This window comes from Budorcas taxicolor, chromosome X (assembly GCF_023091745.1).
Source record: "Budorcas taxicolor isolate Tak-1 chromosome X, Takin1.1, whole genome shotgun sequence".
Lineage (NCBI taxonomy): Eukaryota > Metazoa > Chordata > Mammalia > Artiodactyla > Bovidae > Budorcas > Budorcas taxicolor.
Window position 1 is genome coordinate 60,964,794 of NC_068935.1, and position 144,179 is coordinate 61,108,972.

General features: G+C 39.5%; 1 protein-coding gene across 1 annotated transcript; it reads left to right on the forward strand.

Annotated features, from left to right (window-relative positions):
* Positions 1–33,012: 33,012 nt before the first annotated feature.
* Positions 33,013–101,786, forward strand: TMLHE (trimethyllysine hydroxylase, epsilon). The gene is made up of 8 exons (XM_052663725.1): positions 33,013–33,052; positions 44,400–44,581; positions 67,773–67,949; positions 82,670–82,949; positions 86,538–86,657; positions 97,692–97,928; positions 100,724–100,862; positions 101,655–101,786. Exons 2-8 carry the CDS (start codon positions 44,401–44,403, stop codon positions 101,784–101,786), a joined length of 1,266 nt encoding a protein of 421 aa, XP_052519685.1. The 5' UTR covers positions 33,013–33,052; position 44,400.
* Positions 101,787–144,179: the final 42,393 nt, after the last annotated feature.

A 144,179-nucleotide genomic window follows, 5' to 3' on the forward strand; every position in this document is an offset into this window, starting at 1 on the left:
AAAGGAGGTGAAAACTCAGGTCCACACAAAAACTGCACACAAATGCTTAGAGCAGTTTTATTCATAATTACCCAAACTTGGAAGTGACCAAGATGCTGTTGGTAAGCAAATGGAGAAATAAACTGTAGTCCATCTGGACAATGGAATAATATTCACTGCTAAAAAGAAATGATCTATCAAGCTATAAAAAGATATGCAAGAAGCCTAAAGCCTAATGCATATGACTAAGTGAAAGAAACCAACCTGAAAGGGCTGCTATATACTGTAGGATTCTGGCTTTAAGGCATTCTGGAAAAGACAAAACTATGGAGTCAGTAAAGGCATCAGTGGTTGCCAGGGGGTTAGGAAGGGGAGGGAGGGATGAATATGTGGCACCCTAACCTGCCTCTTGAGAAATCTGTATGCAGGTCAGGAAGCAACAGTTAGAACTGGACATGGAACAACAGACTGGTTACAAATAGGAAAAGGAGTACGTCAAGGCTGTATATTGTCACCCTGCTTATTTAACTTACATGCAGAGTACATCATGAGAAACGCTGGACTGGACAAAACACAAGCTGGAATCAAGATTGCCAGGAAAAATATCAATATGCAGATATGCAGATGACACCACTCTTATGGCAGAAAGTGAAGAGGAACTCAAAAGCCTCTTGATGAAAGTGAAAGAGGAGAGTGAAAAAGTTGGCTTAAAGCTCAACATTCAGAAAACAAAGATCATGGCATCTGGTCCCATCACTTCATGGGAAATAGATGGGAAAACAGTGGAAACAGTGAGTGTCAGACTTTATGTTTTTGGGCTCCAAAACCACTGCAGATGGTGACTGCAGCCATGAAATTAAAAGACGCTTACTCCTTGGAAGAAAAGTTATGACCAACCTAGATAGTATATTCAAAAGCAGAGACATTACTTTGCTGACTAAGGTCTGTCTAGTCAAGGCTATGGTTTTTCCTGTGGTCATGTATGGATGTGAGAGTTGGACTGTGAAGAAGGCTGAGCGCCGAAGAATGGATGCTTTTGAAGTGTGGTGTTGGAGAAGACTCTTGAGAGTCCCTTGGACTGCAAGGAAATCCAACCAGTCCATTCTGAAGGAGATCAACCCTGGGATTTCTTTGGAAGGAATGATGCTAAAGCTGAAGCTCCAGTACTTCCGCCACCTCATGCGAAGAGTTGACTCATCGGAAAAGACTCTGATGCTGGGAGGGATTGGGGGCAGGAGAAGGGGATGACCGAGGATGAGATGGCTGGATGGTATCACAGACTCAATGGACGTGAGTCTGAGTGAACTCTGGGAGATGGTGATGGACAGGGGGGCCTGGCGTGCTGCGATTCATGGGGTCGCAAAGAGTCGGACATGACTGAGTGACTGAACTGAACTGAACTGAAGGGCATTCTTAGGGCAGTAAGACTACACTGTATGACACTATAATGACAGACACATGTCATAGGGCTTGTGTTCAAACCCATCAAATGTACAACACAAGACTGGACACTAATGTAAACTATGGACTTTAGTAAGAACATATCAATACTGTCTCATGAATTGCAACAAATGTTCCACTCTGGTGAAGGGTGTTGATAATGGAGAGGTTATGCAAGTGTAGGGTCAGGGGCTATATAGGAAAAATACATCTCTATACTTAATACTCAATTTTGCTATGAAACTAAAACTGCCTTTAAAAATAAGAAAAACACCAATACAGTATACTAACACATATATATGGAATTTAGAAAGATGGCAATGATGACCCTGTATGCAAGACAGCAAAAAAGACACAGATGTGTATAGCGGACTTTTGGACTCAGAGGGAGAGGGAGAGGGTGGGATGATTTGGGAGAATGGCATTGAAACTTGTATACTATCATGTAAGAATCGAATCACCAGTCTATGTCCGATGCAGGATACAGCATGCTTGGGGCTGGTGCATGGGGATGACCCAGAGGGATGTTGTGGGGAGGGAGGTGGGAGAGGGGTTCATGTTTGGGATCGCATGTACACCTGTGGTGGATTCATGTCAATGTATGGCAAAACCAATACAGTATTGTAAAGTAAAATAAAGTAAAAATAAAAATTTAAAACAACAAAAAAACAAAAAAACTTAATATTCAAAAAATGAAAAAAAAAAGCCTATTCAAAATAGAGGCTAGAAAATATACTCCTTAGTTTCAACAGAATAAGGGGAAATTTCAGAACTTATAAAATGTGATCTCAATGTAAAGTTTAGTCAGGGCTTTAGAACTGATTACCAAAAAGATGCCAGCAAAGGTCCATCTAGTCAAAGCTATGGTTTTTCCGACAGTCATGTATGGATGTGAGAGTTGGACCATAATGAAGGCTGAGCACCAAAGAACTGGTGCTTTTGAACAGTGGTGTAGGAGAAGATTCTTGAGAGTCGCTTGGACTTCAAGGAGATCAAACCAATCAATCCTAAGGGAAATCAGTCCTGAATATTCATTGGAAGTACTGATGCTGAAGCTGAAGCTCCAGTACTTTGGCCACCTGATGAGAAGAGCTGAGTCATTGGAAAAGACCCTGATGCTGGGAAAGATTGAAGGTGGGAGGAGAAGGGGACGACAGAGGATGAGGTGGTTGGATGGCATCACAGACTCAATGGACATGAGTTTTAGAAAGCTCTGGGAGATGGTGAAGGACAGGGAAGCCTGGTGTGCTACAGTCCATTGGGTCGCAAAGAATCAGACATGACTGAGCAACTGAACAGCAACAAGAATCAAAAAGATATATCGATGACAAGGGAAAACAAGTGATCATTAGAAACTCAACATATATTACCAGAAGATAGACTATTTAAATTTCCTAATGAAAACTCCATGCTGATTTTTGATCGAACAAAAGGCCTAAGTTACTATGAATACTCTATTTTGGTAGCATATGGTACAGCTAGCAATATCTGATGCACCATGACAAGCAGCTTTCTTTTCACAAAACATCATAATTTGCATGGTGTGCCCCCTTGGCCACAATATTACATTAAGAAGCTCAATTAACAAAAAACAATATATAACAATATTGTCAGTAACTGGCATATATAGCTGGCCAGTCACAACTTTCCCACATTGCCTAATTCATAGTTTTTGTACATCATTTGTTGATCCCCTGGAGAAGTGCGTGGCAATCCACTCCAGTATTCTTGCCTGGAGAATCCCTTGGACAGAGGAGTCTGGTGGGCTACAGTCAATGGAGTTGCAAAAAGCCAGACACGACTGAGCGACTACCACAGCACTTGTCTCACTCATAATGACCAAAGTTGTAGAAAATATTGCTGTTTGGGAACCACAATCTTTGCTCTGTCTCCTAATGCCTTTTAAAATCTTACCCTTCCCACCTTGGTGTGCCTCAGTTGATTACTTTACTTGTTACTTCTGGAGTTACTGGCATATCTTTAAGCTATGTGTTAATCATTCTCAATTACGCTGATACATCTCCCTTCTCATTCTAGGACACACACACCCCACCTCATTTTCCTCTTCTATTCCCATGCAGAAACATATTTCAGGTTTCCCTTTAAGCCCTTCTCCTCAAGCAAGCCAGAGACACATCTTCAGTAAATCTTCCTGTGTACTTACTGGTAAGTGACAGGCTTCCAACTTACAGTTCCATGCATACTTACACGCTTGTTGTACTTCTTTCCTAGGGTTATTAGGTTAGTATATAAGATGAATGCTGTATTCATAGTAATAGTATATCTGTATTGAACAATACATCCTTGACAAAGTTCATGTGATATACTTATGAAAACAACAGGAAGGTAATAACACAATTAGATGCTGCTGCTGCTGCTGCTAAGTTGCTTCAGTCGTGACTCTGTGCGACCCCATAGACGGCAGCCCACAGGCTCCCCCATCCCTGGGATTCTCCAGGCAAGACTGCTGGAGTGGGTTGCCATTTCCTTCTCCAAAGCATGAAGGTGAAAAGTGAAGGTCAAGTTGCTCAGTCGTGTCCGACTCTTAGCAACCGCCATGGACTGCAGCCCACCAGGCTCCTCTGTCCATGGGATATTCCAGGCAAGAGTACTGGAGTGGGGTGCCATTGCCTTTTCTGACAATTAGATGAGATCATGACTAATTGAACAATCACAACAAAATAGTTCTGCTTAAGGGTTTATCATGAGATCCATGAGGATGGAAACTGTAGATGTTTTGTTTGTTCAGTACATAAAAAGTGTTCAAGAAAAGTTAATTAAGGGATAAAATGTATCAAATATAGGGAGATATGTAGTTTTTGGCTTATTCAGAAAATTTTGCTGATGACCTTTATAGGGATGAGGAGAGCTGAAATAGGCCCAATAATTTTAAAAAATGAAATGTGATAATGATCAATGGAAAAATCCTTCAAATACACAGGATGGATCAGACTTAAGAGCTTCATATGTGAAAAAAAAAAAAGACTTAGGGGATTCAGTTGAAATTAAGTCTATGAGTCAGTAGTCTGTAGTTAATTTTTAAAAGCTGGTAAAATTTCAGTCTTCTTTAATAAAAGGATGGAATACATAGGGAGGTGTAAAAATTCTAGTTAAATTTGCTCTGATCAAATCTCCCCTGAAGGAATGTGTTCTGAGAGGCAAATTTTAGCTTTATAACAAGTGGAACTGCATACACAGACTTCCTTCCTTGAGGGGCATTGAGTTGCCCAACAGTGGACATATTAAGAGAATATAAAATCTACTTGGAAATCTTGGAAACTCCCAATTGGTGTGTTGTTTTTGCAACACTGGTTCTTCACAAATAGACTATAGGCATGTAATAAGACATGAAGTCCTTCAACTCTCAAGGTGATCACACATGGCTTTGGTTGCTTCTAGCTGCAAGAAGATTTACCTGTATGTCCCAGTCAGATATACAAATATTATCTTCTATTTGTATCATGATGTAAAACAAAATTAGGAACCACTGTACAACATGAACTCTGGTTTCCTTTCAACTATGATAAACAAATTGTGTAGGTCATTATTAGAGTTTTCACTAGAAATGAGTCCAGTGTTCTTTCTAAAATACAGCACCTAAAATAACAGAAAGTAAAACATTTATAGAAACTTGAAGCAAATTATTAATAAATATAACTACTATGGAATTGGACTTAGAGAAAGATGGTAAAGAAAACCAGTGGGATAGACTACTTTTATAATGATCTGGTGCAAGGAAAAGAAACCCCATCCTTCATGCATGGATAGTAGAATTAAACAGAGGCAAATAGAGCTTCCCTCTACTTAAATATATCTTGAATCAGTGTGTATCTCCAGAGGGTTAGTCTCTCCAAGTCTTCTGAAAAAGAGTATAGATACATTTTGACCAGCAAAAGACTAAATAGGAAAACTCCAACCAAGAATCTCCTAAGTAAGGCATATCTGGGTGAGATGCAATTGGAAGAAGGCTTGGAAAGATGGGGGACAATTTGAAGGCACTGAAGATTTGAGAGCCAGTAGTAAGGGAGGTTGGAAGGGCACCAAAGAAACCTTGGCTGATTTCACACTTTGGCAGCACTTCTGACAAACTTCAGCCAGAAACCTCTCCCACTGCAATGTTCCCTTTGGAAAATATGATGCAGAATTTACTAAAACCAACAAATGCTTTTCACAAAAGCAATACCAATATCTTTTCAAATCGACTTCATATGTAATGAGCAAAGAAGAAAACAGAGTTTTATACAAGCAGTAGTTTGAAAACACATCATGCTCATCATCATGTTTTGTGCTCATGACACGAGGTCCTTAAGGAAAGAAACTGTCTTGAGGTTTCGTATTTGCATTCTATGGTCTAACAGAATACAGCACAGATAGGTAGACTGAAGATAGATAGATAGATAGAGACATAGATATAGATAGGCAGATGGATAGGGACGCTGGATATCTGCTCAAAACAAACGTTTGAATTAAATTGTTGGATAATTGTTAAGACTTGGAAATGACACCCATTAGAAGATAGAGAATTATTTGTCCTAGCCTTCGGCATGCTCTGGGCTTTCCTGGTGCTTAGAGGTTAAAGCGTCTGCCTGGAATGTTGGAGACCCGGGTTCGATCCCTGGGTCGGGAAGATCCCCTGGAGAAGGAAATGGCAACCCACTCCAGTACTCTTGGCTGGAGAATCCCATGGAGGGAGGAGCCTAGTAGGCTACAGTCCATGGGGTCGCAAAGAGTCGGACACAACTGAGCGACTTCACTTTCACTTTCTTTCTTTGGCATGCTTTTCCTTCTCCCTCACCAACCCTCAAGATATCCCCATCCCCCCAGAATATTAAGAGAAGCAATAACCTTTCTGCGGAAGAAACTGGCTCCCTGCCTCAGGGATCAGAATGACTCAGGGGAGAGAGTGATTAACAAAAACGTTACCAGGCTATAATATTACTGCTTAAATTATGAGCAGCCTGGAGTGAAAACCATTTGAAATAAGCAACTGTCTTCCTCTTCCCAGCCCATCATTCCTCTATGTCTCTTAATTCGACATTCCAAAGCCCCCAGCTTCCTCATTACCTTTAAAGTATCACACTCAGCAGGTTATCTCTGCAGCTTCCAAGGACGCAGAAGGTGGGAACATGGTGGTTCAGCAAGAATATGGAGTTAAATGGCATGGAGTGTGTCAAGTGTGTTATATGAAAGGAAAAGGTTGCTATGGAAGCAAAGATCAGTTCAGTTCAGTTCAGTCGCTCAGTCATGTCCAACTCTTTGCGACTCCATGGACTGTAGCATGTCATGCTTCTCTGTCCATCACCAACTCCTGGAGCTTTCTCAAACTCTAGTCCATCAAGTCGGTTATGCCATCCAACCGTCTCATCCTCTGTCGTCCCCTGCTCCTCCTGCCCTAAATCTTGCCCAGCATCAGGGTCTTTTCCAGTGAGTGAGTTCTTCGCATCAGTTGGCTGAAGTGTTGGAGCTTTAGCTTCAGCATCAGTCCTTCCAATAACATTCAGGACTGATCTCTTTTAGGATTGACTGGTTGGATCTCTTTGCAGTCCAAGAGAGACTCTCAAGAGTCTTCTCCAACACCACAATTCAAAAGCATCAGTTCTTTGGTGCTAGCTTTCTTTCTGGTCTAATTCTCACATCTATACATGACTACTGGAAAAACCATAGCTTTGACTAGGTGAACCTTTGTTGGCAAAGTAATACCTCTGCTTTTTAATATGCTGTCTAGGTTGGTCATAGCTTTTCTTCCAAGGAGCAAGTGTCTTTTAATTTCATGGCCACAGTCACCACCTGCATAGATTTTGGAGCCCAAGAAAAGTCTGTCACTGTTTCCATCATTTCCCTACCTATTTGCCATGAACTGTGATTTCCAGTGGTCATGTATGGATGTGAGAGTTGGACTGTGAAGAAAGCTGAGCGCCAAAGAATTGATGCTTTTGAAGTGTGGTGTTGGAGAAGACTCTTGAGAGTCCCTTGGACTGCAAGGAGATCCAACCAGTCCATCCTAAAGGAGATCAGTCCTAGGTGTTCATCGGAGGGACTGATGTTGAAGCTGAAACTCCAATACTTTGGCCACCTCATGTGAAGAGTTGACTCATTGGAAAAGACCCTGATGCTAGGAGGGATTGGGGGCAGGAGGAGAAGGGGACGACAGAGGATGAGATGGCTGGATGGCATCACCGACTTGATGGACATGAGTTTGAGTGAACTCCAGGAGTTGGTGATGGATAGGGAGGCTTGGCGTGCTGTGATTCATGGGGTCGCAAAGAGTTGGACATGACTGAGTGACTGAACTGAACTGATGGGACCAGATGCCATGATCTTCATTTTTTGAATGTTGAGTTTTAAGCCAGCTTTTAAACTCATCTCTTTCACTTTCATCAAGAGCTCTTTAGTTCCTCTTTGTTTTCTGCCATAAGGGTAGTGTCATCTGTATATCAGAGGTTATTAACTTTTCTCCCAGCAATCTTGATTCTAGCTTGTGCTTCACCCAGCCCAGCATTTTGCATGATGTACCCTGCATATAAGTTAAACAAGCAAGGTGACAATATACAGCCTTGATGTACTTCTTTCCTAATATAGAACCAGTCTGTTGTTCTATGTCTGGTTTTAACTGTTGCTTCTTGAGCTGCATAGGTTTCGCAGAAGGCAGGTAAGGTGATTTGGTATTCCTATCTCTTTAAGAATTTTCCACAATTTGTTATGATCTCTACCTCCTGTACAATGTCATGAACCTCCATCCATAGCTCTTCAGGCATTCTGTATGTCAGATCTAATCCCCTGAATCTATTTGTTACTTCCACTGTATAATCATAAGGGATTTGATTTAGGTCATACCTGAATTGTCTAGTGGTTTTCCCTACTTCCTTCTATTTAAGTCTGAATTTGGCAATAAGCAGTTTATGATCAGAGCCACAGTCAGCTCCTGGTCTTGCTTTTGCTGACTGTATGGAGCTTCTCCATCTTTGGCTACAAAGAATATAATCATTCTTACTTTGGTATTGATCATCTGGTGATGTCCATGTATAGAGTTGTCTCTTGTGTTGTTGGAAGAGGGTGTTTGCTATGAACAGTGAATTATCTTGGCAAACTGTTAGCCTTTGCCCTGATTCATTTTGTACTTCAAGGCCAAACCTGCCTGTTACTCCAGGTATCTTCTGACTTCCTACTTTTTCATTGCAGTCCCCTAAGATGAAAAGAACACCTTTTTATGGTATTAGTTCTAGAAGGTCTTGTAGGTCTTCACAGAACCGTTCAACTTTAGCTTCTTTGGCATTAGTGGTTGGGGCATAGACATGGATTACTATGATATTGAATGGTTTGCCTTGGAAACAAATAGAAATCATTCTGTCATTTTTGAGACTGCACCCAAGTACTGCATTTCAGACTCTTTTGTTGACTATGAGGGCTACTCCATTTTTTCTAAGAGAGTCTTGCCCACAGCAGTAGATATAATGTTCAACTGAATTAAATTCATCCATTCCAGTCCATTTTAGTTCACTGATTCCTAAAATGTCGATGTTCACTCTTGCCATCTCCTGTTTGACCACTTCCAATTTGTCTTGATTCATGGACCTAACACTCCAGGTTCCTATGCAATATTGTTCTTTACAGGATCAAACTTTACTTCCATCACCAATCACATCCACAATTGGGCATTGTTTTCGCTTTGGCTCCATCTCTTCATTCTTTCTGGAGTTATTTCTCGACTCTTTTCCAGTAGCATATTGGGCACTGACCAACCTGAGGAGTTCATCTTTCAGTGTCATATCTTTTTGCCTTTTCATACTGTTTATGGGGTTCTCAAGGCAAAATACTGACCAGGTTTGCCATTCCTTTTCCAATGGACCACATTTTGTCAGAACTCTCCACTATTACCTGTCCATCTTGGGTGGCTCTATGTGGCATGGCTCGTAGTTTCATTTAGTGAGACAGAGCTGTGGTCCATGTGATCAGTTCAACTAGTTTTTTGTGATTGTGGTTTTCATTCAGTCTGCCCTCTGATGGATAAGGATAAGTGGCTTATGGAAGCTTCCTCAAGATGTTTTAAGCGAAGATCATGGACTAGTAATTGGTACAGCTTGCCTCAGGGAACTCTCATTTGAGGATGATCAGTGCATGTGGTGCCCATGAGCATGCTCACTCAGTAGTATCCAACTCTTTGCAACACCATGGACTGTATCCCACCAGGCTTCTCTGTCCATGGGATTTCTCAGGCAAGAATACTGGAGTGGGTTGCCATCTCCTCCTCCAGGGGATCTTCCTGACACAGGGATTGAACCTGTGTCTCCTAGATTGGCATGCAGATTCTTTACCACTGAACTGCCACTGAACTGCCTGGCATATTGAGTGCAGCACTTTCACAGCATCATCTTTCAGGATTTGAAATAGCTCAACTGGAATTCCATCACCTCCACTAGCTTTGTTCATAGTGATGCTTTCTAAGGCCCACTTGACTTCACATTCCAGGATGTCTGGCTCTAGGTGAGTGATCACACCATTGTGATTATCTGGGTCGTGAAGCTCTTTTTTGTACAGTTCTTCTGTGTATTCTTGCCACCTCTTCTTAATATCTTCTGCTTCTGTTAGGTCCATACCATTTCTGTCCTTTATTGAGCCCATCTTTGCATGAGATGTTCCCTTGGTATCTCTAATTTTCTTGAAGAGATGTCTAGTCTTTCCCATTCTGTTGTTTTGCTCTATTTCCTTGCATTGATCGCCAAGGAAGGCTTTCTTATCTCTCCTTGCTATTCTTTAGAACTCTGCATTCAGATGCTTATATCTTTCCTTTTCTCCTTTGCTTTTTGCTTCTCTTTTTACAGCTATTTGTAAGGCCTCCTCAGACAGCCATTTTGCTTTTTGTATTTCTTTTCCTATGTATCAGCATAGGGATTATAAATACACTTATGATTCATCTTTCTGGCAGGTGTGAGTTTAAAGTCAGTTTCTTAAGATACAGGTAAAAATATAGAAGAATAATTTGATTTACAAAAATTGCACATCTTAAATAGTTCAATGTTTAGAATATCGGGAGTGGGAGGGTTTTGGGAAAATTTTTAAAGGTTTTGTGGATGATCACTGAGGAATATAATAGTATAAGTATTTAAAATGGATTGCATTATGTGAAGGAATAGAAATATAAAAATAGAGAAAGGATGAGAAAAGAAGACAAAAGCAAATTAGCTAAAGGTAACTCCATAATGCAATGGACATGAACTTGGCCAAACTTCAGGAGATGGTGAAGGACAGAGAGGCCTGGCATGCTGCTGTCCATGTGGTCACAAAGAGTTGGACATGACTGGGCTACTGAACAACAACAACGACTCTATAAAAGCCATTGATGATTATTTAGAGACACATTAGAAATTATTCAGTGGGTACTTAAAGCCCCAAAAGAATTGCTTTATTATTTGTATGATCTAGGTTGTTTATCTCCAAAAGCAAATCATTGGAATGGAGCCAATATTGCAATAGGGTTCCTAATAGCTCACTGTTTATAATCCCCTACTTTTTGTATTTGAAAGACAGTTAAAGAACAAATTCTTCATAAGTATGCCTGGGCTCCTGGACCTTTATAACATGGACAATCCTAAATCATGGAACATGGAAGAGGGTAAAAATAGAATACCCTAGAGCTAACATTGACCTAAGCAAAAGATTTCTGCTTTATTGACTATGCCAAAGACTTTGACTGTGTGGATCACAATAAACTGTGGAAAATTCTGAAAGAGATGGGAACAGCAGACCACCTGATCTGCCTCTTGAGAAATCTGTACGCAGGTCAGGAAGCAACAGTTAGAACTGGACATGGAACAACAGACTGGTTCCAAATAGGAAAAGGAGTACAGCAAGGCTGTATATTGTCACCCTGCTTATTTAACTCATATGCTGAGTAAGCATATCATGAGAAACGCTGGGCTGGATGAAGCACAAGCTGGAATCAAGATTGCCAGAAGAAATGTCAATAACCTCAGATATGCAGATGACACCACCCTTATGGCAGAAAGTGAAGAGGAGCTAAAAAGCCTCTTGATGAAAGTGAAAGTGGAGAGTGAAAAAGTTGGCTTAAAGCTCAACATTCAGAAAACGAAGATCATGGCATCTTGTCCCATCATTTCATGGGAAATAGATGGGGAAACAGTGGAAACAGTGTCTGACTTTATTTTGGGGGGCTCCAAAATCACTGCAGATGGTGTTTACAGCCTGAAATCAAAAGATGCTTACTCCTTGGAAGGAAATTTATGACCAACCTAGATAGCATCTTAAAAGGCAGAGACATTACTTTGCCAACAAAGGTCCCTCTAATCAAGCTTATGGTTTTTCCAATGGTCATGTATGGATGTGAGAGTTGAACTGTGAAGAAAGCTGAGTACTGAAGAATTGATGCTTTTGAAGAGTGGTGTTGGAGAAGACTCTTGAGAGTTCCTTGGACTGCAAGGAGATCCAACCAGTCCATCCTAAAGGAGATCAGTCCTGGGTGTTCATTGGAAGGACTGATGCTGAAGCTGAAACTCCAATACTTTGGCCACCTCATATGAAGAGTTGACTCATTGGAAAAGACCCTGATGCTGGGAGGGATTGGGGGCAGGAGGAGAAGGGGACGACAGAGGATGAGATGGCTGGATGGCATCACTGACTTGATGGACATGAGTTTGGATAAACTCCAGGAGTTGGTGATGGACAGGGAGGCTTGGCATGCTGCGATTCATGGGGTTGCAAAGAGTTGGACACGACTGAGTAACTGAACTGAACTGAACTGAAGCAAAAGACAAAGAACAGTTTCAGCCATAAAACAAAGAAGACACCAGGACAATATGGGGCCCAAAGAGAAGTAGTTACTCAGGAAGCCTCAGGATAATGTTGAGTCTCGTGGTTTAAAGAATAGACTTAAGGGGACTTCCTCGATGGCACAGAGGATAAGAACCCACCTGCCAAGGCAGAGGACATGGGTTCGATTCCCAGTCCAGGAAGATTCCACATGCCGAGTAGCAATGAAGCCTGTACACCAGAACTACTGTGCCCATACGCTGCAACTACTGAAACTCCTATGCCTTTAAGTACCTTCAAGCCTGTACTCCATAAATAGAGAGTAGTCCCCACTCACCAAACTAGAGAAAGCCCACCCACAGCAACAAAGACCCAGCAGAGCCAAACATAAATAAATAAATAAAAATCAACGGAGGGTAGAATTTTTCTTAATAAGAGATTGAAAACAAAAGAAAGGGGAGATGTTTAATATAAGAATTACCACAGGAGGTTAAAATTTTTTATCAAGATACAACATTCATGAACTATATAAAAAGCAATAATCTTGAGTGTTACTAAATAAAATTACACATATGTATATATGTCTGTGTAACTCCTATAAAGATATAGAACACATCTAACTCTCAAGAAAGTTCCCTCTGGTCCTTTCAGATTCTATATTCCATTTCTCCTTCCAGGAGGAATTCCCCTATTCAGACTTTTTATTATTATAGATTTTGTTGTTGTTGTTTAGTCACTAAGTCATGTCCAACTCTTTTTGCAATCCCATGAACTGTAGCCTGCCAGGCTCTTCTGCCCTTGGGATTCTCCAGGTAAGAATACTGGAGTGGGTTGCCATTTTCTTCTCCAGAGAATCTTTCTGACTGACCCAGGGATCAAACCCATGTCTCCTGCTTGGCAGGCAGATTCTTCACCAATGAACCAACCACCTGGGAAGCCCATTATAGATTAGATTTGCCTTTTCTATAAGTTGATATACATGGAATAAAACAGTATGTACTCTTTTGTATCTGGCTCTTTTTCTCGGTAAACTATTTTTCATACTCATTCATATGTGTCAGTAGCTTGTGCGCTGTGCTCAGTCACTTCAATTGTCTCTGACTCTTTGTGACCCCATTGCAGAAAGTGAAGAGGAACTGAAAAGTCTCTTGATGAAAGTGAAAAGACCCTGATGTTGGGAAAGATTGAAGGCAGGAAGAGAGGGGGATGACAGAGGATGAGAATGGTTAAATGGCATCACCGACTCAATGGACATGAGTTTGGGTAAACTCTGGGAGTTGGTGATGGACAGGGAGGCCTGGTGTGCTGTGGTTCATCGGGTCACAAAGAGTGAGACACGACTGAGCAACTGAACTGAACTGAACTTTGCGACCCCATGGCAGAAAGTGAAGAGGAAATCAAGAGTCTCTTGATGAAAGTGAAAGAGGAGAGTGAAAAAGCTGGCTTAAAACTCAACATTCAAAAATGAAGATCATGGCATCCGGTCCCATCACTTCATGGGAGATAGATGGGGAAACAATGGAAACCATGACAGAGTGCAGATGGTGACTACTGCCATGAAATTAAAAGATGCTTGCTCCTTGGAAGAAAAGCTATGACCAAACTAGACAGCATATTAAAAAGCAGAAACATTATTTGCCAAGGGGACAACAGAGGATGAGAAGGTTGAATGGCATCACCAACTCGATGGACATGAGTTTGAGCAAGCTCCAAGAGTTGATGGTTGATAGGGAAGCCTGGCGTGCTGCAGTTCATGGGGTCACAAAGAGTCGGACACGACTGAGCGACTGAACTGACTGACTGACTTTTTGACCCCATGGACTGTAGCCTGCCAGGCTCCTCTGTTTGTGGAATTTTCCAGGCAAGAATACTGGAATGGGTGGCCATTTCTTCCTCCAGAGGATCTTCCCAACCCAGGGATCAAACCTGTGACTCCTGCATTGCAGGCAGATTCCTTACTGCTGAGCTGCCGGGTAATGGTTTTCCAGTAAGTTTTATTCATGGTATCATTGATGGACTTTTGGGTGGTTTCCAGCCCTTTGGGGGCTATTAAAAATGATGCTTTTCCCATCAGTCATATACATGTTTTTGGGTAAACATACATAATTTCTTTTTTAAAGATTTATTTATTTTTGATTGTGCAGAGTCTTGGTTGCTGCATGTGTGCTTTTCTCTAGTTGTGGAGATTGGGGGCTAGTCTCTATTTGCAGTGCACAGGTTTCTTATTGCGGTGGCCTCTCTTGTTGCAGAACATGGACTCTAGGGCAGGCAGTTGTAGCACATGGGCTCAGTAGTTGCCACTCACGGGCTCTAGAGCACTGGCTCAGTAGTTGTGGTGCAGAGGCTTAGCTGCTTAGCACAGGTGGGAACCTCCCAGGTCTGGGATCAAACTGGTGTCCCATGAATTGCAAGACAGACTCTTAAACACTAGACCACCAGAGAAGCCCACAGTTCCTTTCTGTTGGGTACGTATTTAGGAGTGAAATCGCTAAGTATTTAGTCATACTTTCAGCTTTAGTGCACAGTTGCTTCAGTCATGTCTGACTCTGCAACCCCATGGACTGTAGCCCATCAGGCTCCTCTCTCTATGTTCCCAGCAATAATACTGAATGGGTTGCCATGCCCTCCTCCAGGGGTCTTTCTGACCCAGGGATTGAATTGGCATCTCTTGTGTCTCTGGCATTGCAGGCAGATTCTTTACCACTGAACCACCAGGGAAGACCTCAGCTTTAGTAGATATTGTCAAATACTTTTTAAAGAAGTTATTTCACTCTATATCCTCACCAGCAATGTATAAGAGTCCAGCTGTTCAACAAACTTGTTAACACTTAATATTATCTACTGTTTAAGCCATTTTGGTGGATGAACAGCAGACACGTTATTTAGTTGTTTAATATGCATTTCTTGATGTTAAGCATCTTTTTAATATGTTTATTGGTTATTTGGGTATCTTCTTTTGATAGGTACCTGATCAGGGCTTTCCCACATTTTAATTGGGCTAGTATCTTTTTTAGTTGATTTCTAAGTGTCCATATATTCTGAACAGGAGCCCTTTGTCATATATATGTATTATAATTATCTTCTTATTGATGTTGTTGCTGTTCAGTCGCCCAGTCCTGTCAGACTCGTTGTGACCCCAGGGACTGCAACATGCCAGACCTCCCTGTTCCTCACCATCTCCCAAAGTTTGTCCAAGTTCATGTCCATTGCATCAGTGATGTCATCCAGCCATGTCATCCTCTGATGTCCTCTTCTCCTTCTGTCCACAATCTTTCACAAAATCAGAGACCTTTCCAACAAGTCAGCTGATCACATCAGGTGACCAAAATACTGGAGCTTCAGCTTTAGCATCAGTCCTTGCAGTGAATATTCAAGGTTGATTTCCCTTAAGATTGACTGACCTCCTTGCTGTCCAAGGGACTCTCAGGAGTCTTCTCCAGCACCACAGTTCAAAGGCATCAATTCTTTGGCGTTCTGCCTTCTTTAAAGTCCAGCTCTTACAACTGTACATGACCACTGGGAAGACCATACCCTTGACTACATGGACCTTTGTTGGCAGAGTACTGTGTCTGCTTTTCAATGCACTCTCTAGGTTTGTCATAGCTTTCTTGCCAAGAAGCAAACGTCTTCTGATTTCATGGCTGCAGTCACCATCCACAGTGATTTTTAGAGCCCCAGAAGAGGAAATCTGCCACTATGTCCACATTTTCCCTATTTGCCATGAAGTAATGGACCTGATGCCATGATCTTACTTTTTTTAATATCTAGTTTTAAGCCAGCTTTTTCACTCTCCTGCTTCACCCTCATCAAGAGCCTCTTTAGTTCCTCTTCACCTTCTACCATTAGAGTGGTATCATCCACATATCTGAGATGTTTCTCCTGCCTATCTTGATTCCAGCGTGTAACTCATTCAGCCTGGCATTTCTCATGATGTGCTCAGCATATAGGTTAAATAAACAGGGTGACAGCAGACAGCCCTGTCATACTCCTTTCTCAATCTTGAACCAATAAGTTGTTCTATACAGCATTCTAAATGTTGCTTCTTGACGTGCATACAGGTTTCTCAGGAGACTGGTAAGACGATCTGGTGTTCCCATCTCTTTAAAAGCTTTCCACAGTTTGTTATTATCCACACAGTCAAAGGCTTTAGTGTAGTTGATGAAACAGAGGTGGAAATTTTTCTGAAATTCCCTTGCTTTCTCTATGATCCAGCAAATGCTGGAAATTTGATCTCTGGTTCCTCTGCCTTTTTTAAACTTAGCATGGACATCTGGAAGTTCTTGGTTCACATAATGCTGAACCCTAGCATGCAAGATTTTAAACATGACCTTACTGGCATGGGAGATGAGTTCAATTGTCCGATGGTTAGCACAGTCTTTAGTACTACCCTTCTTGGGAATTAGGAATAATCCTGTGGTAACTGCTAGGTCTTCCAGATTTGCTGACATATTGAGTGCAACACTTTGATAGCAACATCCTTTAGGTTTTGAATAGCTCTACTGGAATATTTAGTTTTAATATTTTAACATTACATCCACTAGCACTATTAACAGCAGTGCTTCCTAAGGCCCACTTGACTTCACACTCCATAATGTCTGGCTCTGGCTGACTGACCACACCATTGTAGTTATCTGGTTCACTAAGATCTATTTTGTACAGTTCTTCTGTGTATTCTTGCCATCTCTTCTTGATCTCTTCAGCATCTACTAGATCTCTACCCTTTCTGTCTTTTATTTTGGCCATCTTTGGGAAAAACTGTTCCCTTGATAGTTCCAATTTTCCTAAAGAGATTTCTAGCCTTTACCCTTCTGTTGTTTTCCTCTACTTTTATGCACTGTTCTTTGAAGAAGGCCTTCTTGTCTCTCCCTGCTATTTTTTGGAACTCCGCATTTACTTGGATGTACCTTTCCCTTTCTCCCTTGCTTTTCAACTTTTCTTTATTCAGCTATTTGTAAAGCCTCCTCAGATTAAACACTTTGCCTTCTTTCTTTTCTTTTCCTCTGGGATGGTTTTTTCACTGCCACCTGTACAATATTATGGACCTCCATCAGTTCTTCAGGCACACTTTTAACTAGATATAATCCTTTGAATCTATTCATCACCTCCATTGCATATTCATAGGGGATTTGATTCAAGTTATACCTGGCTGGACTAGTGGTTTACCCTGCTTTCTTTAGTTTAAGCCTGAATTTTGCTATGAGAAGCTGATGATTTGAGCCAAAGTCAGCTCCGAGTTTTGTTTTTGCTGACTAGAGCTTTTCCATCTTTGGCTCAGTTCAGATCAGTTCAGTCATTCAGTCATGTCTGACTCTTTGCAACCCCGTGGAGTTCAGTACATCACACTTCCCTGTCCATCACCAACTCCCGGAGCTTGCTCAAACTCATGTCCATCAAGTCAGTGATGCCATCCAACCATCTCATCCTCTGTCATCCCTTTCTCCACCTGCCTTCAATCTTTCCCAGCATCAGGGTCTTTTCCAATGAGTCAGCTCTTTGCAGCAGGTGGCCAAAGTATTGGAGTTTCAGCTTCAGCATCAGTCCTTCCAATGAAAACTCAGGACTGATTTCTTTCAGGATTGACTGGTTTGATCCCCTTTCAGTCTAAGGGACTCTCAAGAGTCTTCTCCAACATCACAGCTCAAAACCATCAATTCTTTGGCACTCAGCTTTCTTTATGGTCCAACTCTCACATCCATACATGACTATTGGAAAAAACATAGATTTCACTAGATGGATCTTTGTTGGCAATATTTCTGCTCTTTAATCTGCTGTCTAGGTTGGTCACAGCTTTTCTCACAAGGAGCAAAAGTCTTTTGATTTCATGGCTGCAGTCATCATCTGCAGTGATTTTGGAGCCCAATAAAATAAAGTCTATCATGGTTTCCATTGTTTCCCCGTCTACTTGCCATGAAGTGATGGGACCAGATGCCATGATTTTCATTTTTCAGATGTTAAATTTTAAGCCAGCTTTTTCACTTTCATCATTGGCTACAAAGAATGTGATCAACTTGGTTGCAGTATTGCCCATTTGGTGATGTCTATGTGTAAAGTCATCTCTTGTGTTGCTGAAAAAGGGTATTTGCTCTGACCCATGCACAGTGGAAGTGAGAAATAGATTTAAGGGACTAGATCTGATAGATAGAGTGCTTGATGAACTATGGACTGAGGTTTGTGACATTGTACAGAAGACAGGGATCAAGACCATCCTCATGAAAAAGAAGGGAGAAAAATCAAATCAATAAAATTAGAAATGAAATTGGAGAGATCACAACAGACAACACAGAAATACAAAGGATCATAAGAGACTACTATCAGCAATTATATGCCAATAAAATGGACAATGTGGAAGAAATGGACAAATTCTTAGAAAAGTACAACTTTCCAAAACTGAATTAGGAAGAAATAGAAAATCTTAAGAGACCCACCACAAGCACAGAAATTGAAACTGTAATCAGAAATCTTCCAGCAAACAAAAGCCCAGGTCCAGATGGCTTCACAGCTGAATTCTACCAAAAATTTTGAGAAGAGCTAACACCTATCCTACCCAAACTCTTACAGAAAATTGCAGAGAAATGTAAACTTCCAAACTCATTCTATGAGGCCACCATCACCCTAATACCAAAACCTGACAAAGATGCCACAAGAAAAGAAAAGTACAGGCCGATATCACTGATGAACATAGATGCAAAAATCCTTAACAAAATTCTAGCAATCAGAATCCAACAACACATTAAAAAGACCATACACCATGACCAAGTGGGCTTTATCCTAGGGATGAAAGGATTCTTCAATATCCACAAATCAATCAAAGTAATTCACCACATTAACAAATTGAAAAATAAAAGCCATATGATTATCTCAACAGATGCAGAGAAGGCCTTTGACAAAATTCAGCATCCATTTATGATAAAAACTCTCCAGAAAGCAGGAATAGAAGGAACATTCCTCAACGTAATAAAAGCTATATATGACAAACCCACAGCAAACATTATCCTCAATGGTGAAAAATTGAAAACATTTCCCCTAAAGTCAGAAACAAGACAAGGGTGCTCACTTTCACTGCTACTATTTAACACAGTTTTGGAAGTTTCGGCCACAGCAATCAGAGCAGAAAAAGAAATAAAAGGAATCCAAATTGGAAAAGAAGAAGTAAAACTCTCACTGTTTGCAGATGACATGATCCTCTACATAAAAAACCCTAAAGACTCCACCAGAAAATTATTAGAGCTAATCAATGAATATAGAAAAGTTGCGGGATATAAAATCAACACACAGAAATCCCTTGCATTCCTATACACTAATAATGAGAAAGTAGAAAAAGAAATTAAGGAAACAATTCCATTCACCACTGCAACAAAAAGAATAAAATACTTAGGAATATATCTACCTAAAGAAACTAAAGACCTATATATAGAAAACTATAAAACACTGATGAAAGAAATCAAAGAGGACACTAATAGATGGAGAAATATACCATGTTCATGGATCAGAAGAATCAATATAGTGAAAATGAGTATACTACCCAAAGCAATCTACAGATTCAATGCAATACCTATCATGCTACCCGCGGTATTCTTCACAGAGCTAGAACAAATAATTTCACAATTTTTATAGAAATACAAAAAACCTCGAATAGCCAAAGCAATCTTGAGAAGGAAGAATGGAACTGGAGGAATCAACCTGCCTGACTTCAGGCTCTACTACAAAGCCACAGTCATCAAGACAGTATGATACTGGCACAAAGACAGAAATATAGATCAATGGAACAAAATAGAAAGCCCAGAGATAAATCCACACACCTATGGACACCTTATCTTCGACAAAGGAGGTAAGAATATACAATGGAGAAAAGACAATCTCTTTAACAAGTGGTGCTGGGAAAACTGGTCAACCACTTGTAAAAGAATGAAACTGGAACACTTTCTAACACCATTCACAAAAATAAACTCAAAATGGATTAAAGATCTAAACGTAAGACCAGAAACTATAAAACTCCTAGAGGAGAACATAGGCAAAACACTCTCCGACATAAATCACAGCAGGATCCCCTATGATCCACCTCCCCAAATACTGGAAATAAAAGCAAAACTAAACAAATGGCATCTAATGAAAAGCTTCTGCTCAACAAAGGAAACTATAAGCAAGGTGAAAAGACAGCCTTCAGAATGGGAGAAAATAATAGCAAATGAAGCAACTGATAAACAACTAATCTCAAAAATATACAAGCAACTGCTGCAGCTCAATTCCAGAAAAATAAATGACTCAATCAAAAAATGGGCCAAAGAACTAAATAGACATTTCTCCAAAGAAGACATACGGATGGCTAACAAACACATGAAAAGATGCTCAACATCACTCATTATTAGAGAAATGCAAATCAAAACCACAATGAGGTACCATTTCACACCAGTCAGAATGGCTGCAATCCAAAAGTCTACAAGCAATAAATGCTGGAGAGGGTTGGAGAAAGGGGAACCCTCTTACACTGTTGGTGGAAATGCAAACAGTACAACCACTATGGAGAACAGTGTGGAGATACCTTTAAAAACTGCAAATAGAACTGCCTTATGACCCAGCAATCCCACTGTTGGGCATACACACTGAGGAAACCAGAATTGAAAGAGACATGTGTACCCCAATGTTCATCGCAGCACTGTTTATAATACCCAGGACATGGAAGCAACCTAGATGTCCATCAGCAGACAAATGGATAAGAAAGCTGTGGTACATATACACATGGAGTATTACTCAGCCATTAAAAAGAATACAATTGAATCTGTTCTAATGAGGTGGATGAAACTGGAGCCGATTATACAGAGTGAAGTAAGCCAGAAAGAAAAACACCAATACAGTATACTAACATATATATATGGAATTTAGAAAGATGGTAATGATAATCCTGTATGTGAGACAGCAAAAGAGACACAGATGTAAAGAACAGACTTTTGGATTCTGTGAGACAGGGAGAGGGTGGGATGACTTGGGAGAATGGCATTGAAACATGTATGCTATCATGTAAGAAATGAATCACTAGTCTAGGTTTGGTGCATGATACAGGATGCTTGGGGCTGGTGCACTGAGATAACCCAGAGAGATAATATGGGGAGGGAGGTGGGAGGGGGGTTCAGGGTTGGGAACTCATGTACACCTGTGGTGGATTCATGTCAATGTATGGCAAAACCAATACAGTATTGTAAAGTAAAAAAATAAAAATAAAAAATTTTAAATAAAATAAAATAAAGCTATCAAAAAAAAAAATATATATATATATAAAAGAGCATCTTCTTCCTGAAAAAAAAAAAAGAAATGGAAAAAGCAAAATGCCTATCTGGGGAGGCCTTACAAATAACTGCGAAAAGAAGACAAGTGAAAAACAAAGGAGAAAAGGAAAGATATAAGCATATGAATGCAGAGTTCCAAAGAATAGTAAGAAGAGATAAGAAAGCCTTCCTCAGCGATCAATGAAAGAAATAGAGGAAAACAACAGAATGGGAAATACTAGAGACCTCTTCAAGAAAATTAGAGATACCAAGGGAACATCTCATGCAAAGATGGGCTCGATAAAGGACAGAAATGGTATAGACCCAACAGAAGCAGAAGATATTAACAAGAGGTGGCAAGAATACACAGAAGAACTGTACAAAAAAGAGCTTCACGACCCAGATATCATGATGGTGTGATCACTCACCTAGAGCCAGACATCCTGGAATGTGAAGTCAAGTGGGCCTTAGAAAGCATCACTATGAACAAAGCCAGTGGAGGTGATGGAATTACAGTTGAGCTACTTCAAATCCTGAAAGATGATGCTGTGAAAGTGCTACACTCAATATGCCAGCAAATTTGGAAAACTCAGCAGTGGCCACAGGACTGGAAAAGGTCAATTTCAATTCCAATCCCAAAGAAAGGCAATGCCAAAGAATGCTCAAACTACTGCACAATTGCACTCATCTCACACGCTAGTAAAGTAATGCTCAAAATTCTCCAAGCCAGGCTTCAGCAATACGTGAACCGGGAACTTCCAGATATTCAAGCTGGCTTTAGAAAAGGCAGAGGAACCAGAGATCAAATTGCCAACATCCACTGGATCATGGAAAAAGCAAGAGAGTTCCAGAAAAACATCTATTTCTGCTTTATTGACTATGCCAAAAACCTTTGTGTGGATCACAATAAACTGTGGAAAATTCTGAAAGAGATGGGAATACCAGACCACCTGACCTGCCTCTTGAGAAATCTGCATGCAGGTCAGGAAGCAACAGTTAGAACTGGACATGGAAAGAGACTGGTTCCAAATTGGAAAAGGAGTACGCCGAGGCTGTATATTGTCACCGTGCTTATTTAACTTATATGCAGAGTACATCATGAGAAACGCTGGGCTGGAAGAAACACAAGCTGGAATCAAGATTGCTGGGAGAAATATCAATAACCTCAGATATGCAGATGACACCACCCTTATGGTAGAAATTGAAGAATAACTAAAAAGCCTCTTGATGAAAGTGAAAGAAGAGAGTGAAAAAGTTGGCTTAAAGCTCAACATTCAGAAAACGAAGATCATGGCATCTGGTCCCATCACTTCATGGGAAATAGATGGGGAAACAGTGGAAACAGTGTCAGACTTAATTTTTTTGGGCTCCAAAATCACTGCAGATGGTGACTGTAGCCATGAAATTAAAAGACACTTACTCCTTGGAAAGAAAGTTATGACCAACCTGGATAACGTATTGAAAAGCAGAGACATTACTTTGCCAACAAAGCTCCATCTAGTCAAGGCTATGGTTTTTCCACTGGTCATGTATGGATGTGAGAGTTGGACTGTGAAGAAACCTGAGCACCGAAGAATTGATGCTTTTGAAGTGTGGTGTTGGAGAAGACTCTTGAGAGTCCCTTGGACTGCAAGGAGATCCAACCAGTCCATTCTAAAGGAGATCAGCCCTGGGTGTACTTTGGAAGGAATGATGCTAAAGTTGAAACTCCAGTACTTTAGCCACGTCATGCAGAGTTGACTCATTGGAAAAGACTCTGATGCTGGGAGGGATTGGGGGCAGGAGGAAAAGGGGACGACCGAGGATGAGATGGCTGGATGGCATCACTGACTCGATGGACATGAATTTGAGTGAACCCCGAGAGTTGGTGATGGACAGGGCGGCCTGGCGTGCTGCAATTCATGGAGTCAAAATAGTCGGAAATGACTGAGTGACTGAGCTAAACTGAACTGTGCATTCTGTTGGCAGAATTCAGTGAACCTTTATCCTACTTCATTTTTTTCTCCAAGGCCAAATTTGCCTGTTACTCCACGTATCTCTTGACTTCTTATTGTTGCATCCTGGTCCCCAGTGATAAATAGAACATGCTTTTTGGTGTTGGTTCTAGGAGATCTATGTCTTAATAGAACTAATCAACTTCAGCTTCTTCAGCATCAGTAGTAGGCACATAGACTTGAATTACTGTGATGTTGAATGGCTTGCCTTGGAAACAAACCGAGATCATTCTGTCATTTTTGAGGTTGCATCCAAGCACTGCATTTCAAACTCTTTTGTTGACTATGAGGGCTACTCCATTTCTTCCATGAGATTCTTGCCCACAGTAGTAGATATAATGGTTATCTGAATTAAATTTGCCCACTCCCATACATTTTAGTTCACTGATTCCTAAGATGTCAGTGTTAACTCTTGCTATCTTCTGCTTGACCAAGTCCAATTTACCTTGATTCATGGACCTAACATTCTAGGTTCCTATGCAATTCTGTTCTTTGAAGCATTGAATTTTACTTTCACCACCAGACACATCCACAACTGAGCATAATTTTCTATTTGGCCCAGCTACTTCATTCTGTCTGGGGCTATTAGTAACTGTCCTCCACTCTTCCCCAGTAGCAAACTGGCCACCTTCTGAACTGGGGCAGTCATCTTTCCATGTCATACCTTTTGGTCTTTTTATACAGTTCATGAGGTTCTCATGGCAAGTATACTGGGGTGGTTTGCCATATTGCCATATGGTTTATACGTATTACAATTATCTTGTACTCTGTGGATTTCCTTTCCCTTCTATTAATAGTCTCTCTTGATAAACAGAAATAACACATACATATCACATACCACCATCCTCCCAGCAGACAAATTTACCTCTTTTACTGGGGCAACAAAAGCCACCAGATAGATAGGAGTTCCCTCATTTTCTTGCCACTAACCTTACACGTCCTTACACCCTTGACGTTAAGGCTGTATATCGTCTCCCTGCTTATTTAACTTACATTCAGAGTACATCATGCGAAACGTTGGATTGGATGAAGCACCAGTTGAAATCAAGATTTCCAAGAGACATATAAATAACCTCAGATATGCAGATGACACCACCCTTATGGCAGAAATAGAAGAAGAACTAAAGAGCCTCTTGATGAAAGTGAAAGGGGAGAGTGAAAATGTTGGCTTAAAACTCAATGTTCAAAAAACTAAGGTCATAGCTTCTAGTCCCATCATTTCATGGCAAATAGATAGGGAAACAATGGAAACAGTGACAGACTTTATTATTTTGGGCTCCAAAAATCACTGCAGATGGTCACTGCAGCAATGAAATTAAAAGACGCTTGCTCCTTGGAAGAAAAGTTATGACCAACCTAGACAGCATATTAAAAACAGAGACATTACTTTGCTAACAAAGGTCCGTCTAGTCAAAGCTATGGTTTTTCCAGTAGTCATGTATGGATGTGAGAGTTGGACCATAAAGAAAGCTGAGGGCCAAATAATTGATGCTTTTGGACTGTGGTGTTGGAGAAGCCTCTTGAGGATGGTTGGACGGCATCACCAATTCGATGGACATGAGTTTGAGCAAGCTCTGGGAGTTGGTGATCAACAGAGAAGCCTAGTGTGGTCCAGTCCTGGGGTCACAAAGAGTCAGACATGACTGAGCAACTGAACTGAACGAATTTACACTTCCTTTCAACTTATTAGAATTGGAGGCCACAGAGAGACCAGAGAAAGACCAGAAAGACCAGAGGAAGAAGTAAGTGAAGAACATAAGTGAAGAACCAGTGAGGTTTACAAGACAGCAAATGGCAAGGGGATTTTCTTTATCTGAGGAGGCATTGTTAGTTTTGAAGCCCAGGATCTGAACCTAGAATGGTACATGAATGTTTCAGCAGGTGTTCAGAATGCAATCCACTGCTACTGTGTCATCTATGGCGAGAAATAAAGAGTAACTACCCAGACATCACTGGAATGTTTCTTCAAGAGGGTGGATAGAATTGAGTCCAGCAAGGAGCCAGACACTGTACCATCAATGCAGGCATGAGTGACATTGCAGCTCGCCCTCTGTCTCTAACTGCTCTTGACTTGCCAGCTCTATTATCTCCCACTTCATCTCCCTCCTCTAGTCAGTAACCCTTCTTGCCTGTTCACTGGAAGCAAGCTCCTGGATGCCAGCTGTTATACTGCACTACTGCACTTTTCAAGGTGCTGTGCTATAGATTAAAAATGTTCCCTTTATTTTTTTTTGCTTGTTTACATTTTACGTATTATTAGTGTGAAAAGTATTAAAAACCTATTACAGTACAGTACTATATAGCTGATTGCGTTAATTGGGTACCTAAGTTAACTTTATTGGACTTACAAATTGGACTTATGAACATGCTCTCGGAACAGAACTCATTCATATGTAGGAGACTTACTGTAATATATAATGTATATATACAACTTCATGTATATATAAATGGTTTCATATTGGACACACGTTTTAAAAGTTACTTTTTTCACTTAATTTTATGTTTTTATGATGTATCTATATTGTTAAAAATAGATCTAGTCCATTCACTTTAACTATATATATATATATGTTTGTGTGTGTGTGTGTATATATATATATGCTTTTTCTTAAGATTTAACTCAGAAATTAAATTCTTAAATGTCTGTGAGTGGTGTGAGGTATTGATCTACATTTATCTGTTTCCCTAAGAGCCAATTATCCTAATTCTGTTTATTGAAGAGTCAATCATTTCACCCACTGACTTATTGTTCTCTATGTGTCATATAATAAGATTATATTTATACATAGTTCTGCTTATAAGTTCATTATTTTCTCCATCAGTTATTTGTCTATTCATGTGTGCCTTAATACTATACTGTTTCTTTATTATGGATTTGTAGTAAATTTTGCTATCTACTAATATAAGTTCTTTATACTTATTCTTCAAAAGTTTCATGACTCCTTTGTCTATTTTCTCTTCTACTTGAATTATAATATGAATTTTAGTATCAGCATGTCAAGTTCTATAAGAATAAAATTCTATTGCTATCTTGATTGTATTTTCATTTAATGTGTAGAATAATTTGAAAAAAGTACCTAAGTTTATGACAATGAATCTTCCCTTATTAACATATTATAACTTATATTCACCTAGGTCTTTTAAATTTTTCTAAAGTTTTATAATTCTTTTCCTAAAAACATTATATCTTTTATAGGATTTATTTTAATATATCTTGTAATTTTTGTTTCTAGTATAAATAGTAACTTTGGGAGGAGGGTCTCAATTTTGGCATATGAATACATGTGTGTATGTGAGTGTGTATTATGCACATAAAATATTTCACTTTACTTTTTGATATATATTTTGCTAATTAGAAAGGTTTCATTTTTATTCTAATGATATCTTTATTCCAGTGGTTTTCAAACTTTACCATATATCAGAATTCCTGGAGAGCGGTTACAACACAGGTTGCTGAGTTCCAACACCAGAGTTCGTATTCAATAGGTCTGGGGTAGGATGGGAGACTTTGCATTTCTAACAAGTTTCTAATAGATAAGGACCTAGAAGTCCAGTACCACATTATTTTATACTAATATTTTCATATACTTTTTTCTTGATTATATTTAACTTTTTACTTTGAAATAATTTACATTTAAAGGTAAGTTTCATTTAGGAAACTAAACAGTATGAGGGTCTTGGGTACATCTTTCACTCAGATTTACTAATTGTTAACATTTTGCAAATATCTATACATGTTTCTGTATGTATTTATATTTACAAAGATATATTTGTGTGTATATATTTAATCTTTGATATTATTATTACTTTCTAAACCATCTGAGAGTAAGTTACTGACCTCATGCCTCTTTTCCCCTTAAATACTTCAATGTGTATTACTTTAGAACAGGGATATTCTACCATCAACAGATGAATGGATAAAGAAGATGTGTATGTATTTCATATAGACAATGGAATACTACCTAGCCATAAAAAAGAATGAAATAATATATTATTTGTGTGAAAAGTATTATAAACCTATTATAGTACAGTACTATATAGCCAATTGTGCTAGTTGAATACCTAGGCAAACTTTGTAGGATTTACAACAAATTTTCAGACTCATTCAGAAAAAAAGGGAGATGGTTCAAATCAATCAAATTAGAAATTAAAAAGGAGAAGTTACAACTAATACTGCAGAAATACAAAGGATTACAAGAGACTATTTCAAGCAACTATATGCCAGTGAAATGGACAACCTGGAAGAAATGGACAAATTCTTAGAAAGGTATAATCTCCCAAGACTGAACCGGGAAGAAATATAAAGTAGGAACAGACCAACCACAAGTAATGAAATTGAAAAACAGTGAATAAAAATCTTCCAACAAACAAAAGTTCAGGACCACATGGCTCGACAGGCAAATTCGATCAGACATTTAGAGAAGACTTCTGAAACTCTTTCGAAAATTTGTAGAGGGAGGAACACTCCCAAGGTCATTCTATGAGGCTACCATCACTCTGATGATCCAAACAGTGATTGCAGCTGTAGGCTGAAAATTTAGGGAGGTGTCAGTAATCATATTTCCTGTTGCATGGATTTGAGAAACAAAAGGAACTTTGGCAGAAGGGGCAGAGGGGTAGAGAAAGGGAGAGAAAAAGAGAAGGGGAGAGAGAGAAAAGAGCATACAAATAAATGTATGAGGAAGAATAGATTAAAGAATGATAGAGAATCTTAATAACATTTGCACACTTGGTTTTGATCATTCTTGAGGCCTAACTGTACCTTGTCCTTTCCAAGTTCTGAATGTTCCACTCCTACCTTTTTGTGAGACAGCCCATTATCTTTTCATAAATTTTTCTCTTTCACTTAAGTTAGTTGCAGGTAGGTTTTTGTGCTTTTTTTTTTTTTAAAGAAAAGAATAATTTTATTGCTTTGCCAGGCAAAGAGAGACATAGTGGGCTGCTGCCCGCAAAACCATGTGTCTTCACTTCAGAGAGATAGTGAGAAGTTTTACAGTAATTATTCAAAGAGCAGGTTGTGATCAGCTAGTGGACATTCTTCTGATGGGTTGATGGTGAAATAAGTGGGAGTCAGCATCATCAACCTTCAGGTCCAACTGGCCTGGGGTCTACATGCTTGTGGGCAGCATACAATTGTTAATTGCTAACTGCTCCCACATTGAGAGAGTTTCAATATCTGTAAAGTAAATCAAAGATATTGTGTGTATCCATTTGGGGTGAACCAGGACCCTATCCCAAGGCTGCTCTTGACTGTTTGTTTCTCCCTGGTCTGGCATCCCCTCCCTTCCCTAATTAAGAACTACTTGAATCTGCCCATTGGAACTCACAGTGGGTCAAGGAGGGTGAGTGAAGGCTGTTAACCTATCATCAAAGAAATGGAGGACACAGGCTTTGTGCCCCAGAACCCCACAGGGCCCTGCACAATATCACTATGTGTCCTTATCAGGGAGGAACAGATTTTCTTCTACCCTTCTGGGTTCTTCTGGCTGGACAAAGAATTAAATCAACATAAGGCAGATTTAAGAGGAGGACATCAAAGTTTAAAAACATGTATATATAGGAGGCTCAGCAATAAAGAATCTGTCTGCAGTGCAGGAGATGCAGGAGACAGGGCATGACAACCTACTGCAGCATTCTCATTGGAGAATCCCATGTGTGCCTTTAAACTACTAAAATGCCTTTACAGTGCAAAACTTACTGTACAGGCTACTAAGTTTGTGCTGAACCACATTCCTGATGAGAGTCAGAAATGTCCATATCCTGTTCATATTCTCATATACAAAATTAATATAATTTTCAGCTTTTACCCAATTTTTATCCATCAGTAGATGAGGGAAATTTTGTATGGCCTAAATGATTTCTTCTGAAAACCCTTAGGATTCATGTGTTTGTGTATATAGGCTAGAATTAATGTTATAGACCAAAGTCTCAACCAAATTCAACATTGCACTGTGTACAGAATATTTATTTTCTGGCTAAAGTCACTTTAAGTTACATAATAAGTTACTTTTATTATGAATCTTCATTTTCTTTCTTTTCTAACCTTTCAAAGATTAGAAATTTCGAAGATTTGGTTGATTCTTTTAGAGATCATTTTGATGAACAAAAATTCAAAATTGCAATACACACTTTGAATCACTTTTCAACAATTCTCAAGGTTATGAACAGCATTAGAAAGCATGAAGGCTTCACTAAAATGCTGATAAAACCAAGATGTAGATGTTGACCAAAGATGATGGCTCCCATAGATCATTCTTATACAACAGCCCATTTTAGGCTAGAGTGTGCATGCATGCTCAATCACTAAGCCATGTCTGAATCTGTGGAAACCCATGGACTATAGCCTGCCAGGCTCCTCTATCCATGGGATATCCCAGACAAGAATACTAGACTGAGTTGCCATTTCCTCCTCTAGGAGATCTTCCTGACCCAGGGACTGAACTTACATCCCCTGTGTCTCCTGCACTGCAGGTGGATTCTTTACCACTGTGCCATGTGGGAAGTTAAACTGCCAAATTAGGGCCTACAGGCTTAATTCTGCCTCCTGTCTATTTTCATAAATAAACGATAAGGGGAATATATCCACATTCATCATCTAAATATTACCTATGGCTGCTTTTTGTCAATGAATGTGGATTTAAATGGTGGCAGACAGAGACTGCATGTGCCCCACAAAGCCTAAAATATTTACTATCTGACCCTTTGAAAAAAATTGCCAACACTTGGCCTTAAATATTAGCAGTACAAGTGGAGATAAATAGATGAGCAGATTATATTTTTTGAGTCAGAGAATGAACAACCCTGGTGAGTTCTAGAAGCATAAGGGAAGGCAGGCCAGGGTGGTTAAAACATTAAATAACCCAGATATTACCATTGGTTTTTCCTTTTCTTATTTTGTAACAATTTACAACCATTACTTACTAATCAGACATTAACTCACTCATTCAACAAATGTTCTTTAAGTTCCCACTCTGTCCTAGACACTATGTTAGCTGCTTCACATAAAGACACACATATCATAATAAGGGAAAACAACAATTAAGCAATTATAACAGAATCATAACTAACTAACACTGTGCTCAGTCTTGTCTGACTCTTTGTGACCCCATCGACTGCAGCACACCACGCTTCCCTGTCCTTCACTATCTCCCGGAGCTTGCTCAAACTCATGTCCATCGAATTGGTGATGCCATCCAACCATCTCATCCTCTGTCGTCCCCTTTTCCTCCCACCTTCAATCTTGCCCAACATCAGGGTCTTTTCAAATGAGTCAGTTCTTCACATCAGGTGGCCAAAGCACTGGAGCTTCAGCTTCAGCGTCAGTCCTTCCAATGACTATTCAGGCCCTATTTCCTTTAGGATGGAGTGGTTGGATCTCCTTGCTGTCCAAGGGACTCTCAAGAGTCTTCTCCAACATCACAGTTCAAAAGCATCAAATCTTCAGTGCTCAGCTTTCTTTATGGTCCAACTCTCACATCCATGCATGACTACTGGAAAAACCATAGCTTTGACTAGACGGACCTTTGTTGGCAAAGTAATTTCTCTGCTTTTTAATATGCTGTCTAGATTGGTCATAGCTTTTATTCCAAGGAGCAAGCATCTTTTAATTTCATGGCTGCAGTCACCATCTGCATTGATTTTGCAGCCCAAGAAAATAAAGTCTCACTGTTTCCATGGAGCCTGATTACCTAGGTTTCAGTGTCAGCTCTGACACTTAACTACTGTGTGATCCTTGTAAAACTGCTTAATTTCTCTGAGCCCCACTGTCCTTATCCTTAAAGCAAAGATATTCCTATCCTTAAAGCAAGGATAATAATATTATCTATCTTAAATGTTATAAATACTTAGTTCAGCCTTTGGCCTATGGTGGCAAATTTAATAAATGTTGGTTACTATTATTAAGGAAAATGGCTTTTTTCCCCAGCTTTTAAACAGGCTTTATCTGTTAACCTCTGGCCTCTTTCTGGGTACTTTCTCCCTGTTGATTTCGACTCCCCCTTATCGATCTTGTCACTCTAGTTGCTATCGTCATGCTCTTTCCTATTACAGGACCTTTGGTCATACTGTTCCTTCCATCTGGAATGTTCCTTTTCCTGTTTGCCTGGCTAATTCCTATTTGCTCTTTAAACTCCATAGGGCATGAACTCTCTCCAGTTTTTGTTTACTATCTTACACTCAGTGGTTAATACTGCACCTGGAGTTTGGTTGACACTCATTAATGTTTGCTGCATGAGTAAACACGAGTCTGAGTCTATCGTCTCACCTTATTCAGTGATTCTTCTGTACATTAATTCACATCCTAGCTATAGCCTTTTTCCTTCCTACTCACTGGTTCTAGATAATGCTCACATTACACACAAGATTTGTTAGGTTCTGGGCTAGGGACTCTGAAAATAAGTTTGAAAAATATGAATTTCCAGCTTTCAAGAAGCCACCTGCTCACAGAGGGACACAGGCATGCAAACGGAGAAACTATAATCCAGAATGATTAAGTGGTATACTTGAGGCCTGTGCTTGAGACCATTGGTCACATTGGACTCATGAAAAACCAGAATATACACTTACTTAGGAAAGAAAAGGAAGGATTCATAGAGGAGGTAATATCTCAATTGAGTCAAAAATAATGAGTAGCAATTTTGAAAATAGACAATTAGGGAAAAAGCATTTGGCAGAAAGAATTCCAGGGTAAAAGTATGAAGGTTTTTTTTTCCTTTGTTGGTCCTGACTTCTACAAACCTTTTCCATTACCATTTTGAATATCAATTTGCATGTCCAATAACTACGAGACTGCTCAGTCTCCCATTTTCAATGTCTATACATGACATTTGTTATGTGTTGCTCAGTTTCTCTCTTTGTCCTGAATTTCCATCACACATAGTATTTCAGTGAGCTTAATTTGTCCTTCTTTATCATATGTATACTGTTCTTCCATGTTTGCGTGCCTAAGCTGTGTGTTCCTAATGATTCGTTCCATTCTAGCGCTTACTGTACTTAACACTGTACCTGGACCTTGGATTCAAAGTGCTCAACTAAATTGGGGGGAAGCCTGGCGTGCCGCAGTCCGCGGGGTCGCAAGAGACAGAACACGACCGAGCGCCTGAACAACAACGAGTTGGTGGGAGGCCAGCAGTGAGTGCTGTGTTCACGTAAGCTCAAGAGAGCGGCGGAGTCTACTGGAAGAAGGTAAATTTAGTGAACCTCAATAAAACTACCGGAAATAGGAGCATCCGAGGCAGAGTCCTGAAAAGGCAAGCAAGGCGACCTGGGTCTTACACGCATCGTTTTATGGGTCCATCTATTTTGCTGCCTGCAACTGATGGTTCCCAATCTGCTAGGAATCGACCTCAGCGACCCGTCTCCATCCTGCTAATTCCAAGGATCCAGCGCGCGCGGCCATCAGTTGCGCGCCCGGCGCGACGCCCCGCCCCCCGGCCGGAAGGAGCGGGGCGGGGCCTCCAGGCGGGGAACGGGGCCTCGCGCCGGGGGAGGGGGGAGTGTGGGGCTGCCGGTTTGGGGGCCAAAAGCAAAAGGGCGGGCGCAGGGCTGCCTTCCGAGGCTCTCCTCGCTTGCGATTCGTCCACTTGGCTGAATTGGGAGTCGCGACCTCTGGCACAGGTGGGTCCCGCCCCATGGAGCGGGGAAGGGGTGTTCTGGGTGGGTTCATGAGTGGCGTGGCCGAGGCGCTGGCTTGCAGGCCCGGGGAGGTGAGACAGTGGCCGCCCCCACCCTGGCTGCTTGGGCCCCGGGGCGGTGGTACTTACCTTCACCCTGGCACAGGAGAAGGCCACTTGTTCCTTGCTGCAGGGCTTCCGTTACACGGTGGGTGGCACTTGCGCGACCCAGAGCCCGTAGATCAGCGCGTGGTCTGCTGGACCCAGTGCTTGGGAACAGCTTGCAGAGCTGCAGCAGACTCGCTTTGGGACTGCTGCCCAGAGGACATAGCCTCAAACTCGAGCAGACTTCCCCGCCCTGGGTCTGTCCTTCACTGTGTCCAGCTTTCAGCGAATCCCTCCCATCTCCATGCTTCGCCTGGCTGGGCAGTGCAGTGCAAGCTGGAATTCGGTTGTCTGCAGGACCTTGCAGCACTGACTCTTTCTTGCTAATGTTTTCTGCCCAGATGGTACCCTTTCTCAGCCCCTCGGGAGCAGGAAACCTAGCAAGAGGCAGGGCAGGGCATTGGGGAAGTTAGGCCAGGAGATCTCTCTCTGTTATGCAAACAATTCTGCAAAGCCCAAGGAGGCTTACTTACTTTACCACCTGCGGGGAAAACTGGAAACATTAATTCAATGCTTTGGTTTAATGTTAACTCCAAAGAATGCCCTTCTGAATGCTTTACCGTTAAAGAGTTTAACCAGATGATAAATCATTGTCCAAAACCTTATGGGTTGAATGAGCATTGTACGCGGTCTGGCAAAGTCTAATCAGAAAGATTTGGGTGACTTAGCTGTGTAATCAAACACTGCAAGACAGACCTGAGTTCTCATATGGAGGAATGCTTTCATATGCCATTCCCATAGAGTTGTCTTTTAGGGTTGCCTCTTAGCTTGGTATTTTCAGGAAACACTGTATTAAAAATTCCACTTGATTTTGCATTAACTGTAAGGGCAAAGGAGAAGGCAATGGCAACTCACTCCACTACTCTTGCCTGGAAAATCCCATGGACGGAAGAGCCTGGTAGGCTGCAGTCCATGGGGTTGCGAAGAGTTGGACACGACTGAGCGACTTCACTGTCATGCATTGGAGAAGGAAATGGCAACCCACTCCAGTGTTCTTGCCTGGAGAATCCCAGAGACGGCGGAGCCTGGTGGGCTGTCGTCTGTGGGGTCGCACAGAGTCGGACACGACTGAAGCAACAGCAGCAGCATAAGGGCAAAGAATTAGAAACCCTATGGAGGGACATGATGCTGTCCCTCTAATTCCTTCTCATTAAGGAACTAGTGACAGTGATAATGGCAACCATATATTATGCAAAACACTGTAATCTTCACAACCACAAGAGGTAAATGTGTTTATCTGTCGTGATACTTAAAGATGTTATACTTTATCTCATAACCAGTATGATGAAGGGAATGTTCAAAGGGTGGGTTGAGTCTGGGGGTGTCTTTTGCATGTCCCCCTATTTCTGAGAAGAATGGTGGACTGTGAGGGATCACTTTCTGGTTTTAGTATCTGTATGAGGAACCACAAACAGCTCTGTATCTCTGCTTGTCAACTTTGGAGACAGCAGTAAAATATCCAAACTGATCACTCACTCTCTGCAGTGTTTCTGGCAGCTGTGTTTTCTGCCTGCCAGGATGAGGTGGGGTGGGGCAGACGTAGGCCCTGGGTGAATACACCCCTTCTGATGGGAAGAGTCTCTTTCTGCTTGGAGCCAAAGTGAACATGGATCCACAAGCTGGGCACCATTGTGACCCTCTCTCTACAACACCATATGTCCCCTGTGCTCATATGGGCTATACATGCACCTGCCGTTGCCCACGTGTAAAGAATTTGCAGGACAATTTATAGGCTTTGGGCAAAATCTGGTCTCTGCCATGCCCACAGGGTTGAAACAAGGAGTGGCTGCTGGGTATGAATGCGAGTGTCCTTTAGGATGAGAGTTTAAACAAGGAGTGGCTGCTGGGTATGAATGCGAGTGTCCTTTAGGATTGGGGACCTGATGATTTCCCAAGTGATCAACTGGGTGAGAGGGAACTACTGCTAGACATCTGCTGAGCTGACCTCGTGGGTGAGCGTAGGACTGACTGACTGGCAGGACCCCGTGGAGGCTTTGGCCATATTTTTCCTCTGTTCATTCACACTGTCACTCTGAAGACAATCAATGAATACTTCCTCTGTGCCAGGACGCTGATCCACTCTGAGATGAGCAGCACAGGAGGACAGTAAGTTTGAGACAACAGGAATTCAACTTGAAGCATGCTAAGTCTGAGGCATCCTCACTCTTCCTCGTTCCTAATATCTGATCAGTGCAAAATCTTGCCACTTCTGCGTCCTGAACATTTTTTTTTGTAAACCCACTCACTTCTCTTTCCTCCTGTTACTCAGAATTTCAACCCAGCAACACTCTTTCCTTTTCTGTTAATTACAAAACTATATTAAAGGATCCAAGTCTTTGCTTGACCCTCAGTCCTCATGGGAAAATCTCCACTCCTACCATAACCACAATAGCAACATCAACAACATACAGCAGCTCAATGAGGCGTGTATGACCCCTAATGAATAATCAAACACACGAACTTTCTGTTTTTCTCTCCTTCCCAAAGTGTTTTTAAAATTTTGTATTGAGATATAATTTACACACCATAAAATTGACTCCTTTTACATGTACTTTCAAGGATTTTTAGTAAATTTATCAAGTGGTGCAACCATTACTGCATTCAACGTTAGCTATTTCTGTCACCTCAGTAGCATCGCTCTCTTGCCCATGTGCATTTAGTCCCCATTACCATCCCAACCCCCTTAACAACCACTAACCCACATCATTTTACATTGTTTACATTCACATGCACCACCAGCACCATATAAAAGTTCTGATTTCTCTACATCCTCACCAATATTTTGTCATTTTTCCTTTTAGAAGATGTATAGCTACCCTTGTGGATGTAAAGTAATATCTCATTTTAGATTTGATGTACATTTCCTTAATGTAAAAATATTGAACATCCTTTCATCTGTCTTGTCCATTTGTAAATGTTCTTTGAAGAAATGCCTATCTAATATTTTGCCCATTTTTTCAGTTAGGTTATTTCCTTTCCTATTATTGAGATGTCAGATTTTAAAAATATATTTAGGATACAAGTGCTTTATCAGGTATATCATTTGAATTTTTTTTTCCTATCTGTGACTTGTCTTTTCATTGTTTAAATATTTTTAGTTTTTTTCATTTTTTAATGATGGCTTTTGAAAAGCAAAGGTTTTGAATTCTGGTTAAGCTCAAGTTATCATTTTTCTTTTGCAAATTGTGCTTTTTCGTGTTGTAGCTAAGAACTCTTTGCTTAATCCAAGGTCATGAAGATTTTCTCCTATATGTTCTTCTGAAAGTTTTATAGTTTAATCTTACATTTATTTCTAATCCATTTTGACTTCTTTTGTGTGTGTGGTGTGAGGTAGGTGGTCTAAAGCCACCTATTTTTTAAGCTGAAGTATATCCTACAATACCATATTACTTCCAGGTGTGCAATATAGTGATTCGATATTTCTATACATTATGAAATTATCACCATGATAAGTCCAGTTACCACCTATCACCATACAAAGATATTATAATGTTATTGGCTATATTCCCTATGTATACATTATGCCCACACAGCTAATTTATTTTGTATCCAGAAGTTTGTACCTCTTACGATCCCTTATCTGTTTCTTTCATCCCCTATTACTTCCCTCTTCTCTGGCAATGGCCAGTTTGTTTTTTGTATCTATGAGCCTGTTTCTGTTTTATTTATTCATTTGTATTGTTTTTTACATCTGACACATACCTGAAATCATATGGTATTTCTCTCTTTGAATTATCTCATTCAGCACACTACTCTCTAGGCTCATCAGTGTTATTGAAGATGGCAAGATTTCATCCTTCTTTATGGCTGAGTAATATGCCATCATATGTACATATCACATCTTCTTTGTCCATTCCTCCATCAGTGAACACTTAGGTTGTTTCCATCTTTTGGATTTTGTAAGCAGTGCTGAATTTGGGGGCATTTGGAAAGAGGACCTTCAGTGTCCACTCTTGAGGTCGCTGGCCCCTGGGAAAGTCTTGCTGGACACCGTGCAGGTGCAGAGTAGGACTTCCGTGCCTTACCCCACTGGGCCCCTGGGGAGACGTGCCAGGCCCTTGGGTACCCATTCGCCTTGTGATGTGCGGGCCCTGGCGGGCGGTGGTCATCTCCGTGAGTGGACAGGGCAGCGTTCTGGGCTGGTGATGGATGGAGACATCAGTCCTGCTCGGGGGGGCATGGCGAGTCCCCGGGACCCAAGAGCACCATTTTATGCCATCTGCTGCGGCAGCCGCTGGCAATTGTGATTCAGACTTGAACCCAAGGGAGACAGTTGGTTCCCCCATCATACCAGCTGCATCTTAGGAACCACCACTGTGGAGGTGCCAGCCGCCTTACTGGGCAGCTCGGAGAGGCCACCTTGCCTCCATGGCAGGAGGTTCCATGGGACAGCGCTGCTCCAGATCCTTGCACACACATGTGCAAGCACAACCAGCCCCAGAAGAAAGCCCGTGCCACCCCAGTCCAGTTCTCCAGGCGGGGCTGTGTTCTCATGCAAATGTGCCAGAGGCCCAAGCTCTGAGCCCTGTCACCTCCTTGCAGCCCCAGGGCAGGCAGGAGAGAATGGTGCCCCTTACCCATCCAAGTGGGTGAGCTGGCTGTGAGTAATCCAGGAGGGCTTCTGGTGTGGGCGCTGGCAGCGGGGTGGGAGTGGGGAACCCTTTGAACCCAGTAGAGTGACCATCTCTGACCACCCCACTGGATGCCCAACACCTGGGAAGGCCTCAGTGTGCTGGGAAACCATGGAGCTTTCCCCCCAAGGCCTGCTTGCTTTGGGAGACTTTGGTTCTCTTGACCTTCCTCTTGCATTCTCTAGAACATTCTGGCCCAGCTGAGCAAACAGGGGGTTCTGCATTTGGCCCTGGGCTCCCAGGGAAAAGTCATTCCAGTTCCTTTTGCCCTGACCACACACCCACCCGTCTGATCCCTCCAACCTGTCTATTGTCTTTGGGGTTTGATGGTGGGTTTCTTTTTGGACTGTGCAGCTGGTGGGATCTCAGTTGCCTGTGCCTGTGCACTCAATTGCTAAGTTGTGTCCATCTCTTCGTGACCCCATGGACTGCAGCCCGCCAAGCTCCTCTGTTCATGAAATTGTCCAGGCAAGAATCCTGGAGTGGGTGGCCATTTCCCTCTCCAGGAGATCTTCCCCACCCAGAGATCAAACCCTATCTTGCATCTCCTACATTGGCAGGCAGATTCTTTACCACCTCACCACCTGGGAAATCTACCTTAGTTCTCCCTGACCACAGATCAGACCCCTGCCTCCTGCAGTGAGAGTGCAGAGTCTTAAGCAGTGACCACCAGGTGAGATCTCAGGATTTGTGTTTTCTAGAGGGGACGTGGTGATATATTTTAGGGGGCAGGTCTTTGCCCACTTAGGGGTCATGGCTGGCAGGCGTGTGATCCTCAAGGATGGTAGGGAAGGAATGGGCTTGGTTACAGACTCAGCAGATGCTGAAAAGGTGGGAAGGGAAGGCTGGGGGTGGCACCCAGAGTTACCCAGGGAGCTATAAGCAGCATCAGTGTCTGGGGGTCCTGTTCCCCCAAGGCCCAGGGGTCCTCCCTTTGCAGAAGCGTGGGGCCCAGCTGCTAAGGTGGGCGGCCAACCTGTTGAGTGCATGGTTGAACTGACACTCGCTGAGACTTCCTCTCCTGAGCCTGGACTCGGGAACAGCTGGCTATGATCATACTCTGTTGCTCGGGAAGGGACATGTGTTTCTCCTGATGGAGGAGGGCCCATTGTTACAGAGGAGCAGTTGAGGCTGGGGGCATGCTTGGGGAGCTTTCACTCCTTCCCCAGACCTTTTGCAGAGAATGAGAGGGTGCTAGGGTCCTCCCCCACCTGACTCCTAAGCTGTCACCCATCAAGTAGGCCCTCCAGGCTTTAGAGCTGTGTTGTAACATGCTTGAGAGTGGGGTGGGGGGGGGGCGGGGAAGGAACCAACAACTCCCCTTCCTGTCCCCCACAGTTTGGAATGTGAAGTTTTGCACTTAGCTGTGCCACCTGTTGGTTTAATAAAAGTGGCTCAGAACCACTCCCTTTGTCACCAAGCCCACCTGGCCCTGGGACAGATACCTGCATCAGGTTTTTGGTGTTCAGAATCTCCCAAGGCTGCTCCCTGGAGAACTTTGGAGTTGGCCAGTGCATCGTCTAGTCCCTACAGATTTAAGGTGTTACTATATCCATGCAAGGTCTCCCTGGTGGGCCGCTGGTGGTCCCCAGCTGCCTGACGCCCCCAAGAATTGTGGATGTATTGGCTCATTCCCACAGTCAGCACAGGTGGTGTTAGTGGTAAAGAATCTGCCTCCAGTGCAGGCGATGTGAGAGACGTGGGTTCGATCTCTCAGCCGGGAAGATGCCCCTGGAGGAGGGCATGGCATCCCGCTACAGTATTCTTGCCTGGAGAATCCCATGGACAGAGGAGCCTGGTGGGCTACAGTCCATGGGGTTACACAGAGTCAGACAGGACTGAAGCAACTTAGCATGGAGTGTGAGCATCCCTACGGCAGTGGCAGGATGTGTGAGAACCAGAGAAGATGGAAGGGAGGATTTTAGGAAGCATAGCTCTAGCTTATGAATTAAATTCACGTGGAAATGTTTTCTGAGGGTCACAACTAATGATCAGAATCATTAAAAAAAATTAACGCTGCATTGAAACACACAGGTGCATATATGTTTTCAAGTTAGTGTTTTTGGTTTTTAAGGTACATGCCCAGGAGTGTTATTGCTGGATCATATGGTATCTCTGGTTTTAATTTTTTAAGCAACCCCCGTACTGTTTTCCATAGTGACTGTACTGATTTATATTCCCATCAACAGTGTTGGAGGGTTCCCTTTTCTCTACATCCTTGCCAATACTTGTTACTTGTTGGGTTTTTGATAATAGCCATTATGACAGATAGGCAGTGGTATCTCATTGTGGTTTTGATTTGCATTTACCCTCTTCCACAGAAATTAGACCTACATCCTGACACAACAACTCTCCTGGACTTCTCAGACTCTGTCTCTATTTTCTGTCAAACGTTTCCCCAGATAAACCACTTGCACAATCTGTGCCTGTCATGGCACCTCCTTTTCAAAGGACCTGGCCTAATGCAGTTGTCAACGTTACACATTGGGATATTTCTCATAGAATATACATTTCTGGCTCCTCTCAAATATGGCAACATTAATACTCTCTGGCAATAATTAGCTAGACCTGAGTAGTGGCTAGTATTTTTGGACAGATCAAGCATTCTTCGATTCACCCCTCTCACCACAGTCCCCTATTGTCTCTTATGCTTCACCTATTTATGTTTCTTGCCTAGACCCTGTGGGCATTTAATTTTGAGACCTCGATGTAAAGGAGCATCCTCTTAACTCATGCAGTCCAATATATTCTTGCACTAGTTAAACCCAGACAAAGATATGTATGACAGATACAATCTCAGCTTAGAGCTTTTACTTTGACCTCCTTTAAACCAGAAAAATATCATCATTAACAATTCCCTTTTTGTTCAAATGTCATTTTTCTCAATAAAGTCTACCCTGATCACCATGTTTAAAAGTCCTACTTCCTTCAGCACACCCCTTTATCCTGCTGCATCACCCTGACTGCCTTCTTATATTTATTGATTATATTTATCTTTGTCCTTCCACTAGAAGATAAGCTCCATGAAAGCAGGCATTTTTGTTTGTTTTGTTCCCTGATAAATCCCAAGTGCCTAAAATAGTTTCTGGCACAAAGTTGACCCCCAATAAATATGTGTTAAATGAATTGAGCAGGAATAATGAGAGGGAGAAATACAGTAGGCAGAGGAAACCACATATGTGAAAGCACTGAGGCACGGGGCAAGATAGATGGGGCCAAGAGATGTGTCAATAGTTTTGTCTGCCCTCAAGGAGCTCTCAGCGAATGGAAGAGAGAAGTAATTAAATGGGTAATTATTGGATATGTTGTAAGCTCATAAGGGTATGCACAAAGCGCTGTGAGAATACTGAGTAGGCAGCTCCTAACTCTTCCTAGGGGGGTTAGGAAGATTTTACAAAGGTGACATTTGAGCTAGGTCTCAGGCAGGAGAGTGATATGCTGAAATTGTTTTAAGAAAATTAATCTGGCAGTAGTATGGAAGGTGGATTGGAATATGGATAGAATGGAGGCAAGGAAACCATCTAGTCTATGGCAGTAGTCCAGGTATGAGCTGATGAAAGCATCTATAGGAATGGAAAGAGAAGAACAAATCTGAGAGACATTTGAAAGGAAAAATTGACAGAGGCTAAATGGACTCGGCTTTAAGCCTTTTAAGAGGGAATGCTTCTTCCTTAGCAATAACCATGCAAAGGTTCAGATTGACCTATTATGTAATTGCTTACTCTGACTAGAATTTCTAGCAATTGCTGTTCTCCAAAAGTTTCTCTTAGGATGATTGATACTTGATGGACCTTAATTTACATTAAGATGGAGTTAGACTCTAAAGATTTGGAAGCTCTCAAAAATATCATTTTGACCATGGAACAGCAAATTATCCTATTAAAGGAGAAATGAGGGAAGCCATGGGTTGCAGGGGAAGTTTTACAATGACCTCATAGGTGCTGTTTTTCTTTTTAAAGAATGATGTATAAACAGCGAAAAGAAGGATGAATATAGCAGATGGCATGTGCCTAAAGGATTAGTATTTGGAAGGATTAAGGCCCAAAATTACCTCGGGCTTGTATAAACACATATTTGCAAAGGCAGAACAATGTTAACTATGTTCTCAGAAGGAAGAAGTACATGTGTCCTGGGTTGGATAAGTTATAACTTGATATTGTTTAACAATTCCCAATGATCAAAAGAATTCATAAGAATAAGGGAAGATGCTTTAACACTTAATTTATATAAGTATACTACCACTTCTAACAAAGAAGAAGGAAGTTTTCAATCTACTAATCAATGAGTTAAATATGTCCTTGGTTAGCTTCTAGAACAGATTTTCAAGTAAACGAATACCTAGAAAATTGCAAAGTTATCAACAAAGACATTCCACACAGATCTAATTTTATTAGAGGTGTTTATGAAAATATGACAGCTATAACATGTACATTGAATGAATGCAATTTCAGCAAGATTTTAACAAGTCTTTTATGATACCCTTGGGAACAAGAATTATGAAACCATATTGGTAGGTTATATAATTAATACAATTATATACTAATAACCATACTCAAAGAGTGCTGATTGCAGACCATAAGCAATGGAAGAGTTTGAGATGGCCTATTGCAAACCCTACCTTTGGCTTGATTTCATCAGCACTTTCATTACTTAAGTTAAGATTTATAGCAGGCACCTTACCAGATTTAAAGATGCTATGAACCTCAAAGAAAATTAATTCAATCCAATGTCCACAAATGTCTATGAAATTCTCCTAAGTACTAGGAACCATGCTAGATATTAGGGTACAAACATAAATGACCCATAGGTTTCCTGTTGAGATGTATCCAGGTCTTACTGGTAGGAAAGCATAAAAACATATAATTTCTTTTTTTTTTAATTTTTGCAATCATCATTTAATTTTAGAGCATCTACATCCCTGCAAAAAGAAACTGCACACATATTAGCTGTCATTCCCCAATTCCTCCCTACCCACTGCTCCAGCTGGAGACAAGCACTAATCTACCTTTTATCTCTTTGAATTTGCCTTTTCTGGACATTTCATGTAAATGGGATCATATAGCATATGGCCTTTTGTGTCTGACTTCTTTTTGTTTATATCGGAGTATAGCCAATTAACAATGTCATAATAGAAAGGCATACAATTTCAACAAAATGTATTGAGATGGAAGACAGAGGTGTAAACAGACTGTTATGAGAGAACTAAACAAAGCTGCTAGTTCATTCTGAGAATCTAGGGAAGAATTCTTAGATGAAATGATATCTCCACTTATTCTTAAAAGATGAATAGAAGAGAGTAGGAAGGGCTTCACTTTAGAGGAACAAATAGCATGAACAAGAGTTTCTCAAAATTTATAGTGAGTCTGGGAAACTATGAACAAATAAGTACAAGGAAGTAAATAATAGGAAGTCAGGCTGAGAGGTGGCTTAGGATCAGGTAATTGGAGGCATTACCTAATATGATAACTAAATTGGACTTTTCCCTGAAGACCTTGTGCTTAGTTGCTCAGTCATGTCCAACTCTTTGTGACTCCCATGGACTGCAGCCTGCCAGGCTCCTCTGTCCATGGGATTTTCTAGGCAAGAATACTGATGTGGGTTACCATGCCCTCCTCCAGGGGTGAAGACTCTAACCTATTTCAGGAACCTCCCTCAGTCATCAGCAAATTATCTTATATCTCTAGCTATGGACTTGGTATATGTGATTGGTTTCATCCCCCATCAGCATGAAATTCAGTTCCTTTATCAACTTTTACCACATAGTAACATGTACACATCCACTCAAAGCAAGCATTTTTGCAAGGAGTTATTGAGAAGGTTCACATCAAGCTCCATATAGCTTCTCTGGCATGACCTTCTTTTTTTCCCACAAGATGAATGAATTCCTTTTAAGATCATATGCAAATGGTGTTATTTTTTTAATATTTATGAAAGCATCACACTCAGGTTGTCATCAACTCCGAGAAAGGTACTTTTCTCAATAGATATAGTTTATCCCTAATAACAATAATGATGAGGATGATTAGAATGATAGTAGCTGACATATATAGGTTTTACTATGTACACAGTTCTAAGTACACTAAACCCATGAGATAAGTACTATTGTTATACTCATTTTACAGAACAGGAAACAGAGTCACTGAAAGTTTAAGAAACTCCCACAATTACACATAATCAGTGGAAAAGAAAGTTTCAAGGCATCAAGATGAGGATGATCAATAGTGTCACAGTGATGAGTCCAAGAAGGACAAGATCTAAAAGTCAACCCTTATATGTGGTTGGAAGATTAGAATTAGTGATTTTCTAAAGAACCACTTCAGTTAGATAGTGGGATGGAAGCAAGATTACAGTGCATAATATGAGTGGCTGGTAAGAAAATAGAAGTAATGGTTATCGACCACTTATGGTTAGCTTTTCAGAATTTCTCCTTTAATGCTCTGTGGTTGAGATAAGAAAATCAATTATTTTACATAGTTACATATGTAGTGTTATTCCTATAGCCGTATAAACCTTGTTTTATATTGTTACTAACACTCTCGTTGTTGAATTTTCTAGGATGTGGTGTCATAGGTTGTCCCACCTACAAAGCAGGCTCCAGGACCTGCTGAGGGGACGGGTCACACATTGGGCCCTTCAACAGTCCAACTTCAAAAGCTTATTTCCACTAGCCATCTATTGGCACCATACAGCCTCCAAGTCTCTGAATTGTGTTTGGCAGCAACATGAAGATCATTTTGGTAAGACGTGTAGAGACAGATACTTTATTTTTAATTGTGATAAAAAAGTAACATAAAATATATCATCTTAACCATTTTAAGTGTAAACTTCAGTAAGTGTAAAGTATATTTACATCGTTGTGCAGTGACATACTTTTCATGTGGACTGAAAATACTTTCTGTGGAGTTGTGACAACTTCTAACCATGTATTTCCAGGATTCTTTTACAGGTTGTGAGAAAGACAGAAATAATATGGGGTAATAGTAAAATCTCATCCCAGCTAGGGGAAGGGAGCTCTGCCATGGTCCACCCCACTTTGTCTCCCCAGGTCATCTAAGGAAAAAGGAAAGAAAAAATCAAAGCCTCAGTATACAGGGGAGGGAGCTTCCCTGGTGGCTCAGTGGTAAAGAATCCGCCTGACAATGCAGGAGACATGGGTTCAATCCCTGGGTCGAGAAGATGCCTTGAAGGAGGAAGTGGCAAACCACTGTAGGGTTCTTGCCTGAGAAATCCCATGGACAGAGGAGCCTGGCAGGTGTCGCAGAGAGGTGGACATGATTGAACAACTGATCTTGAGTGTACTATACAGGGGAGAAAATTTCAAAGACATAGACTGGAAATTCTACAGCCAGGGAAGGTATTAGGTGGCAGAGGGGCCAAAAGCTTTACTCCTGTGTTTTAGTTTCCTGGCACTGCTATGATAAATTTACCATGAACTAGTCAGGAGAGAACAGCAGAAAAATTTATTCTTTCACAATTCTAGAGGTAGAAAATCTGAAATGAAGTTGTTGGCAGGGCCATGTCCTCTCTGAAGGCTCTAGGAGAGAATTGTTTCTTCCCTCTCCTTGGTGTCCTTTGGCTTTCGGCAACATCACTCCACTGTTTGCCTCCATCATTACGTAACCTTCTTTACTGGGTCTCTTCTGTGTGTTCCAATTTCTCTCTCCTTATAAGGGCACCTCGGTGGATTGAGGGCCCACCCAAATCCAGTATGACCTCATCCTGTCTTGATTATCTTCAAAGATGCTATTTCCAAATGAGGTCTCATTCACAGGTATTAGAGGTGAGAACTTCAACATATCTTTTGGGGGAATACAGTTCAACTCACAGTACTCTGGAAAGGGCCAAAAACAACTGTGAGGACCATACTCCCAAGACACAGACCCACAATGCACTCCAAAGACTTAGACTTAATCCCAAGATCAGAGAATTCCCTTTCCTCCCCCGACTCCAGCAAGCTAATAAGTCTTCGTTAAAATAGCAGTGGATGACAGCTACAAACACTGTCTTGGACATGAAGCACCAAGAAAAGGGGCAAGGCCAAGAGGGGAGGTAAAAACAAAATCACTAAAGGGATTTAAAGCCTCTGGTACCCATAGACAGAGCAAACATCAGACAAATAGTCACCATAAAGTCCTATTTACTTCAGTATCTACTGCTCTATACAGTATGTCTGGCTGTCAACAAGCACAAAATTACAAAACATACATGCTAAAAGGCAAGAAATAACACAAGTTGAAGAGAAAAGGCACCATCAGAACTAGACTCACATGTGACATATGTATTGAAATTTTCAGTCAGGAAATTTAAAATAACTGTGGTTAATATTTTAAGGATTCTAAATGGAAGAGGTAGACAAAGTGGAAGACCAGATGGATACTGTCAGCAGAGGGATAGAAAAATACAAGAAAGAATCAAAAGGAAATCAAAAGCATAGTAACAGGAATGAAGAATGACTTTGTGGGGCTTATCAGACACCCATGAATAGAATCAGTGAATGTAAAAATAGGTCATTAGAAATTACCTAAACTGAAATGCACAGAGAAAATGAGAGTGGAAACAAACAAACAAAACATAACAGAGTATTCAGAAAATGTGGAATGATATCAGAAGTTATATAATATACATGAATGGAATACTGAAAGAAGAAAGAAAGAACTAAGCGGAAGAAATATTTGACGAAATAATTTCTGAAAGCTTTCCAAAATGCATGACAAACACCAAACCACATATCCAAGAAGCTTAGAGAAGCTTAGGATACGTTTTAAAAACCCATGCACACACAAACACAACCCCACACTTAGGCAAAAGAGCAAAAACAGAGAGCAAATCTTGAAGGCAGTCAGAGGAGAGAAAAACACTTTACCTACAGAGAAAGACAGATGAGAATTATGTAAAGTTCTCATGAGAAGCTATACAAGCAGGAACACAATGGAATGACAATTTTAAGACATTAAAGGGAGGAAAAAAACTACCACCTATGATTCTATATCCAGCAATCCTTCAAAAGTGATAGAGAAATAGACTTTCTCATCTAACTTCTCAAAATATTGTAAAAGAATTTCTTCTGGCAAAAGAAAAATGATATAGGTAACAAACTTGGATCTACATAAAAATAGAGTGTTAGAAAGGAATGAAGATAAAAAACAAACTTTTCTGCTTCTGAATTACATGAAATTTTAACTATTTAAATGGTAATAGCAATGTGTTTCGAGAAGGCAATGGCACCCCACTCCAGTACTCTTGCCTGGAAAACCCCATGGGCGGAGGAGCCTGGTAGGCTGCAGTCCATGGGGTCGCTAAGAGTTGGACACGACTGAATGACTTCACTTTCACTCTTCACTTTCATGCATTGGAGAAAGAAATGGCAGCCCACTCCAGTGTGCTTGCCTGGAGAATCCCAGGGACGGGGGAGCCTGATGGGCTGCCATCTATGGGGTCGCACAGAGTTGGACACGACTGAAGCCACTTAGCAGTAGCAGTAGCAGCAATGTGTTTGGTGTTCATAGCACATATAAAAGTGAAATAAGTGAAAATAATATGACAGGATAGGAGGGAGAAATTAGGAATATTCTATTTATAATACCAAGTTCTAACTAGGATGATGAGGAATCAGAACTCTCTTTCATAGCTAGTGGTATGCAAAATACTCTACAACTTTGAGTGACACTTTAGATTTATCTAAAAGTGGGCTTAGATTATTTAAATGTACATTCTAAACATTTGGAAGAATAATTTTAAAATGTTTTTTAAAATAGTGTGAATAATAAGTCAATGGAATCATACAATGAAAATCAGAAAGACAGAGAAGAAAAAAGAAAGGAAGTAAGGAATAAATACAACTATAGAAAGCAGCAAGAAGGCAGATTTAAAGTCAACTACATTGGTAATCTCTTCAAAAAATAAATTGTCAAAATGAATCAAAAAATATTCACCTATATGTTGTCTACAAGAAACACGCTTTAAATGTAAAGACTCAGGATAAAAGTTAAGGGATGAGGTAGGAACAGAGGATATATGGATCTCTCTGAACTTTTGTCTCAGTTTTGCTGTGAACCTAAAACTACTCTAAAAAATTATAGTCTACTTAAATATTTTTCTTTAACTTAAGTTGTTGTTGTTCAGTTGCTCAATCATGTCTGACTCTTTGTAACCCCATGAACTACAGCACACCAGGTTTCCCCTGTCCTTTACCATCACCATATCCTGGAGCTTGCTCCAACTCCCGTCCACTGAGTCGAGTCGATGATGCCATCCAACCATCTTGTCCTCTGTCACTGTCTTCTCCTCCTGCCTTCAATCTTTCCCAGCATCAGGGTCTTATCCAGTGAGTCAGCTCTTCCCATCAGGTGGCCAAAGTATTAGAGTTTCAGCTTCAGTATCAGTCCATCCAGTGAATATTCAGGGTTGACTTCCTTTAGGATTGACTGGTTTGATCTCCTTGCAGGCCAAGGGATGCTCAAGAGTCTTCTCCAACACCACAGTTCAAAAGCATCATTTCTTCAGTGCTCAGCTTTCTTTATAGTCCAACTCTCACATCCATACATGGCTACTGGAAAAACCATAGCTTTGACTAGGCAGACCTTGTCAGCAAAGTAATATCTCTGCTTTTTAATATGCTGTCTAGGTTGGTCAGAGCTTTTCTTCTAAGGAGAAAGTGTCTTTTAATTTCATGGCTGCAGTGACCATCCACAGTGATTTTGGAACCCAAGACAAGAAAGTCTTTCACTGTTTCCATTGTTTACCCGTCTATTTGCCATGAAGTGATGGGACCGGATGACATGATCTTTGTTTTTTGAATGTTGAGTTTTAAGCCAGCTTTCTCACTCCTCTTTCACTTTCAGCAAGAGGCTTTTTAGTTCCTCTTTGTTTTCTGCCATAAGGGTGGTGTCATCTACATATCTGAGATTATTGATATTTTCCCCTGAAATCTTGATTCCAGCTTGTGCTTCATCCAGCTTGGCCTTTTGCATGATGTAATCTGCATATAAGTTAAATAAGCAAGGTGACAATATGTAGCCTTGGTGTACTCCTTTCCCAATTTGGAACCAGTCCGTTGTTCCATTTCCTGTTCTAACTGTTGCTTCTTGACCTGCATACAGATTTCGCAGGAAGCAGTTAAGGTGGTCTGGTATTCCCATCTCTTTCAGAATTTTCCACAGTGTGTTGTGATCCACACAATCAAAGGCTAGAGCCAGACATCCTGGAGTCCAAAATCAAGTGGGCCTTAGGAAGCATCATTACGAACAAATTAGTTGAGGTAATGGAATTCCCACTGAGCTATTTCAGATCCTAAAAGACAATTCTGTCAAAGTACTGCACTCAATATGCCAGCAAATTTGGAAAACTCAGCAGTGGCCACAGGATTGGAAAAGGTCAGTTTTCATTCCAATCCCAAAGAAGGGCAATCCCAAAGAATGTTCAAACTACTTCACAATTGCATTCATCTCACACATTAGCAAAGTAAAGCTCAAAATTGTCAAAGCAAGGCTTCAACAGTACATGAACCGAGAATGTTCAGATGTTCAAGCTAGATTTAGAAAAGACAGGGGAACCAGAGATCAAATTGCCAACATTTACTGGATCATAGAAAAGCAAGAGAGTTCCAGAAGAACATCTACTTCTGCTTTATTGACTACACCAAAGCCTTTGTGTGGATCACAACAAACTGTGGAAAATTCTGAAAGAGAGATAAAAGTAGAAATAAATCCACAATTGCATTTGGAGGTTTTAATACATCTCTCAGTAACTGATGGGCTTCCCAGGTGGCTCAGACAGTAAAGAATCTGCCTGCAGTGCAGTTCGATCCCTGGGTTGGAAAGATCATCTGGAGAAGGGGATGGCAGCCCACTACAGTATTCTTGCCTGGAGAATTCCATGGACAGAGGAGCCTAGTGAGCTACAGTCCCTCAAGTCACAAAGATCGGACACAACTGAGCAACTAACATGCATACATACACACAGTAACTGATATATTAACTAAGTACCATGAACCAACTTCATCCAGTTGGCATTTGTACAACAATCCATCCAACAACAGTAAAGTTCACATTGTTCTGAAGTGTAGATGAAGCATTCATAAAGGTAGACCACATTTTGAGCCAAAAGCTCAAAATTTAAAGGACTCTAAAAAACATATAAAGTCTCAGTTCAGTTCAGTTCAGTCGCTCAGCCGTGTCCGACTCTTTGCAAACCCATGAATCGCAGCACACCAGGCCTCCCTGTCCATCACCAACTCCCGGAGTTCACTCAGATTCACGTCCATTGAGGCAGTGATGCCATCCAGCCATCTCATCCTCTGTTGTCCCCTTCTACTCCTGCCCCCAATCCCTCCCAGCATCAGAGTCTTTTCCAATCAGTCAACTCTTCACATGAGGTGGCCAAAGTACTGGAGTTTCAGCTTTAGCATCATTCCTTCCAAAGAAATCCCAGGGTTGATCTCCTTCAGAATGGACTGGTTGGATCTCCTTGCAGTCCAAGGCACTCTTAAGAGTCTTCTTCAACACCACACTTCAAAAGCATCAATTCTTTGGCACTCAGCTTTCTTCACAGTCCAACTCCCACATCCATACTTGACCACTGGAAAAACCATAGCCTTGACTAGACGGACCTTAGTCGACAAAGTAATGTCTCTGCTTTTGAATATACTATCTAGGTTGGTCACAACTTTTCTTCCAAGGAGTAAGCGTCTTTTAATTTCATGGCTGCAATCACCATCTGCAGTGATTTTGGAGCCCCCCAAAATAAAGTCTGACACTTTTTCCACTGTTTCCCCATCTATTTCCCATGAAGTGATGGGACCGGATGCCATGATCTTCGTTTTCTGAATGTTGAGTTTTAAGCCAACTTTTTCACTCTCCACTTTCACTTTCATCAAGAGGCTTTTTAGTTCCTCTTCACTTTCTGCCATAAGGGTAGTGTCATCTGCATATCTGAGGTTATTGATATTTCTCCCGGCAATCTTGATTCCAGCTTGTGCTTCTTCCAGTCCAGTGTTTCTCATGATGTACTCTGCATATAAGTTAAATAAGCAGGGTGACAATATACAGCCTTGACGTACTCCTTTTCCTATTTGGAACCAATCTGTTGTTACATGTCCAATTCTAACTGCTGTTTCCTCACTTGCATACAGATTTCTCAAGAAGCAGGTCAGGTGGTCTGGTATTCCCATCTCTTTCAGAATTTTCCACAGTTTATTGTGATCCACACAGTCAAAGGCTTTGGCATAGTCAATAGAGCAGAAATAGATGTTTTTCTGGAACTCTCTTGCTTTTTCCATGATCCAGCGGATGTTGGCAGTTTGATCTCTGGTTCCTCTGCCTTTGCTAAAAACAGCTTGAAAACATCAGGAAGTTCACGGTTCATGTATTGCTGAAGCCTAGCTTGGAGAATTTTGAGCATTACTTTGCTAGCGTGTGAGATGAGTGCAATTGTGCGGTAGTTTGAGCATTCTTTGGCATTGCCTTTCTTTGTGATTGGAATGAAAACTGACCTTTTCCAGTCCTGTGGCCACTGCTGAGTTTTCCAAATTTGCTGGCATATTGAGTACAGCACTTTCACAGCATCGTCTTTCAGGATTTGAAATAGCTCAACTGTAATTCCATCACCTCCACTAGCTTTGTTCATAATGATGCTTTCCAAGGCCCACTTGACTTCACATTCCAAGATGTCTGGCTCTAGGTGAGTGATCACACCATCGTGATTGTCTGGGTCGTGAAGCTCTTTTTTGTACAGTTCTTCTGTGTATTCTTTCCACCTCTTCTTAATATCTTCTGCTTCTGTTAGATCCAGACCATTTCTGTCCTTTATCAAGCCCATCTTTGCATGAGATGTTCCCTTGGTATCTCTAATTCTCTTGAAGAGATCTCTAGTCTTTCCCATTCTGTTCTTTTCATCTATTTCATTGCATTGATCACTGAAGAAGGCTTTCTTATCTCTTCTTGCTATTCTCTGGAATTCTGCATTCAGATGCTTATATCTTTCCTTTTCTCCTTTGCTTTTTGCCTCTCTTCTTTTCACAGCTATTTGTAAGGTCTCCCCAGATAGCCATTTTGCTTTTTTGCATTTGTTTTCCATGGAGATGGTCTTGATCCCTGTCTCCTGTACAATGTCACGAACCTCATTCCATAGTTCACCAGGCACTCTATCTATCAGATCTAGGCCCTTAAATCTATTTCTCACTTCCACTGTATAATCATAAGGGATTTGATTTAGGTCATACCTGAATGGTCTAGCCGTTTTCCCTACTTTCTTCAATTTGAGTCTGAATTTGGTAATAAGGAGTTCATGATCTGAGCCACAGTCAGCTCCTGGTCTTGATTTTGTTAACTGTATAGAGCTTCTCCATCTTTGGCTGCAAAGAATATAATCAATCTGATTTCGGTGTTGATCATCTGGTGATGTCCATGTGTAGTCTTCTCTTGTGTTGTTGGAAGAGGGTGTTTGCTATGAGCAGTGCATTTTCTTGGCAAAACTGTATTAGTTTTTGCCCTGCTTCATTCCGCATTCCAAGGCCAAATTTGCCTGTTACTGCAGGTGTTTCTTGACTTCCTACTTTTGCATTTGAGTCCCCTATAATAAAAAGGACATCTTTTTTGAGTGTTAGTTCTAAAAGGTCTCGTAGGTCTTCATAAAACCGTTCAGCTTCGGCTTCTTCAGCATTACTGGTTGGGGCATAGACTTGGATAACTGTGATATTGAATGGTTTGCCTTGGAGATGAACAGAGATCATTCTGTCGTTTTTGAGATTGCATCCAAGTTCTGCATTTCGGACTCTTTTGTTGACCATGATGGCTACTCCATTTCTGCTGAGGGATTCCTGCCCCCAGTAGTAGATATAATGGTCATCTGAGTTAAATTCACCCATTCCAATCCATTTTAGTTCGCTGATTTCTAGAATGTCAACGTTCACTCTTGCCATCTCTTGTTTGACCACTTCCAATTTGCCTTGATTCATGGACCTGACATTCCAGGTTCCTATGCAATATTGCTTTTTACAGTATTGGACCTTGCTTCTATCACCAGTCACATCCACAGCTGGGTATTGTTTTTGCTTTAGCCTCATCTCTTCATTCTTTCTGGAGTTATTTCTCTACTGATCTCCAGTAGCGTATTGGGCACCTACAGACCTGGGGAGTTCCTCTTTCAGTATCCTGTCATTTTGCCTTTTCATACTGTTCATGGGGTTCTCAAGGCAAGAATACTGAAGTGGTTTGCCATTCCCTTCTCCAGTGGACCACATTCTGTCAGACCTGTCCACCATGACCCGCCCATCTTGGGTTGCCCCGCGGGCATGGCTTGGTTTCACTGAGTTAGACAAGGCTGTGGTCCTAGTGTGATTAGATTGATTATTTTTCTGTGAGTATGGTTTCAGTGTGTCTGCCCTCTGATGCCCTCTTGCAACACCTACCACCTTACTTGGGTTTCTGTTACCTTGGGCATGGGGTATCTCTTCACGACTGCTCCAGCAAAGCACAGCCGCTGCTCCTTACCTTGGACGAGGGGTATCTCCTTACCGCCGCCCTTCCTGACCTTCAATGTGGGATAGCTCCTCTAGGCCCCTCAGTCTAAATGAAAATGAATATACAACTTATCAAAATCTGTGGTAAGCTACTAAAGCAGTAGTTGGAGGGAGATGTATGGCAATAAATACACACACAGAATCTGTGCAAAAAAGCTACAAAACACTGATTAAAAATGAAAGAACATAAATAACTGAAAACACATTCCATAACCATAGATTAGAAGACTCAATATTGTTAAGATGTGAATTCTCAGTATGTTCTACAGGTTCAGTGCAATCCCACTCAAAATCCCAGCAGACATTTTTTATACATATTGACAAACTGATTCTAAAATGTATGTGGAAAGACAAAGATATCAGAATAGCCAATGCACTTCTGGAAAAAAGTAAAAATACTTAAATTTCCATAATAAGGTTGACCCTTAAACAATGCAGGGGTTAGGGGTACCAACATTTTGAGCAGTCAGAAATCTGATTGTAATTTAGAGTTGGTCCTCTTTATATATTCAGTTTGTTCATATATGTGGTTATGCATCCACAAATCAAACCAACTGCAAATCATGTAGTACTGTAGTATTTACTATTGAAAAATTTTGCATGTAAGTGGACCCAAATCATTCAAAGCCACGTTTTTCAAGGATCTCTTTGCAGTCCAAGTGACTCTCAAGAGTCTTCTCTAGCAGCACAGTTCAAAAGCAGCAATTCTTCGGTGCTCAGCTTTCTTTATGGTCCAACTCTCACACCCGTACATGACTACTAGAGAAACCATAGCTTTGACTAGATGGACCTTTGTTGGCAAAGTAATGTCTCTGCTTTTTAATAAGCTGTCTAGGTTTGAGATAGGTTTTCTTCCAAGGAGTAAGTATCTTTTAATTTTATGGCTACAGTCACAAAATTCAAAACATTCTCTGTTAAAAAGACCATTAAGAGAATGAAAAGAAAAGCCACTCAGACTTGGAAGAAATATTTGCAAACAACATACCTGAGAAAAAATTTTGAAAAGACCTCTTAAAAGTTGAAAACAACCCAGTTTTTAAAAGGGTATAAAGAGCTGAACAGACACCTCACCACAAGAGAAAAGCATGGCAAATAGACATATGAAACATGCTCAACATCGTTTCAAATTAGTAAATGCAAAATAAACCCACAATGAGATGCCACTAAACACCTGTTAGAATTACTACAATCCAAGAAAACTGGCGATGCTAAATGCTGACAAGCATGCAGAGCAATAGGAACTCCTGTTCATAGTTGGTGATAATGCAAAAATGGTACAGCCATTCTAGAATAAAGTTTGGTAGTTTCTTATAAACGTGGACTTGCCAACAGTTGCATTTCTAGGTATTTACCCAACTGATTTGTAAACGTATGGCCACAGCAAAAACCCGCATGTGAATAACCACTTTATTCATAATTGTCAAAAGTGGGAAGCTATCAAAATACCCTTCAACAGGTCAATTAGTAAACTATAGTACATCCATGCAATGGAATAAAAAGGAATGACATAAAATCTATTAAAGGCAAAACTATAGGGACAGAAAAGAAATCAGTTAAAGATAAGTAGAGAGGGATTGCTAGAATGAATCAATGTATTGCATTATATTTGGAGACATCAGTAAACTCATGTTTAGCCTCATATAGAGAGATGTGAAGATACAGAAATAATTCCATTTGGCCCTTGAACAATGCAAGAGCTATGTGTGCCAATCCTCTGTGCAGTTAAAAATGTGCATATAACTTGTACATTGCCCTCTGTATATGTGGTTCCCCTCTATCCACATTTCTGCATTCTTGTACTGAACCAACCACAGATTGTATAATAAGTAGTATGTACAACCAGTCCATTCTGAAGGAGATCAACCCTGGGATTTCTTTGAGAGGAATGATGCTAAAGCTGAAACTCCAGTACTTTGGCCACCTCATGTGAAGAGTTGACTGATTGGAAAAGACTCTGATGCTGGGAGGGATTGGGGGCAGGAGGAGAAGGGGACGACAGAGGATGAGATGGCTGGATGGCATCACTGACTCGATGGACGTGAGTCTGAGTGAACTCCGGGAGTTGGTGATGGACAGGGAGGCCTGGTGTGCTGCGATTCATGGGGTCGCAAAGAGTCGGACACGACTGAGCAACTGAACTGAACTATTGAGAAAAATTCTGTGTATCAGTGGACCTGTGTAGTTCAACTCTGTGTTATTAAAGGGTCAAGTGTATATGTTTTACACATAGATTATTGTATTTTCTAGCTCTACCCATTAAGAGGTCCTGGGAATAATGACACCCCAGTAGCAATGAGCACACCCAGATCTTGGTTTCTAATACCATTCTCTAGCGAAAGGAACCAACCCTTTGGAGATTGGATGATTCTAGGGCTGGGCCAGAGAAGATACAAGATGAGCCTGGAGCATCTTGTAGTTTCAGAAAGTAAGAAAGCTCAAAAAAAAAAAAAAATGATGAGGCAATGTTCAAGGGACACAGGAGCTAACTGAAAGAACTTCTAATGGCCAAACCTGGAACAGCTTGAGCAAGAAAATAAATGATGTAATATTGGATTATAACACAAAATATAAATATCCATGAATCCATGCTGATATAAATAAATGATTGAATAATCGGGAGAGTAGATAGAAATCTCCCATACAAAAGAATTTCAAATAACTTATATAGATATTCCTTCTCCCCCAGCAATGGAGGTGGATCTTAACTCCTCTGTCCTGGAAGGCAGGCTGTACTTAGTGATTTGCTGCCACAGAATATAGAGTGTAGAAGGAGCGGGGGAGAGTAACTCTTAAGAAGAAAAACCTAGCAAACACTACCTCTGATAGCATATACCAGTGATAGAGTTCGGTGAGAAGGGCCCCTCACTTCTGTGGCTATCTCCCCCAAAACTTAAAACCCCTATTTAAACACAATAAAAGTATCAGATAAACCAAAATTGTGGGGCACTCTAACAAAATGCCTGACTAGTACCTCTCAAAACTCTCAAGATCATCACAACCAAGGAAAGTTACAGTCACAGTCCAGAGTAGCCTAAAGAGACATGACTGAATGTAACCTGGGCCCTGAATGGGACCCTGTGACAGAAAAATGAAATTAGGGGAAAACTAATGAGATTCAAAAATTAGGAAAGCAGTACATCAAAGCTGTATATTGTCACCCTGCTTATTTAACTTATATGCAGAGTGCATCATGCAAAATGCTGGGCTGGATGAAGCACAAGTTGGAATCAAGATTGCAGGGAGAAATATCAATAACCTCAGATACACAGATGATAACACTCTAATGGTAGAAAGGGAAGAGGATCTAAAGAGCCTCTTTATGAAAGAGGAGAGTGAAATAGCTGGCTTAAAACTCAACATTCAAAAAATGAAGATCATAGCATCCAGTCCCATCATTCATGGCAAATAGAAGGGGACAAAATGGAAACAGTGACAGACTGTATTTTCTTGGACTCCAAAATCACTGTGGACATTGACTGCAGCCATGAAATTAAAAGATGCTTGCTCCTTGGAAAAAAAAGCTATGACAAAGCTTCACAGCAAATTAAAAAGCAGAGACACCACTTTGCCAACAAAGGTCCATCTAGTCAAAGCTATGATTTTTCCAGTAATCATGTATGGATGTGAGAGTTGGACTATAAAGAAAGCTGAGCATGGAAGAGTTGATGCTTTCGAACTATGCTGCTAGAGAAGACTCTTGAGAATCCCTTGGACAGCAAGGAGATCCAACCAGTCAATCCTAAAGAAAATCAACCCTGAATATTCATTGAAAGGACTGATGCTGAAGCTGAAGCTTCACTATTTTGATCACCTGATGCAAAGAGTGGACTCATTGGAAAAGACCCTGATGTTGGGAAAGATTGAGGCCAGGAGTAGAAGGGGACAACAGAGCATGAGATGGCTGGATGGCATTACCGACTCAATGGACATGAATTTGAGCAAACTCCAGGAGACAGTGAAGGACAGGGAATCCTGGCATGCTGCAGTGCATGTGGTTGCAAAGGGTCAGATTTGACTGAATGACTGAACAACAACAAATGATTCAAATAAATTTGGGAATTTAATGAATAATATATCAATATTCATTCACTGTCAAAAATTTATTACACTATTGTATGATAATACTAATAGGGGAAACTGGGCAAGTGTTATATGTGAATTCTTTGTATTTGCACCTTTTATATAGACCTAATACCATTATAAAGTTAAAAACAAGCTTATTAAGAGAGAGGGAATTGGAGAAGGTAGTGGAAACCTGAAAACCAGGGGAATATTATTTTAAGATGGAAGATATTACAACACTTCACTGATGAGAATGATCCAGTACGAGGAGGAAATTTGATTCATAAATGAGAGTGTTGGCCTTAAGTGCGCAGATATTTAAACCATACTAACAAGAAGGAAGGCAGAATATATGTGTACCAATATATGTAAGTGGCTGGATGTGGACCATGGATTTGTGGAGATTGTCTTCTAATTACTTCCATATTCAAAAGCAAGGTCATCAGCTGAAAGTGGGAAGGGAGAGGTGGTATTGACAGTTTGAGGAGAGAAGAGACAATGTATAATAGTGTTCTCAGAGAGTGAGTGAGTGATTATACTAAAAAGTTATGCAAAGACTGGCGGTGTTGAGTACTCGGTATTTTGGGTGATTTTGAAATGAAAGGAACCAACAGAGTTTAAATTTTTTTCTGTAACAGTGTTTACCTGGTTCAGTTCAGTTCAGTTCAGTCACTCAGTCGTGCCCAGCTCTTTGCGACCACATAAATTGCAGCACGCCAGGCATCCCTGTCTATCAACAATTCCCGGAGTTCACAGAAACTCATGTCCATTGAGTCGGTGATGCCACCCAGCCATCTCATCCTCTGTCGTCCCCTTCTCCTCCTGCCCCCAATCCCTCCCAGCATCAGAGTCTTTTCCAGTGAGTCAGCTCTTCACATGAGGTGGCCCAAGTATTGGAGTTTCAGCTTCAGTATCAGTCCTTCCAATGAACACCCAGGACTGATCTCCTTTAGAATGGACTGGTTGGATCTCCTTGCAGTCCGAGGGACTCTCAGGAGTCTTCTCCAACACCACAGTTCAAAAGCATCAATTCTTTGGCGTTCAGCTTTCTTCACTGTCCAACTCTCACATCCATACATGACCACTGGGAAAACCATAGCCTTGATTAGAGGGACCTTTGTTGGCAAAGTAATGTCTCTGCTTTTGGATATGCTATCTTGGTTGGTCATAACTTTCCTTGCAAGGAGTAAGCATCTTTTAATTTCATGGCTGCAATCACCATCTGCAGTGATTTTGGAGCCCCCCAAAATAAAGTCTGACACTTTTTCCACTGTTTCCCCATCTATTTCCCATGAAGTGATGGGACCGGATGCCATGATCTTAGTTTTCTGAATGTTGAGCTTTAAGCCAACTTTTTCACTCTCCATTTTCACTTTCATCAAGAGGCTTTTTAGTTCCTCTTCACTTTCTGCCATAACGGTGGTGTCATCTGCATATCTGAGGTTATTGTTATTTCTCCCGGCAATCTTGATTCCAGCCTGTGCTTCTTCCAGCCCAGCATTTCTCATGATGTACTCTGCAGAGAAGTTAAATAAGCAGGGTGACAATATACAGCCTTGACGTATTCCTTTCCCTATTTGGAACCAGTCTGTTGTTCCATGTCCAGTTCTAACTGTTGCTTCCCGACCTGCATACAGATTTCTCAAGAGGCAGGTCAGGTGGTCTGGTATTCCCATCTCTTTCAGAATTTTCCACAGTTTATTGTGATCCACACAGTCAAAGGCTTTGGCATAGTCAATAAAGCAGAAATAGATGTTTTTCTGGAACTCTCTTGCTTTTTCCATGATCCAGCAGATGTTGGCAATTTGATCTCTGGTTCCTCTGCCTTTTCTAAAGCCAGCTTGAATATCTGGAAGTTCACAGTTCACGTATTACTGAAGCCTGGCTTGGAGAATTTTGAGCATTACTTTACTAGCGTGTGAGATGAGTGCAATTGTGCGGTAGTATGAGCATTCTCTGGCATTGCCTTTCTTTGTGATTGGAATGAAAACTGACCTTTTCCAGTCCTGTGGCCACTGCTGAGTTTTCCAAATTTGCTTGCATACTGAATGCAGCACTTTCACAGCATCATCTTTCAGGATTTGAAATAGTTCCACTGTAATTCCATCACCTCCACTAGCTTTGTTCATAGTGATGCTTTCCAAGGCCCACTTGACTTCACATTCCAGGATGTCTGGCTCTAGATGAGTGATCACACCATCGTGATCATCTGGGTCATGAAGCTCTTTTTTGTACAGTTCTTCTGTGTATTCTTGCCACCTCTTCTTAATATCTTCTGCTTCTGTTAGGTCCATACCATTTCTGTCCTTTATTGAGCCCATGTTTGCATGAAATGTTCCCTTGTTCTGTCCTTTATCAAGCCCATCTTTGCATGAAATGTTCCCTTGGTACCTCTAATTTTCTTGAAGAGATCTTTAGTCTTTCCTATTCTGTTGTTTTCCTGTATTTCTTTGCATTGATCGCTGAAGAAGGCTTTCTTATCTCTCCTTGCTATTCTTTGGAACTCTGCGTTCAGATACTTATATCTTTCCTTTTCTCCTTTTCTCTTCACTTCTCTTCTTTTTACAGCTATTTGTAAGGTCTCCTCAGACAGCCATTTTGCCTTTTTGCATTTGTTTTCCATGGGGATGGTCTTGATCCCTGTCTCCTGTACAATGTCACAAACCTCCGTCCATAGTTCAGCAGGCACTCTATCAGATCTAGTCCCTTAAATCTATTTCTCACTTCCACTGTATAATCATGAGGGATTTGATTTAGGTCATACCTGAATGGTCTAGCAGTTTTCCCTACTTTCTTCAATTTGAGTCTGAATTTGGCAATAAGGAGTTCATGATCTGAGCCACAGTCAGCTCCCGGTCTTTTTTTTTTTGCTGACTGCATAGAGCTTCTCCATCTTTGGCTACAAAGAATGTAATCAATCTGATTTTGGCGTTGACCATCTGGTGATGTCCATGTGTAGAGTCTTCTCTTGTGTTGTTGGAAGAGGGTATTTGCTATGACCAGTGCATTATCTTGGCAAAACACTATTAGTCTTTACCCTGCTTCATTCCATATTTTGGCCAGGCCTAATTAATAAACTTTTGCTTGGTGCCAACTTTACACAGAACTGAGAACTTCTAGAGAGCCAGAGATGGTAGTCCATATCTTAATGTAAGATGTAGTATCCATTAAATATAAAATGAGTAAATATAACAAGTATAAATAGCTTATGCCATATGCAAATTAAGTTGATACTTACCGAATAATTAATTTCAAGAAAAATGCAGAGTTAGTCAAGAGTCAAGGAAACTTCTTTGCATTAGTTTAATTTTTAGCTAGATTTTGAAAGAAAAGATGGTCACTTAATTACAGGACACTATAATTTCAGGCAGAAAAATGGCAAGAGTAGAAACTTCTAACCCAGATATCTAATAGGACAGGAGAAGATCATCTATAGTTTTGATGAGAAAATCATTCTCATTTCTTATGTGTGACCTATGTTGTGCTCACCAATAGGATATCTTCACCACTGCTCATTGATTTACTCAACGAGCATTTAATGAGCATGTACCAGAAGCCAGGCATTGTGATAAGTGCCAAGCACACAGTGATGAAAAAGACATGTTCCCTATCATCAAGGTACTGTCTATAGCAAAAACACATGGACAATTATAAGACAATGTGATAAATGCTTTTAGACAACATATAGGGTGCTGTAAGAACAAAGAGGAAAGGTACCTAACCCAAACTAAAGAGTTACAAATGACTGCTTACAGAATCTTTGCAGAGTCATGAATATTAAATATGAATTAGGCGAGGGGAAAATGGGGAGAAGGTACGGATGAATGTTCCATTCAGATGGAACTGCATGTACAACAGCTTGAAGGATACAGAGATGTCATATTGGCTACAGGTGGTACTGAATCACTTTTATCACTCCAAGGAAATGGTTCTCAGTATTTTAATTTATGAATCCCATAGAAATTTTGTTACAAGCTACAGATTCCATCCAGAAATGCAGAACTATACACACACACACATACACACACAGAGTTTTACATATCATTCCATGGATCCTAAGTCAAGTATTCCAACTTCAGGTTACTACCAAACAATAGCCCCATTTCAAAGTATCAACAGTTGTTATAGCATTTGTTATTTGTTGTTCACTTGCTGTGTCATGTCAGACTCTTAGTGACCCCATGGACTGCAGCACACCAGGCTTGCCTGTCCTTCACTATCTCCCAGAGTTTGCTTAAACTCATTTTCATTGAGTCGGTGATGCCATCCAACAGTCTCATCCTCTGTTGCTCCCTTCTCCTCCCAACTTCAGTCTTTCCCAGCATCAGGGTTTTTTTCCCAAGAGTCAGCTCTTTGTACCATGTGGTCAAAGTATTGGAGCTTCAGCTACAGCATCAGTCCTTCCAACCAATATTGAGGATTGATTTCCTTTAGGATTGACTGGTTTGACCTCCTAGCAGTCTGAGGGACTCTCAAGGGTCTTCCCCAATACCACAATTTGAAAGCATCAGTTCTTCAGTGCTTAGCCTTCTTTATGGTCCAACTCTCACATCTGTATATGACTACTGGAAAAACCATAGTTTTGACTATATGGGCCTTTGTAGGCAAAGTGATGTGAATGTTTGTCATAGCTTTTCTTCCATGGAGGAAGTGTCTTTTAATTTCATGGCTGCAGTCACTGTCCACAGTGATTTTGGAGCCCATGAAAATAAAATCTATCACTGCTTCCTCTTTTTCCTCTTTCATTTGCTATGAAGTGATGGGACCAGATGCCATGATCTTAGGTTTTTTAATGTTGAGTTTCAAGCCAGCTTTTTCACTCTCCTCTTTCACCCACATCAACAGTCTCTTCCCTTTCTGCCATTAGAGTGGTATCATCTGCATATCTGAGGTTGTTGATGTTTCTCCCAGAAATCTTGATTCCAGCTTGTGATTCGTCCAGCTCAGCATTTCACACAATGTAATATGTATATAAGTTAAATAAGCAGGGTGACAGTATACAGCCTTGACACTCTCCTTTCCCAATTTTGAACCAATCCGTTGTTTCACGTAAGGTTCCAGCTGTTGCTTTTTGACCTGCATACAGGTTTCTCAGGAGGCAGGTAAGGCGATCTGGTATTCTCATCTGTTTAAGGATTTTCCACAGTTTTTGTGATTCATACAGTCAAAGGCTTTAGCATAGTCAATGAAGCAGAAGTAGATGTTTTTCTGGAACTCCCTTGTTTTCTCCATGGTCCAAAGCATGTTGGTAATTTGACCTCTGGTTCCCCTGCCTTTTCTAAACCTAGTTTGTACATCTGGGAGTTCTGCTGAAGCCTAGCTTGAAGAATTTTGAGCATTACCTTGCTAACATGTGAAATGAGTGAAATTATGTGGTAGTTTGAACATTCTTTGGCATTGCCCTTCTTTGGGATTGGAATGAAAACTGACCTTTTCCAGTCCTGTGGCCACTGCTGAGTGTTCCAAATTTGCTGGCATATTGAGTGCAGCACTTTAACAGCATTGTCTTAAGGATTTGAAATAGCTCAGCTGGCATTCCATCACGTCCACTAGCTTTGTTTGTAGTAATGCTTCCTAAGGCCCACTTGACTTCACACTCCAGGATGTCTGGCTCTAAGTGAGTGACCACACCACCCTGGTTATCTGGGTCATTAAGACCTTTTTTGTATAGTTCTTCTGTGTATTCTTGGCACCTCTTCTTAATATCTTCTGCTTCTGTTAGGTCCTTACCTTTTTCTGTCCTTTAATCATGTTATCCTTATGTTAAATATTCCCTTGGTATCTCTAATTTTCATGAAGAGATCTCTAGTCTTTCTCATTCTATTGTTTTCCTCTATTTCTTTGCATTATTCACTTAAGAAGGCTTTCTTATCTCTCCTTGTTGCTCTCTGGAACTCTAAATTCAGTTGGGTATATTTTTCCCTTTCTCCTTTGCCTTTTGCTTTTCTTCTTTCCTCAGCTATTTGTAAAGCCTCCTCAGACAACCACTTTGACTTGTTGCATTACTTTTTCTTTGTGATGGTTTCGGTCACTGACTCTCATACATATTTACAAACCTCTGTCCATAGTTCTTCAGGCACTCTGTCTATCAGATTTAATCTGTTGAATCTATTCCTCACCTCCATTGTATAATCATAAGGGTTTGATTAAGGTCATACCACGGTCTGGTGGTTTTCCTTACTTTCTTCAGTTTAAGCCTCAATTTTGTAATAAGGATCTCATGATCTGAGCTACAGTCAGCTCCACGTCTTGTTTTTACTGACTCTATAGAGTTTCTCTATCTTTGACTGCAAAGAACATAATCAATCTGAGTTTGGTATAGATCTCCACATGTCTATGTTCGTAGTGGTCTCCTGTGTTGTTGGCAGAGGGTGTTTGCTGTGAGCAGTGCATTCTCTTGGCAAAATTCTCTTAGCCTTTGCACTGCTTCATTTTGAACTCTAAGGTCCAACTTGCCTGTGATTCCAAGTATCTCTTGACTTCCTAATTTTACATTCCAATCCCCTTTGATGAAAAATACATTTTATGGGGGTGTTAGTTCTAGAAGGTGTTGTAGGCCTTCATAGAACCAGTCAGCTTCAGCTTCTTTGGCATTAGTGGTTGAGGCATAGACTTGGATCACTGTGATGTTGAATGGTTTGTCTTGGAAACAGACTGAAATCATTCTGTCGTTTCTGAGATTGTACCCAAGTACTGCATTTCAAACTCTTTTGTTGACTATGATGGCTACTCCATTTCTTCTAAGGGATCCTTGCCCACAGTAGAAGATACAATGGTCATCTGAGTTAAATTTGCCCATTCCTGTCCATTTTAGTTCACTGATTCATAAGATTTTGATGTGCTTGCCATCTCCTGCTTGACCACATTCAATTTACCTTGATTCATAGACCTAACCTTCCTGGTTCCTATGCAATATTGTTATTTACAGCATCGGACTTTACTTTCACCACCAGACACATCCACAACTGAGCATCATTTCTGGTTTGGCCTAATCTCTTAATTCTTTCTGGAGCTATTAGTAATTGCCCTCCACTCTTCCCCAGTAGCTTGTTGGACAGCTCCTGACCTGGGGGGCTCATCTTTCAGTGTCATATCTTTTTGCCTTATCATATTGTCCGTGGAGTTCTTGAGGCAAGAATACTGGAGTGGTTTGCCATGTCCTCCTCCAGCGGACCACATTTTGTCAGAATTCTCCGCTATGACCTGTCCATCTTGGGTGGCCCTGCACAGCATAGCTCATTGAGTTAGGCAAGCCCCTTCACCTCAACAAGGCTATAATCCATGAATGGGTGGTACAGTTTAGTGACTTCCCTGGTGGCTCAGAGGTTAAAGTGTCTGCCTGGAATCCAGGAGACCCAGGTTCGATCCCTGGGTCGGGAAGATCCCCTGGAGAAGGAAATGGCAACCCACTCCAGTACTCTTGCCTGGAGAATCCCATGGAGGGAGGAGCCTGGTATGCTATAGTCCATGGGGTCGCAAAGAGTTGGACACGACTGAGCAACTTCACTTCTAACAATTGGACAGAGGTTAAGCTAAAAACCTTTAGTCAATAAGGTTTCCACCCTTTGCCATTGCAACTGTATGTGGATTGGGGCACACAAAGTTTAGGCTTTTCATAAGTTTGCCTTGGCTTTCAGTTTCTGCCACACTTTACGTTTCCATTGTGCTGGCAGAGGGCCTTACATTCCTCCAGGGACATGTAGATAACTAAGGCCTGTTCCAGTCTCTCCTAAGTATGCACACAGCCCTACATGTGTATACAGCCTTGCTGAACACTGGGCATGTGAGGGGGCTTTCCCAGGACCACTATAGCTGTCTCCTTCCCTTAATCCCCTTCATAGATTCTTGATTGTTCTGCTGGTCTATTCCTTGCCCTAACCAGTATGCCAGCTGGCTTTCCTGGTTTTCCTGTCCTGCTACACCTACTGCTGATGGAGCTGCTGGGGGTTAAGTAGGGGTTAAAGCACCTCAAGCTAAAGCACTCAGATCCCTACTGTTCTTACCCAAGATTCAATCATCTTTCTTGACTAAATGCTTTTTAATTTGCTGGAGGCCTTTGGTCAATTTCCAGGGTCCAAAAATGGTTGTTATTGATAATTTTGTCCAGTTTTATCATTGTTATTGGGGCAGAAGATTTTCTAAGCTCCTTACCCTGCCTTTTCTGAAGTCTCAACCTCAGATTCCTAAGACTGCATTTTGAGTAACGCTGGCATAGGACTTTGGGGTTGGACAACTTGAATTCTTGTTCTACCTCCACACCTAATCATTATATGATCTTACAAATTAATTTAACATCTCTGAGCTTTAGTTTCCCTTCCTTAAAAAGAGAATTGCAACATTGTACAAAGTCAATTTGAGGAGTATAGATATACTGCATTTTTAAACTGTTGATTAGTTTCTCAGTAAGGATATACCACAGTTTATTCAGCTGTTCCTTCACTGCCCCACTGATAGACAATCTTATTTTCTATTTTGCTATTATAAACAAAACTATTATGAATATCCTTGTGCATACCTCCTTGCATGTGACAGTTTCCATAAGGTAAGTACTGGGATGTGAATTTCTGAGTCAAGAAAGTAATATACTTTTTTTTTTTATTATTTTCATAGAAACTTCCAGATTACCATTCAGTGAGTCATCATCAGTTTATATTCACATTACCAATGTTTGAGAGCATGCATTTCCCCACATCATTTGAAAACACATGTTTTAATCGAACTTTAAAAAATTTGTTACTCTGATGAATAAAAAATGATATCTTAATACCCATTTCTCTTATTACTCCTAAAGTTAGAGGAGTGCATGCATTTACTGTTCACCGCTGGTGACTTTCCTATTGATATCCTTCAGTTGTTTTTCTACTGAGTTTTTATCCTAATGATTATAAGGATTTATTCAATATACTGGGTATTAATCCTTTTATGTTAAAATATTTTTCCTGTTGTATTTTAACTTGTTTACACTTTGCAAAACAGAAGTTTTTTATTTTCACATACACAAATTATCTTTTATGCTTTATGTGTCATATTAAAATACTTTTCCTTCTTCAAATTTGTCAATATATAATAGTTTTATGTTTTATATTTTACTGTATCCGTAATTTACTGTTGAAGCTGATGTGAATCTAGAATCAATTTTTTCAAATATTCATTTTTCTAAAACTAATGATTGAAAAATCTATCATTTTACCACTATTGCAAAATGCCACCTTTAACGTATACCATATTTCTATATACACTTAGGTCTATTTTGGGACTATTCTGTTCCCTTGATTTCTTAGTCCATTTTGCATGAATATCATACTTTTTAAATGACTATAGCTTTATAATATATTTTTATACCTAGTAAGACTTCCCTTCCAAGCCTTTCTTTTTCTTGTCAAAATTATTGCTTTGTTAATTCTTGGAATTAGTCTGTCCAGTACATGAAAATTTTCATGGGGATTTGGGTTGGAAGTACATGGAGTTTTGTGTATTAATTTATGGAAGAATTTCTGTCTTTTCATTTTTGAATCTGCCCAACTGTGAGCATATTTTTCCATTCAAGTTTCCTTCAAGTCCTTCAGAATTTCTCCATAGTTATCTTCTACATTTTCATTTATTCCCAGATACTTTATAGTTTTTATTCCTGTTATAAATTTGAACTCAATTTACCCTGTCTAAATGAATAATCTGATAAAGTATTTGATATTTTTTGGTAACTTTTTCTTTCGATACATCTTCAAGCTAACAGGAAAGTTGTAAGTATAGTACAAGGACCTCCTTTATATCCTCTAGCCATGTTCATTTTCCAAATTTAGAACTCTAATCTGTTTTGAGTTTATCTTGGAAACCTGGTGACAATATAAGGTATGGACTTGATTTTATAATTTTCCAAATGATTATCAGTTGTCCCAACACCATTTACTTAAAAAGTCATATTTTCCACAGTGATTATATGTATCAGTTTTTACTAATCAAATTTCTATGTGCATTCATGTATATTTTTTGACTTTTTATACTCTTCTGTTGTTTTGTCTGCCTATTCCTATACCAACATCACACTATTTTAATTGTAGAAGTTCCATGCTATACATTTTTTTTTTTCGAGAAATTGGTCTGTCTCTTTATTTTTCAGGAAAGCTTTTACACTTTAAGTTGTACATAGAGATAAATGTAAGAAGTCCGTGCTATATTTTAATAGTAGGGGGCCAGTATCCCTCACATTGCTCTCGCTCATTTGTTGGTAGAAGACTTTTTGAATGGAGTTTTCTGAATCCAGATTTTTTAGTTTTCCTAAATATTTTATTCATTTTTATAGGATAAATAACGTAATAAATGCTAATAAAAGAATGTGATCTTTTCCCTAGAACTGCAATATGCTAACAATGTGATGCGCTTTGATTATGTCTGGCTTCGAGACCACTGCCGCTCAGCGTCTTGCTACAACTCTAAGACTCACCAGCGTAGCCTAGACACTGCCAGCGTGGATTTATGTATCCAGCCAAAGACCATTCATCTGGATGAGACCACACTCTTTTTCACTTGTGAGTGGACAGGAGACATGGTCTTCGTTGGGTACTTCTTTAAAGAACAATTGTTTTATAAAAAATGGTTTGCCCCTTTACATAGTAGGATATTCTTTTAGTTACTCTTCCTTTTTCCTTTCTTTGGCAGCATTTCTTTTGTGTACCTTTTATTTTTCTTCTTAAATTAAATTGTTATAATCTACAGCTAACATGATAGTTTTGAAAAATATTTTTCCACCTTTATTGAGATATATTTGACATATCTGTATATATTGTGAAATGATGACCACAATAAGCTTAGTTTACACATTCATCACCTCACATAATTAGCACATTTGCATGTGTGGCTAGAGTATTAACAATTTACTATCTTAGTAACTTTCAAGTATACAATACAGTATTGTTAAGTATATCACTGTGCTATACATTAGATCTCCAGAACTTATTCCTCTTATAACATGAAAATTGTAGCATTGATGAACATCTCCCATTTCTTCAAACCCATAGCCTCAGGCAACCATCAGTCTACTCTCTGTAGACAGTATTTATCTTTCTCTGTCTGACTTACTTCACGTAATACACTCAAGGTCTATCTATCAATGTTGTTGCAAATTGCAGGAATGCCTTCATTTTATGGCTGAATAATATTCCACTGTATTTATATACCACATTTTATTTGTCTATTTATGCATCAATGAACACTTACGTTGTTTCCACGTCTTGGCTATTATAAATTGTGCAGCTATGAACATTAGGGTGCATGTATCTTTTTGAAACAATGATTTTATTTCCTTTGGATATATGCTCAGAAGAGGGATTGTTGGATGATATGGTTCTTTCATTTTTAATTTTTTTCCAAAGTGGCTACACCAATTTAGACTCCCATCGACAGTATAGGAGAAGTCTCTTCTGTCCACACCCTCACCAACATTTGTTGTATGTTGTCTTTCTTTTTTTGAGGAGGGTAGTGACATTTGAGTTTATTTTTTTCTTTATTTTTAATTTGAAGATAATTAAATGTTGTGTTAATTTCTGCCTATGCTGTCTTTTTGATAATAGCCATTCTGACTGATTTGAGGTGGTATCTCTGATTTGCATTTCCCTGACGATCAGAGATATTTAGCATCTTTTCAACTAACATCATCTATAATGGTGAGGCTGAACACATTTAACATTTCACTTTCATTCTTATTTAACACAGTTCTGGAACTTCTAGTCATTGCAATAAGGCAAGAAAAGAAATAAAATTCATATATATTAGAATGAAAGAAATAAAACTATCTATTTGTGGTTTTGATGGAGGGATAGATATGTAGACCAGTAGAACAGAAAAAGAAACTGAGAAATAGAATCACACAAATATAGTAAACTGATCTTTGACAAAGGTGCAAGAGCCAGTCAATGAAGGAGGATAATCTTTTTTAAGTAATGATGCTGAGATAATTGGACACTCATAGGCAAAAGTAAAAAAAAAAATAACTTCAACCAAAATTTCACACTTTATACAAAAATTAACTCAAAATAGATCATGAACTTAAATGTAAACATAAAGCTACAAAACTTCTAGACAAGAATATAGGAGAACATCTTCAAAACCTTGACCTAGGTACTGACTGGCACTAGAACTAAATAACTTTCAAAACTCAATATAAGAAAAACAATCCAATTAGACAATGAATAAAAGGCATGCACAGACGTTTCACTGAACGGGATGTACAAATGGCAGATAAACATTTGCAAATATGTTCAGCATTATAAGCCATTAGAAAAACAAAAGTTATTAGCACAGTAAAATTTCACTATATACCTAGCAGAATGACTAAAATTTTTAAAAAATCATGATAACACAAAATGCTATAAAAGATTTGGAAAAATTCTATCAGTTATACACTGCTGCTGAGAGTAGAAAATGGTATGGTTACTTTAGGCTTCCCTGATGGCTCAGTTGGTGAGGAATCTGCCTTCAATGCAGTAGACCTGGGTTCGATCTCTGGGATGGGAAGATCCCCTGGAGAAGGACATGGCTACCCACTCTAGTATTCTGGCCTGGAGAATTTCATGGACTGTATAGTCCATGGGGTCACAAGGAGTTGGACACGACTGAACAACTTTCACACACACACACACACACACACACACACACACACTCTGGAAAAGTTTGCCCGTTTATTAAAAAAAAAAAAAAGACTAAACATGCAAGTAACCATGTGTATGTGCTCAGTCACTCAATTTGTGTCTGACTCTTTGTGACCCTATGGACTGTAGCCTGCCAGGCTCCTCTGTCCATAGAATTTCTCAGGCAAGAATACTGGAGTGGGTTGCCATTTCCTATTCCAGGGGATCTTCTTGACCCAGGGATTGAACCTGGGTCTCCTACATTGGCAGGCAGATTCTTTATCACTGAGCCACCTGGGAAGCCTCCTGGGAAGCACATACTATACAACCAGTAATTGAACTGATAGGCATTTATTCCAGAGAAATGAAAACTTATGTTCACACAAAAACGTGTACATTAATGTTCACAGCAGCCTTATTTGTAACAGCCAAGAACTGGAAACTACTTTAATATCCTCCAGTGTGTGAAATGTTAAACAAATCATCCACATAATGAAAAACTATTCAGTAATAAAAAAGAATGAAAGATTGATATGCATGATAACTTGGGGAAAGCACAAAGGAATAACAGTGAAGGAAAAACGTAACTGCATGATTCCATTTATGTAACATTCATGAAATAACAGAATTATAGAGATAGTGAACAGATTAGCAGTTGCCAGGAAGAGAGGAAGAATGGTGTGGCTTTAAAGAGGTAACATGAAGGAGTCTTGTGGTAATGGCACACTGGAGTATTTTGACTATAGTAGTGGTTACATAAAGCTGCACATGTAATAACACTGCATTGAGCACACACGTGCACACACACAGAAATAATTATGTATATAACTCACAAGATCTGAATGAGCTCTATGGATTGTATCAATATCACTTTCTAGGTTTTGATATTGTACTGTGGTTGTACAAGATGTTAAACATTGGAGAAGGCTCAGGGAAGGGTGCATGAGACCTCTTTTATATATTTCTCTGTGACTTTCTGTGAATCTGTATTTCAAAATAACAAAACAGTATTTGAAGAAGAAATATTTATTTGAGTACATTTTACTACTGATTTTTCTACAATGAAAAAAAATACCATAGATAACACTTAACTTTTCCAGCAAGTATACTGGAAGATGATGCTGTTGAAGTGCTGCACTCAATATGCCAGCAAATTTGGAAAACTCAGCAGTGGCCACAGGACTGGAAAAAGTCAGTTTTCATTCCAATCCCAAAGAAAGGGAATGCTTAAGAATGTTCAAACTACTGCACGATTTCACTCATCTCACACACTAGCAAAGTAATGCTCAAAATTATACAAGCCAGGCTTCAACAGTATGTCAGCTGTGAACTTCCAGATGTTCAAGCTGGATTTAGAAAAGGCAGGGAACCAGAGATCAAATTGCCAACATCCATTGGATCATCAAAAAAGCAAGAGAGTTCCAGACAATCATCTACTTCTGTTTCGTCGACTATGCCAAAGCCTTTGATGGTGTGATCACCACAAACTGTTGAAAATTCTTCAAGAGATGGGAATACCAGACCAGGTGACCTGCCTCCTGAGAAATCTGTATGCAGGTCAAAAAGCAAGACTTAGAACTGGACATGGAACAACAGACTGGTTTCGGTTCCAAATAGGGAAGGGAGTACATCAAGGCTGTATATTGTCACCCTGCTTATTTAACTTGTATGTAGGGTACATCATGAGAAACGCTGGGCTGGAGGAAGCACAAGCTAGAATCAAGATTACTGAGAGAAATATCAATAACCTCAGATATGCAGATGACACTACCCTTATAGAACAAAGCAAGGAAGAACTAAAGAGCCTCTTGATGAAAGTGAAAGAGGAGAGTGAAAAAGTTGGCTTAAATCTCAACATTCAGAAAACCAAGATCATGGCATCTGGTCCCATCACTTCATGACAAATAGATGGGGGGACAATGGAAACAGTGAGAGACTTTATTTTGGGGGTCTCCAAAATCACTGCAGATGGTGATTGCAGCCATGAAATTAAAAAACGCTTGCTCCTTGGAAGAAAAGCTATGACTAACCTAGACATCATATTAAAAAGCAGAGACATTACTTTTTCAACAAAGGTTCATTTAGGGGGGCAGTCCTAAGATGGTGGAGGAATAGGATGGGGAGACCACGTTCTCCCCCACAAATTCATTGAAAGAACATTTGAACACTGAGCAAATTCCACAAAACAACTTCTGAATGCTGGCAGAGGACATTAGGTACCCAGAAAGGCAGCCCATTGTCTTTGAAAGGAGGTAGGAAAAAATATAAAAGATGAAATGAGAAATAAAAGAGGTAGGGACAGAGATCCATCCCAGGAAACACTGTCACGGGCAGGTCAGTGGCGAGTCTTGGCATCTCAGAGGGCAACATAACTGGGAGGAAAAATAAATAAAACACACAGATTACGTGCCTAATGGCAAGTCCCAGCGGAGAAGCAGCTGAGACACTTGCATCCGCCACTAGCGAAAGGGGGCTGGACAGGGAGGCACAGGCTGCATTGCTTATGGTAAGGACCGAGCCTGAATCCCCCAAGGGCAATCTAAGGGAGCTGCCTTGAGATAGCAACCCAGACTTTTTCGCTATCCCATGGGAAGCCCTAACCTAAGACACTGTCGGGCCCGCTCACAGAGCAAAGGACTGAGCAGAGCTAGCCGGCTGCGGACCAGCCCATCCCCTGCAGGAGACAGGCAGGCAAGAGCAGCCAGAGCTGGAAGGGGGCAATCACGGCCCCAGAGAGGCATCCTCTACTAAACTGCAAGCAGGCTTCATTGCTAACCAAGACTTCTTGGGTTTCTGGACAGTTGACATCTGCCAGGAGGGTCGCAGCCAGAGATCACCTCCCCAGAAGAGACACACCCAGAAAACCCAGTGGCTGGGACAGGGGAAGGGATAAGTTGCAGCCTTCAACTGGGGGTGACTATGTGCGCCAAGCACCTGGTCACCTGAGCTGCTCGGACCTGGGACGGCGCAAAACACAGGCCCAACGAAGTCTGCCTTTGTGGAGTATCAGAGGACCTGAACCTGAGGGGCTTAGACCTGGGAAGTGCAGGCAAACCAGGGCCTGCATCAGACAGTTCCCAGCAGAGCAACCTAGAGTCTGAGCAGTGTAGACTGGGAAAGCACACACGCTGTGAGCAGGGGCAAATCCAGTGTGGCTGAAACATTGCGAGCACTCCCCACACATGCCAGTAATATTTGTTTGCAGTGTTCCTCCCTCCCCACAGCACTACTGAACAAGTGAGCCTAAAAAAGTGACCACCAGCACCCCCTTGCGTCAGGGCAGAAATCAGACACTGAAGAGACCAGGAAACAGAAGAAGCTAACATAAACAGAGGGAACTGCTTTGGAAGTGACAGGTGCAATAGATTAAGATGCTGTACTTAGCACTGACTACATAGGAAGTGGCCTATAGATCTTGAGAAGTATAAGCCAGCTCAAGAAACTATCTGAAAATGAACTGACCCCACACTGTCCACAACAACTCCAGAGAAAGTCCTAGATATATTTTTACTATTATCATTTTTTTTTAATTTTTAATTTTTTTATTTTAAGTCATCTATTACTCCTTTAATTTTCATTTTTATAACTACCATTACTTTGCAAAAAAAAGACCCTATTTTTAAAGCAAACTTCATATATATATTTTATAATTTTTGTGACTTTGTTTTCTTTTTTTAATGTTGTACTTTTGAGAATCTAACCTCTATGCTAGATTTTTAATCTTTGCTTTTTTGGTATTTATTATCAATTTTGTACCTTTAAGAACCCAATCTTCAGTACCCATTTTTTCTTGGGAGTGAGATTACTGGCTCTCTCTCACTTTTGACTCTCCTTTTTCTTCACCAGGTCACCTCCATCTCCTCCTTTGCCCTTCTCCTCTCTACCCAACTCTGTGAATCTCTTTGTGTGTTCTGGGCTGTGGAGAACACTTAGGAAACTGATTACTGGCTGGATCTGTTTCTCTCCTTTTGATTCCCCCTTTTATCCTACTGGCCACCTCTGTCTCCTTCCTCTTCTCTTCTCTGTGTAACTCCGTGAAAATCTCTGAGGGGTCCAGACTGTGGAGAGCACATTGGGAAGTGATTACTGGCTAGCTTACTCTCTCCCATTTTGATTCCCCTTCTTCTTCTCCTGGTCACCTCTATCTCCCTCCTCCCTCTTCTCTTCTCCATGTAACTCTGTGAACCTCTCTGGGTGTCCCTCACTGTGGAGAAACTTTTCATTATTAACCTAGAAGTTTTATCATTGGTGCTGTATAGATGGAGAAGTCTTGATGCTACTGTAAGAATAAGACTGAAAACCAGAGGCAGGAGGCTTAAGTCCAAAACCTGAGAACAACAGAGAACTCCTGACTCCAAGGAACATTAATCAATAGGAGCTCATCAGAAGGCTCCATACCTACACTGAAACCAATCACCACCAAAGGGCCAACAAGTTCCAGAGCAAGACATACCACGCAAATTCCCCAGCAACACAGGAACATAGCCCTGAGCTTCAATATACAGACTGCCCAAAGTCACACCAAACCCACTGACATCTCAAAACTCACTACTGCACACTTCCTTGTACTCCAGAGAAAAGTAATCCAGCTCCAACCACCAGAACACTGACACAAGCGTCCCTAACCAAGAAACCTCTACAAGGCACCCGTCCAAACCCACCCACAGCGAGGAACCTCCACAATAAAGAAGAACCACAAACTGCCAAAATACAGAAACTCCACCCCAAACACAGCAATATAAACAAGATGAAAAGGCAGAGAAATACTCAGTAGGTAAAGGAACAAGATGAATGCCCTCCAAACAAAAAAAAAAAAAAAAGAGGAAGAGATAGGGAATCTACCAGATAAAGAATTCTGAATAATGATAGTAAAACTGATCCAAAATCTTCAAAACAAAATAGAGTTACAGATAAATAGCCTGGAGACAAGGATTGCGAGGATGCAAGAAATGTTTAACAAGGACTTAGAAGAAATAAAAAAGAGTCAATATATGGTGAATAATGCAATAAATGAGATAAAAAACACTCTGGAGGGAACCAACAGTAGAATAACGGAGGCAGAAGACAGGATAAACGAGGTAGAAACTAGAATGGTAGCAATAAATGAATCAGAGAGGAAAAAAAGAAAAAAGAATGAAAAGAAATGAGAACAACCTCAGAGACCTCTGGGTCAATGTTAAACGCACCAATGTTCAAATCATACTTATCTGGAGTCCCAGACGAAGAAGACAAAAAGAAAAACCATGAGAAAATATTTGAGGAGATAATAGTTGAAAACTTCCCTAACATGGGGACGGAAATAGTCACCGAAGTCCAAGAAACCCAGAGAGTCCCAAACAGGATAAACCCAAGGCGAAACACCACAAGACACATATAAAACACATTAACAAAGATCAAACACAAAGAACAGACATTAAAAGCAACAAGGGAAAAACAACAAATAACACACAAGGGGATTCCCATAAGGATAACAGCTGATCTTTCAATAGAAACTCTTCAGGCCAGAAGGGAATGGCAGGACATACTTAAAGTGATGAAAGAGAAAAACAACCCAGATTACTGTACCCAGCAAAGATCTCATTCAAATATGAAGGAGAAATCAAAAGCTTTACAGACAAGCCAAAGCTGAGAGAATTCAGCACCACCAAACCAGCTCTCCAACAAATGCTAAAGGATCTTCTCTAGACAGGAAGCACAGAAAGGGTTTATAAACTCAAACCCAAAACAACAAAGTAAGTGTCAACATCATCATACTTATCGATAACTGCCTTAAATGTAAATGGGTTGAATGCCCCAACCAAAAGACAAAGACTGGATGAATGGACACAAAAACAAGACCCCTATATATGTTGTCTACAAGAGACCCACCTCAAAACAAGGGACACACACAGACTGAAAGTGAAGGACTGGAAAAAGATACTCCATGCAAATAGAGACCAAAAGAAAGCATGAGTAGCAATACTCATATCAGATAAAATAGACTTTGAAATAAAGACCATGAAAAGAGAAAAAGAAGGACACTACATAATGATCAAAGGATCAATCCAAGAAGAAGATATAACAATTAAAATATATATGCACCCAACATAGGAGCACCACAGTGTGTAAGGCAAATGCTAACAAGTGTGAAAGGGGAAATTAACAATAACACAATAATAGTGGGGGACTTTAATACCCCACTCACACCTATGGATAGATCAAATAAACAGAAAATTAACAAGGAAAAACAAACTTTAAATGATACAATAGACCAGTTAGACCTAATTGATACCTATAGGACGTTTCACCCCAAAACAATGAATTTCACCTTTTTCTCAACTGCACATGGAACCTTCTCCAGGATAGATCACATCCTGGGCCATCAATCTAGCCTTGGTAAATTCAAAAAAATTGAAATCATTCCAAGCATCTTTTCTGACCACTATGCAGTAAGATTAGATGTCAATTACAGGACAAAAACTATTAAAAATTCCAACACATAGAGGCTGAACAACATGCTGCTCAATAACCAACAAATCACAGAAGAAATCAAAAAAGAAATCAAAATATGCATAGAAACGAATGAAAATGAAAACACAACAACCTGAAACGTATGGGACACTGTAAAAGCAGTGCTAAGGGGAAGGTTCATAGCAGTACAAGCTTACCTCAAGAAACAAGAAAAAAGTCAAATAAATAACTTAACTCTACACCTAAAGCAACTAGAAAAGGAAGAAATGAAGAACCCCAGGGATAGTAGAAGGAAAGAAATCTTAATTAACCTCCAATTAAAAAAAATTTATTTAAAAATATTAGGGCATAAATAAATGCAAAAGAAACAAAAGAGACCATAGCAAAAATGAACAAAGCCAAAAGCTGGTTCTTTGAGAAGATAAATAAAATTAACAAACCATTAGCCAGACTCATCAAGAAACAAAGGGAGAAGAATCAAATCAACAAAATTAGAAATGGAAATGGAGAGATCACAACAGACAACACAGAAATATGAAGGATCATAAGAGACTACTATCAGCAACTATATGCCAATAAAATGGACACCGTGGAAGAAATGGACAAATTCTTAGAAAAGTACAACTTTCCAAAACGGAACCAAGGAGAAATGGAAAACCTTAACAGACCCATCACAAGCACGGAAATTGAAACTGTAATCAGAAATCTTCCAGGAAACAAAAGTCCAGGACCCGAGGCTTCACAGCTGAATTCTACCAAAAATTTAGAGAAGAGCTAACACCTATCCTACTCAAAAAAACTCTTCCAGAAAATTGCAGAGGAAGGTAAACTTCCAAACTCATTCTATGAGGCCACCATCCCCCAGACACCAAAACCAGACAAAGATGCCACCAAAAAAGAAAACTACAGGCCAATATCACTGATGAACATAGATGCAAAAATCCTTAACAAAATTCTAGCAAACAGAATCCAACAACGTATTAAAAAGATCATACATCATGACCAAGTGGGCTTTACCCCAGGGATGCAAGGATTCTTCAATATCTGCCCGCAAATCAATCAACGTAATACACCACATTAACAAATTGAAAGACAAAAGCCATATGATTATCTCAATAGATGCAGAGAAATTTGACAAAATTCAATATCCATTTATGATAAAAACCCTCCAGAAAGCAGGATTAAAAGGAACATAGCTCAACATAATAAAAGCTATATATGACAAACCCACAGCAAACATTATCCTCAATGGTGAAAAATTGAAAGCATTTCCCCTAAAGTCAGGAACAAGACAAGGGTGCCCACTGTCACCACTACTGTTCAACATAGTTTTGGAAGTTTTGGCCACAGCAATCAGAGCATAAAAAGAAATAAAAGGAATCCAGATGGAAAAGAAGTAGTAAAACTCTCACTGTTTGCAGATGACATGATCCTCTACATAGAAAACCCTGAAGACTCCACCAGAAAATTACTAGACCTAATCAATGAATATAGTAAAGTTGCAGGATATAAAATTAACACAGAGAAATCCCTTGCATTCCTATACACTAACAATGAGAAAACAGAAAGAGAAATTAATGAAACAATTCCATTCACCATTGCAAAAAAAAAGAATTAAATACTTAGGAATATATCTACCTAAAGGAAAAAAAAAAGCCCTATATATAGAAAACTATAAAACACTGATGAAAGAAATCAAAGAGGACACAAATAGATGGAGAAATATACCATGTTCATGGATTGGAAGAATCAATATAGTGAAAATGAGTATACTACCCAAAGCAATCTATAGATTCAATGCAATGCCTATCAAGCTACCAACGGTATTTCTCACAGAACTAGAACAAATAATCTCACAATTTGTATGGAAATACAAAAAACCTCGAATAGCCAAAGCAATCTTGAGAAAGAAGAATGGAACTGGAGAAATCAACCTGCCTGACTTCAGGCTGTACTACAAAGCTCCAGTCATCAAGACACTATGGTACTGGCACAAAGACAGAAATATAGATCAATGGAACAAAATACAAAGCCCAGAGATAAATCCACGCACCTATGGACACCTTATCTTCGACAGAGGAGGGAAGAATATACAATGGATTAAAGACAATCTCTTTAACAAGTGGTGCTGGGAAAACTGGTCAACCACTTGTAAAAGAATGAAGCTAGAACACTTTCTAACACCATCAGTTCAGTTCAGTCAGTTCTGTCACTCAGTCATGTCCGACTCTTTGCGACCCCATGAATCGCAGCACGCCAGGCCTCCCTGTCCATCACCAACTCCTGGAGTTCACTCAGACTCACGTCCGTCAAGCCAGTGATGCCATCCAGCCATCTCATCCTCTGTCGTCCCCTTCTCCTCCTGCCCCCAATCCCTCCCAGCATCAGAGTCTTTTTCCATTGAGTCAGCTCTTCGTATGAGGTGGCCAAAGTACTGGAGTTTCAGCTTTAGCATCATTCCTTCCAAGGAAATCCCAGGGTTGATCTCCTTCAGAATGGACTGGTTGGATCTCCTTGCAGTCCAACACCATACACAAAAATAAACTCAAAATGGGTTAAAGATCTAAACGTAAGACCAGAAACTATAAAACTCCTAGAGGAAAACATAAGGAAAACACTCTCTGACATAAACCACAGCAGGATCCTCTATGACCCACCTCCCAGAGTAATGGAAATAAAGCAAAAATAAACAAATGGGACCTAAATAAACTTAAAGCCTTTTGCACAACAAAGGCAACTATAAGCAAGGTGAAAAGACAGCCTTCAGAATGGGAGAAAATAATAGCAAATGAAGCAACTGACAAAGAATTAATCTCAAAAATATACAAGGAACTGCAGCTCAATTCCAGAAAAATAAGTGACCCAATCAAAAAATGGGCCAAAGAACTAAACAGACATTTCTCCAAAGAAGACATAGAGATGGCTAACAAACACATGAAAAGATGCTCAACACCACTCATTATCAGAGAAATGCAAATCAAAAGCACAACAAGGTGCCATTTCATGCAAGTCAGAATGGCTGCCATCCAGAAGTCTACAAACAATAAATGCTGGAGAGGGTGTGGAGAAAAGGGATCTCTCATACACTGTTGGTGGAAATGCAAACTAGTACAGCCACTATGGAGAACAGTGTGGAGATTCCTATAAAAACTGGAAATAGAACTGCCATATGACCCAGCAATCCCACTGTTCGTCATACAAACTGAGGAAACCAGAATTGAAAGAGACACATGTACCCCAATGTTCATCGCAACTGTTATAATAGCCAGGATATGGAAGCAACCTAGATGTCCATCAGCAAATGAATGGTTAAGAAAGCTGTAGTACATATACACAATGGAATATTATTCAGCCATTAAAAAGAATACATCTGAATCAGTTCTAATGAGGTGGATGAAACTGGAGCCTATTATACAGAGTGAAGTAAGCCAGAAGGAAAAACACCAATACAGTATACTAACGCATATATATGGAATTTAGAAAGATGGTAACAGTAACCCTATTTGCGAGACAGCAAAAGAGACACAGATGTATAGAACAGTCTTTTGGACTCTGTGGGAGAGGGAGAGGGTGGGATGATTTGGGAGAATGGCATTGAAACTTGCATATTATCATATGTGACACGAATGGGATGGGATGGGGAAGGAGGTGGGAGGGGTGTTCAGGATAAGGAACATATGTACACCCGTGGCGAATTCATGTCAATGTATGGCAAAAACGCTACAATATTTTAAAGTAATTACCCTCCAACTAAAATAAGTAAATTTATATATTTGTTTTAAAAATGGTTCATCTAGTCAATGCTATGGTTTTCTAGTAGTCATATATGAATGTGAGAGTTGGACTATAAATAAAGCTGAGCATTGAAGAATTGATGCTTTAACTGTGGTGTTGGAGGAGACTCTTGAGAGTCCCTTGGACTTCAAGGAGATCCAACCAGTCAATCCTAAAGGAAATCAGTCCTGAATATTCATTGGAAGGATCAATGCTGAAGCTGAAACTTCAATACTTTGGCCACCTGATGCAAAGAACCAACTCAGTGAATAAGACCTTGATGTTCGAAAGATTGAGGGCAGGAGGAGAAGGCGACAACAGAGGATGAGATGGTTGGATGGCATCACTGACTCAATGGACATGAGTTTGAGTAAGCTCTGGTAGTTCATGATGGATAGGGAAACCTGGCATGCTGCAGTCCATGGGGTTGCAAAGAGTCAGACACAACTGAGCAACTGAACTGAACTGATACCAGAAGTGGACACCTAGAAACTTGTGCCTGGTTTTTTCTAGACTCAGCCCTATGTACCTTTTCCCTTTGTTGATTTCAATCTGTATCCTTTAACTCTAATAAACCTTAACTGGACTATAACAGCTGTTTAAAAAAGAAAGAAAGCATACCATAGAAAGGTTTTTTAAAAACAAACTGACTTTGCAAAATATTTGTAAAATATATGATTATATATGTGTGTGTGTGTGTGTGTGTGTGTGTGTGCATGCGTGTGTATAGTGCTATTAGTGTTCCAATAGAAAAATGTGAGAAAGAAGTGAACGATAATTAAACCACAAGTCAGGAAACACTCTGTAAAAGGCCAGATAGTAAAGATTTTTAATCTTTTTTGAGTACGCTGTATCTGCACAACGATTCAGTTCTTCGGTAGTAGTGTAGAAACAGCTATAGAAAATACGTACTACACAGCAAATGTTAGAAAAACAATTCTGGGCAGGTTTGGCTACTAGCTCAGTTTGGTAACCCTTGCATGTAAAAAATATAGATGTCTAACAAATGTTCTTCTTCATCTTAAATAACTTAAATTTATTATGATAAGATGAGTTTTATTTATGAAATTAGAAACAAAAACATGTTTAAAAAGTAAGAATACTCAATTTTGATGGGCATGCATATATGCATATATTGTTGGAGGGGATGAAAATTGGTAGACTTTCTAGAAAGTAATCTAGTTATATGTATCAAGACTTTTAAAAGTTTGTGTCTTTGGATTTAACAATTCTACCTTCTGTGTGTCTATTTTAAGAAAATTATCAGAAAAATGGACAAGGATGGTCACTATTAAATAATAGGGAAACTTTCCAAAAATACAACTACATGCCCTGGGAGAACAAACTGGCTAGGTAAATCTTGGTAGTCCATATTCTGAAAATTATAGAAATTAATTTTTTGAAGCCTTAATTTTTTAATGATAAAATTATTCTTAAAATTTAAGTGACAAAGGCAGGGTGCAAACTGATATATATTTTCACAATATGTAAAGTAAAATTATACATACAAAAAACTAGAAGGGATGATTGATTGCAAGCTGTGGATAGTGGTTTCATGTAGATAATCGAATAAGTATATCTGACCTTTTCATTTCCTCATACTTTTTTATGCTTTCCAAATTCTTTATGATACTTTTACTATAATAGTGTAGAAATTTGAAAGAGAGAAACAGAGACAGAGAGGTAGAAAAAAAAGGAGAGAGAAAATGTCAGGATAACCTTTCACTCCTCTTGCTGTATCCTTTGCTTACTCATTTGCTTATCCTGAATATTTTCTAAAACATTTTAGGAGCTGGCTTTTTGACTTTTTGTAGAGCAGCGGGCGAAGTTATCATGTTGTATTGATATCATATCATTAGACCAAACTGACCTAATTCATTTACAAGAGGGAGATCGAGGCCCTTTACTATGTAGCTAAGTTTCATAAACTTATTTACCTGCTGGGAAGATTTATTTGTTCATTTATTCACTTATTAATTTATACTACTCAACTGACAAATATTTCTGTCTCAGGAACATTCTAGGCATTCATTTGAATTTGGTCTCATAAACAATACATATGTGCGTGTGTGCTAAGTCACTTCAGTCATGTCCAACTCTTTGCGACTCCATGGACTGTAGCCCACCAGGCTCCTCTGTCCATAGGATTCTCTAGGCAAGAATACTGGAGTGGGTTGCCGTGCACTCCTTTAGGGGATCTTCCCGACCCAGGAATCGAACCTGCATCTCTTATGTCTCCTGTATTGGCAGGCAATTTCTTTACCACTAGTGCTACCTGGGAAACCCCATAAACAATACCATACTGGGTAATTGGTTGCTGAAAATAATATTCTTAACCAGTAAATTATTGGCAGTATATATAATTATTATTTTAATAGCTTTTATTTTTTCCTAAAAAGGGCCAGATGGTCATGTGACTAGATATGATTTGGATTGGCTCGTGAAAAACAGCTATGAAGGGCAGAAACAAAAGGTCATCCAGCCTAGAATCTTATGGAATGCTGAAATCTACCAGCAAGCCCAAGTTCCAGCTGTAGATTTCCAGACGTTCTTAGAAACGAAGGAGGGACTGAAGAACTTTCTGCAGAACTTTCTGCTCTATGGAATTGCTTTTGTGGAAAATGTCCCTCCTACTCAGAAACACACAGAGAAGGTGGCAGAAAGGATCAGCTTGATCAGGTGAGTCATTAGTTTTCTGATATGTGCACAAGTTAATTTCCAGAGCATGAATATCAGTAAAATAATATGACAGGTATAGTCACCCTTGTTTTTCCAGAATATTCTGCAGCCCGAATAAGGACATTACCATTTATACTGCTTTATTTGAAGCCCAGATTTCTAATCTCTAAAGACACTTACATGTTAAATATGATGACTTCAAAGTTGTTGTCTTTTCTCAAGCCCAGTGACACTCAAAGTGAGAGTTATTCATTGTATGCTAGAAAGAGCACTAACTTTGAGTAAAGAGAGCCAGACTGTAGTCTCAGTTCTCCCATCAAGCAGTTGGATAAACATACATTCCTACCCACAGTTGCTGTCCCTGTAACCTCTATTTTCCCATCTGATCAGTAAAAGGATTGAATAAGATGGTATCTAAAGATATCTACTTTTGACCTATTATTCCTAAGGCTTAATTCACACACTGGTTGTTAATAATACTGAGTCCAAAATGCAGTACTTGGATGTAATCTCAAAAACAACTGAATGATCTCTGTTCGTTTCCAAGGCAAACCATTCAATATCACAGTAATCCAAGCCTATGCCCCAACCAGTAATGCTGAACAAGCTGAAATTGAACGGTTCTATCAAGACCTACAAGACCTTTTAGAACTAACACCAAAAAAATATGTCCTTTTTATTATAGGGAATTGGAATGCAAAAGTAAGAAGTCAAGAAACACGTGGGGTAACAAGCAAATTTGGCCTTGGAATATGGAATGAAGCAGGGCAAAGGCTATTAGAGTTTTGTGAAGAGAACACATTGGTCATAGCAAACACCCTCTTCCAACAGCACAAGAGAAGACTCTACACATGGACATCACCAGATGGTCAACACTGAAATCAGATTGATTATATTCTTTGCAGCCAGAGATGGAGAAGCTCTATACAGTCAGCAAAAACAAGACCAGGAGCTGACTGTGGCTCAGACCATGAACTCCTTATTGCCAAATTCAGACTTAAATTGAAGAAAGTGGGGAAAACCACTAGACCATTCAGGTATGACCTAAATCAAATCCCTTATGATTATACAGTGGAAGTGAGAAGTGGTTTTAAGGGACTAGATCTGATAGAGTGCCTGATGAACTATGGACAGAGGTTTGTGACATTGTATTGGAGATAGGGATCAAGACCATCCCCATGGAAAAGGAAAAAAAGAAAAATGGCTGTCTGGGGAGGCCTTACAAATAGCTGTGAAAAGAAGAGAGGCAAAAAGCAAAGGAGAAAAGGAAAGATATAAGCATCTGAATGCAGAGTTCCAAAGAATAGCAATAAGAGATAAGAAAGCCTTCCTCAGCGATCAATGCAAAGAAACAGGAAAAGAACAGAATGGGAAAGACTAGAGATCTCTTCAAGAAAATTAGAGATACCAAGGGAACATTTCATGCAAAGATGGGCTTGATAAAGGACAGAAATGGTATGGACCTAACAATTGCACACATCTCACACGCTAGTAAAGAAATGCTCAAAATTCTCCCAGCCAGACTTCAGCAACACGTGAACCGTGAAATTCCTGATGTTCAAGCTGGTTTTAGAAAAGGCAGAGGAACCAGAGATCAAATTGCCAACATCTGCTGGATCATCGATAAAGCAAAAGAGTTCCAGAAAAACATCTATTTCTGCTTTATTGACTATGCCAAAGCCTTTGACTGTGCAGATCACAATAAACTGTGGAAAATTCTGAAAGAGATGGGAATACCAGACCACCTGACCTGCCTCTTGAGAAATCTGTATGCAGGTCAGGAAGCAACAGTTAGAACTGGACATGGAACAACAGACTGGTTCCAAATAGGAAAAGGAGTACATCAAGGCTGTATATTGTCACCCTGCTTATTTAACTTCTATGCAGAGTACATCATGAGAAACGCTGGGCTGGAAGAAGCACAAGCTGGAATCAAGATTGCCGGGAGAAATATCAATAACCTCAGATATGCAGATGCCACCACCCTTATGGCAGAAAGTGAAGAGGAACTAAAGATCCTCTTGATGAGAGTGAAAGAGGAGAGTGAAAAAGTTGGCTTAAAGTTCAACATTCAGAAAACGAAGATCATGGCATCTGGTCCCATCACTTCATGGGAAATAGATGGGGAAACAGTGTCAGACTTTATTTCTTTGGGCTCCAAAATCACTGCAGATGGTGACTGCAGCCATGAAATTAAAAGACGCTTACTCCTTGGACGGAAAGTTATGACCAACCTAGACAGCATATTAAAAAGCAGAGACATTCCTTTGTCAACAAAGGTCCGTCTAGTCAAGGCTATGGTTTTTCCTGTGGTCATGTATGAATGTGAGAGTTGGACTGTGAAGAAAGCTGAGTGCTGAAGAATTGATGCTTTTGAAGTGTGGTGTTGGAGAAGACTCTTGAGAGTCCCTTGGACTGCAAGGAGATCAAACTAGTCCATTCTAAAGGAGATCAGTTCTGGATGCTCATTGGAAGGACTGACGTTGAAGCTGAAACTCCAATACTTTGGCTACCTCATGCGAAGAGTTGACTCATTGGAAAAGACTCTGATGCTGGGAGGGGTTGGGGGCAGAAGGAGAAGGGGTCGACAGAGCATGAAATGGCTGGATGGCATCACCGACTCAATTGACATGAATTTGAATGAACTCTGGGAGTTTTTGGTGAACAGGGAGGCCTGGCTTGCTGCGATTCATGGCGTTGCAAAGAGTCAGACACTTCTGAGTGACTGAACTGAACTGAACTGAACTGATACTGTACAGCATTTAACCAGCATATTCACATCAATGATTTCAATTGTTTAGTATAGTAGTCCTGATAAGCGTGTATTTTATCTCCTGTTCTACTAATGAGGCGCTTGAGGATCAGATGTGTTAAGTGCCTTGACCAGAATTGCTCTGCTAGTAAGCAGTAGAACTGGAATTCAAGAGAGCTCAGGTTTTCTGATCTTAAGTACAAAGTTCTTTCCATTGCATTTCTAGGTTTATCTTCTGTGGTATTACATGATATGTAAACTGACTTTTTCATAGTTAATACTTTCCTTTTACTTCATAAGAAACAGATATAGCTCATTGTGTAACAGATGGTATGCTGGGTCATTTGCCCATGATGTATATATCTCAAGGAGAGATACAGTGATACAGCAAGTCTCACTAAATACTTGCTAATATAAACTATTCTTTTCTCTCTTTTTTATTCTTCCAAGTCTAAAAGGTGGCTGAGGATCTACATTAATCAGTTCTAAAAGCAGCTACCCAAAACCATCTTTTTTATGTGAGGAAGGTGAGTGCAGGACAGAAATGTGAACCTGAAAGCTGTTCAAAGCAGACACATAAACAGAGTGAGATGGTTCCCTATTTTCTGACTACATTATCCTTCCACTAATTCCCCACAGCTTCCTAGAATATTACTCAGTGGTGGGATCATTAAGACGGGTGATAAGTTCAACTGATTTCTTTACTTTATAGTTCGATATCTGAACCAAAAAAAATTGTTTTTATCTGTAAATAAAAAAAGTATTGGAAAGAGTCTTGAATGACAAGAATGAAAATTTCAAATAACTAAAAGGTCTTCCTCTGCTACATTTGACAGAGAAACCATCTACGGAAGGATGTGGTTTTTCACTTCAGACTTCTCCAGAGGTGACACTGCATACACCAAGCTAGCTCTGGATCGGCACACTGACACCACCTATTTTCAAGAGCCCTGTGGGTAAGTGGATTAGAATTTTCCAAAGTGAGATCATTACATGTGATGGTCTTGAATAATTTCTTAATCATTTTCTGTTTTATTTGGACCAAGATCGCATCTGCTGCTACTTACTTATATAATTATCTCTCTTCTCCTTAGAAATATGACCATTTTTAAAGACTCATAGGAATAAAAATTTTTCAAATGATTGAAAATCTACCTTACTACATTAATGGATCTTAATTTTGTTTAATTTACATTTTTATCAAAGTGATTGCAAATAATTTACAAAGAATGTATTGATTAACCATTGGTTTGGGAATTTTTGCAGTTTTTCATATTTAGTTATGATATTGCAAGTTCAGTTCAGTTCAGTTGCTCAGTCGTGTCTGACTCCTTGTGAACCCATGGAGTGCAGCATGCCAGGCCTCCCTGTCCATCACCAACTCCCGGAGTTTACTCAAACTCATGTCTATTGAGTCTGTGATGCCAACCAACTATCTCATCCTCTGTCGTCCCCTTCTCCTCCCACCTTCAATCTTCCCCAGCATCAGGGTCTTTTCAAATGAGTTAGCTCTTCGCATCAGGTGGCCAAAGTATTGGAGTTTCAGCTTCAACCTCAGTCTTTCCAATGAATATTCAGGACTGATTCCCTTTACGATAGACTGGTTGGATCTCCTTGCAGTTGCAGGATCTCCTTGCAATTATATTGCAAAGGGGTCCATAGTCTAAACACAGCTGCTTTGGGTATGGTATTAAGAGGAATTTGAATCCAGTTTACATGAAGTTGGAGGGAAAAAGTGAATTAAAAGTAACCTTTTTAAATAAATTTATTCATTTTAATTGGAGGCTAACTACGTTAAAACATTGTAGTGGTTTTGCCATACATTGACATGAATTTGCCATGGGTGTACATGTATTCCCCATCCTGAAACCCCCTCACACCTCCCTCCACATCCCATTCCTCTGGGTCATCCCAGAGCACCAGCCCCAGCACCCTATCCCATGCATCGAACCTGGACTGGTGATCCATCCCACATATGATAATATATACGTTTCAGAGCCATTCTCCCAAATCATCCCACCCTCGCCCTCTCCCACAGAGTCCAAAAGACTGTTCTATACATCTGTGTCTCTTTTGCTGTCTCACAAATAGGGTTACTGTTACCATCTTTCTAAATTCCATATATATGCGTTAGTATACTGTATTGGTGTTTTTCCTTCTGGCTTACTTCACTCTGTATAATAGGCTCCAGTTTCATCCACCTCATTAGAACTGATTCAGATGTATTCTTTTTAATGGCTGAATAATATTCCATTGTGTATATGTACTACAGCTTTCTTAACCATTCATTTGCTGATGGACATCTAGGTTGCTTCCATATCCTGGCTATTATAACAGTTGCGATGAACATTGGGGTACATGTGTCTCTTTCAATTCTGGTTTCCTCAGTTTGTATGACGAACAGTGGGATTGCTGGGTCATATGGCAGTTCTATTTCCAGTTTTTATAGGAATCTCCACACTGTTCTCCATAGTGGCTGTACTAGTTTGCATTTCCACCAACAGTGTATGAGAGATCCCTTTTCTCCACACCCTCTCCAGCATTTATTGTTTGTAGACTTCTGGATGGCAGCCATTCTGACTTGCATGAAATGGCACCTTGTTGTGCTTTTGATTTGCATTTCTCTGATAATGAGTGGTGTTGAGCATCTTTTCATGTGTTTGTTAGCCATCTCTATGTCTTCTTTGGAGAAATGTCTGTTTAGTTCTTTGGCCCATTTTTTGATTGGGTCACTTATTTTTCTGGAATTGAGCTGCAGTTCCTTGTATATTTTTGAGATTAATTCTTTGTCAGTTGCTTCATTTGCTATTATTTTCTCCCATTCTGAAGGCTGTCTTTTCACCTTGCTTATAGTTGCCTTTGTTGTGCAAAAGGCTTTAAGTTTATTTAGGTCCCATTTGTTTATTTTTGCTTTATTTCCATTACTCTGGGAGGTGGGTCATAGAGGATCCTGCTGTGGTTTATGTCAGAGAGTGTTTTCCTTATGTTTTCCTCTAGGAGTTTTATAGTTTCTGGTCTTACGTTTAGATCTTTAACCCATTTTGAGTTTATTTTTGTGTATGGTGTTGGACTGCAAGGAGATCCAACCAGTCCATTCTGAAGGAGATCAACCCTGGGATTTCCTTGGAAGGAATGATGCTAAAGCTGAAACTCCAGTACTTTGGCCACCTCATACGAAGAGCTGACTCAATGGAAAAAGACTCTGATGCTGGGAGGGATTGGGGGCAGGAGGAGAAGGGGACGACAGAGGATGAGATGGCTGGATGGCATCACTGGCTTGACGGACGTGAGTCTGAGTGAACTCCAGGAGTTGGTGATGGACAGGGAGGCCTGGCGTGCTGCGATTCATGGGGTCGCAAAGAGTCGGACATGACTGAGTGACAGAACTGACTGAACTGAACTGATGGTGTTAGAAAGTGTTCTAGCTTCATTCTTTTACAAGTGGTTGACCAGTTTTCCCAGCACCACTTGTTAAAGAGATTGTCTTTAATCCATTGTATATTCTTCCCTCCTCTGTCGAAGATAAGGTGTCCATAGGTGCGTGGATTTATCTCTGGGCTTTGTATTTTGTTCCATTGATCTATATTTCTGTCTTTGTGCCAGTACCATAGTGTCTTGATGACTGGAGCTTTGTAGTACAGCCTGAAGTCAGGCAGGTTGATTTCTCCAGTTCCATTCTTCTTTCTCAAGATTGCTTTGGCTATTCGAGGTTTTTTGTATTTCCATACAAATTGTGAGATTATTTGTTCTAGTTCTGTGAGAAATACCGTTGGTAGCTTGATAGGCATTGCATTGAATCTATAGATTGCTTTGGGTAGTATACTCATTTTCACTATATTGATTCTTCCAATCCATGAACATGGTATATTTCTCCATCTATTTGTGTCCTCTTTGATTTCTTTCATCAGTGTTTTATAGTTTTCTATATATAGGGCTTTTTTTTTTCCTTTAGGTAGATATATTCCTAAGTATTTAATTCTTTTTTTTTGCAATGGTGAATGGAATTGTTTCATTAATTTCTCTTTCTGTTTTCTCATTGTTAGTGTATAGGAATGCAAGGGATTTCTCTGTGTTAATTTTATATCCTGCAACTTTACTATATTCATTGATTAGGTCTAGTAATTTTCTGGTGGAGTCTTCAGGGTTTTCTATGTAGAGGATCATGTCATCTGCAAACAGTGAGAGTTTTACTACTTCTTTTCCATCTGGATTCCTTTTATTTCTTTTTATGCTCTGATTGCTGTGGCCAAAACTTCCAAAACTATGTTGAACAGTAGTGGTGACAGTGGGCACCCTTGTCTTGTTCCTGACTTTAGGGGAAATGCTTTCAATTTTTCACCATTGAGGATAATGTTTGCTGTGGGTTTGTCATATATAGCTTTTATTATGTTGAGCTATGTTCCTTTTAATCCTGCTTTCTGGAGGGTTTTTATCATAAATGGATATTGAATTTTGTCAAATTTCTCTGCATCTATTGAGATAATCATATGGCTTTTGTCTTTCAATTTGTTAATGTGGTGTATTACGTTGATTGATTTGCGGGCAGATATTGAAGAATCCTTGCATCCCTGGGGTAAAGCCCACTTGGTCATGATGTATGATCTTTTTAATACGTTGTTGGATTCTGTTTGCTAGAATTTTGTTAAGGATTTTTGCATCTATGTTCATCAGTGATATTGGCCTGTAGTTTTCTTTTTTGGTGGCATCTTTGTCTGGTTTTGGTGTCTGGGGGATGGTGGCCTCATAGAATGAGTTTGGAAGTTTACCTTCCTCTGCAATTTTCTGGAAGAGTTTTTTTGAGTAGGATAGGTGTTAGCTCTTCTCTAAATTTTTGGTAGAATTCAGCTGTGAAGCCTCGGGTCCTGGACTTTTGTTTCCTGGAAGATTTCTGATTACAGTTTCAATTTCCGTGCTTGTGATGGGTCTGTTAAGGTTTTCCATTTCTCCTTGGTTCCGTTTTGGAAAGTTGTACTTTTCTAAGAATTTGTCCATTTCTTCCACGGTGTCCATTTTATTGGCATATAGTTGCTGATAGTAGTCTCTTATGATCCTTCATATTTCTGTGTTGTCTGTTGTGATCTCTCCATTTCCATTTCTAATTTTGTTGATTTGATTCTTCTCCCTTTGTTTCTTGATGAGTCTGGCTAATGGTTTGTTAATTTTATTTATCTTCTCAAAGAACCAGCTTTTGGCTTTGTTCATTTTTGCTATGGTCTCTTTTGTTTCTTTTGCATTTATTTATGCCCTAATATTTTTAAATAAATTTTTTTTAATTGGAGGTTAATTAAGATTTCTTTCCTTCTACTATCCCTGGGGTTCTTCATTTCTTCCTTTTCTAGTTGCTTTAGGTGTAGAGTTAAGTTATTTATTTGACTTTTTTCTTGTTTCTTGAGGTAAGCTTGTACTGCTATGAACCTTCCCCTTAGCACTGCTTTTACAGTGTCCCATACGTTTCAGGTTGTTGTGTTTTCATTTTCATTCGTTTCTATGCATATTTTGATTTCTTTTTTGATTTCTTCTGTGATTTGTTGGTTATTGAGCAGCATGTTGTTCAGCCTCTATGTGTTGGAATTTTTAATAGTTTTTGTCCTGTAATTGACATCTAATCTTACTGCATAGTGGTCAGAAAAGATGCTTGGAATGATTTCAATTTTTTTGAATTTACCAAGGCTAGATTGATGGCCCAGGATGTGATCTATCCTGGAGAAGGTTCCATGTGCAGTTGAGAAAAAGGTGAAATTCATTGTTTTGGGGTGAAACGTCCTATAGGTATCAATTAGGTCTAACTGGTCTATTGTATCATTTAAAGTTTGTTTTTCCTTGTTAATTTTCTGTTTATTTGATCTATCCATAGGTGTGAGTGGGGTATTAAAGTCCCCCACTATTATTGTGTTATTGTTAATTTCCCCTTTCACACTTGTTAGCATTTGCCTTACACACTGTGGTGCTCCTATGTTGGGTGCATATATATTTTAATTGTTATATCTTCTTCTTGGATTGATCCTTTGATCATTATGTAGTGTCCTTCTTTTTCTCTTTTCATGGTCTTTATTTCAAAGTCTATTTTATCTGATATGAGTATTGCTACTCGTGCTTTCTTTTGGTCTCTATTTGCATGGAGTATCTTTTTCCAGTCCTTCACTTTCAGTCTGTGTGTGTCCCTTGTTTTGAGGTGGGTCTCTTGTAGACAACATATATAGGGGTCTTGTTTTTGTGTCCATTCATCCAGTCTTTGTCTTTTGGTTGGGGCATTCAACCCATTTACATTTAAGGCAGTTATCGATAAGTATGATGATGTTGACACTTACTTTGTTGTTTTGGGTTTGAGTTTATAAACCCTTTCTGTGCTTCCTGTCTAGAGAAGATCCTTTAGCATTTGTTGGAGAGCTGGTTTGGTGGTGCTGAATTCTCTCAGCTTTGGCTTGTCTGTAAAGCTTTTGATTTCTCCTTCATATTTGAATGAGATCTTTGCTGGGTACAGTAATCTGGGTTGTTTTTCTCTTTCATCACTTTAAGTATGTCCTGCCATTCCCTTCTGGCCTGAAGAGTTTCTATTGAAAGATCAGCTGTTATCCTTATGGGAATCCCCTTGTGTGTTATTTGTTGTTTTTCCCTTGTTGCTTTTAATGTCTGTTCTTTGTGTTTGATCTTTGTTAATGTGTTTTATATGTGTCTTGTGGTGTTTCGCCTTGGGTTTATCCTGTTTGGGACTCTCTGGGTTTCTTGGACTTCGGTGACTATTTCCGTCCCCATGTTAGGGAAGTTTTCAACTATTATCTCCTCAAATATTTTCTCATGGTTTTTCTTTTTGTCTTCTTCGTCTGGGACTCCAGATAAGTATGATTTGAACATTGGTGCGTTTAACATTGACCCAGAGGTCTCTGAGGTTGTTCTCATTTCTTTTCATTCTTTTTTCTTTTTTTCCTCTCTGATTCATTTATTGCTACCATTCTAGTTTCTACCTCGTTTATCCTGTCTTCTGCCTCCGTTATTCTACTGTTGGTTCCCTCCAGAGTGTTTTTTATCTCATTTGTTGCATTATTCACTATATATTGACTCTTTTTTATTTCCTCTAGGTCGAAAAATAACCTTCTTGTGTGGACTCAGTGGCTATTGACCCAAAGATAATATACACTATACTTTTTTCCAGCTTTACGAGATATATTTGATGTATAACATTTTGTAAATATGAGGTGTACTTGTGTTGTTTTGATACAGTTATATACTGCAGTATGATCACCACTAGTAGCTAAGAAAGACTAGATCTTTCTCATCACAGAGAAGAAATGGTAATTACTTGATATGATAGATACCATACTTAACTGTGCTACCGTTTGCCACTTATTAGAGGTGCCTCTGTGGTTATTTTGTAGCTGCTGTTGCTGTTGTTTGTTGATCTTCTACAGATAGATAATGAACCCAAGGCAGAAATATATCAGTAAAATGTGCATAAGTATGAATTCGTAAGGGCTTTCCAGGTGGCACTAGTGGTAAAGAGCGCACCTGCCAATGTAGAAGACATAAGAGACGTGACTTCAATCCCTGGGTTGGCAAGATGCCCTGGAGTAGTGTTGGGTTCAGCTCTGGTGGATCCAGAGAATTTGAAGCGGGGATGGAGTTGGCATCCTGAAAAGAACTATTTAGTTATAGATATGAAGAGAGATTAGGAAAGAATAGTATAGTAGGAAAATAAGTCGAGAAAAGAGGCTGAATAACTTGATTTACGTGGAAAGCCAATAAAACTCCAAGACAAGGAGTTTGCACCACCTACGTAGGCCCCCGGCGCCCGCTTGAATAGCGGAGTTTGCACCACCTACGTGCCCCGCCTTGGGCTCCCTCTCGCGTGGGTCTTAGAAGCCAGGCAAGTAAGTATACATGGCGAGCCTCCACGCTCCAGATGGGAATTCAGCCAGAAAAACGGAGAACAAGGAAAAACGACACAGGGGAATCAGTCTTTCCAGGAACTGATCCCATTTCTTTATTTCCCAGGTCTACTTTTATACTTTTAGTTATACATAGAGATAAATGTAAGAAACAGAGTCACAGAGGGTCAGCTGCTCCGACCCTTATCAGCATATCTTTGTTCTTCCAAGGGTCTTACATTTGTTCACAATATCTTCTGGTCTGGAGACCGGTCAACATTTTATGGCCCCACATTACTTTCTACTGATAAAGGTTAGTCGATCAGAAAACTTGTTTCCCCTTAAGATCTACTTAGTCTTAAGATAGTGATAAAGTTACATTCTTACATAGCAAGGACACAAGGATTTATAACAAAGAAAGTGGAGAACAGTGATCTATAACAAAAGAGAAAATTCATTAACTCAAAAAGTCTAGTATTGCTAACATCAAAACTACTATATTTCTTTTTCTACATTCCAATTACATTGATTAACATACTCCCAGGTGCCTAAGGATATGGAGGCCTGGCGGCAATCATTAACTCAGCAATGAAACCCTGCACCAACATGATTTTTATCTTTAGAAAAACCCTATGCTAACTAAGACTTTCAAAATACTCCAAACTCTCTGTGCTGTTTATGATTGAGAGATTGTAAACAATCATGTACGTAGTAGCAAGAGTGTGGATAATCCTGTCACACAAGCTAGTCTGCCAGCAGAGAGGTTTGACCTGAGACACCCTTGTCATGCCCAGGAGATTTATTATCTGGAGTCCTAAGTTAACTCCTTTACAGAGAGAAGTGGTGGGGGATAGCCCCCTGTAAAGTCAGAGGTGTAGGTGAGAGCATAAAGCAGTAAAGTAGGCAGACTCTGGTTTTGGGGGTAGATGCTCAGGAACAGGGGGTCTCCTGAGGCTCAATCCCGCCTTTGCGTATGCCGAGCCTCCTTCCTCAAGACCTTTGCCACGGGTGGAGTTCCTCACGCTGGCTCCTGGCAGAGTAGAGCATGGCAACCCACTCCAGTATTCTGGCCTGGAAAATACCATGGACAGAGCAGCCTGGTGGGCGACAGTCCATGGGGTCGCACAGTCAGACATGACTGAAATGACTTAGCACACACGCACGCATGAATTCATAAAGACAATATGAGAGGATGATAATATCCAATTGATTGTAGTTACTCCGATTTCCTTTGAGGATTGGAACCTAAGAATGTTTGCTTCGGAAAAGGAAGAATAAAACATCTTTTAGATGTCTGGCTCAATGTTATCAATATACAAAACCACCCACAGCCCTGCATTCTCATTCTCTGGGACACAGAAGGAAGAATATGAGGAAATGGGATGAGAAACAGTTGGACAGGGGTTGAGGTTCAAATATTGACTAGCTCTTTTCTCTCTGACCACTACTGTAGATACACAGTTGGCTGTGCCTTTAATTTAACCCTTTCTAATCAATGGGGAGAGCCTAGTACATAAGCAGTACAGTGAGAGTGGTTGAGTTCAGGCTATGGCATCAACCAGACCTGGATTTGCATCCCAGCTGGAACATACATTAGCTTTGTGATCTTGGAAAATAACCTCTCAGTACCTCAGTTTTTTCATCTGTAGAATGGGACTAGTAATAAAACCTGCCCATTAGTATTGCTTAGGGATTAAGTTGGGCTTCCAGGTGGCCCTAGTGGTAAAGAACTCACCTGCCAATGCTGGAGACATAAGAGCCATGGGTTCAATCCCTGGGTCAGGAAGATCCCCTGGAGGAAAGAATGGCAACCCATTCCAGTATTCTTGCCTGGAGAATCCCATAGATAGGGAAGCCTGGCAGGCTACAGCCCATGGGGTCACAAAGAGTCAGACACCACTGAAGCGACTTAGCACACATGCAGGGATTAAGTTACATGATGTATTTAAAGCACTTGGATACTTCCTAGAACATATGAGGTGTTCAATAAATGCTAGTTATTGTTCTTATCATTTTAGTCATTGTCATCATCATTATCATTGTTTTATGCCTTATGCTTTCTAAAGTTACCTTTGCTCAGGATTTCATTCTTTCCAACCTCCTTGGGGATTTCTCCTGCCTATCAACTTCTCAGTTCTTAAACCTCTACTTTTGTACACTTCCTTTGACTCTGTCTTCCTCTACTTATTCCTTATTCCTCACCCTCACAGCTAGACTTATTATAATAATTATCTACATTTGGTATCTTTCCATTCTCACTTCTTATTCACTCTTCAAACCTGTAGTCAGCTAGTTTATCCAACCCCCTCTCAATTAAAATTACTCTCTCCAAAGTCACCAGCAAGTAACTTATTGCCATCCCCAGTATGTACCATTCAGTCTTTATCTTATTTGAATCCTGGGGCCATTTACCTCTACCTCTTCTTGAATAGCCTTTCTTTTCTAGTTTTCCTTCTACATCTATAGTCAGTTTTCCCCAGTCTCCTATGCTGGCTTATTTTCTTTTGTCTGTGTCATAAATATTGTTGTTCCTCAAAATTTTTTCCTCCTTTTCTTGCTTGAAATTATCTCTCCAAATGACTGCTATGCTCTTGGCTTTAGCCATCACCTACAGACAGCTACAGACAGGACTTCCCTGGTGGCTCAGACAGTAAAGCATTTGCCTATAATGCAGGAGACCTGGGTTCAATCCCTGGGTCAGGAAGATCTCCTGGAGAAGGAAACGGCAACTCACTCCACTACTTTTGCCTGGAAAATCCCATGGACGGAGGAGCCTGGTGGGCTACAGTCCATGGGGTTGCAAAGAGTCGGACACAACTGAGTGACTTCACTTCACTTCACTTCACAGACAGCTACAAAATCTACCTCTCTTCTAAGATAAACATCTTCAACTGGCTACTAAATAATCCTAACCTAGAAATTTTGCAGAAAGCTCAACATAGCCAGGACTGACCTTACTCATTTTAATTGTATTTACCCTACATTCTCCTTGATTTTATTCCTTCTACCTTTATTTATGTTTATCACTTATTTTACTTCGTTGTTTACTTTTCCTTATTTTTGCTTTTTTTCCTAAATTACTATTGATTTTATTTTTCCCTTGTTAATTTGAAATTATTACTTTAGGTTTCTAGTCCATTAATAATTGACTTGCCTTTTCCTATTAATTTTTCAGTCATATGTAACTTAATTATTTCAAAATGTCCCTAAACTGAATGTCTTCCTCAACCCTTCACAGCCCCTTATTAGGATCCAATTATGCATCTGCCTCATTCTCTTGGCAAATGGGCAGTATTACTTGTCAAGTTGCCCAGGGGAAAAACCCACAGTCATTCTAGATTTTTGCCTCTTCTTCATCCTCCACATCTAATCATTTATTTCTTAGATGTGTCCTCTTTTCTATAAGCTCAAGTTCTCAGTAGTTTTCTCTCCAGTTTCAGTTATCCATGTTGTTTTTCATGGTTTTGTCATCTTGCTTCTCACCAGTTAATCTTGCATCTTAGTTTAAAATCCTGTGATTCTCTGTGCTAAGCCAACAGGAACTTATCACTCTCTTCCTTGAATATACCTTGCTGTTCTACATTGATATGTTTGGCCATTCCTTTTTCCTGCCTGAAATGCCCTCTCCTCACCTCAATCTCATTCCAGCCCAAGTCTTGCTCATTCTTTAAAACTAAGCAAAATCATTCTCATCCACATCTCAAAAAATTTATCTATACAACATCCCACTACAATAATTTCCTCTCTTTATGGCTCCACTGTCTTGTATACAACTTTATTACAGTGCCTATCATATTTTATCAGTACTTACTTGGTTCATTCTTCTAGATAGACTATGGTCTTCTTTAAAAGAGAGACTATATCTTATTCATGCCTGTATTGCCCATGTCTGACACATATAGGTTTCAGTACATATTAAATATGTTTACAAGGAACCCTTAGTGGCATTAATATGGCAAAGTACACAAAAAAGTACAACTGGAAGATAATTGGGAAATGCGATTTATTTCTTAATGAAAAGAAAATGACACAAGTAGAATCAGTAATCATTTTATATATTTTTTCTAAAAGTTTGACGTATTCTCTTTTCTCCAGTGAACAGAGTAATTTAATTTTTCCCTTCTTTAGCATTCAAGTGTTTCACTGTCTTAAGCATGAAGGAACAGGTGGCAGGACACTGCTAGTTGATGGATTCTATGCAGCAGAACAGGTACTTCAAAAGGCACCTGAGGAATTTGAACTCCTCAGTAAAGTGCCATTGAAGCATGAATATATTGAAAATGTTGGAGAATGTCAAAACCACATGATTGGGGTTGGACCAGTCTTAAATATCTACCCATGGAATAAAGAGCTCTATTTGATCAGGTGAGTACCAAAGAACTATCCCTCAATGTAATTTATTTGCCAGATATTAGTTTTCTAATGTAATGAAAATCCCTAAGATCCTATATCTGTCACATTTTAATATTGGTATTCCATAGCTTTTTATTAGTACAATTTCTATTCTTATTAAAATTCCCATGGAATAATAAATAGGACAACAGCCAAGGAACACTAGATTAGAGGGGCAGATATTTCACATGACATTTAAAAATGAAAACACTTTTAAAACAAACAAACAAAAACAGTTATTAAATTGTGCTCAGTGATCAAGCAGCTAGGGTGCCTAAAGGCATGATAGCCACAAAATTTGACTCTTGTCCAGATTTATGCATTTCTCCTGACCTGTGTATATTGCCACCTAGTATCTTGTACAGTCATAAAGCACATCATATCCAAAACTGAACTTGTCATCTCCACTCATTTCAAGCCTGCTCCTTCACCCAGAGTTGTGAAGATAAAAATAAATTGTTGCTCCTGTATTATATTAGGAACTACATAAATCTTAAATCACTTCCCTGGGATAAGCTCCACTGGAAAACTCTCCCTCTGTCGTCTCTTGTATCTCAATTGCCTAGAACGAGTAGGTGCTCAATATTTTCCCCAACATTTTATTATGGCCACTTTTAAATACAAAAAGTTGAAAGCATTTACAAGGAAAACTTGTATACCTACCACCGAGATTCTACCATTAAGATATTACTATACTTGCTTTGGGCTTCCCTGGTAGCTCAGCTGATAAAGAATCCACCTGCAATGCAGGAGACCCCGGCTTGATTCCTGGGTGGGGAAGATCCCCTAGAGGAGGGATAGGCTACCCACTCCAGTATTCTTGCCTGGAGAATCCCCATGGACAGAGGAACCTGGCAGGCTACAGTCTATGGGGTTGCAAAGAGTCGGACATGACTGAGTGACTAAGCACAGTGCAGCACATACTTGCTTTGTTACCTATCTATCTATCTTTCTATCCTTCTGTTTATAAATGAATCTTATTTTTGATACATTGCACAGAACATTGAAGGTATATGTCTCCCAATATACTTCAACATTTATAACTTTAAGTCTAAAATTCACTATTTGTTTACAGATGTTTAATTTTGATATAAAATATACATACAATGTTGGTATAAATATTGAATATACACTTGCTGAGTTTTTAAAACTGCGTACACCTATGTAACCCAAATGCCTGTCAAGATATAGACTATTACCATCACTACAGAAAGTACCTTTATACCCCTTGTCAGCCCAACCCTACACACACACACAGAGGAAACATCTGTTTTTATTTTTTACCACCATAGATTTGTTTTGCCTGTTCTAGAAATTCACATCCTGGAAAAAATCTATTCTTTAATGAATAAACACCTGGGCTGTTTCCTGTTTGGGATTATTACGAATAAAGCTGCCATCAATGTTCATGTGAAACTATCTTTGTAGATATGTGTTTTCATTTCACACATATAAATACCTAAGAGTGGAACTGCTGGATCATAGAGTACGTGACTTTTTAGTTTCATTAGCAACTAACTACTAATGTGTTCCATTTTACAGTTATCAACAATGTACGAAAGTTGTAGCTTCTCCACATCTTTGCTAATACTTGGTGTTTTCAGTCATTAATTGTAGCCATTATATTGGATATCTCCTTGGTGTTCTAATGCATTTTTTTTGGTGACTGATGATGTTGAGCATATTTCCATGTGCATATTGGCCATTCATATATCTTCTTTTGCTAAGTAACTAGTTAGATCTTTTGCCCACTTTTTCACTGGATTGTCTTTTCATTATTGAGTTGTCTCAGCCTTTCCTATCCATTTTGATATGTTTTTTATTTCTCATTCACCAATATGTAGGAGTCACTCAGTTTCCAGATTTTTTTTCATAGGAAATTGTTCTCTATATAAATGTAGATTTGTTTCTATCATGGTCCAGAACCTCCAGCACTATTCGTAATAGTTACAAACTGGAAATTACTTACACATCTATCAACAGAATGGATGAATGGGTAAAAGCCCCTCAGTTATGTCTGAAAGTCCCTCAGTCGTGTCCAGCTCTTTGTGACCCCATGGACTATACAGCCCATGGAATTCTCCAGGCCAGAATACTGGAGTGGGTAGCCGTTCCCTTCTCCAGAGGATCTTCCCAACCCAGGGATCGAACCCAGGTCTCTCACACTGCAGGCAGATTCTTTATTAGCTGAGCCACAAGGGAAACCTTGAATGGATGAATATACTGTGGTATAGTCCCACAATAAAATTCTGTTCAACATGAAGTATGAATGAACTATTGACATGCAGTACAATAATGATAAATCTTCTAAATATAACATTAAATGAAAGAAGCCAGACACAAAAGCGTATATACTATAGTATTCCATTTATATAAAGTTTTATAAATAAGCAAAACTAACCTGTGGTGACAGAAGTCATGATGGTATAACAGTTATCCTTGGGTGAGGTGAGAGACATGCCATGTGGCATGGCCAAAAAATATATAAAAACAAACAAAACATAATATTTTAAGATGGTAGAAACCAGCTAGAACTTTCTTCTATCCCCTACCCTCAGATTTTTCAAAGGAAAAAGAAATATGGTCAACAGGCAATGGAACTCTTCTCTAAAACCTTATAGTCTTGAGAGAACATTAGCTTATTATTGCCACATCATCATGGGACAAGTAATGAATATAGGAAAAGCCTTATATAAAATTGCCCCATTAGCAACAGATGTTTTAACATGTTTTAGGGAAAATCTTTCTTTCTCACAATTTCACCTTAGGTACAACAACTATGACCGGGCTGTCATAAATACTGTACCTTATGACGTTGTCCATCGTTGGTATACAGCACACCGGACCTTAACCAGAGAGTTGAGGAGACCTGAGAATGAGTTTTGGGTCAAACTCAAGCCTGGCAAGGTGGGTGCCAAGCTCAATAGATGTCACTTAAGCAGTGAAGAATGAGGACTTATTGAATATGTGAGTCAAAATGTTACAAAGGGAAAAAAAGAAGAGAGTCCTGGGTATTGGCCCTGGTCCTACCACTCACTTACCGAATGACCCAGAAGCAGGCTCCCCTGAGTATCTACCCATCAGTGATTCTATTTCTATGATGAAGGAGTTGAACTTGATAGTCCCTAAGGGTCCATCTGTCTTCATGATTCCTTTTTTTGTTTTGTTTTGTTTTGCTCTTCATATTTCCTCTGGATAAAGAATATCTCTAGCTTAGCATAAGACAGTGAAACAGTTTAACTCTTTGAGAGAGAGAGAAAGAGAGAAAAGAAAAGAACAAAAAAACCAATGATCTGGTTTGCTTTGATAAAAGAATAATTACTCAAGAAATATAACCTCTTCAGATACAGGGCCTGTTACCTACTGTTGCCTTTGTTATTTCCATTTAGCCTAGTACAGAGCTATGTACTTCCTAGTTGTCAAATGTTTAAAGAAAGAAAATGAAGCCACTCAGTCGTGTCTGACTCTTTGTGACTCCATGGACTATAGCCCACCAGGCTCCTCCATCCATGAAATTTTCTAGGCAGGAGTACTGGAGTCAAATCTTTACTTAATCTCAAAAGAAAAAAAATCTCATTTAATGTAATCAGAGAACAACCTAAAGTTTTTATTTTAAATGATCTCTTCTGATTTATGATTCCCATGGTCCACACTTGTTCTGAGTATTTTTCCTCTCTCTTTTTTTTTCCCCATTCACAGGTCCTATTTATAGACAACTGGCGTGTCCTACATGGCAGGGAATCCTTCACAGGCTACCGCCAACTCTGTGGCTGCTATTTAACAAGGGATGATGTACTAAACACTGCTCGTCTCTTGGGCCTTCAGGCTTAAAATTGATGGCATTGAGATTATGAACATACCTGACACCCTGGCTATCAGAATTTCATTTCATATCAGCAGAATAATATTATGTCAATACCGACTTCAAATTGTCTCCTCATGTCATCACATGAAACTAAAACCTCCCCTTTTTCTAGTAAGGAAAACCTTAGAGATAGGCCATCTCGTATGGAATCTCTCTTCCCCAGGTTACAACATGGACTCATTTGGTTGTTAGATCTTTTGATGTAATTTTGGTCAATCTTCTTCATAAATATAATCATCACATTGATGAGAAGCAGTAATAGTCACTAGGTAAAAATTTGTTTCAACAGGATCTGTCAGAAAGAAGAGCATTATAGGAATAACACAATCTAACTAGAGCAGAAATTTGCAACATTTTTTGGAGTTAAGACATCCAAACATGTAAACATTATTGAGGACACCAAAAGGTGCTTAGATGTGGGTTATATCTATTGCTAATAATTATATTACATATGAAGACTTAGAAATGTTTAAAATTTAAGAATAAAAAGCATACATCCATCAGAGAGATGACTTCATCACATGTCATATAGCCTCTGGAAAAGTCTTCTGTGATAATTAAATGGAAAAGGCAATATCATCTTAATATTATTAAAACTATTTTTATTAATAATATATAGACCCACTAAAAGAATCTCAGGGACTGCTCCAGGTGTCTTTAGACTATACTTTTGAGAACCAGTGGCCCAGAGCAGCAGTCCCCAAGCTTTTTGGCACCAGGGGCTGGTTTCATGGAAGACAATTTTTCCAAGAACTGGGCCAGGGTGGTGGGAGTGGGGGTGTGTGGTTTTGAGACAATTCAAGTACAGCAATGAGGAAAGGCTGTAAATACTTAGGAAGTTTCGCTCACTCACCCACTGCTCACCTGCTGTTATGTGGCCTGGTTCCTCACCTGGTTAGGGACCCCTTGGTTTAACTGAAACCTTAAATTTTTCTCTGTGGTCTCCTAGAACTACAGATATTGTAGGAATTGCTTCATAGCACAAGCTCAATAATAAAGTGGGAACTGAATACATAGTATTTTATCTTGTGAGAAGAATTATCTCTTCTAAATCATCTCTCAAGGAGTAAAACTAAGAAATCACAATAGTTCCTATGGAACAAACCCATCAGTTTTGTAATTCTGTGAGGGATAATTGCACAAAGGTTTTAGAGATTTCTGAGGTTCCATATGATAATTCACACATACACACACACACACACACACACACACACACATGCATGTGCATGCACACATGCACACAAAGCACAGTAAGTGGAGATTACTATCCAAACTTGCATTTTAATTTTTGAAGGAATTTAGGATGCAATATTTTCCTCCATTTCTGCTGCTCTCTTTTTCTGTCTTAAAATATTATACATGTCAACTGCCAAGATTTGACTGGGTTAAGTATTCTTTGTTTTTTATTTTTAATGATTTTCCTTTATATGTGGAGAGAGAGAGGGTAAAAGAGACAGAAGGATAGGTGTGAGATTTATTTTCTCTTGGCTTTCATTGAAAATGAAGTTGTACAATAACCACACTGACTGCTATAGAATGATGTAAGACAATCCAAGCCAGGATGTATGTAAGAGGAAAAAAGCATTATTAGTGAGGATATAAGTTACAAATTAAAGTCAGTATCCTCTGACAGGGAATAGAGCCAATCTGATGCTTACAGAAAGTTCTTAGTTCACATTTAACAATTTATACATTATTTTTTGACCCATCCAAGGCACAAAACTATGTTCTCAAATATTTCTGCATTTTAATTGTACTACATAGGAATCCTTAGGGGTCTTCCATAAGAAGTGTTTTCCTCTTAGGTCAAAGGATTGATGATTAAGTTCATGTATTAAAGAGTATTTGTTGTTGTTTAGTCACTAAGTGGTGTCTGACTCTTTGAAACCCCACGGACTGTAGCTCACCAGGCTCCTCTGTCCATGGAGTTCTCCAGGAATACTGGCATGGGTTGCCATGCTCTCCTCCAGGGAATCTTCCTGACCCAGGGAGCAAACTCACGTATCTTATGTATCCTGCACTGGCAGGTGGATCCTTTACCACTGTGCCACCTGGGAAGCCCTTTACTATAATTATGAAATCCTCCACATCTGTTACAGTCTGTCCCCAACTCACAAGACATCTAGTCTAAATCTTTATAATAGTAATAGTGTAGAGTATCTACTTTGCTCTGCTGGCAAGGATTCCATTTTTCTGTTCTCCAAAACAAGTATATGATATCACTTATATGAGGAATCTTTAAAAAAGAAAGAACTTATTTACAAAACAGAAACAGACTTACATAGAAAACAAAATTATGGTTACCAAAGGGGAAAGGGAGGAGGAATAAAGATACATACTACCATATATGAGCTTACTAACTGCACGGGGAACTATATTCCATATCTTGCAATAAACTATAATGGGAAAGAATCCAACTGAATAGCATTGCAAAGTCTTTGAAAATAGAACTACATTAAGGCCACAAACCATACAGGGCTAGTCACAACATGTGTCTGGGACACAAATGAGTGGGGGAAAAAATAAACAGATCCTTGGGGACCTGTGGGCATATAACAAAAGGGTTGACATTTTTCTCATTGGTGTGCTATAGGACAGGAGAAAGAAGGTGGGACTGGAAAGTATTCAAAGAAAAAGTGGCCGAAAATTTTCTGTGTGGCAAAAGACATAAACCTACAGATTGAAGAAGTTGAGTGAATCCTAAATAGAATAAGCCCAAAGAAATCCACATCAAGATACACTACCATCAAACTTCTGAAAACTAAAGGCCTAGAAAAAAGTCTTGAAAGCAGCAAGAGAGAAACAATGTCTTCCGCGTATGAGGAAAACAGAGTTACATGGATTTCACATCAGAAACCAGAGGCCAGAAGGAACTGGCATGACACTTCTCAGGTGGTGAAAGAAAAGAATCAGAATTGGTGGCTCAGACGGCAAAGAATCCACTTGCAATGCAGGAGACCTGGATTCGATCCTTGGGTTGGGACGATACCCTGGAGGAGGGCATGGCAACCCATTCCAGTATTCTTGCCTGGAGAAACCCCATGGACCTATGAGCTGGACAGGCTACAGTCCATGGGGTTGCACAAAGTTGGGCACAAATGAGTGACTAAGCACATCACAGCACATACATGATGATCAAGTGAGATTTATTCCTTGAATATAATGTTGGTTCAACACATGGAAATCAATTAATGTAATACACCATATTTATAGAGTGTGAAGAAGGTACTCATGATCATCTCATAGATGTATGTGGGGGAAGGGAGGGCATTTGATAAAATCCAACACCTGTTGCATAAAAATGAATTCAACAAAATCCAACACCCGTTTCATAAAAATGAATTCAACAAAATAGGAATAGAAGGGAATTTCCTCAACCTGATAGAGAGCACCTAATGGAAAAATCACAAATAGCATCATACTTAATGGTAAAAGAGTAGACGGCTTCCCTCTAGCATCAGGAACAAGACGAGGATGTCTGTTATTGTCACTTCTATTCAATATTGTATTCAAAGCTCTAGTCAGGGCAGTTAGGCAGGAAAAATAAAGGGATCCGGACTAGAAAGGAATGAGGAAAATTATTTCTATTTGTATATTAAAAACAATAAAAAATCCACCAAAAACCCACAACAACCTATTCAATATGCAATGAGCTCAGCAAAGTTGCAGAATCCAAGACCAATGTGCAATAATCAATTATGCTTTTTTCTATATGCTAGCAGTGAACAAATAAAAATGAGTTTAGGAAAGCAATTCATTTTACAGTATTGTCGAAAGTAATAAAATACTGAGAAATAAATTTAACAGAAAATGTGCAAGTCTTGTACTCTAAGAACTGCAAAATGTTGCTGAAAGAAATGAAAGAGGCCCCAAGGAAATGTAAACCCATCCCATGTAAGTGGATTGAACATATAATATTGTTAAAATGGCCATAATCCCACAGGCAATACACAGATTCAGTGCTTTGCCTGTTAGAATCTAACCTGGCTTATTTGTAAAAACTGAAAAGCGGGTCCTAAAATTCATATGGAAATGCAAGGAAGGCAGATAGCCAAAACAATCTTGAGAAAGAACAATGTTGGAGAACACACACTTCCTAATTTAAGAACTTCCAACAAGACTATAGCAATTCTAAAAAGTGTGGTGCTGACATAATGGCAGTCATATAGGCCAATGTTTCAGGATTTCAAATAAAAAATAAATCCATGTGTCTGTAAATAGTTGATTTTCAATAAGGGTGCCAAGATCATTCAGTGGGGGAATGACTAAACTCCTCAAAAAATGCTGATGAGATGAGAGGATATCCATAAACAAAAGAATTAATTTGGACCCCTAATCTCACATTATGTAAAAGAAAACTAACACTAAATGGATCACAGACTGAAATGTAAAGGGCTGAAACTATAAAATGCTTGTAATAAAACATGTAAATCTCCATGACTTTGAATTAGGCAATGGTTACATAAATATGACAGCAAAAACACAAGCAGAAAAGAAAAATTTGACACTATCCAAATCAAAAACTTTTATGCATCAAAGAATTCTATCTAGAAATTGAGAACCATAATTGAAAGAGATTCATGTAACCCAATGTGAATTGCAGCACTATTTACAATAACTAGGACATGGAAGCAACCTAGATGTCTATTAACAGATGAATGGATAAAGAAGTTGTGGTACATATATACAATGGAATATTACTCAGCCATTAAAAAGAACACATTTGAGTCAGTCCTAATGAGATGGATGAACCTAGGGACTATTACACAGTGAAGTAAATCAGAAAGAAAAAAATCAATATTGTATATTAATGCATGCATATGGAATCTAGAAAGATGGTACTGATGAGCCTATTTGCAAGGCAGCAATAAAGATGCACCAGGACTAAGGGAAAGAAGCAGTGACCCTCACAAGAGACTGAGCCAGACCTTCCTTTGAGTGTCTGAGGGTCTCCTGCAGAAGCATGAGTCAGCAGTGACCTGCTGTGGGGACAGAGGATCTCCATTTTTTTCATTCAATAAACTAAGATCATGGCAGCCAGTCCCATCACTTCATGGCAAATAGATGGGGAAACAATGGAAACAGTGACAGGCTTTATTTTCTTGGTCTCCAAAGTCATTGTAGATGGTGACTGCTATATTTTCATGGTGCAGCCATGAAATTAAAAGACTCTTGCTCCTTGGAAGAAAATCTATGACACTTTTTTGGTATATTAAAAAGCAGAGACGTTACTTTGCCAACAAAGTTCTGTCTAGTCAATCTATGGTTTTTCCACTAGTCATGTATGGATGTGAGAGTTGGACTATAAAGAAAGCTGAGCACCGAAGAATTGATGCCTTTGAACTGTGGTGTTAGAGAAGACTCTTGAGAGTCACTTGGACTGCAAGGAGATCCAACCAGTCCATCCTAAAGGAAATGAACCCTGAATATTCAGTGGAAGCACTGATGCTGAAGCTGAAGCTCCAGTATTTTGGCCACCAGATGCAAAGAGCTGACTCATTGGAAAATACCCTGATGCTGGGAAAGATTGAAGGCGGGAGAAGAAGGGGATGACAGAGGATGAGATGGTTGGATGGCATCACCGACTCAATGGACATGAGTTGGAGCAAACTCCAGGATATGGTGAAGGACAGGGAAGCCTGTTGTACTGCAGTTCATGGGGTCGCAAAGAGTGGGACACCACTGAGTGACTGAACAATGACTAATGGAGATGCGAACATAGAGAACAGACTTGTGTACACAGTGGGGGAAGGAGAGGGTGGGATGAACTGAGATAGTAGCATAGAAATATATACATTACCACATGTGAAACACATAACCAGTGGAAATTTACTGTATATCAAAGGGAGCCCAAATCTGGTGCTCTGTACAACCTAGAGGGGTGAGATGGAGTGGGAAGTGGGAAGGACGATCAGAGGATCAAGAGGGAGGGGACATATGTATACTTATGGCTGATTCATGTTGACATATGGCAGAAGCCAACACAACATTATAAAGCAATTCTCCTCCAATTAAAAATAAAGAAAAAATTACAATTAAGAACTGAGGCTAAATTATGGTTATAAAGTAGATGGTGTGTAGTATGTAATATCTCTATATACTGACAATGTAGATATAGAAAAAACTGGGGGAAAAAGGAGGGAAAATCAGGAGAGGGTATGAAAAGTAGAAAAATCTGTTTTTAACATTTTTTTTTACCCAAAGTTTAAACTTTTTCTTTGTATTGGGATATAACTGAGTAACAATTGTGTGGTAGTTTCAGGTGAACAATAAAGGAACTCAGCCATACATATACATGTATCCATTCTCCCCCAAACTCCTCTCTTATCCAGGCTGCCACATGACATTGAGCAGAGTTTCCTGTGCTATACCATTGGTCCTTGTTGCTGATCCATTTTAAATATAGCGGTGTGTACATGACCTTCCCAAAGTTCCTGACTATCCCTTCCCCTCGGCAACCATAAGTTAATTTTCTAAGTCTGTGAGTCTCTTTCTGTTTTGTAAGTAAGTTCGTTTGTGTCATTTCTTTTTAGATCCTGCGTATAAGGGATGTCATACAATATTTCTCCCTTCTGTCTGACATAAAAATAAAAGAAATTGAAAAGACAATCCATACGATGGGAGAAACATTTGCAAATCTGATAAGAGTGTACTTTCCAGAATGCATAAAGAATCGTTACCAGTTAACAATAAAAAGATAAGCAACCTAATTAAACAACAGGCAAAGGACTTGAATAGGCATTCCTCCAAAGCAGATGTGCAAATGTCCAAGAAGGACAAGAAAAGATGCTCAACTTCTTTAGCCATTCAGTTCAGCTCAGTCACTCAGTCATGTCCAACTCTTTGCGACCCCATGAACCACAGCACACCAGGCCTCCCTGTCCATCACCAACTCCCAGAGTCCACCCAAACCCATGCCCATTGAGTCAGTGATGCCATCCAGCCTTCTCATTCTGTCATCCCCTTCTCCTCCTGCCCCCAATCCCTCCCAGCATCAGGGTCTTTTCAAATGAGTTAGCTCTTCACATGAGGTGGCCAAAGTATTGGAGTTTCAGCCTCAACATCAGTCCTTCCAATGAACACCCAGGACTGATCTCCTTCAGAATGGACTGGTTGGATCTCCTTGCAGTCCAAGGGACTCTCAAGAGTCTTCTCCAACACCACAGTTCAAAACCATCAACTCTTGAGCACTAAGCTTTCTTTATAGTCTAACTCTCACATCCATACATAACCACTGGAAAAACCATAGCCTTGACTAGATGAACCTTTGTTGACAAAGTAATGTCTCTTCTTTTTAATATGCTGTCTAGGTTGGTCATAACTTTTCTTCCAAGGAGTAAGCGTCTTTTAATTTCATGGCTGCAGTCACCATCTGCAGTGATTTTGGAGCCCTCCAAAAAAGAGTCAACAATTGTTTTCACTGTTTCCCCATGTATTTGCCATGAAGTGATGGGACCAGATGCCATAATCTTAGTTTTCTGAATGTTGAGCTTTAAGCCAACTTTTTCACTCTCCACTTTCACTTTCATCAAGAGGCTGTTTAGTTCTTCACTTTCTGCCATAAGGGTGGTGTCATCTGCATATCTGAGGTTATTGATATTTAGCCATTAAAGAAATGCAAATAAAAATCACCATGAGATAACACTTCACACCCACTACAATGGTTATTACAAGCAAAACAAACAAAAATAGCAAGTTTGGAGAAGATGTGGACAAACTGGGACCCTCATTCACTGCTTGTTGGGAATGCAAAAATGGCAGACCACTGTGGAAATCAGTGAGGTGGGTGGTTCCTCAATAAAAGAAACATAGAATTACCATTGTGTTGTTGTTCAGTCACCCAGTCATGTCTGACTCTTTGTGATCCCCATGGATTGCAGCACAACAGGCCTCCCTGTCCCTAACCATCTCCTGAAGTTTTCCCAAGTTCATGTCCATTGCACTGGTGATGCCATCCAGACATCTCATCCTCTGACGCCTTCTTCTTCTACCCTCAATCTTTCCAAGCATCAGGGGCTTTCCAATGAGTTGACTGTTCCATCAGATGACCAAAATACTGGAGCTTCAGCATCAGTTCTTCCAACAAGTATTCAGGATTGATTTCCTTAAGACTTATTGGTTTGATCTAGCTGTCCAAGGGACTTTCCGGAGTTCTCCACCACCACAGTCTGAAGGCATCAATTCTTTGGTGTTCTGCCAAATTTACAGTAGAAATCTCACCACGGTACATGAGCACTGGGAAGACCATAGCCTTGACTATACAGACCTTTGTCAGCAATTTCTCTGCTTTTCAACACACTGTCTAGGTTTGTCATCAGCTTTTCTTCCAAGGAGCAAGCGTCTTTTAATTTCATGGCTGCAATCACCATACGCAGTGATTTTGGAGCCCCAGAAGACAAAATCTATCACTACATCCACATTTTCCCCTTCTATTTGCCATGAAGTGATGGGACCGGATGCCATTAATGTAGGTTTTTGAATGTTGAGTTTTAAGCCAGATCTTTCACTCTCTTCTTTCACCCTCAAGAGGCTCTTTAGTTCCTCTTCACTTTCTGACATTAGAGTGGTATCAGCAATCTTGATTCCAGCTTTTGATTCATTCAGCACAGCACTTGGCATGAAGATACTCTGCAAGATAAATAAGCAGGATGACAATATATAGCCTTGTCATACTCCTTTCTGAATATGGAACCAGTATGTTGTTCCATGTCCCAGTCTAACTGTTGCTTCTTGACCTGCATACAGGTTTCTCAGGAGACAGGTAAGGTGGTCTGATATGGTTTCCCATCTCTAAGAATTTTCCACAGTTTGCTGTGATCCACACAGTCTGTGGTTTTCCTCTGTTTATTTGCATTGTTCTTTTAATAAGCCTTCCTTGTCTCTCCATGCTATTCTCTGGAACTCTGCATTCAGTTGGGTATATCTTTCCCTTTCCTGTTTGCCTTTTGATTCTCTTCTTTGCTCAGTTGTTTGTAAAACCTCCTCAGACAACCACTTTGCCTTCTTGCAATCCTCTTTTGGGGGGATTGTTTAGATCACTGCCTACTGTACAATGTTATGAACCCCCATCCATAGTCCTTCAGGCACTCTGTCTACCACATCTAATCACTTGAATCTATTCATCACCTCTGTGTATAATCATAAGGGATTTGATTTAGGTTATAGCTGAATGGCCTATTGGTTTTCCCTACATTCTTCCTGTACATTCATTCACTACATTTTTCTTTCCCATTATTTCCCTACATTATTCCCTTCCATTCTACCTGTATGCCTGAATTTTGCAATCAAGAGCTCATGATCTGAGCCACAGTCAGCTCCACATCTTGTTTCTGCTGACTGTATAGAACTTCTGCATCTTTGGCTGCAGAAAATATAATCAATCTGATTTAGGCATTGACCACCTGATAATGTCCATATGTAGAGTTGTCTCTTGTGTTGTTGAAAGAGGGTGTTTGCTATGACCAGTGCATTCTCTTGGCAAAACTCTGTTAGCCTTTGCCCTGCTTCATCTTGTACTCCAAGGCCAAATTTGCCTGTTATTTTGGGTGTCACTTGACTTCTTATTTTTGCATTCCAGTCCCCTATGATGAAAAGGATATCTTTTTTTTTTTTTTTTTTTTTTTTTGGTGTTAGTTCTAGAAGGTGTTTTAGGTCTTCATAGAACCGTTCAACTTCAGCTTCTTAGGCATCAGTGGTTGGGACATAGACTTGGATTACTATGATGTTTAATGGTTTGCTTGGAAACAGACTGAAATCATTCTGTCATTTTTGAGATTGGACACAAGAATTCCATTTTAGTCTCTTTTGTTGACTATGAGGGCTATTCCATTTCTTCTAAGGGATTCTTGGCCACATAGTAGATATAATGGTATCTGAATTGACCTTCACTCTTTGCCAGTTGCATATTGGACACCTTCCAACCTGGGGAGCTCATCTTCCAGTGTCATCTTTTTATCTTTTCCTATTGTCCATGGAGTTCTCAAGGCAGAATACTGAACTGGGTTGCCATTTCCTCTTTCAGTGGACCATGATATGTCAGAACTCTCCAATATGACTGATCCATCTTCAGTGGGCCTGCATGGCATGGCTCATAGCTTCATTGAGTTATGCAAGCACTTTCACCATGACAAGGCTGTGATCCATGAAGGGGGCACGTAGCATGGCACTGGAGATGTCAGTTTGCTCAAGCAATGAAACTACATTGGTACAGTACCTAAAATTGAAATCGCTACCTGGTCAAGCTAATGAAAACCCACTCTCATTCTCCAAGACCATCTATTTTCTGCATGGGCCAAATAGGCCACTTTAATGGGGATATGGAGGAAATCATCACTACTGCATGTTTGTATCCCTTGATGGTACTGTAGATTGCTGAAATCCACACAGGTATGTGCAACGATTTGGTTTACTATATTTCTAGATAGAGGCAATTCTAATTGCTTCCATTTCGCCATCCATGCCAAAATAGCCCTCACTCTACATGTCAGAGAGCAAACGAGTTGTGGACTCTGCCAGCTGCTGAATATGTCTATCCTAATTTTGCATTCCAGAACTGTGTAGATAAGCACAGGACTGGTTTGGGTTCACACTGGACCCAATGGAGGTGGGCCTAAGCTAAAATTTCATTGATCCCTTGACCTCCATAAGCACCTATGACTGATGGACCATAGTGACACTTGGGGCATCTTGGAATTAGTGTGAGATTAGAGCCAGTGTCCAATAGGCCCCAAAAGGTATTCTCATAATTTAAAATCACACTCACTAAAAACCTCTAGGTCCCTATCAGGAAGGCCAGGAAACAGACTAACAGTATATATTTTGGGACAGTGTACCGAGACATGATGGACACCTACTTCCAGATTTCAAAACTTATTCCAAAACTACAGCTATCAAAGCTGTGTGGACTAGCATAAGGATAGACACATAGACCAGTGGAATAGAATTAAGAGTCTGGAAATAAACCCATAAATCTATTCATGGACATACATCCCAAAGAGTTGAAAACAGGCATTCACACAGAACCCCATAGAAGAATGTCCACCACAGTGGGCACAAGGGAGAAGACACCCAAATGTCCATCCACTGCTGAGTGGATACAAAACATGTGTGGTCTAGCCAAACAGTGGAATACTATTCAGCCAGGAAAAGGAAAGAAGTACTGATTTGTGCTACCACGGGCATGGACTCTATGCTCAGTGACAGCAGTCAGACACAGAAGGCCATTTATTGTATGCCTCCATCTCTGGGAAGCCTCCAGAATAGGCAAAGGGCTATGGACTGGAAGCTGATGAGAGGTTGCCTGAGGTTTATGGGGGTAGGGTGGGAGAAACTGCAGGAGGGGCAGTGGGGAGTGACTGCCTGGCTGGTACAGGGGTTTCTCTTTGTGGTGGTGCCAATGTTTTGGAACTAGACAGAGTGATGATGGTGGCCCAGCACCGCCAGTGTATACTTGGTGCCACTGGGTGGTCTGCTGCCTTCTCTGTACAAAGGTCCCATCCAGTGGAAAGGGAGAGTTCCAATAAAGAGAGGGTCCAATGGGCAGGGTGAGCAGGATTCTGCAAGCACCATTTCTTCATAGGCCAGGCCTGTGAGGGGTGGGGTGAGGTGGGGGTCATGGGAAAACAGTGACCTCAGGGGGTCTACCTGTCACAGAGGTGCGCCCAACCAATGAGGGGCCGGCCTGTGGTTGCAAAAAGAACACAATATTATAGAGTACTTGAAACTCTCAATAGTTGTCAAACTCTTTCTTCAGACCTAATCCTTGACAACCACTGCTCTGGTCTCCATCTCTTAAAAAACTACATTTCCCATGTGTCTTGTAAGTAGATTCATTAAGTCTGTCAGCTTTTGAGGCTGGCTGCTTTTGAGGTTCATCAAGATTGTTGTGTGTTTCAATAGTTATGTTCTATTGTTGAGTAGTATTCCATTGTGTGGACATACCACAGTTTGTTCAAACCTCAGTCTATTGGAGGACATTTTGGTTGTTTCCAGGTTTTTGGCAATGTTGAATAAAGCAGATATGAACATTCATGGATAAGTTTTTATATGAACATAAAGTTTCATTTCTCTAAGGTATATACCCAGGAGTTGGACGACTGGATCATACGAAAAGGTTTTTCAGGTCTCTTCGCAATTAGCCTCATTCTCATGCCCTAGAGGCAACCACTATTCTTATGTTTTTCACCACATGTTGGTTTTGCCTGTTTTAGAACTTCAAGCAATGCAATCATACGTGTAAGTACTTTCAGTGAAGCCTCTTTTGAAAGACACTGGAACCCTATGTGCCCTGTTCCCAGCTTCCTGGATGTGGTCCACTGATCAGTGGGCTAGCAGTCACTCTGTACAACACATCCTTTATGAAGTTAAACCCAGGACAGCCCAGCCTACAATTATACCCACAGTAATCCACCTTGCTACAACAGGAACATCCATGAAGTACACATAGGGGACACCTCTGTACCTCTTATCACTGATAACTAGTAGGTAGTGTACTGCTGGGGCCCATAAGGTGTCTCCTACATGAGAGCACTTCTCCAAGATCAGGAAATGTAACTGACCTACTTAATACATAGAAATAAACACTGAGATTCAGGCAAAGTGAAGAGAAAGATAAATGTGTTCCACATGAAGAGCAAGACAAAATATCAGAAAAAGAACTAAACAAACGACATAAACAATCTATCCGGTAAAGATTTCAAGGTAATGATCATAAAGATGCTCAATGAGTTTGAGAGAAGAATTGATGAACATAGTGAGAATTTTAACAGAGTTAAAAACTATAAAGCAGAACCAAATAAAGATGAAAAATACCATAACTGAAATGTTAAAATACTCTAGAAGGAATCAGCAGAAGAGTAAATGATACAGAGTCTCAGGTCTCCCACATGGCAGGCAGATTCTTTACCAGCTGTGCCACCAGGGAAGCCCAAGAATACTGGAGTGGGTAGCCTATCCCTATCCAGGGGATCTTCCCAGCCCAGGAATAAAGCCCAGGTCTCTTGGATTGCAGGCAGATTCTTTAACAGCAGAGCCACCAGGAAAACCTAATTAAAATATGCTAGAAGGAATCAACAGAAGAGTAGATGAAACAGAGGAATGGATCTATGAGCTGGAAGGCATAGCAGTGGAAATCATCTAACTGAAGAGAAGCAGAGAAAAAAGGAATTTGATAAAATGAAGATAGTTTAAAAGAATCCTGGGACAACATCAAGTGTTCTAACATTCACATCATATGGGTCTCAAAGGACAAGAAATACAGAGTTTCAGCTATACAAAATGCATTAGTTCTTGAGATTTACTATAGAGCATATAGCCTATAATTAAAAATACTGTACTGTGTACTTTAAATTTTACTAAAAGGGTAGATCTTCTGCTAAACATCATCACAAGATAATAATAACAACAATAATAAAGAGGGTAGGAAAAAACTCTAAATCAAATCCCTTATGATTATAGAGAGGGATTAGAGATGGTAGACAGAGTGCCTGAAGAACTATGCATAGAGCTTCATGACATTGTACAGGAGGTGGTGACCAAAACCATCCCCCCAAAAAAGAAACATAAGAAGGCAAAGTGGTTGTCTGAGAAGGCCCTACAAATAGGTGTGAAAAAGAAAAGAAGCAAAAGGAAAAGGAGGAGAAAGATACACCCAACTGAATGCAGAGTTCCAGAGAACAGCAAGAAGAGATAAGAAAGCCTTTTTAAGTGAACAGTGCAAAGAAATAGAGGGAAACAATACAACGGGAAAGACTAGAGATCTCTTCAATAAAATTAGAGATACAAAGGGAATATTTCATGGAAAGATGGGCACAATAAAGGACAGAAACCGTATGGACTTAACAGAAGCAGAAGAGATTTAGAAGAGGTGGCGAGAATACACAGAGGAACTTTACAAAAAAGGCCTTAATGACCTGGATAACCACGATGGTGTGATCACTCAGATAGAGCCAGGTGTCCCGGATTGTGAAATCAAGTAGGCCTTAGGGAGCATTACTACAAACAAAGCTGGTGGAGGTGATGGAATTCCAGTTGAACTATTTCAAATCCTAAAGGATGATGCTGTTAACATGCTGCACTTACTATGCCAGCAAATCTGGAAAACTCAGCAGTGGCCACAGGACTGGAAAAGGTCAGTTTTTATTCCAATCCCAAAGAAGGGCAATGGCAGAGAATGTTCAAATTACCATACAATTGCACTCATTTCACATGGTAGCAAGATTATGCTCAAAATCCTTCAAGCTAGGCTTCAGCAGTACACAAACCGAGAGTTTCCAGATGTACAAACTGGATTTAGAAAAGGCAGAGGAACAAGAGATCAAATTGCCAACATCTACTGGATCATAGAAAAAGTGAGGGAATTCCAAGAAAAAATCTACTTCTGCTTCATTGACTATGCCAAAGCATTTGACTGCATAGATCACAACAAACTGTGGAAAATTCTAACAGAGATGGGAATACCAGACCACTGGACCTTCCTCCCGAGAAACCTGTATGCAGGACAAGAAGCAGCAGTTAGTACTGGATGTGGAACAATGGACTAGTTCTAAATTGGAAAATGAGTACGTCAAGGCTATATATTTTCACCCTGCTTATTCAATTTTTATGCAGAGTACATCATGCAAAATGCCATGCTGGATAAGTCACAAGCTGGAATCAAGATTGCCAGGAGAAATATAAACAACTTCAGATATGTAAATGATACCACTTTAATGGCAGAAAGTGAAGAGAAATTAAGAAGTCTCTTGATGAAAGTGAAAGAGAAGAGTGAAAAATCTGGCTTAAAACTGAACATTCAAAAAACTAAGATCATGGCACCTAGTCCCATCATTTCATGCAAATAGATGGGAAAACAATGGATACAGTGACAGATTTTATTTTCTTGGGCTCCACTGTGGATGGTGACTACAGCCATGAAATTAAAAGACACTTTTTCCTTGGACAAAAAGCTATGACACACCTAGACAGTGTATTAAAAAGTAGAGACATCACTTTGCCGACAAAGGTCCTATGTATAGTTAAAGCTGTGGGTTTTTCCAGTAGTCATGTACAGATGTGAGAGTTGGACCCTAAATAAGGAGAGTGTGGAAGAATTGATGCTTTCGAACTGTGGTGTTGCAAAAGACTCTTGAGAATCCCTTGGACTGCAAGGAGATCAAACCAGTCTATCCTAAAGGAAATCAATACTGAATATTCATTGGAAGGACTGATGCTGAAGCTGAAGATCCAATACTTTGACCACCTGATGTGAAGAGCCAACTCATTGGAAAAGATCCTGATGTTAGGAAAGATGGAGGGCAGGAGGAGAAGAGGACAAAAGAGGATTAGGTGGTTGAATGGCATCATCAACTCAATGGACATGAGTTTGAGCAAATTCTGGGAGATACTGAAGGACATGGAAACCTCACGTGCTGCTGTCCATGTGGTTGCAAAATGTCAGATGTGACTGACTGACTGAACAGCAACATAGCTTCTGGGGCCTTACTGTAAACTGAAAACTCATGGTCTAAATGAGACAATTGAAAACTAATATATTAACAATAATACATTTCCATCAATATTACCCAGTACTTTGGGGCATTTCTGTATTTAACATATAGAATCATGTCTTTATATCTGGAAACTAGGTAAATTGCACATTGTGTTTCATTTTATTTTGTGGCAGTTTTGATTTTGTAAATAGCATAAGGACTAGGTTCTTTGGCTATCTAGATTTCATCTCTTTCTTGGTTTCTTCCCTTAGCTGCATGCTCTAAAGCTGCAGTCAGATCAGGGCAAAATATGCTATTCAAGGATGGATAGGTGTGTGTAAAGTGATGGAAAGAGGAACCAGAAGAACTGTCATCATTGTGGTTTTCTTCTTCTTCCTGGTCCTGTAGCTTTTTCTTGCCCAACTTGGAATTTATACACCCAGAAACTTCTTTCATTTCTTGGACAAAGGTCATTTTGGAAGTAAAGATGCATAATAGAAAGACAAGGCCTCCAGAGACACCACACAGGAAATACAGGCCCATTATCTCAGGGATGCCTGTGAGGAAAACAATAAACAATAAACCCATACTCTATAATGGGGTCAAAATGAGAAATACTAAAACAAACAAAGAATAAATGCCAAATTAAAAACCAATTCTTTAGTGTCTTGGTGATTTTTATATTCCTGAATGCTGTGGAATGAATTGTGTCCCCTCTCCCAACAACAACCTCAATATGATGGTATTTGGAGATGAGGCCTTTGGAAAAGAAGTTTACAAAAGGTCATGATGGTGGGGCCTTCATGATGGCGTTCAGTTCAGTTCAGTCGCTCAGTTGTGTCCGACTCTTTGTGACCCCATGAATCACAGCATGCCAGGCCTCCCTGTCCATCACCATCTCCCGGAGTTCACTCAAACTCACGTCCATCGAGTCAGTGATGCCATCCAGCCATCTCATCCTCTGTCATCCCCTTCTCCTCCTGGCCCCAATCCCTCCCAGCATCAGAGTCTTTTCCAATGAGTCAACTCTTCACATTAGGTGGCCAAAGTACTGGAGTATCAGCTTTAGCATCATTCCTTCCAAAGAACTCCCAGGGCTGATCTCCTTCAGAATGGACTGGTTGCATCTCCTTGCAGTCCAAAGGACTCTCAAGAGTCTTCTCCAACACCACACTTCAAAAGCATCAATTTTTCGGCGCTCAGCCTTCTTCACAGTCCAACTCTCACATCCATACATGACTACTGGAAAAACCATAGCCTTGACTAGATGAACTTTAGTCGGCAAAGTAATGTCTCTGCTTTTGAATATGCTGTCTAGGTTGGTCATAACTTTTCTTCCAAGGAGTAAGTGTCTTTTAACTTCATGGCTGCAGTCACCATCTGCAGTGATTTTGGAGCCCCAAAAAATAAAGTCTGACACTGTTTCCACTGTTTCCCCATCTATTTCCCATGAAGTGATGGGACCAGATGCCATGATCTTCATTTTCTGAATGTTGAGCTTTAAGCCAACTTTTTCACTCTCCTCTTTCACTTTCATCAAGAGGCTTTTGAGTTCCTCTTCACTTTCTGCCATAACGGTGGTGTCATCTGCATATCTGAGGTTATTGATATTTCTCCCAGCATCTTGATTCCAGCTTGTGTTTCTTCCAGCCCAGCATTTCTCATGATGTACTCTGCATAGAAGTTAAATAAGCAGGGTGACAATATACAGCCTTGACATATTCCTTTTCCTATTTGGAACCAGTCTGTTGTTCCATGTCCAGTTCTAACTGTTGCTTCCTGACCTGCATACAGATTTCTCAAGATGGGGTTAGTGCCCTTATGAGGAGAGACAGCATAAGGATATCTCTTTCCCCCTCCCTCCCTTTCTTGTCTCTGTCTCTGTCTCTGTCTCTGTCTCTGTCTCTCTCTCCCATTTAAGGACATACAGTGAGAAAGCAGATGTCTACAATATAGGAAGAGAGTTTCCACCAGAAATCTATGCTGGCACCTTAATCTGAATCTTCTTGTCCCCAGATCTGTGAGAAAATAAATTTTTGTTGTTTAAGCCAACTTGTCTATGTTGTTTTGTTTTTGAAGCCTGAGCAGACTAAGACATTGAATAAGAATTGGACTGGAATTTTGTGTTCGTTTAATCGTTATAAATGTGAAGCCCAAGCATGTTTTAGTGGGGTTTTTTTCTAACGTCTCAAGCAAAAGATAGTAGTTGTATATGCATTTTCCATTGTCAAACTTGAAAATACAGAGAATAAAATGTTACACTTCCTATTCCTACCTTCAAACAAGGGGCTTATTTCACACCAGTTCTGTATTAAATGCAACATACTGCACCAGAGGAAACACATCCAGTGAAAAAAGTTCCCTTGGAAACTCTGTATTGGTTGAGATGATAAGCTAGTTATCATCATATAACAATCTCCATCTCCTTGTATTTAATGTTATGACATTTACTCTCTTAAAATAGCAAGGTTGCTTTAACTATCACTATTTCTTCCCTTACTATCAATTCAGAAAGAAGAATTTATCTTTTTATGACCTTTACCTATCACTAGCTGTCTTTTTGGGTATTTAAAAATTATTTATTATGACAGGGGAAACTACTAATGAGAGTTTACTTGGAAAAAAGCAGTTAACATTATATACAATATTATCTTTCTTTTGTTGTTTTTTAAATGACTTTATTTTTTAGAGCAATGTTATGGCACAATATCATTATTTTTTCACGAAATGACCAGATAGCCTTTCTTTCCCACTGAGAGATGGATTAAATTTTTTCTTTGTATGTTATTATAAAGGTGAGATATATTATGAAAAAACCTTAGAAAATACAGAAAATGGAAAAAACCACCAACAATATCATCACTTAGAATGTTATCAACTGTTTGATGTAGATCTTTCAAATATTTTTCTAAATTTATTTTAATGGCATTATAGTCTATAAGACCTAAACTTGTTAAAACTCTAAATAGATACTATCAAACTCCCTTTCAATGGTATACCAATAATACACACTACTGGCATTTTAACCAACATGGAGTATTGCACTTTCTATGTTACCACTTTAACAAGAAACGTTATCACAATGTTTAATTATGTATGACTCTGGTTTCCAGTAATGTTAAACATTTTGACCATTTTATTAGACATTTATGTTTCTCCTTTCTGTCAATTTTATATTACTATCTTTTGCTTAATTGAAAGAAGTAAGTGATTTTGTTATAGATTACAAACAGTTTTTGTAATTTGCCTCAACATTAATTGTAGCAATTTTTGATGTCCATAGGCTTAATTTTATTAATTTACTCAAATCTAGAACTCTTTTCCTTGTGGCTCCTGTTTTTGAATCATAATAATAATAATTAGAGATTTATTTCCCACCACAATATATTTCACTTCCATTGTGAATAGCCAAATGGATAAGTTCTTTTTCCTTTTGAAAATTTCTATTGCTATTATGCCTCTAAAGGAAAAATTTTAGATTATCAACATCCATATTTTCCTTTATATTTTTATTATTTTTAACAGACTAAAGTCTTTTAAAGTTTTTTAAAACAAGTTTTTAGTTTACAGAGTAATTGTCAGAAAGCAGAGACTTCCCACATACCTCCCCTCTCTCCTCCCTCCACCTCATTCACACACAATTTCTCATATTATTAACATTTTGCATTTGTGTAACTTGTGCAATGCATTTGGTACAATTGATGAATCGATGCTGATATATTATTATTAACCAAAGTCCATAGGTTATATTAGGATTCAGTCTTTCTGTTTTACAGTTCTGTGGATTTTGATACATGTAGATAGCTCAGTTTGTAAAGAGTCCACCTGTAATGCAGGAGACCCTGGTTCGATTCCTGGGTTGGGAAGATCCCCTGGAGAAGGGATAGGCTACCCACTTCAGTACTCTGGCCTGGAGAATTCCATGGACTGTATAGTTCATGGGGTCACAAAGAGTCAGACACAACTGAGCGACTTGCACTTCACTTCACATAATGTTCTATGTTCACCATTATATATATATATATTAGTTTCACTTCTCTAAAACTGCCCTGTGCCCCACCTATTCATCTTTATCTCCACTCTCAAAAAAGAACAGAATCCATCTGACAGAAACTCCCTCATCTTCCTTAATCTAAATTAATCTATACCTACACCTATCTTATTATTCCTCTCTCAGCTTGCTTTCTTTAGAGAACCTGTCCCTTCTATTTCAATTGGTCTATCTTTAATTTCACTGATTCTTTCTTCTACCAGCTCAAATAGAATTTTGAGCTCTCTAGTAAACTTTTCATTTTAGTTATATTTTTCAACTCCAGAATTTATATCAAGCTTAATTTTTATAGCTTCTCTTTATTGAAATTCTCTATTTGGTGAGACAGATAAATGGGTAAAGAAGATGTGATACACATATATGGTGGAATATTACTCAGCCATAGAAAGGAATGAAACTGGGTCATTTTTATTTATTTTTATTTTTTTGGGGGGTCATTTTTAGTGATGTGGATGAACCTAAAGTCTGTCATACAGAGTGAAGTAAGACAGAAAGAGAAAAACAAATATTGTATCTTAACTCATATACATGGAATCTAGAGAAATGGTACCAATAAACTTATTTTCAGGGCAGGAATAGAGATGCAGATGTAGAGAACAGACTTGTGGACATGGGGAGGGGAGGAGGAGAGAGTGGGACAAGTTGAGAGAGTAGCATTGACATATATATATATATGACCATATGTAAAATAGCTAGTGAGCAGCTGTTATATAACACAGGGAACCCAGCCTGGTCCTCTGTGATGACCTAGAGGGATGGGATGGAGGTGGAGTGGGAGGGAGATCCAAGAGGGAGGAGATTTACATAGTTGATTATACATATAGTTGATTCATGTTGTTGTACTGCAAAAATTAACACAGCATTGTAAAGCAATTATGTTCCAGTTAAGAGAATAAAGAAAAAATGCCAGTCCCAAAAGTAGAAATCAATAGGATGGTTAAAGATACAACAGGAAAATGCAAACCATAAAATGTTGGTACAACTCTATTAACATCAACACAATAAATATTAAGGTAATAAAACTTACTGAAGATTTAAAAGGTCACAACATTCAAATGAAAAGGTCAATATGCCAGGATGATATAACATCATAGGCAAGTTATAACATAGCTTCAACACCCATAATCAAAAATTTACAGGAGTAAAGAAGAAATGTGAAAATTCAGCACTATATTACCTCCTTTAGGAACTAATGGAGAAAGCAAGGTGGCTCAGATGGTAAAGAATCCACCTACAATGCAGGAGACCCGGGTTAGATCCATGTGTCTGGAAGATCTCCTGGAAAAGAGAATGTCAACCCATTCCAGTATTCTTGCCTGGAATATCCCATGGACAGAGGGGCCTGTTGTGCTACAGTCCATGCAGTCACAAAGAGCCAGACATGACTGCAGGACTAACATTTCCCTTTTTTTTTCCAGTGAAAACAGTCATAAATGCAATGAAGATATGAAATATTGGTTTAACACAATTAATAATATTGATCTTACAGTCACAAACAGAAAACTTCACCCATTACTATAGAAAGGAAAATAGTCACCCATGTGCCACAGACCTCAAGAAATGAGGCTAAATGTATGTTTGTGAGAGTAATGTGTATAACATGGAGCAGTCATACTTCTTTTCCTAACGACCATATAGAAAGTATGTCAAGCCTATGTGAAATAGGTCTCAAGAGAGTGGCAACCTATTCTTTCTTACCAGTTTGTTGGCCTGCTTTGGCATATTGGAGAGGCAGTGTCATCTAGGAGCATCTATAAGAGACCTGCTCAAAAAGTTATCCTTCTACACATACTTTCACCAAAAAGAACTACAGCACTTAACATAATTTGAAAACTGCATTGGACTGATAATATGTCTACATTCTTAACTATTTTTGCATCAACAGATCTCTGGTGAATCCAATGTAAGTTGCTAATGAGCACAAGATTTCTTTGGGGAGAGGTGATAAAATGTTCTAAAATGTGACCATGGTAATGGTTACAGAACTCTGTGCATATACTAAAAACCATTAATTGTATGCTTAATAGGATGAATTTTATGATATGTAAACTATACCTTCAAAAGTCTGCAAAAAAAAAGAAATAAAACTTGTTGGAGGAAGTTTGCCATTTGAGAATGAGTCAAAGTTTAATGAAGTTTGGACTTAGACTCTGATATTATATATTAATTCTATAATTTAAATATATATAGTTATGGTACAAAATCTGACTCCCTGAGACTGTATGTATGGAAGATGCTCTCCACCATTAGATGTTCTAAGCAAGCTTTCCAATAGACTTAGACAATAAAGCACCATTTCAAATATTAAATTCCATTTTTATGAGACTTTATTTTTCCACCTAAAACTGCCTAATCTTAGTTTAGATTAAATTCCCATGATTGTGTCAGAATGAAAGAGATATTTTATAGGAAGGCAGTATGTAGGAGATCAGATTAGACCCAAGTTTTTAAGAGGGGAAAGGATGAAGAAAGGAATATTTAGTATTAAATAAGACTATTTAGCTATTCTGTTTCTAGTCATTCACCTGTAGGCATACTATGCAGTGTCTTCTGATACTTACCATATATATGTAATCAGACAGTGTAAATGGGTCCAGTGAGCTATGGTCAATTTTTTGCAGTAGCTTTATAGGCACTGAAATGCAAAACATCAAAGAGTTGAAAATTGGCATGGGAATTGCAGTTACTGTTCATACAACTGGAATGGTTAAAAAGTTGATATTTGGCATACTTTCATTTAAAATAATGTATTGTGAGAGACTAAATTAAAGTAGTGTTAATCTAAGTTTTAAAGTGACAGCCTTATCATACCTGTTTATTTCCATGGACTAAATCTTGAGTATTGAATCAAGTAATGGTCTAGGCATTGTCACAGAACAGAGGAAGGAATAAATGAACTAAGGCGATTTCAAAGCACAGAAGCAAGGAGTGTACACTAAAGTACTAAGGATGCTTGAAATGAAAGGTGGTGAAGACTTTGGATTAAAGCAATTTCACAATAAGGATTTACCAAACACCAAAGAAGATGAAGCCATTGTTTTAATGTATGGAATGGCTCCTTCCTCTCAGTTTAGAAAAATGTTGGCATATTTTAAATCAAAAATAAAAAGATATCTGTAATCTCACATCCCCCTAGAATTATCTCTGAGTTTTCATCTTACTGTTCCTCATAACTTATAGACACAGCTGATTAATTCTTCCTTTCCATCAGTCTTCTCCCTTTTTGCTTTCACAGCACATTCTTCTCATCTTCTTCATACTTTATCTCTTCTTAGTTCCCTTTGAATTAATCCTGGAGTGTGAAATCAAGTGGGCCTTAGGAAGTATCACTACAAACAAAGCTAGTGGAGGTGATGGAATTCCAGTTGAACTATTTCAATTCCTAAAAGATGATGCTGTTGAAGTGCTGCACCCAAAATGCCAGCAAATTTGGTAAACTCAGCAGTGGCCACAGGACTGGAAAAGTCAGTTTTCATTCCAATCTCAAAGAAGAGCAATGGCAAAGAATATTCAAACTACCACACAGTTGCACTCATTTCTCATGCTAGCAAAGTAATGCTCAAAATTCTCCAAGCCAGACTTCAACCATATGTCAACCGTGAACTTCCAGATGTTCAAGCTGGATTTAGAAAAGGTAGAGGAACCAGAGATCAAATTGCCAATATCCATTGGATCATCAAAAAAGCAAGAGAATTCCAGAAAAACAGCTACTCTGCTTTATTGATTATGCCAAAGCCTTTGACTGTGTGGATCACAACAAACTCTGGAAAATTCTTCAAGAGATGGAAATAATAGGCTACCTTATCTGCCTCCTAAGAAATTTGTATGAAGGTCAAGAAACAACAGTTAGAACCAGACATGGAACAACAGACTGGTTCCAAATTGGGAAAGGAGTACATCAAGGCTATATATTGTCACCTTACTTATTTAACTTATATGCAGAGTACATCATGAGAAATGCTGGACTTGATGAAGTGCAATCTGGAACCAAGATTGCCAGGAGAAATTTCAATAATCTCAGATATACAGATGACACCACCACATAAAGCAAAGAACTAAAGAGCCTCTTGGTGAAAGTGAAAGAGGAGAGTTTAAAAGCTGACTTAAAACTCAACATTCAGGAAACTAAGATCATGGCATCCAGTCCCATCACTTCATGGCAAATAGATGGGAAAACAGTGGAAACAGTGACAGACTTTATTTGGGGGGGCTCCAAAATTACTGCAGATGGTGACTGCAGCCATGAAATTCAAAGACGCTTGCTCCTTGGAAGAAAAGCTATGACCAACCTAGACAGCATATTAAAAAGCAGAGACATTACTTTGCTGACAAAGGTCTGTCTAATCAATGCTATGGTTTTTTTAGTAGTCATGTACGGATATGAGAGTTGGACCATCAAAAGGCTGAGCACCAAAGAATCGATGTTTTTGAAATGTGGTATTGGAGAAGACCCTTGAGAGTCCCTTGGACTGCAAGGAGATCCATCCAGTCAATTCTAAAAGAAATCAGTCCTGAACATTTACTGGAAGGTCTGATGCCGAAGCTGAAACTTCAGTACTTTGGCCACCTGATGCAAAGAACTTACTCACTGGAAAAGACCCTGATGCTGGGAAAGATTGAAGGCAGGAGGAGAAGGAGAGGACAGAGGATGAGATGGTTGGATGACATCACTGACTCGATGGACATGAGTTTGAGCAAACTCCGGGAGTTGGTGATGGACAGGGAAGCCTGGAGTGCTGCAGTCCATGGAGTCGCAAAGAGTTGGACATGACTGAGCAACTGAACTGAACTGAACTGAACTGAGTTCCCTTTGAAATTTTCTTCTTCTCTGCAAGTCTCTTAAGTGCTAACATTCCTTTGGACTTTGTTCTAATCCCTCTTCAAACTATACACAGCAGTTATCCTGCTATGTCAACTTTTTGTTTGGAGATTTCTCCATTCTACAAATATTAGTAGGATAAGTATCATTAACCTTTTAGGAAGAATATAAACATATTTTAAATACAAATGACAGCTATGCTGTTTTGGCTACTCAAAGCCTTAACCTCTTTATGCAGTGGGTTAATATGACTGCAGTATTAATCCACATTATAGGTTTCTGTGGGAAGAAAATTTTACCTCCTATCACAGGGGATGAAATTCAAGTGCTGACTTTCCCAATCTCCCTTACAACTAGGGATTTGGAACATGATCTAAGCTCGCCCAGTCAGATGTGTCTGTGCCACCTGGACTTGGAAGCTAATGACTTAAAAACTTTTCTGTCTTTAGTGGCAGCAGCTGTTTAATGGAATAAGCATTTTTCTTACCATAAAGTTCCAAAGTACAGTTTGGGGCATTTTTGTTAGATACATAGCTAAGCCAGGTTATACATCCCTCTCAGCAACTTCTATGAGATATCCACTGCCCTTTTAATAAACTCCTTTTATGCTAAAACAGCTTAGGTTGACCTCTGCTGCAGGTATCTAGCCATCCCGACTGATACAGCTCCTAATACCTTCAGTACTGGCCCCACACTCAAATCAACACACACATATATATATGCCAACTTATCATTTTCTCCTGAATATCTCACAGGCATGGAATCAAAGTCACTTAATATCTGTACAATCTTGAATGTGTTACTTTTTCTTTCTGAATCTCTGTTTTCTTTTCTATAGAATGGGAATAAAAGCAAGGGAGAAAGGGAAAGTTACATCCAACTAAACACAGAGTTCCAAAGAATAGCAGGGAGAGACAAAAAGGCCTTCTTCAATGAACGGTGCATAAAAGTAGAGGAAAACAACAGAAGGGGAAAGACTAGAGATCTCTTTAGGAAAATTGGAAATATCAAGGGAACATTTTGCCCAAAGATGGCCACAATAAAGGACAGAAATGGTAGAAACCTAGTAGATGCAGAAGAGATCAAGAAGAGATGGAAAGAATACATGGAAGAACTGTACAAAAGAAACTTTAATGAACTGGCTAACTATGATGGTGTGGTCAGTCACCCAGAACCAGACATTCTGAAGTGTGAAGTCAAGTGAGCCTTCGGAAACACTGCTGTCAATAAAGCTATTTGATGCGATAGAATTTCAGTAGAGCTATTCAAAACCCTAAAGGATGATGCTGTCAGTGTGTTGCACTCAATATATCAGCAAATGTGGAAGACCCAGCAGTGGCCACAGGACTGAAAAGGTCAATCCTCATCCCAATTCCCAAGAAGGGTAGTACCAAAGAATGTGCTAGCCATCAGACAATTGCACTCATCTCCCATGCTAGTAAAGTGAAAGTGAAAGTCGCTCAGTCATGTCTGACTCTTTGCCACCCCATGGACTATACAGTCCGTGAAATTCTCCAAGCCAGAATACTGGAGTGGGTAGCCTATCCCTTCTCCAAAAGATCTTCCTGACCCAGGAATTGAACCGGGGTCTCCTGCATTGCAGGCGGGTTCTTTACCAATTGAGCTATCAGGGAAGCCCCCCATGCTAGTAAGGTCAGGCTTAAAATCTTGCATGCTAGGTTTCAGCATTATGGGAACCAAGAACTTTCAGATGTCCAAGCTGGGTTTAGAAAAGGCAGAGGAACGAGAGATGAAATTGCCAACATTCATTGGATCATAGAGAGCTAGGGAATTCCAGAAAAACATCTACCTCTGTTTCATCAACTATGCTAAAGCCTTTGATTGTGTGGATCATAACTTACTGTGGAAAGCTCTTAAAGAGATGGGAACACCAGCCCATCTTACTTGTCTACTGAGAAACCAGTATGTGAGTCAAGAAGCAACATTTAGAACCCTGTATGGAACAACTGACTGGTTCAGGATTGAGAAAGGAGTATGACAGGGCTGTCTGATGTCACTCTGTTTACTTGACCTATATGCTGAGCACACCATGAGAAATGCTGGGCTGGATGAGTTATAAGATAGGCGGGAGAAACATCAACAACCTCAGGTATGTGGATGATACCACTCTAATGGCAGAAAGTAAAGAGGAACTAAAGAGGCTCTTGATGAGGGTGAAGGAGGAGAATGAAAGAGCCAGCTTAAAACTAAATATTAAAAAAAACTAAGATCATGGCATCAAGACCCATTACTTCATGGCAAATAGAAAGGGAAAAGGTGGGCTTCCTAGGTGGCACTAGTGATAAAGAATCTACCTGCCAATGCAGAAAACTTAAGAGATGCTGGTTTAATCCCTGGGTTGGGAAGATCTCTTGGAGAAGGAAATGGCAGCCCACTCCAGTATTCTCACCTGGGAAATCCCATGGACAGAGGAGCCTGGCAGGCTACAGTCCATGGGATCGCAAGTGTCAGACACGACTGAGCATCTGAACACACCATAGCATCCGGCCCCCTTACCTCATGGCAGATAGAAAGGGGAAAAGGTGGAAGTAACAACAGATTTCCTCTTCTTGGGCTCTAAAATCACTGTGAATGGTGACTGCAACCCTGAAATCAGAAGATGTTTGCTTCTTGACAAGAAAGCTATGACAAACCTAGACAGCATGTTGAAAAGCAGAGACATTACTCTGCCGACAAAGGTCTGTAAAGTCAAGGCTATGGTCTTCCCAGTGGTCACATAACGGTTGCACGAGCTGGACCATAAAGAAGGCAGAGTGCCAAAGAATTGATGCCTTCGAACTGTGGTGGTAGAGACGACTCCTGAGAGTCTCTTGGACAGCAAGGAGATCAAACTAGTCAATCCTAAACGAACTCAACCCTGAATATTAGTGGGAAGGACTGATGCTGAAGCTGATGCTCCAGTATTTCAGTCATCTGATGTGAACAGACGACTCATTGGGAAAGTCCCTGATGTTGGGAAAGATTGAGGACAGAAGGAAAAGAGGATGCCAGAGGATGAGATGGCTGGATGACATCACCAATGCAATGGACATGAACTTGGGCAAACTTCGAGAGATGGTGAGGGACAGGGAGGCCTGTTGTGCTGCAGTCCATGGGGGTTGCAAAGAGACAGACACAACTGGGCAACTGAACAACAACGCCTCACAGGATTATTGTAATGACCAAATGAGAAACATGGATATAAAAAAATTGGAAACTGAAAAGTGCTATACAGATTTTAGCTATTATTGTAATTGTAGGATGCAAGTTATAATATTGTAGTTTTCCACAGTAATTTATTAAGCGGTAGGGACCACATCTATAGGAAACTTCACCCCTGGGAAACAAGGTTTACCAAAAGTAGCTGTATCTGCAAACAACGTACAGTTTTCTCTCTTTTGACACTGTCTCAAGACTACTTGTAGAGTGTCAGGAGCTAAGCACTCTGTTGGTTATGATTAAAACAAACAAATAATTTGAGTTGGGGAAGAAAAAAAGAGGTAGAATGAATAGAAGAACCAGAATAGGTATTTATGCAATGCAGGCTTGAGAGTTTTTTAAAATATGCAAAATACTTTAAGATCTCAAAGAAATAGAACTAAAAGGGTGGTCTTGCAGTCAAAATAATCTATTCAGGATGCCTTCACTGGGGTGAATGAACCTGGATACTGTTATCCTCTTTGTCATTTTATTTGAGATACAAATAATCATGGAAGGAACATCTATTACCTTGGCCTGACTTGGCTAGCATGCCCATTCCTTGACTAGTGAAGAGCATTGTCCCTTTAGACTATAGTCAATGTTAATAATTTCCTAACAGGAAATTCAGGATGTTAGTAGGATGGGAAAATAGATCTTAGGTAAACACTACAAATGCACACTATTCTTGGATGGAAAGAGCATCATACTGCCAGGCTTTAACAGCACACCAGGTTTTAACAGCACACCAGGTCCAGAATTGTCTTTAACTTATAAAGAAGCTGACGTCTTGTCTTATCTTCCCTAGAAAACCATACCATAAGGTCTCCCAAGTTCTTGGCAGATATCAAATACTGCCGAGTATTGGGTCTTCCTTTCTCTGAAATGCATGAAAGAGATTTGTCATTTTTGTACTTGGAAAAAAAATGCAGTACAACTTTTGTTTGCCAAGAGTTATAAAGATTTAAAATTTTCTCCAAGTTCCTAACAGCTCAAATTCTTTTTATTGCTCTAAATATGTAGTTTACAATGTATTATTTTACATTTTCAGTATCTATGAGTAGTTGGCAATTAAAGATATTAGTACAGCTTAGTGACTTTGAAAAATACAAATTTACAAATACTAAATTTCTTCTGTCTTTTATGGAAGAAGTAATTGAAGTGTAGATGAGGGAGCCAAGTTAGAGGTATCTTATACTCTATCACTGGGCTCCCCTGGTGGCTTAGACGGTAAAGAATCCACCTGCAATTCAGGAGACTTGGGTTTGATCCTTGGGTTGGGAAGATCTGGATTGGGGCATGGCAACCCACGCCAGTATTCTTGCCTGGAGAATCCCCATGGACAGAGGAGCCATGGGATCACAGAGAGTCGGACACGACTGAGTGACTAAGCATAAGCATGCACTATCACTAGAGCAGAGTTTCTCAACCTTGGAAGTATTTACTTTAAAAGTTGGATAATTCTCAGTTGCAAGGGGCTGTCCTGTACATTGTCTAATGTTTAACAGCATCCTTGACCTCTACCCACTAGATGTCAGGAACAACTGACCCCAGTTATGATAACCAAACATGTTTCCAGACACAGTGTCTTTGTGGAAGAGGTTAAAATCACTGCTGATTGACAGTCACTGGACAGAGGTTAAGCTAAATAATCCTGTGCATAATTATGTTTAATAAGAAAAAGGTTTACCTGAACTATGCCAAGGTTTATGAGAATCAACAAAGGTTATTCAAAGCTTTTTTGATCTGAAGCATTCAAGAAGCATGTCTTCTACAGAACCATGAATATACCAGAAAGCAATACAATGCAGCAGTAATCACAGAGCAACAGCACTGAAACTGAGATCAGTTTAGGCCAAAGACAGAAATTATGGCAGTGGAAATTGCACACAGACCCTATTTATTGGTACCAAAGTTCAGCAATAATGTGATATAGTGTTGCATTATTAACTGAGAATATGTCAATGTAAGAGAGTTTTCCAATCAAATTCTTAAGGATGTTAATTTTTGTGACATACACTTCAGGATAAACTGGAGTAGGTAAAGGCTACTGAGTTTGCACATTTTAAAACTAAGCATTGTTTAGTTTTACACCTATGCTGTCTCTGGAAAACATATAAGGCATAGCTTTCAAAAGCAACATTTCTGTGGCTCTGCACTAGCTAATTATGATTATATTCTTGTTCATAAAATAGTTGCACTCAGTTGAGAATGTTCATATTATATACTCAGTGCTAGTCTCATGCTATTGCTTATATTTTAATACCATGGTGATCTGGAATATATTAATCAATCATTTAAAGTTCAGAGAATTTGGAAATTTCTACTGTAGATTTGTCTGTCTTCTATTTCCAACATACCTATGACAGGTCCATTTTTATTCATTACATCACGTTCTTGTTTTCCTTCCATGAATTTGCCATAACTTTCAGAGAAAATTGTCAAGACAGATTTATTTCTGCATCGAAGCCTCAGTGTACCATTCTCACACACTGTCTTTATTCGGTAGTTCACTAGGAAACAAAATTGATACTTTAGATTCCCTTTCAATTTCAATATTATATTCCAATATGTATATTTTTAAACTGTTTTGAAGCACTGATAGTTTAAACCTCCTTAAAATGAGGAGAAATATATAATAAAGTCATCTGAACTTGTAGAAATCAGCTGTCAGAAGAATTGCAATCCAAATTTGGGATTCCATGAAAAATTTTTAAATGAGAGGAGGGTTAAAATGGAAGTAGCTCTTACTTTTGGGTAAATTTCAAATCTTGAGTTATAGAATAGAATTAGGCCTCTATCACCAAGAAGTATTTTGTGTTTCTGGGTTAATACAGCTTAAGGTATTATACAGTGTTTTAAAATTGCTAAACATGAAAACAAAGACACAACACTTAAAAATGAGCCCACAAACTATATAGGTCCCATCCTTTTTGGTAAATTCCCTCTTGATTTTAAACATCACTGTAAAAGTTGCCTGGTCTACATTTATAAGATACTATAAGATACTTGTATATGCCAGGACATGGATCTTGTCCAAACATTTGACTATTCAGATATCTGACACCAGCGTTTGTCCTTGCACTCATCCAGCAGTTTCTTGTGAAGAAGGAAAAGAGAGAAATTACTGAATAGAAGTTCACATAAATGTGTTACCATTTCCACTAATGAAATTTTAAAATTTTAAAAAGTTGAATTCTTTAACTTTCCAATAAAATGTTTCTTTTTCCCCTGACACATAGATGTTCTATTTATTGAACTTTGAGAAGAGAATATATATACAGTGATGGAGTAGACATAAAAAGTAAGGCCTTGAATTACAGTTCTGTTACTTACTTGCTATGTGACTACCAGCAAATTGCCTCTGCAAAATTATATTTGCTTGTATGTTAAATGGAGATACTAATTCCTGGCACAAGTTAAGCAAAGGGCTATTTTTAAATCTAATTTCTACATAAATGAAAACTTTTAATATAAGACAAATTGAATACTCTCTGGTTCCCTGAAATAGAAAAAGCAGGTGGCCAAACAATTAATGTGGTTAGTTACAATGGGAAGGAGAGAAGAAGCTCTTATAAGTGACGGGGAAAAAAGAGAGAGAGCCTAGTATCATGAGAGCCGAAGGAACTGCATGTTTAAAGAAAGGTAGAATGGTAGACTGTGTCAGATGACTCCAATAAGTCACATTAGATAAAGACATAAAAGGGTCTACTGGTGAAGATCAGTGCTGATCTCAGTGGAGCTAGTGGTGGCAGGAATGAGAATGAGTTGCTACCAAGAAAGTAGAGATGGAAAGTGTATTCTTTCAAGCATATAAGGATGAATGATGGGTCAATCAGGAAGCTGTCCGTACAGTAGTCTCTTGTTGCTGTTGTTTTTAGTTGCTAAGTCATATCCAACTCTTTATGAGCCCACAGAATGTAGCCTGCCAGGCTCCTCTGTCCATAGAATTCTCCAGGCAAGAATACTGGAGCGAGTTGCCATTTCCTCCTCCAGGGGATCCACCCCAACCCAGGGATCGAAACCAAATCTCTTGCCTTGGCAGGCAGATTCTTTTCCCTAAGCCATCTGGGAAGCCCATATTAGCCTCTAGGGAAAACTAGAATGTTCTCAATTGATTCCAGGTATATTTTAGTTTGTATTAGATCATAAGCTCCTAGGAAGCTTCTCAAATGATAGAGCACTTAATCCAGCAACCATCTAGGTCACCATTGACCTCTGTTACTGAATAGCTGTATAACCTCGGGAGAATCCGTTTGCTTATCTGATTCTCAGTTTCCTCATCTATAAAATGATATTTAAAAGTAGTACCTACTTAATGAGGTTATGTGTACTAAAGGAAAGAATTCATGTATTGTGCCAAGCAATATGCCTGGCACATAGTAAGTACTCAAAGAATGTTCAGTTCAGTTCAGTTCAGTCACTCAGTCGTGTCCAACTCTTTGCGACCCCATGAACCACAGCACACCAGGCCTCCCTGTCCATCACCAACTCCCGGAATTCACTCAAATTCACGTCCATCGAGTCAGTGATACCATCCAGCCATCTCATCCTCTGTCGTCCCTTTCTCCTGCTCCCAATCCCTCCCAGCATCAGAATCTTTTCCAATGAGTCAACTCTTTGCATTAGGTGGCCAAAGTACTGGAGTTTCAGCTTTAGCATCATTCCTTCCAAAGAAATCCCAGGGCTGATCTCCTTCAGAATGGACTGGTTGCATCTCCTTGCAGTCCAAGGAACTCTCAACAGTCTTTTCCAACACCACAGTTCAAAAGCATCAATTCCTCAGTGCTCAGCGTTCTACACAGTCCAACTCTCACATCCATACATAACCACAGGAAAAACCATAGCCTTGACTAGACGGACCTTAGTTGGCAAAGTAACGTCTCTGCTTTTGAATATGCTATCTAGGTTGGTCATAACGTTTCTTCCAAGGAGTAAGCATCTTTTAACTTCATGGCTGCAGTCACCATCTGCAGTGATTTTGGAGCCCCCAAAAATAAAGTCTGACACTGTTTCCACTGGTTCCCCATCTATTTCCCATGAAATGATGAGACCACATGCCATTATCTTCGTTTTCTGAATGTTGAGCTTTAAGCCAACTTTTTCACTCTCCACTTTCACTTTCATCAAGAGGCTTTTGAGTTCCTCTTCACTTTCTGCCATAAGGGTGGTGTCATCTGCATATCTGAGGTTATTGATACTTCTCCCGGCAATCTTGATTCCAGCTTGTGTTTCTTCCAGTCCAGCATTTCTCATGATGTACTCTGCATAGAAGTTAAATAAGCAGGGTGACAATATACAGCCTTGACGTAGTCCTTTTCCTATTTGGAACCAGTCTGTTGTTCCATGTCCAGTTCTAACTGTTGCTTCCCGACCTGCATACAGATTTCTCAAGAGGCAGGTCAGGTGGTCTGGTATTCCCATCTCTTTCAGAATTTTCCACAGTTCATTGTGATCCACACAGTCAAAGGCTTTGGCATAGTCAATAAAGCAGAAATAGATGTTTTTCTGGAACTCTCTTGCTTTTTCCATGATCCAGCAGATGTTAGCAATTTGATCTCTGGTTCCTCTGCCTTTTCTAAAACCAGCTTGAACATCTGGAAGTTCACGGTTCACGTATTGCTGAAGCCTGGCTTGGAGAATTTTGAGCATTACGTTACTAGCATGTAAGATGAGTGCAATTGTGCAGTAGTTTGAGCATTCTTTGGCATTGCCTTTCTTTGGGTTTGGAATGAAAACTGACCTTTTCCAGTCCTGTGGCCACTGCTGAGTTTTCCAAATTTGCTGGCATATTGAGTGCAGCACTTCCACAGCTTCATCTTTCAGGATTTGAAATAGCTCAACTGGAATGCCATCACCTCCACTAGCTTTGTTAGTAGTGATGTTTTCTAAGGCCCACTTGACTTCACATTCCAGGATGTCTGGCTCTAGATAATTGATCACATCATCGTGATTATCCGGGTTGTGAAGATCTTTTTTGTACAGTTCTCCTGTGTATTCTTGCCATCTCTTCTTAATGTCTTCTGCTTCTGCTTGGTCCATACCATTTCTGTCCTTTATCAAGCCCATCTTTGCATGAAATGTTCCCTTGGTATCTCTAATTTTCTTGAAGAGATCTCTAGTCTTTCCTTTATTTCTTTGCATTGATCGCTGAAGAAGGCTTTCTTATCTTTTCTTGCTATTCTCTGGAACTCTACATTCAGATGCTTATATCATCTTAAAGAATGTTAGCTATTACTATATAAGAAGGGAAGAGAAATGGCCAAATTAAGAATATGTAACTGAAATCAAAGCTCTTCTAATTTAAATGGTGTAATCAAGCTATGCATGATTAATTTCTTTTCCATTTTACTCATGTTTCCATGGTAATTACATATTCAATCTATTCTTTCCTCAAATAAAATTAGATATGTTTGCTTTTGAATGCAGATTTACCTGGACCCTTGCTTTCTGAGAAGTTGGGTCTTACCTGTCTACCTGTGACTGACACACAGGTGGCATTTTCACTGGTCTTACCAATTAGAGTTGGAGCAGAAAGGATGCTGATAGATGCCTTTTGTGGGCAAGTGAGTCCCAATTTCTCTCCTTCACATGCATGAGCTGTATGGTTCTTCAAGACTTTCTTAAGGTAGCCTGAAGGAATGTAAGAGACAAACAATGGAGCAAACATTGTATTATTCCCAAAGGATTTTGTGTAGGGTGAAGGGCCTCTAATTTCATCTTGGCTAGCCCTCCACACAGTTACTGCATGTCTTTAACAGAATCCCCGCAATTGGTCATCTAGCATCTGCTTAAGCACTTTTAGTAACAGAAGATTTGAAATATGGCTGTTGGATAGTTGTATTAAAATTTCTTTTCATGTTAACTGAAACCCTGACCACCCTGCTGTAACTTTTATTTAATGATCCTACTTCTATCACATGAAGTTATATAGAATTGGTCTGAGGTCTCTTTCCCATGACGCTTCATTAGATGTTTAAGAACAGTGACTTTCTTAGACTTTCTTGAATCACAAACCAAATTTCCTCAGCTTTTCTTTCTTCTAAATGGTCTTCAAATTTCTCACCATATTTGGAAATCTCATATGAATCCCATGTAGTTTGTCAATAAACTTCTTAAAGTTCTGGAAAAAATATGTGATGAGTCTGAATAAATAAAGTACAATGTAGTTTCTGGCAGCTACTGTTTTCTTCTATTTTGAAACCCAGGATATTATTCCATGATCTCATGTCTTATGAAACTGTATCAGACACTTTTAATAAAATATACAATATTTATTTCTCCTTCATTTACTAACAAGCCCTATTTTTTTGTGTGTGAGTGGCAGTAATTTCCCCAGTCTCAAGTAAGATATTTACATCTATTTAATCTTCAACTTCCTTTATCATTGTTTTATACTTCTCAGTGTAAAGGTAATCATCTTCTTGGTTAGATTTATTCATAAGTATTTTATTTTCTTTTATGTGATTTTTAAAATAGTGGGTTTTTTTGCTTTTTATTTCTGATATTTCATTATTTAGTGTAAAGAAATGCAAGAGATTTCTGTACATTAATCTTGTATCCTGCTACCTTGGTGAATTCATTTATTAGTTCTAACAGCTTTTAAATGGAGACTTTAGGGTTCTTTATATAGAATATCATGTCATCTGCAAATAGTGACAGTTTTACTTCCTCCCTTCCAATTTGGATACCTTTAATATTTTTTCTTGTCTGATTGCTATGGCTAGGGCTTCCAATACTATGTTGAATAGCAGTAGTGAGAGTGGACATCCTTATCTTCTTCCTGAATTTAGCAGGAAAGGCTTTCAACTTTTCATTGTTGAGTATTATTTGGATTTGTCATAAATGGTTTTTGTTAGATTGAGATATTTTCCCTCTATACCCAGCTTGAAGAGACTTTTTATCATGAATGGATGTTGAATTTTGTCAAATGCTTTTCTGTGTCTATTGAGATTATCATGTGATTTTTTTTTTACTCTTCCTTTGTTAATGTGGATTATATTGACTGATTTGCTAATATTGAACCATCCTTGTGTTTCTGAAGTTCAATTTGATCATGGTGTATGATCCTCTCTCTGTGTGTGTTTGTGTGTGTGTGTGTGTATTCCTTTCTCTTGCAATTACTTAATATCGCTGTGTCTGAAGTTACTCTTCTACCAAAAGGGAATAGTAGTAGTATGAGTTTGGTTCTGGACACTAGTGGCTTTGAGTTATGATCATATTTTCTGGAGTTGGAACAAGAACTTTATTATACTTTCAACAACAACAAAAATACAGTCTACAAAAATGAAACAAATAAAAAAAGGTATCAGCATCAAATTGGCATCAAACTGTCAACTCACCTAAATAACAGTAATGATGTTTCCAGTATTAAGTCATGAGCCAGCATCTTACTTCAGGATAAACTGAAGAACAGTTAACTACTTAGGATCTCACAAGCTCTAGCGACACTGTGGATAATATAAATCAACATATTGTTTAAAAGTGTAGATTTGGCTTTTACACTTACTTGTTCTCAGGGTCAACCATAGTTTCCCTGTCTATATAAGTAAGGAAAGAATATATTTTCCTGACACCTAGGCCAGGGCTGATGCTCATCAGTGTCACTCTATCTAATGTCCCCAAGAGTCCTCTAGAGGGAAGCAGAGGGAAGGACTGTCAAGAGCTGTGGCTACGTAAACAAAATAGAAAGAAATATTTGTAGTGAATTTTGTTAATATAGGTATGGGTGCATGCTCAGTAACTCAATCATGTCTGACTCTTTTGTAACCCCATGGACTGTAGCCCACCAAGCTTCTCTGTCCATGGGAGTCTCCAGGCAAGAATATTGGAGTCGGTTGCCATTTCCTCCTCCAGGGGATCTTCCCAACCCAGGGAATAAACGCATGTATCTGATGTCTCCTGCACTGGCAGGTGGATTCTTTAGGACTGCACCACCTAGGAAGCCCTTAATATAGATGTAAAACCCTCCAAATCTATTACAATCTGTCCTCCACTCACAAGACAGCTAGTCTAAATCATTATTTTAACAGTGTAGAGTATCTACTTTGCTCTGCTGGCAAAGACTCCATTTTTCTGTTCTCCAGAAAAGTATTTATTCTTGAACCCATTTCTTTCTCTGAAATACTTTTCTATAACCTGGTCTCTGGGGATGTTTGCAGTATCAACAGGAAGAGGCCTACCTCTGAAGCATTCACAAAAGCCAAACAATACTTTGACCTCTAAAGAAAAGAGGTAGTCGGTATCCTTTTCAGAAGACTTCATAGGCCATTTATTCTTGACTTCTTTTTCTTGCTTTAGCAGTTCCCTGACAATATACAATTTCCTGCTATGTATAAACACAAGGCTCTCATGTCCACAGAACAGCAAGAAATGCTTGAAGAAAGTTTTTTTTTTTCTTTTTCAAGTGCCTCCCTTTGGTATATAATGAGGAAACTCTCAACTTCTATTCTCTTCTCACCTCAATTTTCTTATTCTCTTCTCACCTCAATTTTCTTATTCTCCTTTACATTTCCTCCCAAACTCAGCTTCATTCTGTGTGCTCTAAGAAGCCTTTGACTCAGTGCAGCCCCCTTCCTCTTTACTGGTGCTGATGAGATGGTATGAGGAAGTATCAACTCACAGATGTTTTCTATACTCATTCTACAACAGTAATAATATCTAAATAACTAAATGCAACAACTAATAATAATAAATAAATAAACATGTGCAGGGTAGGGAGGGAGCATGTCCTAGTATCAAAAGGAAAGAAAAGAGAGGGTCAGAAATTACCAACTCACCTAGAAATTCTGGGACTGCTTCCCGCACAACTGCCAAACAAAGACAACTCAGCACTGATCCAAAATGCAAACCTTTGCAGCTCAGAAATTGTCCCAGAATAGCTATTTGGGGTCATGCTTCCTCACTTGCCTGCATCCAGCTCAGAATGGCACTGGAATCCAGAGTCACTAGCCTCAAGCTTCTAAAAGACCCTCATTGTCTATAAACAAAGAGTCCACTCTTTGTCTCGTGTGTGTGTGTGTGTGTGTGTGTGTGTGTGTGTATCTGTGTGTGAAAGAGAGAGAGACAGAGAGAGAGAAAGAGATCCATAACTAGAGAGAAAAATGAAAAGAAGAAAAAAAGCAAAAAGAAAGACTATTTCACACACTTATACAAAATGAATCACTTTAATTGGTCATCTGAAGGGTCAACAAAGCCTAAGGAGGTATTATGCATTGAACAAGTTTATGATTTTAGCTTTCACTAGAAAAATGAGGTCACTTAAGAAATAATATTGCACAAAAAAAAAAGAAATAGTATTGTAATGACAAGAAGGAAAAGATGTACTTCTCTGCTTGCCCTAACCCCATCTATTTATATACCATGAGGGTTGATATGTAATGCAAAATTCTTGTCTATAGCCTAGCATTGTAGCACTGCAGTCAATGAAGCCTAGGCATTATCACAGAGGGAATATATACACGAAGAATATCCAAGAGCTCACCTCCAGTTCAAGGGTCTCATACAAATATTACTTGAGTTTTATTGCTATGTGTGAAAATCTTTTTTATAAAGTTGTTTGTATATGTATAGATTATTAGTTCCTCACTATAAAATGTCTAAAGTATTATATTATTATAATAAAGAACACAGAATATAATATAAATATAAAGTATAATAAAGAAGAATATTTATTATATATTATAATGAAGAAGAGTATTAACTAAATGTTAAGCATAAGATAGGGGCTAAGGAAAATCTCCAAGGAAAAAGTGTTTGTAATATTAAGAAAACATGATCAGAGAAGATAGAGATGTGAAAATAAGATGTGTCCATCTACCTTCAGTGGGTATTCAGCAGAAAGACAGATAATCAAAGCTTCTATATATAATAATACCAGTGTGATGATCTGAAAACTTTGAGACAGTTTCTAAGAAAGGAAGAAAATTCCTGGCCTTTTAAAAAGAAACTTCATCTCAATCTTTGGCCCTTGAATCCTAGGCAGGCCTGGAGAAACATTGTTAATTTTTTTGAACATTAGGGAGCTTAATCAAGATTTTTAAATTCCATAAACCACTGTATATACAAAATAAAAATATCTGCAGCAAGAGGTAAGAAGGGGAATGAGATGCTGAGTTCTCACCTAGTACACGAGCATTTGGAAACCTATTAGGCAAAGGCCATAGGGGAAAGAGGAGCAAAGAGTATTTTGAATTTGAATTCAAAGTAAAACATGGTTCTATCATCTGTAAAATATTGATAAGACTTACTTTCAGCTCTGGCAACATAACAGACTAATATGATGATCATACTGTGTATAAAATCAAGACAACTATATGCTGGCTAAATGCTCTTTAACACTAAAGGTGAAACGAGGACATTATGCTAAATGAAATAAACCATTCAGAAAGACAAATATAGCATGATTTCATTTATATGAGGTATCTAAAGTAGTAAAATTTGTAGAATCAAAGAGAGCAATGGCACTAGGCAGATATTCAGGAGAGCGGCCATTGCCGCTCTTCAGTCACTCAGTCATGTCTGACTCTTTGCGACCCCATGAACTGCAGGAAAATAGCCTTCCCTGTCTTTCACCATCTCCCAGAGCTTGTTCAAACTCATGTCCATCAAGTCTGTGATGCCATCCAACCATCTCATCCTTTGTTGTCCCCTTCTCTTCCTGTCTTCAATCTTCGCCAGCATCAGGGTCTTTTCCAATGAGTCAGCTCTTCGCATCAGGTGGCCAAAGTATTGGAGTTTCAGCTTCAGCATCAGTCCTTCCAATGAATATTCAGGACTGAATATTTCTTTTAGGATTCACTGGTTTGATCTCTTGCAGTCCAAGGGACTCTCAAGAGTCTTCTCCAACACCACAGTTCAAAAGCATCAATTCTTTGGTGCTCAGCTTTCTTTATAGACCAACTCTCACATCCATACATGACTAGTGGAAAAAGCATAGATTGACTAGACAGAACTTTGCTGGCAGAGTAATGTCTCTGCTTTTTAATACACCATATAGGTTTGTCATAGATTTTCTTCCAAGGAGCAAGTGTCTTTTGATTTCATGGCTACAGTCACTGTCCACAGTGATTTTGGAGACCAAGAAAATTAAGTCTGTCACTATTTCCATTGTTTCCCCTTCTATCTGCCTTGAAGTGATGGGACCAGATGCCATGCTCTTTGTTTTTTTAATGTTGGGATTTAAGCCAATTTTTTTACTCTCTTCTTTCACCTTCATCAAAAGGTTCTTAAGCGCCTCTTTGCTTTCTGTCAAAGAGTGGTGTCATCTATATATCTGAGGTTATTGAGATTTCTCCTGGAAATCTTGACTCTGGCTTGTGATTCATCCAGCCTGGAATTTCACATGATGTGAAATATAAGTTAAATGATCAGGGTGGCAATATACAGCCTTGACGTATTCCTTTCCCAATTTTGAATTAATCCATTGTGCCATGTCTGGTGCAAACTGTTCCTTCTTGACTTGTATGCAGGAGACAGGTAAGTTGGTCTTGGATTCCCATGCTAAGAATATTCCATAGTTTGCTGTGATCCACACAATCAAAAACAACACCCAGTTGTGGATGTGACTGGTGATGGAAGTAAAGTCTGATGCTGTAAAGAGCAATATTGCATAGGAACCTGGAATGTTAGGTCCATGAATCAAGGCAAATTGGAAGTGGTTAAACAGGAGATGGCAAGAGTGAACATCGACATTTTAGGAATCAGTGAACTAAAATGGACTGGAATGGGTGAATTTAACTCAGATGACCATTATGTCTATTACTGTGAGCAAGAATCTCTTAGAAGAAATGGAGTAGCCATCATAGTAAACGAAAAAATCTGAATGCAGTACTTGGAAGCAATCTCAAAAATGACATAATGACCTCTGTTCGTTTCCAAGGCAAACCATTCAATATCACAGTAATCCAAGTCTATGCCCCGACCAGTAATTCTGAAGAAGTTGAAGTTGAACAGTTCTGCGAAGACCTACAAGACCTTCTAGAACTAACACCCAAAAAAGATATCCTTTTCATTATAGGGGACTGGAATGCAAAAGTAGGAAGTCAAGAGGTACCTGGAGTAACAGGCAAGTTTGGCCTTGGAGTACAAAACGAAGCAGGGCAAAGGCTGACAGAGTTTTGTCAACAGAACGCACTGGTCATAGCAAACACGCTCTTCCAACAACACAAGAGACAACTCTACACATGGACATCACCAGATGGTCAATACCAAAATCAGATTGATTATATTCTTTGCAGCCAAAGATGGAGAAGCTCCATACAGTCAGTGAAAACAAGACCAGGAGCTGACTGTGTCTCAGATCATGAACTCCTTATTGCCAAATTCAGACTTAAATTGAAGAAAGTAGAGAAAACCACTAGAACATTCAGGTGTGACCTAAATCAAATCCCTTATTATTATACAGTGGAAGTGACAAATAGATTCAAGGGATGAGATCTGATAGACAGAGTGCCTGAAGAACTATGGATACAGATTTGTGTCATTGTACAAGAGGCAGAGATCAAGACTATCCCCAAGAAAAAGAAATGCAAAAAAGAAAATAGCTACCTGAGGAGGCCTTACAAATAGCTGAGAAAAGAAGAGAAGCTAAAGGCAAATGAGAAAAGGAAAGACACACAAGTTGAATGCAGACTTCCAAAGAATAACAAGGAGAGATAAGACACCCTTCCTCAGTGATCAATGCAAAGAAATAGAGGAAAACAATAAAATGGGAAAGACTAGAGATCTCTTCAAAAAAATTAGAGATACCAAGGGAACATTTCATGCAAAAATGGGCACAATAATGGACAGAAATGTATGGACCTAATAGAAGCAGAAAATATTAAAAAGAGGTGGCAATAATACACAGAGGAACTATACAAAAAAGATTTTCATGACCCAGATAATCACAATGGTGTGATCACTCATCTAGAGCCAGACATCCTGGAATGTGAAGTAAAGTGGGCCATAGGAAGCATCACTAGGAACAAAGCTAGTGGAGGTGATGGAATTCCAGTTGAGCTATTTCAAATCCTAAAAGATGATGCTCTGAAAGTGCTGCACTTAATATGCCGACAAATTTGGAAAACTCATCAGTGGCCAAAGACTGCAAAAGTCAGTTTTCATTCCAATCCCAAAGAAAGGTAATGCCAAAGAATGCTCAAAGTACCACACAATTGCACTCATCTCACATGCTAGCAAAGTAATGCTCAAAAGTATCCAAGCCATACTTCAACAGTATGTCAACCGTGAACTTCCAGATGTTCAAGCTGGATTCAGAAAAGGCAGAGGAACCAGAGATCTAATTGCCAACATCCATTGGATCATTGGAAAAGCAAGAGAGTTCCAGAAAATCATCTATTTCTGCTTTATTGTCTATGCCAAAGACTTTGACTGTGTAGATCACAACAAACTGGGAAATTCTTAAAGAGAAGGGAATACCAGACCACTTCACCTGCCTCTTGAGAAATCTGTATGCAAGTCAAGAAGCAACCATTAGAACTGGACATGGAACAACAGACTGGTTCCAAATCAGGAAAGGAGTATGTCAAGGCTGTATATCATCACCCTGTTTATTTAAATTCTATGCAGAGTACGTCATGCTATATGCAGGGCTGGATAAATCACAAGCTGAAATCAAGATTGAAGGGAGAAATATCAATAACCTCAGATATACAGATGACACCACCCTTATGGCATAAAGCAAAGAAGAACTAAAGAGCCTCTTGATGAATGTGAACGAGGATAGTGAAAAAGTTGGCTTAAAATTCAACATTCAGAAAACTAAGATCATGGCATCCTGTCCCATCAGTTTATGGAAAATAGATGGGGAAACAATGGAAAC

Coding starts and splice junctions, on each gene's coding strand:
- TMLHE (XM_052663725.1), top strand. CDS start 44,401: ATGTGGTGTCATAGGTTGTCCCACCTACAAAGCAGGCTCCAGGACCTG. Junction 67,950..82,669: donor GACCACACTCTTTTTCACTT/GTGAGTGGACAG, acceptor TTTCCTAAAAAG/GGCCAGATGGTCATGTGACT. Junction 86,658..97,691: donor TATTTTCAAGAGCCCTGTGG/GTAAGTGGATTA, acceptor TCCCTTCTTTAG/CATTCAAGTGTTTCACTGTC.